The sequence below is a fragment of the Melanerpes formicivorus genome, unplaced genomic scaffold (genome assembly GCF_026170545.1).
Source record: "Melanerpes formicivorus ecotype bairdi unplaced genomic scaffold, bMelFor1.0.p_v2 SCAF_13, whole genome shotgun sequence".
Lineage (NCBI taxonomy): Eukaryota > Metazoa > Chordata > Aves > Piciformes > Picidae > Melanerpes > Melanerpes formicivorus.
The window spans coordinates 13146854-13291032 of record NW_027142365.1 but is presented as its reverse complement, the minus strand read 5'-3'; the positions used below and the strand labels follow the sequence as shown (position 1 = coordinate 13291032).

The 144179-nt window shown below is 41.4% G+C and overlaps 1 protein-coding gene and 1 long non-coding RNA gene across 7 annotated transcripts; one reads left to right on the top strand and one right to left on the bottom strand.

The window, feature by feature from the left end:
* Window positions 1–24971: 24971 nt before the first annotated feature.
* Window positions 24972–141701, top strand: NRP1 (neuropilin 1). Of its 6 annotated transcripts, none has more exons than XM_068146242.1 (18): window positions 24972–25121; window positions 25266–25754; window positions 28979–29153; window positions 73999–74180; window positions 78261–78488; window positions 86584–86739; window positions 87808–87974; window positions 105231–105386; window positions 108184–108328; window positions 110133–110464; window positions 115757–115901; window positions 118755–118859; window positions 122829–122888; window positions 129964–130101; window positions 133527–133801; window positions 134514–134607; window positions 136183–136230; window positions 137825–141701. In XM_068146242.1, the coding sequence occupies exons 2-18, from the start codon at window positions 25688–25690 to the stop codon at window positions 138112–138114; spliced, it is 2763 nt and encodes a 920-aa protein (XP_068002343.1). In that variant the 5' UTR covers window positions 24972–25121; window positions 25266–25687; the 3' UTR covers window positions 138115–141701. The 6 variants fall into 6 exon arrangements, with proteins under 6 accessions (XP_068002343.1, XP_068002345.1, XP_068002344.1 ...); XM_068146244.1 differs by having other exon boundaries at window positions 24973–25121; window positions 118755–118838; window positions 133530–133801; window positions 136183–136242; XM_068146243.1 differs by having other exon boundaries at window positions 24973–25121; window positions 118755–118838; window positions 136183–136242.
* LOC137444959 (uncharacterized) lies at window positions 42680–57767 on the bottom strand. The gene is made up of 3 exons (XR_010988309.1): window positions 57397–57767; window positions 48169–48287; window positions 42680–42750 (listed from the first exon to the last, which is right to left on the bottom strand). It is a non-coding gene; the product is annotated as an uncharacterized lncRNA (long non-coding RNA).
* Window positions 141702–144179: the final 2478 nt, after the last annotated feature.

Here is a 144179-nt window from a genome sequence, read left to right as displayed (position 1 = left end):
AGGAGAGGAGAGGAGAGGAGAGGAGAGGAGAGGAGAGGAGAGGAGAGGAGAGGAGAGGAGAGGAGAGGAGAGGAGAGGAGAGGAGAGGAGAGGAGAGGAGAGGAGAGGAGAGGAGAGGAGAGGAGAGGAGAGGAGAGGAGAGGAGAGGAGAGGAGAGGAGAGGAGAGACCTTCAAGATCATTGCATCCAACCCATTATCCAACACCATCTAATTGACTAAACCATGGCACCAAGTACCCCATCCAGTCTCCTCCTAAACACCTCCAATGATAGTGACTCCACCACCTCCCCAGGCAGCACATTCCAATGGGCAATCACTCTCTCTATGAAGAATTTCTTCCTAACATCCAGTCTGAACCTCCCCTGGGGCAGCTTGAGACTGTGTCCTCTTGTTCTGGTGCTGGTTGCCTGGGAGAAGAGACCAACCCCCACCTGGCTACAACCTCCCTTCAGGTAGTTGTAGACAGCAATAAGGTCTCCCCTGAGTCTCCTCTTTTCCAGACTAAGCAACCCCAGCTCCCTCAGCCTCTCCTCATAGGGCTTGTGCTCCAAACCCCTCACCAACTTTGTTGCCCTATCTCTGGCCACGTTCCAGCAAGTCAACATCTTTTGATAAATAAAATATCAGAAACAAAAAGCCCTGTGAGTGCTGTGCCTCCTGAGCTTTTACTTTCATTTTTTACTTCAGATGAGCAACTGATACAAACAGCAATTAAGGGCTTCCTTTGAGCAAAAAAACTTAAGTTCCATGTGCTCAAGTGCTTTGCCAAGCATGAACGATGTTACTTGTCTTCCTATTAGACAAAGAATTCAAAATTTGAAATTTATATTCATGCAAATCCCATCTGCATATAACAGTTCTGCAAATCAATAAATCTGCTGTGCTTTTTGGAGCTTGCTGCATCCTGGAAAGCAGAGAATATATTCTTCTGTCTTACTGGTTATTCCACTGGGCAACTGAATTTCTTGGAGAGTGCTGGGCAGACCGTGCATTCCTAATGATAAATATGCCAGCATGATGACAACTGGTTTTACCTTGAATGTTTCCCTGGATAGTCAATTTTTTTTCTAAGCTGCTAATAATAAAGCTCAGGCTCCCAGAGAGGCAAAAAATACTTTCCTAGGAGCTGTGTTAGTCCAGGCTCGATGAGGGCTCTAAGAACAACCCCAGTGAGAAGTCACACGAAAGCTAAAAGAGTTTACACAGCTGTGAGTGATAAAATATAGCAGCCATGGCAACCTAGTCTCCAGTATTCTGATAATGCATCAGAAATGAGGCTATTAGAATTATTAATTCACATTAGTGGCTATTAAAATTACTACCTGCAGATTCACAGCCTGAAAATCCTTTTCTATTTCTAAGAGAAGGTTCAATTGCAGAAGGAACCTTTTAGCTAAATAGGTGCACTGTATTGTATGCTAGACATTATGAGAAGTCCAACAGATAATAAAGCTCACGTTGAGCTTTATGTAGCTGCTTTGTATCGCAAGGGTAGCAGATGTAATACTTTATTCTTTTGATGATGGCAAAGAACCAATGCAGCTCCAATAGCAGTAACAATAACTGGACTCTTACTGGTTCCCTGGAAGCTAATACTAGAAATCCAGCTTACTGCAGGGTATTTCATTAAATAGCAAGTGACATACAAAATATTCTACTTTGGCAGGTAATAAACAAAGCCAACAGAAATCAGCAAAAAAACCCTGAGCCAGACCCCTAGAAAGGTTTTGTAGAGATGCTGGGGTGAGACTCAGGGAGTCCTGCAGAGATTTGGCTACATCCTTTCCATCCCCCATTAACTTAACTCAAAATGCAATTCCATGCTGTTTTAAGTAAAAGAAGAATAACTATTACACCAAGGCCACAGCAGGAAATAATCAGGGGGAACAGCAACATAGCAGAGAAAGAACATTTTATTTATGGAAATTAGTAGAAAAAGTAACACACAAGCTAGAAGCAGCCAAATAGGTACCAGTAAAAATAACAAACAAGCAAAGAACATGAGCTTGGATCACAACCAGTTTTTAGGAATTCTCATCACAGTCTATCTCTTTTAAGATCCCGTGTACCAAAAATGGATATGACATCCAGTGTTCTTTCCAAAAATCCTCATTCTCAGGAAAAGAAGAAGAAGAAAAAAAACCAAGGATGACTGCAAAACGAAATTCAGCACATCCTCACAGGCTAGCCACAGCAAATGAAGTGAGCATACACAACAGGGCTTGAGTAGCCCCTACACTGAATGCTATTCTGTGTTCTCTCCCCCTGGTTGTCACCTAACTCAAGAACAGCCTGAATTCTTTAGTGACTTTATATTTTCACACAGGTCCCTCTGTGCCTGCAGACCTTTCTTTCTACACATCCATTTTTTTATTTCCTGTGAGGCTTCATCAGTAATGCCAACATTTATCTGAAAGTAGATACTTAGCCACCTAAGCTTCCTTTGGAGCATGGAATCAGGCTCTCAACAAATACAGACATTCTTCTTTCAACACATGGGGCAATTTCTTTCCTGAGAAATAAAAAGGTGATAATAGTTAAAGTCATGAATTAGACCTGGAGTTGATTTTTTCCTGGGGATTTTCAGGCTGACAAATAGTGGATGTCTGGATGACTGTCTCCCTAGCACTCTAGAGGCTGTGCCTGAAAAAGTTTGTTTAGTTTAGCTGTGCCACCAAAAAAACCCACCAACTCTGGGTATGTTATATTAGGGTGAATGGAGACATTTGTTTTAGTCCAGTTTGGCCAGACAAATCTAAGAAATATTAGCTCATTGGACATGTCAAAACATGTTTGGGATGGTCCTCACAAGAGATGACCAAGTAGCAATATTTGTCAGTGAGCTTACTTGCAAAATTTCCAAGGACTATAATTCTGTGCTATCAGTAACCTGCCCTCTTCCCATTTTACCTCAGGCATTCAGAGAAGCGTTGGTGGATACGGTATTCTTCATACAGACACAGTATCCCTGCACAGCTAAAGAGTTTCATGCATGAACAAAAACTGTTTGTTGTTTCTTTTTCACTTCGTGCTGTTCATCAGTTCAAGTTCACGTCAGCAGGATGACTCATGTGCTTCTGTTCAGCATGTGCTTAATTCTCAGCTGAGTGGAGCAGAGCCCACCATGGCCTGCAGAGCCCAGCTTGCCAACAGGGAGCGGAGAGAAGAGCTCATGCCCCATGGATGGCTGCTACGTGAGCAGCTAGCTGAGCTGTCACAGAGGAATTCCAACACTGCTCCACATGATAGGGAGTGCTCTCCCAAGTACCCTCAGATACAGATACTTTCTTAGGTCACAAACATGCCAGGGAACCATTTTTACCTAATAAGCCACTGTCCTAGAAAACAATGAAAGGTCTGGCAGAACAGACATGGTTTTGACATCGTTGTGACAGACCCCTGAGCAGGTCTCACAAGACCAACCTGCCCACCAAGTCTGTATGGGCAAAGTCCTTGTTTTCCTGCCATTGCAGCTACCCAGTTTCTCTGTAGCCACTGTGGGGCATGGAGAGCCTCAGCATGATCCCATAGGAGCAGAGTCTACCACCAAATATGTTTTCTTTCCTCCTTTAAAAAAAAAAAAATAAATATTTTTCTAAATTATATCTGGGGGGAAAAAAATAAACTATTAAAATCTTCTACAAGGCAAAATCACATTTCTCTGTACAGTTTGTAAGAGACTAATAAGGAGTTATTTTTTTCCTGTGTCAGAAAGAAGCCTTTTAGGACATATTTAAAGTGGGAGACAAAAGAAACTGTAGGCATTGCCTGGGGAGACCATGAAAATCACAACAGGTGGTAGAAAATATACAGTCAAGAGTAGGCAAAAAAACACACATGGAGATCCCAGAAAGCAGGCTAAAAGAGCCAAAATACTGGGGATAATAAAGCATTACCCTTTTTTTTTTCTCACACACCATGTACACATTTTTAGAGATCATGAATGTGACGTGGTGAGCCCTCCAAAAATGCACTGAAGTCCATATGCTAGGAAGCAGCCCTGTACTGGAATCAGAGGAACAGTCAAAGTATCCAAAAGTGCAGACAGTTCAAAGAAAAGAGTCCAGGTTTACAGTAACAGTCAGGTGGACAAATGCTGGAGGACATACGATTAAATTCTTCAGTGAATGAGAGACCAGAACAGCAAATGCATGGATTGTCCCATCTGGGAGATGCTCCCCATGCCCCACACACCACAGCTACAGAGTGGCTCTGCAGAGGGAGCCAAGACTTCCACAACAAAAAAGCCTTTCCCCAGGAAACTATTTATGCTAACAGGGTCAGCTGACTAAACTGTTCACAACAATTTGCTTCTCCCCATTTTAACATTTTCTGGGCGATTTCCTAAAGATCATCCTCTTTTGAGTCACCAAAAGGCACAGCTTCCATACATTGCCCATTGAGTAGTTTTAGTCATTTTGATTTTAATTTAATGTCATATTAAAAATCTAAATGAAGAATGATTTCAATTTCTTAGAGGCTGGAAGGAACAGCAATGTGGGACTGTACCAGCTGCAGCTTTAGAGCTTTATTTGGAAGGCTACAAGGACACACTTTATTTCCTTATGGATCTCAAAGGCCTGCTCTAATTAGTACTTATTAGAAAACAAATTAGAAATGCATTTTATTTCTCCATATGGTGAAAGCAGGAGGTACAGTAAAGGGGTAGGATATCAGAAGAACTGAGATAGAGATTTGCATAATTTATTTGTCTAATTTGCCTTTTTCCTTTATGCCTGAGCATTGTCTATGAACAGGTAAGAACTTCCTTGAATGGATTCACTGTTCCAACTAATTTGTCACATAATTTTTGCAATGCATCATACCTGTGAACAATTCACTGCACGTATTTGATCACCACAGTGCAAAACTGCAGTGCCAGAAAAAAAGAGAACAGATATGCAGGTGACCTGATACTGGTTTTGATCTGATAGTGCAGATGCCACTATGTGCTTGATTTGATTTTTAAATTTTCTATCAACCATAGGTTTGTAGAAGTTAACTTAAAGCTGCTTGGTTACCAGTAAACCAGCTATGGAAGGGAAACCAGGCGCTACCAGGATTAAGCAGCATTCACAGGAGCTTAGACCTTATTCTCACTGGGTTTTGAATGTTTCTCCCATGAGGTGCTTTATGCATGTAGAAGGTGATCCTGGTAGGTGAGCAAACTTACCTGAAGTAATTTGATCTTTCAAAGTTCATGAATACTAAATTAAAAATAAAGTAAATAAATAAAAATAAGAGTGATCCCCAGTGTCTACTCTCAGAGACACCTTATGGCAACTCTTTCATAACCCATACACTATTTCTGTGTTTTCAAAAGACAGGAGCTTTAACAATTTTGAGGCTGTAATAAGGAACTAACTGTTCATTACATTTCGAGTACATCAGAAATGGGAGCATGGATCACTTTGCTGATCTCCTTCTGATACTGTTCAGCAAGAGGATGACTCCAGCTGCAACACCTGCAGGACACCACCATATCGATGGCCACGTCGTGACAGGATAGGATAGGATAGGATAGGATAGGATAGGATAGGATAGGATAGAATAGAATAGAATAGAATAGAATAGAATAGAATAGAATAGAATAGAATAGAATAGAATAGAATAGAATAGAATAGAATAGAACAAAACCAAAACAAAGCAAAACAGGTTGGAAAGAGACCTTCAAGATCATCACGTCCAACCTATCATCCAACACCACCTAATCTAACTAAACCATGGCACCAAACACCCCATCAAGTCTCCTCCTAAACACCTCCAATGATGGTGACTCCAACACTTCCCCAGGCAGCCCATTCCAATGGGCAATCACTCTCTCTGTGTAGAATTTCCTCCTAACATCCTGTCTGAACCTCCCCTGGTACAGCTTGAGACTGTGTCCTCTTGTTCTGGTGCTGGTTGCCTGGGAGAAGAGACTAGGCCCCACCTGTCTGCAACCTCCATTCAGGTAGTTGTAGGGAGCAATAAGATCCCCCCCTGAGCCTCCTCTTCTCCAGGCTAAGCAATACCAGCTCCCTCAGCTTCTCCTCATAGGGCTGATGATGGTGAAGGTCAGAACATCTAAAATTCACAGCTCTTACCTCTCTTTCCTGAGTAGAACATAATGCCCATGAAGCTAAAGACATGCTTCTCAGTCCAAATCTTGACTTCTAACCCTAGGAGTAGTTAAGGTATTGAAAGATGGTCTTTTACACATGCCTAAACTTGAGGTCTTTAATTTCTGAGTAGTCTACTACCTAACAGGCTTCTAATATGAACTGTTTCTAGTAATCTGCCAACTACATCTGTCCTGAATGTCAGTCACATGGTGTGAAATCAGTATTGTCAATGTGCTAGGTGTGCCTTCAGCATGCCCACCTACAAAAGGGGAGACCTTAGGGCAGATCTGTTCATCCCAAACAATTTCTTCTACAATTGAAAACAGAAAAGTGAATAGAATACACAGAAAAAATTGAATAGAAGTCATTATGTCTAGATGCATGCTGACCATGCACTTGTGTGAACAATTGATTCCAGATATTCCTTTTACAACCCCTACCCTGGCTGACTCTACACTGTCATTTTTAGACCCAGTATATGGAAGTCACATGCAGCCTGCCCCATTAGAAAGACATTTAAATGCTTTGATTGCAACCCTCTACGCTTCACACTATCAAACGCTCCAAGAAAAGGCATTCTATACACCTACTGGTAGAAAGGAATGTTAAAAAGGTTCCCTGTAAGCATGGCAATATGAGGGAATTTATTTTATCCTTGGATTAAATGTTTTTCTTCTCTATTCATAGATTCTGGTCAGACGTAATCTGTTCCATTCCAGTGAGATGAAAAGGACACTTCAGTTATCTTCCCTAAAATGTTAGGGAAGGGGGGGGTTGGCTAAAAAATGCTTCTGTATGACACATTACTTCATGGATGTTATAGAACTACATCCTTAATTTATCCCAACTGCAAGTATTCATGGATCATTCCTAGTTTCTCAAATTATGAAAGACTTCTTGACTTCTTGTTTTTCTCTGTTGGTTTCCTTCACTGACAGGACAGAGCTCACCATTCAGCCACCTCTTTTAACAGTGCTTTGTTAATCTATAGGTAGTTTATAAAGTCTTTTCTCTCTTTGAAAATGTCTCCTCCAAGACGTTCCGTGTTCAGAGCTGTATTTCAAAGTGCCACTTTAATCCTTTTTATCTTTCTGATAACTTAGAGTATTGGTCATTACTCGGTTATTCTGGTCACATTTCACTGTTCTTCAGTGAAATCTCAGTAGGGAAAGAATGCTTTAGGCAAAATGAACTCTGAACTTTTGTGTCATCAAAATCTTAACGTAGGTATATTGAATACAGCCTGCACAGCTTAACATAAAATCATAAGAAGCACATTCACCCTGCAAAGTTTGCACCAGCACACAAATGGAAGCTTCTGTGGAAAAGAAATTTCATTTCTTGGTGTTATTTCTTACAACCCTGAGCACTTAATAAATCTAATAATAAAAAATGTTTGAAAATATTTCTATAAAATCCAGGAATGGCAACGCAGAGAAGATCACAATAAGAACTTCCTGCTCCCTCCTATATAAACCACAATGCTTTCTGCTGTCCATAAACTATTAAATGATTTGGCTTTCTATAATTACGAAGCTAGGGCATTATCTTTGTGTGCCATATCTGAATACTTACAGGTCATGATGACACCATAAAAGTTAATGTGCATACTCTTTTTAAAATACCATTACTACTCCATGGAACTAGTGCTTATCATAAAATTGGGTTTAAATTAAAAAGAGATATCAGCATGAGTTACAATGTCCTCCTCCCTTTCATTCTTTCAGTGCTTCCAGAGATCATCAGAAACCTGCTTGTTTTCCAAACCAGTCATTTTGGACATAGGCACATCATTATTGCCTTAAATCCTCTACCTTTTTTTGTGGAGGATTTTGTCTTCTTTCGCTTCACCTTCTGCATTAGTTATCAGACCTGCTTCTCCCTTCTGGTACAGGCTGATTTCTCACAGCTTAATGCTCAAATTATCATCTTAAAATTCCTAAAATGCAGTTCCATGCAGTTCCACCGTGGCTTAGCCACTTTTGCCGCTTTTAAAATCGCTACTTATTGATGATAATCACGTTAGAATGCTGGGGTTTTCTTAACTAGTATAAGAGCTTAAGTTTTTAATCTGAGTCTTTTTTTTTCCCCCCTCACAAATTTCCAGAAAATTACTAGGATTAAAATGCCATAAAGATTTCCTTTCAACCTATGTGAGCCTGTAACCCAGATTGCTCAGAAGAGAATCTTTTATCCCATTCGAAGATGTATGTGCAGAGTGATGTAAAGCCTGGTCTGTAGTCCATGTGAGTCCACTGCACCAAGACATTTGCACATCTTGCATGCTGTGGTTCACAAAAAAAATGTAAGAACCAAGGGAATGTTGTTACAAGCAGCTATTTCTTCCCTCCACCTCATCTCACATCTCTATCATCGCCCATCTTGTATACACCTTTTGAATGTCACCCTAGGTGAAATATGTAAGGCTCTCAAACTGTGCGGGGCCCAAAGTGTGGTGAAAGCTGAGTCTTCGTCCAGGAGAATAAAGGTGACCCTACGTGGGAAGCAACGCCACACTACTTCATTGCAATTATTTGAGGGAAAGGAGCTGGACAAATGAATTCCTCACCCACAGTGTTCTCCAAGGCAAGCAGTGCCTCCAACTGTGGTTATACAGCTGGGACTGGAAAAGATAAAGGTGACCTCTTCTCTGGTAATACTTTGGTCAGTTTAAGAAGCAACAGCTTAGAAGTTTGAGGAGGGACTTCATTTTCCAATCTGGATTTCAGAATCAGGTTCTGAAATGCATTAGATTAGATATTTCTGATCCCTCCTAAGAACTAAAGATAACATCCTTGCAAAACTGTATAGCTATTGATCTTAAAAAATGCATGTCTCAGTACTTGCAGTTCTGTTCCTATCACATTGCTCCACAATCTTTTTTCTAAAGGTCTTCAGGAAGGAAAATGAGGATACATGAACCAGTCTGGAACCTTAATCTGTTCTTCATTCTGGGTTGTTTTTGTTTTTTTTTTCAGGTTAATTTGAGTCAGAAGAATAGCACAGAGACTGATCTAGTCTCACTGTTGGTTTCCCCTTAGCAATGGACAAAATCTCAGATGTCTGTTTTAATCTTGTACATCAGTCAGCAGGCTTTGATACCTGTGGTCCTTGGTTGTGATAAACAGCATAGCTTTTATGCTATCATTCACTTGAGTGATTTTGTTCTTTCCTCTCCAAATGTCAACTCTAGTTCCTACTGAACTCAACTGCAGAACTGCTTTAGACTTCAACTAAAACAGGTTTGGGCCCCAGGAGATGAAAGAAAGTGATTTTGATCAATTGTTCATCTGCCCAAAGAACACTTTCACAGAGGTTCTGCCAGGCTATATTTTAGCGCCCTTCTTATACATGATGCAGAGAGAGATAATAACACAATTTGGGCTGTTGTGCTATCAAGATGCAGATGACACGCAGCTCTATGCTTCATTTTCATCAACCCCAGATGGTGCAGCATCTTTGCTTTGCCTGTGCCTGGCAGAGATTAATACTTAGATAAGGGCAAGCCGACAGAAGCTTAATTCGGACAAGATGGAGGAGGTGCTATTGTGCAAGGGAAATCAGGGGTGATCTTGCTTCTTCTCCATACCCTCTTTGAGAGGATTTTGACCTGGAGTGAATTTGGATTCCTATTGCTATTTCAAATAGCAGGTGGTTTTGAGGGCCCAAGACAGCATTTCATATCTGCTTCAGTTACACATCTATCACATTTCTTCTTGGCTTTGGCCAGTGCCACCTCCAATCCATGCCTTTGTAAATTCTAGACTTAATTATTGTGATGTGCTCTATATGGGGCTACAGATGAGGACCAACTGGAAACAATAGTGCGTGTTGAAACCAGCTGCTTGCCTGGCTGGTAATGGAAGCCACTGAGCACATACTAGATAGCTTCTCTGGCAAAAATTCTGTCTCCCTCCCCATCAGAGGGATGGTTCCCTCCTTTTTGAATCTGGCTCCTACACTGAATTAGTGTTAAATGACCTGGGTCCTATCTTCTTGAGAAAACGTCTCCTGCCAAGTGAAGTCTCAAAGCAATTTCTGACTATATAATGTTAGAGTTCTAGAATTAAACAAATAGGAGGCAGTAGCAATGCTTTTAAAACAAACAGCTCTCAGCTTCAAAATTGGCTTCTCCGACTACTCCAACAGAGCCCAAATGTGTTAAGCTTGGCACAGTAAATGACCCTTCACTTTTCCCCAGCTTTGGATTATCACCACGCTTATCACAAAGGACTGGTTTGGGAATCTCATAGTAATTTCATCTCTATTCATGAGCTTTTTAACATCATCATTAATATTGCACTAGAGCTATGGGCTCCCATGAAATTACACCAGACTGACACCAAGAACTCGATTTAAACAGCTCTGAACTCTGGATTCTCATTTTAAAGATTCCATCCATGACTCATTATTTCCCAAAATATGTGGTTCAGATAAGCCCTCCCAGGCTTCAATATTTTTCTGACCTGCCTCTTGGGTCAGCAGAAGTAGTTTGGAAAGCTCGAGAGAATAGGCTTATATATTACATTTCAGCACTTCTTCTTCAAGTCCTAGCTAAAACCAGAACCTACAGAGAGGACGTCTAAGGATAACAAAAAACTCTTTTCAAATTCAAGAAGGACTTTATATTTAGTCCTCAGAAGGGAAAAGCCTGTCACTCCTTATTGCAGCTAAATCATCTATGGCAGGGAACAACTTAAGTAGAATAATGCAGTCAGAAGTTATACTACTTTGTAGTTGATCCAGAATACTACAAAATTATTTTTCTTTAGATACATATTGTTATCTATATCCATGTCAGATAATGCTGTTTTCCATCAGTAGTGTAACTGTCAAAATGGGGTAAGTTACTGAGGATTAAGCTACAATGTTTTGAGAGTAAGTGGCAGAATTTGGGGGTTATGATAATAGACACGAATCAGATTGTTTCCTCCATTGCTCCAGCTGATTAGTACAGATGTTGTTACTTGAATACAGTGTGCTTGGACCACAAAGATGATCCTAGGGCTAGGGCACCTCTGCACGAGAATAGGCTGAGGGAGGTGGGGTTGTTCAGCCTGGATGAGGAAAGACTCTGGGGGGAACCTTAGAACTGCCTTCCAGTACCTGAAGGGATCATACAGGAAGACTGAAGAGGGACTTTTCATAAGACCGTCTAGCAATGGGAGAAGGGGGAATGGTTTGAAGCTGAGGGAGAGTAGGTTTAGACTGGATCTTGGGAAGAAGTTCTTCAGTACAAGGGTGGTGAGACTTTGGAATAGGCTGCGCAGAGGTTGTGACTGCCTCCTTCCTGAGGATGTTCAAATCCAGGTTGGCTGAGGCCTTGAGCAGATGAGTCTGGTTAAAAGGTGTCCCTGCCCATGGCAGGGAGCTTGCAATAGGTGGTCTCTGAGGCCCCTTCCAACCTAAGCCATTCTATGATGATTCATTCTATGATGATGATGATCTCTGTCTCAACTATTCTGAGTAAATGGAATTCAGATGCAATTTATAATTCCTGGGAGGGAAAATATTTCATTATTTCCTATATAGATTACATATACCAATAATGATTTGAATTCCTAAAGCTGTGCAGGTGCTTGGATAGAAAAAGGAGATCTTTCAATTCCTTGTTCTCTACTTTGCTTAATTGGATTTTACTGAGCATTTTAAATCGGCTGAGACTTTTGATCAACGGCACATCCACCGTCACTTCCAAGAGCTTTCACAACACTACAGACCTGAATATCTACCTGACAGACATATTTTTGAATCTACTAACAGCTCCTTACTAAGATATTTTCATCAAAAATGTAAAACCTTATAAAAAATTCAAATGTTTTGGCTCAGTTGAGGCCCTCAGCTAGAATCATGTCATCCCCTGTCTATATGGCATGGTGGTGTCTTTACTGGGGGCTTTTAACACTATAGTGATAGTGATTTCAAAGGTTCTGGCTCTTTTTAAGAGAGAGACGTGCTAGTCTTGATTTTGATCTGTCACCACCTTGCCACAATATGATATTCCAGGTTTCTTGTTTTGAGTAAATGTATTTTTTTTTATCATTGCAGCTTGATAAAACAGAAGCCCATTTTGAACAATAAAGCATAAGTAATGTATTTCTATTTTTATATGTTTTCTTGGATATGATTGCAATTTATGAGAAAAACCACTATAATTATGAATGCAAATGATTTCACAGTTACTGCAACAGATTTTGTTTATATATGTTAAACTATGCTGAGAAAGAGCCGACTTTGATCTGGGAAACTCATTAATGTCTTTGCAAAACAGCAACCAGAACACGGTGTACAGCAGTGATAGTGACCATGGGCCACCAGGATGTGACTCAAACCGTGCCAGCTTTGAAATTCAAACACTTTCTTATGTCAGCAGACAGAGGTGGATCGTTGGGAAGCCAGCAAAACATTTTAAAGTGTTTAGAAATTGTTTTTCTAGCCTGATACTGGCTACAGTACAGTTTACTGGGACAAAAGAACAGTGTTTTCTACCAAGAAAAAGTAGAAGTTTGGTGAAGACTGATTCTGCACATCCATACCCTGTGAAATTGAGAAGGGCGAGCACACAAGCTTGAGCGTCTGGGCCTTGATGTCCTCTCTTCATTCTCCTTTGTAGTGGTTTGAACTATTCCCTTCACATCTCTTCATTCTGAAGCTCAAGTTCATCCTGGGGTTAGCTTCCACCAAGGAGCAGTGTGAATAAGGCATACCACGTTTAGCTATCTCCATCTGTTACCATCCTCCAACGTTAACCCGGAAGACCTTGTACTCTCGCATGCAACCCAAAATATTCACACAACACTCCGGGGCATGTGGATACTCTCCACATCACACTTATTAAAATCCTACTCTTGAGGCTCCTCATTAGCAGCCTGGCCTATGGACCCACTCCTGATGACAAGCGTTGTTAACACCATGTCAACAAATGTTTGAGGAGCACTGTGGAGCCAACCCGGGTCTCAGAGAGAGAGAGAGCAGTCCTCCTTTCAGCATGCAGAAAGAAAGCCTGGGAGGGGAGGGCCTGCCAGATACCCCAAAAGAAACGCCAGGATATTGCACCATCCACAGGCCATTCTGGTAGCACTACACAAGTTCAAAACCAACAGTTATCTTGAGAGTATTACAAAGACAATGTCTAAAAGACATTCCTTACCTTCACCTTGCCCAGTTCCTGACATCTATCCGCAGTCCAGTGTTTGATTCATTCACAGCTGGTCCCTGTAAGCTTAGAAGGACCTATCTAAGCCTTATTCAAGGTATAGGGAATATCTGTGGGTGATCCAGCATACAGGAGCAAGATGGACACCACTCTGCCAGGCTCAAGACCTGGAAGAGGAAGGGAGGAGATACAGCATAAGAAGGGTCATCACCCACCACCTTCAGTGTTTTCCCAGAACTCACCATCACATGGATGGACTTGTACTATGTGGTGGAAATGTATGCATGCCTCTCTTACAGCAAATGTGAGATCCACCCTTGGATGTGGTGGGGAGCAGACTGGCCCAGCAATATGGGATGGTGCCCCTCTGCCCCTCTCAAAGGCACCTTTCTCCCTCCAGTAGGACATCTGAAGCTGTAACAGACACTGGACCCACTCCCTGTTGTCAAAACACTTCCTAGATCTTCTGCTATCAAGAGCAGTTGGAAGCCTTGTGCACCCCGGCCTGGCAACCCAGGAAAACCTGGGCTATCACCTAGCAGCTGAATAACAGAAATTTAGATGGGAGAGGGTTGATGAATCCTTTGCACACTCAAAACCCTCTCAGAAATCCTGCCTAGAGTCTCTGCAAAGTCAAATCCACAGGTGTCAGCGCAGGGATGACTGCACATAGCACAGAGACTGCTCTCCACACTGGGAGCTGAGCAACAGATAGGATCAACCTTCGCTTTGATTGCTTCCTCTCCACACCAAACATATGTTCCCAAACAAAAAAAAAGTAGTCCTTCATTTTGGTTAACTCTTCCTTTGATAGTTTTCCATTTGCTGGACAGCACCAGGTTTTGCCAAGATATAGCACTTGTCTGTGCAGCTGCTACTAGTCTACACTAGCTGATGGAACAGGTCTGGCCTGACAGCAGCTAACACAGTCTTGTTTATGCTTGTCCAGACTTCCCATGTCACCCAGGCAAGGCCCACAAGCACTAGCTCAAACTGGCATGCTGGCAGTTATCAGCAGTGTTCAGGTCCAACATCACACCCTCATTAGTTTATCAGTCCAAATATGACCTGCTTAATTCACTGAAATATGGAACTATTTCAAGTTGATAGAAGCAGGGATTGGTAAGACTGTAAGTTACAGGGCAACACTCTTTCCTTGTTCCTTCCTCTAGGAAAAAAAACTTTTCTTTGGACTGAAAAATAGGTTGACAACTGAACAAAATTATCCTAATGTATTTTTTATACATTAAGTTGAATTTGATGGAGATAAAATTTGCCATAGGACAGAGGCAAGCAGCAGAGTCTCACAGAAAGCTGACTTCTTTCAATGAGTGTTTCTCAGGCAAATCTTCTGATTAGTTGCCAAGGAATTGTTTCTTTTAAATGTTTGTAATACCTCACTGTTCAATGAGAGCTGATTATGGCTGGCAGCATTCTCATTCTGGGGCAGCAGGTCAATAGGTTAATATCTCGGCTAAAGGACCTGAGTGTGCTTCGCATGGCAACGCCACAGCATGCTGCTAGAATGCAACAGCATACGGTAAGAATCAGCTTAGCTTCCCTAGTAACACTCCTCTTCAGCAAGGGAAGCGCTGCCCATGAGTGTCCCCAGCCTCCTGCAAATACCTGATGCTGTCCTTCTCACGGGTTTCAGCGCCTACATGCAGTCTTGACACCATCTCTAGAGATGCTAAACTTTCAAGATGCACTTTTGTTTTCAAAAGCAGTCAGGGTTCAGATTTTATCTGCAGAAGCGTGGGCCTTTGGAAGGATGAGCAGCATGTCATCTCTGGTCTTCTTTAGCCATAAAAACTATAACATTTAAAAATAAAAATGGCTTGCCAAACCTGCCTCATCACATAGTTGTTTCTTTGTTTCTTTGTTTGTTTCTTTGTTTGCTTGTTTGTTCGTTTTCACCCAAGTACCACATTTTCATAATTAAGAACCATTCACACACTTTGTTTTCAAATTTTAATTCACCTTAAACTCTCCAAAATAGAATGTCTGTACTTTACTGGAATAGAGACTTGGAGAGATTCTGGATGCATTCCTGTGTGGACTACCCTGCTTTTGGCAGAGGATGTTGAACTCAATGATCTCTGGAGATCCCTTCCAACCTCTAGCATTCTGTGATTCCATGAATACACTGTTCAATGCAAAATGTATTGCATTTATACTGATCGTACCAGGATCACACATGTATGCCACAAAATTATCTTGCAAAACAAGAATCAAGACAGTAAATATAAAAGAGGCATTTTTCCAAAAATCCAGGAAATTCCCCTCTCTCTCAAAAATGATATTTTAATTATATTCAGGGAGTTATAACTGCACATGTCAAAAAAGGGGTTTCATTAATTTTCTAACATTTCATCCCAATACTGTATCACAAAGGTCTGGCAGCTCTTGTCTAATTATGCATAACTGGGTGAAAGAACATTTAAATTTCTATTACCATGTGAACTTTCTGCATGAAGGATACAGAGCTTTGCAGCAGAATTCACAGTGTTTTACTATGGAGCTGAAAAAAACATCAGGTCCTATTTGGTGCCGTATGGCAGCTGAGGTTACTCGGTCTGTTACAAGATTGCTCTGTATATTGCTAGATTAATTTGAAGTCAGGTTCTTGGCCATTGGTGACAGCGTGGTATTTTCTGCCTAGCTGAAAGCATCTTCGTTCCAGTCAACAAAAACCAAGCAGCTTTGGGACTCACTGCTGGCAGATTATCAAAGTATTATAGTGGGCTTTGACCTTTTTCCAGTTTATAGGTGGTACCTGGGTTTTGTCTCTTTATTACTCATAAAGATCTTTGTGGTAGAATAATTTACCCCAAAGGAGGAGAAAATAATTGAAGGTGTTATGATATGCTACTGCATGATGAGCAAGCCTCTCAAGGAACTCTCCAAACCAACACAACATACAAATGTCAGGGAGTTTCCATTCAAACCCAAATCTCACTAGAATAAATCAACAGATCTGAATCTGAAATAAGCATAAAGATCTGCATAAGATTATAACTACAGGTATGGAGAAGGAGGCAATGTCATATTTATAAGTTCTGCAATGGTGACAAAGAAGCTTAAACACAGTAAATGCCGATGGAGCAGTTCAGAAGAAAAAAAACCCCAACAACAACAACAAAAAAGCAATGGCTCCAGATAGATTTAGAAAAACATTGAATTGATTATTTTTTTCACAGCAAACAAGATGTTCTCTGGCAAATGATATGAATCCTTTTGTCAAGGCTGTCCAGATGGCCTTTGTGAATAAAATACTGCACACAGCAGTGACATACTTGTTGGACAGATAACTTAGAGATTTGGAAACAGCCTGTTGGAGAGATTCTTCATTAAACTAATAATGTTTCTGGTTATTTGGTTACAAGAAGCCAAAGGCCTGGTGACAACTGCACAGAAAGGAAAGTTTTAGCTGCTATGACAACCTGGACAACTGTGTTTCTCCTCATGTTTGAATTATACGAAATCATGAACCCACAATGAAAACCAGATTCCAAAAGGGTCTCTGAGAAATGTAAATCCATGCTGGGGAGATGGCAAGAATTCTGACACAATGATTCTGTTTGATTAAATAAAACGGAGAAGATTGTGAGGTGCATTGAAAATTGCTGTGGTTATTGCTTAGAAGCTTCTTTACAATCTCTTCCCCCCTTCCCCCAAACCAGAAAAAATTACTAAATCAACTCTCCTCAAAATAGAGAGTACTTGAGTTGACTTTATTGGCAACCAAATGGTCCAAATACAGAAATAAATGCAGTAGTGAAGATAAGAGTGAGGAAAAAAGACAACCACAACAAATTTCCAAGAAAGGTGAGGCCTTTTAAACCATCATTCCCTATTCAATTAGACCTTGCTCAGACTCTCTTTCCCTTTATTTTTTACTTTTCTCCTTACACACCAGGGACTCTGCCAGTCCAATTTTATATCACCTCCACTGGGTTTCTCTGACATCCCTCTACTGCACCCAACAAATTAAGGCTTTTTAAAAACTGCCCATTCATATTCCATAGCCAAAATATTTTTCTGTTTTAACTGCATCTTCTTCATAAAATAACAAAACAAAAAAAAAACTTGCTGGGTGGGGGGTGTGCATTCAAAGCAATTTTACAAGACATAATATTCCAGAGCAATTTTTCTACAGGCACTACAATGAGGAGAAAACTCTGAAAGAAACCAATGTTCTGAAAATGAACCATTAGATCAGGCCATTTATACCTCTTGTTTTCCACTTTTAAGTCCCAGATGAAACAAAATTTACCTACGCAGATGCTAAGAGCTTCTTGCAGATCTCAGTCCATATTCTTAAGGTACAAGACCAACAACAGCAGGCATATAAACTAATTATATTTAATTTGCTTGAACAGTACTCCTACCATTATATGTAATCACCTGAAAAAAGATCTGTGTGTTAGGGGCTGCTTACAGCTCCCTCCAATGAAGCCAACCAACTGGAGGTAATCCATTGCCTAAGCTTTAATCCCTTTGAATACGATTCCCTGAATTTCTAGCTAATCCACTATAGACTACAAATGGCTTCTCCATTTCATGTATAACATCAAAGTATGCCAGTGTAAATGTTCTCTAGTTAATAAATAACCCAAACAAGCATTTAGCAGAAAAGCCATTTAGCATCAGCCGTAATAAGTGACAAAGAAAATTATGATTGAGAACATCTCCTGAAGGAGATGAGAGATGACTGAGAAAGGGAACCTGATCTGTAATGAATGCAGTACAACTGCTTGTTTACAGTGATTGCTGCATTGTAGCTGAAGGGGGTGCATGACAACCATGCAGTGCCACTGTGACAGCTTCCATTTCCCTAATAACACTGCGCCCTTCCTAGCATTATTCTATCAGATGTAACATGTAGAAAGCAGTGCAGGTAATTTGCAATAATATGATATAATCATATGGGTCTTTACAGATGAATAGATTACAGGACACTAATCTTCCAGCCAAAAATGAAGCAAAACAAGAAATACAAAGATGTGCCTAACATTATTTTCACCTACTACTTCATGATCATAGACCTCCAGTCTGGCATACGCCTCACTTTGAAAGGAAATGCTATTTTGGCTTTTTGTGGCAGTTATCTTAGTGTAAACACAGACACTGATATACACATTGTGCAACCAAATGGAAACAACTGAAGCTGATAAAAACAAGTTTATAATCTAAGAGTCCATTATCATCATACAGAGTCTGTTTTTCTCCTTTGAAGTCAGTGGGACTTTGTCATTGCCTTCAATGGAAACATATCAGGTTCTTACTCTGTATGGGGTGGATTTGCTACGAATTGCTTCCTTCATCACAGAAACAGCTACTTCAGGACCCCTTGAGTCAATCAGGCATTATTACCAAGGACACTGCCATAAATCATATACTGTGTATGTCACCTACTTCCTATTTCAGACAAAAAGCAGATTACACTGAGAATATACAAATATTACTGAAGAAAAGTAAAAGAGTGGGGCAACCTGGGAGAACATAGTGTCCATGCTTAGATTTTGGCAACTCCAGCAATGCCAGAAAGAGGAGTTAGGCCTTGGAGACACCTGGTGAGCTTGTTGTCAAATTGGAAATGGAAGTAAAATGATATGTGTGATGATTTGCCTTTGACACAGATGAAAACATTTGACTTTTGATAATCAGATAATCATCTAATAAAGCCTTGGGCTGTGCTAATTTGTTGGAGTGGAATGTGTTTAGACAGGATGATGAACATGTTTTGATAAGGCATTTGTGAGATGGCACAGTTGTAATTCCAAGGAGTTTGGTAAGATATTTGAAAAGTCACTCTCACCATAACAATGTAGTCAGTGTGGAGATGATGTAAATGCAAATTAAACTGATATCTAACCAATGCAGTAAAGGCTCTGAATGTATCTGGCAATACATGGCCATATGTAAATTTAAATAATGTATAAATCAGATGGCATGCTTTATAAAAATACATGGATTTGCAGTGGTTTGTTGGAAAAGGGTAACAAGTGACGTGAGAGGAGAAGGATCATTTTGATGCATGTGGCTCTGTGTGGAAAAGAGGTGTAACATGAGAGGACAGGGTGAAAAAGCATTGGGTGTGAGAGCCTGAGTAGGAGGATAAAAGATGCAGGAGATAAAAGGGTTGAGAGAGGAGAGAGGTAGACAAGGGAAAATGTATGTCTGATCTTAAAGATAAGGGTAAATAGCTTCAGTTCAGTACGGTAAGCAACTGGAAGCCAAGCAGTGATTCATATGGCCAAAGCAACAGGAGAGTAGACGACACTGAAGCCTCATTTTGGAGACATTATAGGGGAAGATAAATGAAAGAAGAAAACATCAGAGAGAAGGTTATTATATACTGGGTTTGCATGGAAAGGTTTCAGTAGTGGGAAGGCTACAGGAGTGGCCAGCCAGCTCCAAGATGGACCCAACCCTGGCCAAGGCCAAGCCCATCAGCGAAGGTGGTAGCATCTCTGTGGTAACATATTTAAGGAGACAGAAAAGTTGTTGCACAACAGCAACAGCAGCCAGAGAGAGCAATGAGAATATGTGAGAAAAACAACCCTGCAAATATCAAGGTCAGTGAAGGAGAAGGAGGTGTTCCAGGTGCTGGAGCAGAGATTCTTCTGTATTCTATGGGGAAGACCATGGTAAGGCAGACTGTCCCCCTGAAGCCCATGGAGGCTTTCAGTGGAGCAGGTATCCACCTGCAGCCCATGGAAGACCCCATACTGGAGCAGGGAGATGTACCTGAAGGATGCTGTGGTGCCATGGGAAGCCCATGCTGGAGCAAGCTCCTAGCAGGATCTGTGGACCAGTGGAGAGACAGAAGTCCATGATGGGGTAACTACATGGGAGTAGTCTGTTCCTGAAGGACTACACTCTGTGGAAAGGACTCACAATAGAGCATTTGGTGAAGAATTTCAGCCCATGGTACGATCCATGTTAGAGAAGTTTGTGGAGGACTGTTTCACATGGGAGGGACCCAACATGGAGAGGAGGAAAAGTGTGAGGGGGAAGGAGTGAAAAAGTGTGATGAATTGACCACAACAACCATTCCCCATCTCCCTGCACTGCTGGTGGGGAGCATGTAAAAAAACCTAATAGTAAAGTTAAGCCCAGGAAGAAGGGAGGAGAGGGGGCAAAGTGGTTTTCATATCTGGGTGTGTTTCTCATTATCCTACTCTGATTTGATTGGTAAGAAATTAATTTTTCCCCAAGTCAAGTCTGGTTTGCCTGTGACAGTAACTGATGAGTGATCCCCCTCTGTCCATATCTCAACCCACAGGCCTTTTGTTATATTTTCTCTCCCCTGTCTGTTTCAAAAAGGGGAGTGATATAGCAGCTTTGGTGGGCACTCAGCATCTAGTCACAGTCAATCCACCACAGTTATGAGCACCAGACTATATACGAAGATATTAGTAGGTACTGGTCATAAAGCAAACACATTTCTATTCCCCATTAAATATGGGTAGGAAGTCACCATTTTCAGGCATTTAATATTATGGATGAGCTTAATTTGTTGTTTTTTTCAAAACAGTACTAAATAAAGCTGTCTCCAGCCATGGATTAATCATTTGCCAAACTTTGGTTTTAATTAAATGCATTACCGGGCTTAAAGTATGAGTGCTTAAAGGAGTAACCATCAAAGTTGCTCAGTTCTGCTATTGTTAAAATGGGAAAAGTGTTCTGTTTCCTTTGGAATTTTAAGTTTTACATTACACGATTTAGCCCAAGGCAAATATTTTTTATGGCTGAATTATAAAGTTCTTGAGAAACAGGTTTAGAACAGAAGTGCAGAGAATCTTTAAAAAAAAAGGCATTATAAGCACAAATCAAAATACGAAGCAAAGATGGCCCTGAACCCAAACCCCAAAGCTAGCCACTCCATTAACTTCCACATACATTGGATTCACAGTCAGTCTTTGTAACACCACCTCAGCCTTGCCATAAAATCCCATTACTGACGTGAAAATGGAGAGCTGAACAAATGTGTAAGCAGTTGCAGGATCAGGACCTAAAATACCGTGACTAAAATGTGAGAAGTGGATTATAAAAAGAGACTTCTGAATGTTTCATTTGATACCAGTTTATATTCAAGATGATTAAAGATTAAATATTTTTCAGATAAATATATGTAAACCCAGAATAAAATGTCTTCACTCATCATTTCAGGGCAGTTCATGCGTAGAAGAAACCTGCATCTGTATCTGTAACAAGAGAAAAAAAAGATGGGTAGAAAAGCTATACTAATGCCATTGACATTGTGATAGGACTAGAGAGATGTTAGTGTGCTAGATTCTGCTGGATTTCCTAGACCTCCTTGAGAATTCAACAGCAAAAATAAGACCCAATGCAAAATCCAAAGTACCCATCGAGTGCTGAGGAAGGGACAAGCTATGTACAACAGAGGCCATTCCTGCTCAGCTGTCTTTGCAGCTTGGGGAATATCTCTGTGCAAGAAGAGGAAGCACTGATAGTTGAAACGTGAGCATGTTGAAATAAACCTTGCTATATGGATTAGTGGTTTTAAGGTAGGCTAAGGTGATAAAAGCAACCTTCATCATTAGCCTTACAATTTATCACGTTGTATCAGCCTCACTAATGTACATGTTCTGCCTGCATTTAAGTGTTTAGCTTTTCTTTCAGAGAACAGAATTTCTTTAAAATACATTAGCTACTAACACACTGTGCCTGCATCTGTGGAAAATCACTTGTTAATCCAAAAACAAATTGAATGAACATAGTGGCTGGTTGATTGGTTGGTTGGTTTGTGGACTGGTTGGTTGGTTGGTTTGGAGCATCTTTAAAGCACACAACTGGCAATGACTATTTCCTTTATGCAGATCTGTAGAAATTACCTGACAGACAAAGCAAGAGAGTCATCACTGTCATGTACTAAGTGTAAGTTTTTATATATGTGCTCCCTGGGTATTTATTTACTGTTTTTCACTTGCAGAATTAATTTTGGTCTCTGAGACCCAGTTTTTAAATGGAACATATGGGTATGTATTTCTGCAACTCACAGAACCACAGAATATCTGTGACTGGAAGAGACCTTCAAGATCATCTAGTCCAACCTTCAATCCAAGACTGCAAGGCCAGCACAAAAACATGTCCCTATGCACCACATCTCTATGCTGCTTAAACACCTTCAGGGATGGTGACTCCATCACTGCCCTGAGCAGACCATTCCAATGTTTGACAACCCTCTCTGTGAAGAAATATTTTTAACATCCAGCCCAAACCTCCCCTGATGCAGCTTGAAACAATTTCCTTCAGTCTTGTCACTTGTCTCCAGGGAGAAGAGGCTGGCACCCTCCTTGCTCCAACTTCCTTTCAGTTAGTTGTAGAGCATGATAAGGTCTCCCTTCAGTCTCCTTTTCTCCAGCAACCTACCACCAGCAGGTAGTTTTTGTTTTCAAAAACAGATATATTTTATTTTAAAACCTATACTGTCTCTCAGTCTCAGAGTATGAGGTTTCAGGACAGAAGCAATTTATCTCAAGGACTGTCCAGCTGCATGAGAGTTTTAATAATTAGAAAGCACTGTTAACTCTCCCCTTCCCCCCTTTTCTGGGAACTTCACTAAAGGGAAAAAAATACAGGGGGCTTAATGTGCTACCCATAAAATATACATCTCAATCAATCAAGGAAATGCAGAAGTACTGCATGTGATGATCCAGAGACTGCCTGAAGACAGAGAAATGAGACCGAACCAAATAACTCAGTCTGACTAGTTCCAGCCTGCCTGGTTTCCAGCCTGCCTGCAGACATGGGCATGAGCAGGAGCAAGGGCAAGGGCAGGGGCAGGGGCAGAGGCAGAAGCAAAGGAAGGAAAGAATGAAGTGTACAGAGAGTATAAAGGGATCAAACTGTACTTTAGTGCATGACATTATAGAATTGCAATCTCAGAAGAGATGGGGAATGTCTGGCAGAAGCTCAGAAAGTAGTGATGAGAGAGTGTGCAGTATGAAACCAGCAGACAGATTTCCTACGGACTTAATCTCCAGACTTCAGCTGACCTTAAAGTCAGGGCTTCAAAAGGGCAGTGAGGGAGAGTGAGAGTGGAAGGCTCAGACTTGGGGCTGGAGACAAAGGGATAGAGGAGGCTGAATCTGTGTATGATTTCTGAACACAGATGTAACACATTTGTAGTTAATCTGTGTGGCTGCAGACTTACAACCATGTTTGAAAACTATTTCAAACATAGTTATGTCTTTAGAGTGGACAGGGATTTACTGCTGCAGCTATGCTTGGAGGATGACCCTGCCCCCAGCAAAGCCCAGTTCTTTTCCCTCTGCATCCTTCAGAAAGACTCTTTGTGGAGTACGTCCTCTTAACAGGCCTTTTCCTGATGAAGCATTGAGAGAGTTTGCCTCAGCTGTACACTAGCATCAAATTGTTTTCAAACAAGAGTGGCTGACATCCACCGCTGGCCCCAGGTCAGTTTCCTAGCACAGACCCATCTTTGGGGACCATTTAACACTGTGTTTCAGCGTTCAGCCTTAGAGCTCTTCCTCTAACCCCCACCCCAATGACTGGACTGTCTCCACACAGAGGGAGCTGAAAACCACTCCACATAAAAGCATCAGGCGGGTTCAGCTAGGTAATCACTCCCCGGGTGCAGGGACAGCCTGTAAGGCAGGGCAATGGGACAAGGAATGGACAGACCCATAGCTGGTGAGCACCAGACCATGCAGCCAAAGCAGCAGGACTCATAGCCCACTATGTCCCTGCTTTGTGGCTGTCCAGTGGTGCGAGCAGGGGTCGGGTGTCAGAAGAAGACACTCACTCCCAAGTGGGGATTTCATGCTGCATAGCCTCCATGGGGAGAAGAGGTGGCCCTGAGGGACCCCAGCAGTTCCTCAGCCCCAAGAGGCTTTGTGAGAGACAGGCTGCGGGGGCAAAGTCGCAGGGAAAGTGAAGCGAGGTGGGAATGACAGCTAGAGTGGGTGAGAAGGGAGGTGGAAAAAGGGTCGGGAGAGAGAGAGTTCATGGAAGCCCTTAGGAAATACAGAAATGAAAAAGGGACAAGGGTCGTGGCTAGCCTGTCACCTGAGGGCACCCCCATGGAGGCTCCTTACAAGTCAACCCACACCAACGCGGCCAGCAGCCCCTGGGATCACAGGGGATGGACGTATCCCACTGAGGGACAGCAGGGACTCCGAGGGACACGCGTGGGGCCGTCTGCTTTGCTGCACACTCTCACGAAACAAAAACGAAGAGTTGGGCGGGGGAGCAGCAGAGCGGGAGGGAACTGGGCAGGGTGCCTCTGGGGCACGGGCCACCACAGAGGGAGCGAGCGGAGAGGTAAGCGGAGGTGCCTGTGTCTGCGTGTCTGTGTGTCTGCGTGCGGGGCAGGGGCGACGGGGTCTGCTGGACAGGAACGGACCGGGTCCGGCAGGGCAGGGCTACGCGGGGCCGCTCAGGGGAGCGGCGGGGCGCAGGTGAGTACCTCCCAGATCGGTTCTACCTGCCGTGGCGGAGGAGGCCGCCTCTCGTTCCCCTGCCTTCCCTCTGCGCACCCCACCCCCCCCAACTCTCCCCCCACCACCCCCCGCGAGCCAGCCCCCGCCCCAGTTGGGTGTCAGGGCTGGGGCTTGCCGTGTTTGTTTGTTGCTTCTTCCGCGCTGCCGATGTCTTGGGGGGCTGAAGAGGAGGAGGAGGAGGGCGGGGAGGGGGAGGGGACTGGGGCTTGGGAGACGGCGGCTCCTCGGCCTCTCTTATTGCCGCTGAGTTGCGCTCCTCTTCCTCAGGCTGCGAGCAGGAGCCGCCCGGGTGCTTCTCCCTTCCCGATCGGCCCATAGTGCCTGCCGCGGCAGCGCGCTCGCTCGGTCGCCTCCCGCCGGGGCAGGTGAGTGCGGGCCGCCCCGGGGCTGCCTGCTCCGCGGGAGCCGCGGCCGCGGGAGAACGGGGCAAGCGGAGAGACGCAGTTTGCCAAACTCCAGTGCCAGGCTGGTCCCCGCTCACGGCTGCTTTCCCTCCCTTCTCTCCGCAGAGCACCCCCGCCCCGTCTCCCGGAGCTCGCCCTGGCAGAGCGCTCCCGAGGTGCCAGCAGCCGCCCGGATTTTTGTTTGTCTTGTTTGTGTGTTTGTTGGGTTTTTGTTTTGCCTTTTTTTTTTTTTTTTTCCTCCCTTGTTTTCATTTGGGTTTCTAGTCTCGCTGGGAATGGCAGGGACAGCAGTGCCTGGAACAAGTGTGAGGAAAGGGAGAGGGAGCCGGAGCTGAATGACAGGATGCGGTCGACTTAAGGCGCAGAAAAGAAGCCAGCGTCCCTCTGCCCCCGGGACTGCCCTTGCAGACCCTGCTTTCTGTTTCTGACTCCGGCTGGAGGATTTAAGACCAAGGAAGAGTTGTACGTGGAGGGCATTTTTGTTTTGTTTTGTTTTTTCCTTCCTTTCCCTGCTGTCGGAAGAGAAAATGGATTGGGGACTTCTCCTACACTGTGCAGCCCTCACCTTCACCCTCGCCAGGGCGCTGCGAAGCGGTAAGTGTCACGGGGGGACGTCAGATGTCATTCCGGGCAAACAGCTGCGCGCCTGGGCTCCGGAGCTGCCGGAGTCGGCGGGGAGACGGGGCTGGCACCGGCCTGAACCCGGCTGAGGGGAACTTTCTGCCGGGGAAGGGAGTGGCACGGCCCTCGCCCGAGGATCGCCACCCCTGGCCTTGCCTTCCGACTTTATTTTCTGCTCTTTGGGGTGGTTGTATAGAGCAGGCTGCTCGTTCTCACTAGACCAGGACAGCCAATTATCTTAATAATGTTTCCTCCCATAGGCAATTAAATAAGTCTCGCCTTCGATATCTGAAAGATAATGAACACTTTTAAGGGAAGGCTTTCTCATCACCTCTTTCTTTTCCCAAAGCGTAACATTTCATATGATCGTTCTCTTCACTAGCTGTTTGTGTACCTGCGGGCAGAGCTCTCTAGCCTATCCCTTCCCCAAGTCTGCAGTTTACATCCAACTTGCTCAGTGCCAAGAGGGAAGCTGAGCTTTTCTGTGAAGAGAGAGATCCCATAACAAATGACTGATGTAGCTAGTGTAGTATCAGGCAGACCTTGAAAACACAACTAATTAAAAGCAGCGTGCTCCTCCTTCCTTGAACAATGCCAGGGCACCGCGACTATTTCATTGCATGATGCATTTTTAAAGACAGTCTAATTGTTGAACTACTTAACGTTTAGCTCTCACATATAAAACAGCTTCTGTGAGCTTTCCTTCCCTGACAAATCCTGAGCAATTATTATTAACTAATTATCAAATATTTACTTTTGCCTGACTGGGTTTTCAATCAAAGTAATTAAAAGAAGAGAGCACCTTCCACTTAAGCTGGTATATTGTTTTAATAAGGGACCACAAGTGGAGTGTGGTGGAAGAGAGAGAGTATTAAAATCGCATGTTTTATGATGGAAGTTAATCTCTTTCCCAATATGTTTTGAGGAGGCTACTTAATTTAATCAGGATGAGCTGCCTCCTCCAGCACTGTGATGCGGGAGTGAGGCACTAGAGGCGTGTGCCAAGCCTGGTTTGGAGCTGCTCTGAGAGGTATGCTTTGCTCACCCCTGCCCAGACCAGATGAGGGATGCAGCCAGCCACCTCCCTGACTCCCACGTAAACCAGGACTGCCCCTAGTCTGGCACACTCTGAGGGGTGGGAGGGGGCCACCAAGTGCTCTTCTCGATCATTTCTTTCCACTAAAAGAAGCTGAGAAGGATGGGTTGCTGGGCAGAAGCCCCCACCATGAGCAGTTAATGTGGTGGCCCTGCTGGAGTAACCAAGGCCATTAACCTCTGTAACCTACCAGACCTACTAATGCCACCCTCACCTACATGTAGTACTAGTGTCCATTAAATTAATTCATTAACCTTATTTAGAACTAATGGTCCAAAGTCATTAGAAACTGCTCTTCTTAATCACGTGTGAGAGAGATTGCACAGAGCCAGGGAGTCTAGCAGACCGCATTATCTTATTACACTGTCACTTTCCCAGAAGTCGCAGATTAAGGAGCGCTGGTGGTAGTGAGTCCACCTCAGCGTCCTCTAAAGTGACTCTGTCAAGTGACTAGAAGCAGCACTGCTTTATTTCAGGCATTTAACAGATGCCAGACTCTGCCATGTTGTTTGCAGGGCTGGAGTGGGCTTAATGAGACAGGATCACTTTCTGAGTGTGCTTACAGAGAGGAAAAGGCAAGATTCCCTGAGAGCCCCAGACAGCGGATTAGCAAGATCACCAGTGACAGCTTTTGAGCTTTGAGCTGCAATGTCTTTTGTTCTGGCCAGAGGAAAACATCCAATTTTGCAAAAGGCAGAGCAGAAATAAATAATATGATAGCCTTTCCCACTAACACGCTTACCAAGATCTGGATTTTAATCATACAGCTGAGTACATATCATCCCCTTCCCTGCTAATTTATGGCAAATAATTTCTGTAAGGACTGTAGCTTTATGCATTTTTGATGTGCACTTCCTCTTTCCCTTCCATTTGACCTGTTTTTCCTACAATAAAATCTTGTTACACTTATAAATTCATTCTCAGAGCAAGGAGTGCCATTTTACTTTCACAGGGAATGTATTAGATACAGAACTGCAGCCTGTATATAGCATTATTGGGATGTAATGATATATAGTCTTGTTTTTTTAGTGTAGACATTCTTCCTGTCTGCAGTTTACTGTCATATTTTATGGCTCAAAATTAAACAATCAGTGTGTGGATAAAGTTTTTCCCCCCTGAAGGCCTATGGAAAGAAATCCATAGTAGTAAAAAAAAAGTGATAACACAAACCTGCCCTGGACAGTGAAGTGACTGTGTAGGTTGGACTGGATTTTTTTTCCTATAAACCTTAAAAAGCAATCCTGACAATGCTGGCCAAAGGACTGAGAAGCAACAGCATACCACATTTCACAGTCACACTTGGTGATGCTGGAAACTTTTTGCAACTATTTTAGTATTAGAAATAAATCTTTGTTGTTGAGAGGAGGCAGGGATGGAGAGAAGAGGAAAGGATGTTGTTCTGCTCCATTACTTTGATGCAGTCTCCAAGCATGAACAAACTTCCTTGAAGGAATAAATAGTGAATGATTTCTGCCTCACTAAAACCACTTTGTTCTCTGCTATCCTGGGTTTGAAGATCACAGATAGTTTCAACCTGCCTAGATTTATGGACTGATAAAACAAAGGGAGGGTTTGCTGTGAATCAGCTTGGATCCACCAACACAATCCCAGTGGTCAGTGACACAGACCAGGCTGATCCCATAGCTGGGCAGGGGGTCAAATGGCATTCTTCCAGTTCTCCTCCCAGCTTTCCTTAAAACTTCATACTTAAGAAGATTATACTTTTTGGAGACAACTGTGTCTTAGAGACCCTTCTGTGCCAACATTAACGCTGTTGTGAGGATTCAAGGTTTTAACAGTGTAAGGGGTGCTGTTTGCTCAGGGTGGGGGGCTTTTAAAAAGGATACTATTTAGAAGTGGGTTATCCTCTGGTACCTGCTCTCTGACTAGCTGCTGGATTTGGGGATGGGCACGGAGGTGCAGGCCTTTTCCCTTCGGTAAAATACAGCAGAGATGCCTTTGCCTTAAAGGCATAAGGATGGTTGTTTGAAGAAGGCTACAACCCCCCCAGCGTTCCCACGACTTCGCGTGGTTGGCAGTTGCAGGCTGAAACCGGCTGCTTGCTGGGAAGATGGAAGTGAACTGTTTGCTTTCCCTGCAGACAAATGTGGCGACACGATCAAGATTTCAAGCCCCGGGTACCTCACCTCTCCCGGCTACCCCCAGTCCTACCACCCCAGTCAAAAATGCGAGTGGCTGATCCAGGCCCCGGAGCCCTACCAGACGATCATGATCAACTTCAACCCGCACTTCGATCTGGAGGACCGCGACTGCAAGTGAGTGCTGCCGCGCTGCGCTGCGGAGCGCCACGGCGCCACCTGCCGGCCCGGTTCCGCCCCGCGGGGCCAAGCGCGGCGGGAGATCCGCGGGATCTGGGGCGATCCGCGGGGCTCCGGGGGAACCCGCTGGCTTCCAGGGGCTCCGCGGAGCTCAGGAAGGATCTGAGGGATTCCAGGGGAATCCTCCAGCTGCCGGGGGATCCACATGGATCCTCGGAACCCCGGGAGTATCCGCGGCGTCCGGGTTGACCCACCTCGCCGCCCCACGGTGTCTGCCGAGGGGCTGCGAACGATGTTTGCTATGGTAAAACGCAGGAGGTGCTCAGTGGAGCATCCTTGCTGTCGCGGGAGAGAGAGGGTGGAGCGGGGAGGGAGTTTAAAAGATCTTTGCAACTTTTTGAACTTTGCAAAGTATATCCGAATCCTTTTTGCCTGATGGAAGATGCAAGTGGGTGACAGTCATGATGCATGTCATGGGGGTGCTCTGTGGGTGAGGTACCCTTGTGTGATTGTTGGCCTGATTTGTTATTTGACTAAATTTCTTAGAGTTTTAAAAAAATGTTCCCTTTCAATTGTATTGTTTTAAAATCCACACAGACACATACAGCCCGTGGCAGAAGCAGGCAATTTATAAACTGCAAAATCCTCTTAACGTGAAGTTAGTCTGGCATTTACTCTCACCCATTAAGGGGCAGGGGGCCGCAGGACTGATAGCCATATTTCCCCCTTTCTCCCTTTGATGCTGACTTACAGCCAGTAGCCATTCTTTCCCCTCTTCCTGCCCTACAGCAGTGCTCTGAGCAGAGGAAGAGATTAGCTGAGGTTAGCTTGGCTCCCCTATGCTTGCATTCCCTTTGACCATTTATTTCCAAGAGTCAGAAGGGGAGTCGGAGGCTCCCAGAAGCTGTTCTCCACTTTTCCCTAAATTTGTAGACCACTTAGCTTGTACAAGGCAGCACAAGGCAACACATGGTCAGATCATTCTGCTCTCCAACGTACCCTCTAAATTCAGCCCATTTGTTTCATGAAGAAAATATTTTAGTGATTCATTATTTAAAAATTTCTTGAGTATTGTGTTTTTTTCATCTCCTTCTGACAACTGTGAGAGACAGCTCTAGTTCATTATAAGGTTACCAGTCAAGGCTTTCTCTGCATGTCAGAAAGATTAAACTCAATAGTTGGTGTTTGGCATGACATAGGAATAGTCAGGATTTTACAGGATCTGGTCCAGTTAAATGATGCTCAGCATTGTCAGGAGTGGTTATAACAGACTATGAGGTTAGTGTGTTGGACCTAGAGAAAGAGAGCAGCTGTACTCAAGTGCTTCATTTTTTTGCCATGCATGGTTTTGTTCCTACTATTTAATAAATTGATTGTTTAGATCACAATTATTGATTTCCCTTTAAAAATGAAGTTCTTTAATCATAGAATCATAGAACTGTTAGGGTTGGAAGGGACCTCATGGATCATCTAGTTCCACCTCCCCTGACATGAGCAGAGACACCTCACACTAGGTCAAGTTGCCCAGAGCCGCATCCAGCCTGGCCTTAAAAACCTCCAGGGATGGGGCTTCTAACAGCTCCCTGAGCAACTTTTTCCAGTGCCTCACCACCCTCATGGGGAAGAACTTCTTCCTAACACCCAATCTGAATCTACCCATTTCCGTTGGTTGTTTGGGATTTTTTTGCATCCTCCCTAGTCCTATCATTAACTGACACCCTTGAAGTCCCTCATCTGCCCTATTTCTCCCCTTTTTTCCCTCCAATCCCATAGCACCTGGGCTCTGTTGGAGTCTCCTCCCACCCCAGGTGTGGCCACTTGGCCCTCCCTGCCCACTCCCCTTTTTATCCCTCCCAGGAAAGGCAGAAGCCCCAAACTGAGCCCACCTGGGCTGAGGGATCCTCCTCTCATCACTGGTGAGTCCTCATGGTGCACACTGGGTGATGGTGGTGGTGACAACAAAGGCCGGGGGGCCTGGTGGCCCCCCGGTTAGGTAGGAAGGTGTTGATGGTCCCTCCAGTATCATAGAATTGCTAATTGTTAATCGTTAGTTGTTAATGATGCACTGTGGTGCTTAGTTGCTTTTTGTTGTTGGGGTTTGTGTTTTGTTGGCTTTTTTTATAATCTCTTATACATTAGTATATAGTGATAATGTAGAAAAACTCTGTGCTCATGAAACTAAACTGACTCTTTGTTAAAATGAGGCTTTTACTGTGGTGTTGGAACTGCAGCTCCTGTTCATGCCATATGTTCACACACTGACTTCCCATTCTTTAATTTGTTGTACTCAGGCAATGATTTAGGTCCCTGTGTCGTCTTGATATAGGTTTTGTTTTCATTTGGTGGGACGGTGCTAATGCTTTAAAATGTTTGTCTGCCTTTGTCTTGTAGAGATTAGGAAATTAAATCAAGAATATTTCAGTGTCAAGTCCTTTTTGTCCCTTTCTATAATGCGTGTTTTTCCAACACTGTAAAACCAACATGGTCTCTGACAGCGGTAAAGTGGTGTAGAGAATACAATTATTTGAGGAACAAGTAATCTTTGTGGCATAGTGTCATGCTAAGCAGTGCTAGACTGAGCTGAACTGGGTCCAGAGAAGGAATTGACTCCCTCTGTCACTCCCTTCTTAATATGCATTGTCCACTCTCCCCACTGCATTATTTCTTCCCCTGAAAGGAGGCCTAGTGCAGTAATGAGATGGTAGTGGGCACAAGGAAGTCTCTAAACAGGGTTGTTTGCATTGTCTTTGCAGTGGTGATGACTTTACTGTTATTTGGTCTACGGTGAAATGCTAATCTTCTAGCCTGTGCTAAATTATTCAGCTGCTACTTCACTTATAGTTAAAATTGCTCTTTTTAACTTGAGAGGGATTGGATTTGTGCCAAAAAAATTTTAGGGCCAAAATAATAGAAAATTATTTCAGCAGTGGGACTTTGTCAACAGTCTCCCTCTGGTCTGAAATCTCAGTGACTACATACAAAAGTCACATTCCTTGTGACAAATGTTGGATACAACAGGAGATTAATGCAATAAAACACATCACAAGATATTTATTTATTTATTTATTTATTTTGCAGATAAGTACATTTTGATTTCATAATATACTTAATTTATTAGCAACTCAGGCTGCAATCTAGAAATGTGCAATTTACGTTGCACTCTAGTTTATTGAAAGGTTTAGCACTGGAAATTAATAAGCACTTAAATATAAAAATGCAGATAGAAAATGAGAGATAGGGGAATTGTGTCTGGGAACAAAAAATGCCCCATACAATTAGAGCAGGCTAGAGGAGAAGATTAGCTTGCTGGCCTAGCTCCCAAAAATCCTCCTTATAATGCTGTTCATTGCATCTCAGACCTTAGTTAGCATTGGAAACAACTTTAATAACAAGGACCTCCTGAGCCCAGGGAGGGAAACAATGTGCCTTTGGAAAGGGTACCTTCTTGTTCTATAGTGCCAACAAGAAAATCAAGAGTTCTTATCTAACTTTAAAAAAATATTACTCTAAATAGAGGGCTAGATGTATTGAAATGTAAAACTGGTGAAAGGTTGAGTCTCTGAGGAGAATCAAAAGCAGCAAATTTCAGCATTAGCTGTACTGAAGCTGTTCCCAGTTAGTCTCTTTGTGTGTTGGAGTTTGGAATTCATTTTAAAAGTATGCCCTTGATTTACCTTGATTTATTATGCTATGCTTTAATGAATAAGTATTTCTCAAATGACTCCTAATAAAATCACATATGTATGATTTTCTGAGGATCAGAACCATTTGAGTTGTTTTAAATTTCAAGCAAACGTGGTGAAAATTCCTGTTTCTCTGGAGCCATTCCAAAGGACTCAACTTTCACAGTTTTGAAGAATAAAGATAGGCAAATAATTAAAATATGTTCACACAAGCTAGATTCATCTAATAAAAAAGAAAAAAAGCTTCTAGCCAGAACTACTGAACCAGCATAATGGAAATACAGGATCTCAACGGGAAGTATACAATCATGTCAACCACAGATTGTTATCAAGGACATACATAATGAAAAAACACACAGTCTCTTTTTGACTTTTAACTTTAATGAGTGTTATGCCTCTTCTTCAGGAGGCCAAGAAACAGAAATTATGGTTATACTTCAAGAGAAAAGCTGTTTCTATTTGCTGTTTTGCCTTTTCTCAAGCAAGCCCCAGTAATAGCCATGCATTTTTGGAGTCAGCAGCACGATTAAAATGAGTAGAAGAGACAAAACATATGGCTACATATTAGTTAAAATGCCCCCGTGTTTGTTGCATGTGGTAAATGCTTTTCAGCACTTAGTGCAAGCTGTACAAGTCTCGTGTTGCTGAAGTGCCCTACTGTGTAAATGTAGCCATCTTGAATCTAGTAAAACTTTATACCTAGATAATAAACAAGAATGTCACTGATACAGTATTTTGAATTTATGGAACTTTTCCGGTTTCCCAGCAATGCACACTATCAGCATGATAATTTATAATGGCTTGTGACAAATGTTGCTGAGCAAAGAGGTGTGTGGTTACATTCAGATCAGATGTCATTACCTAGGGAGCAATAAAAATTTCACAGACACTAGGTTAAAAACATTAAGAAAATGAATGTGAAGCTTCAGAAGAAAAGGGCTTAAGAAAGGTGGAGGGTTGGGTAGAAAAAGCCCAATAGTGGTTTCCTTACTGACAAATTATTGACTTTGTTGCCAGACCTGAGTGTATTGTCTTACAAAGTTTTCATAGGTATGTAACGTGGCACAATTGTTTTATTTGCCATCATTTGTAGACACAGAGAGTAAATATTGCCCTTCTTTGACAATTATAGAGTGTATAGACAGTGCTGTCATATCTCCTGGAATGGGAAAGTGGCCCATTTTGGAAACAGTCAAATTGTATGGGGAGAGATGTCATAGATAATTATTCTTTATATTGCATTTACTATGGATTAGTTACACTGATGAGATTGGAATTGTACAGAAACTGCAGTCAGTCATAGAACACAGAGTAAGAAATACCTATGATTGTTTATACAGATGAAAACACCTCCTCCAGATCCTTGAGCAATGAAGAAGGCATTGCTGTCTAGACCTACAGAGTGCAAGTGTAGCCCCACAGAACTCCCAGAGACCTTAATGACATTAGAAATTCATCTGTTCATGTTATTTCTAAATAATGTCAATGGATTTATGCTATAAATCTGTAGGTATAACAAACTGCAGCTGATAAAATAAACAGGAGCAAAGCAAGCCATGGCTCAGCCTCTCCTTGGTTTTTGCAAAGTTTAAGCTTTCATTTACTTTTGTCTAAATCCTGGTTCCTATTCTCCCATGCAGCAAGATCTCCTTTGTACAGACTTTGCGCTTCATGTTTCTTTCATGCAGAGGCAGTTTGAGCCCTTTGGGTTCAGCTGATGGGAGTAAAAGGAGCCTCAGATCGCTCTGAGCTACTGTGGTAATTTAGTGGTCACATCCCTAGCTGCCCACCCAGAAAGCTGCCTGTAAAGAACTTCTGTGGGCTGCCCATCAGGCTGTGCCTATCAGAAGGGTACTGTCAGTGGCTGCACATGTGAGAGCTGCTTTCTTACTGTCCAGAGGTGCAACTAGAGCCTGGCTCTAGGCTTACCAGCCCTGTACTGCTCCCACAAACTGCACCAAAGACATCTAAGGTGCAGTGGAGGGTCTGAGTCCAACACAGCCCTGTTATGGTTGGAAGCAATGGAAATTTCACCCTCCCCTTCCACAGAGCTATCTCTGTGTTACTCTTTAAGGTTGTTAGGAAGGCCCTGTAGGACTAGTTTATGATTGTATCAGTTGCATTTATGTCAAATGTCAGTCAGAGCTGCTTCTTTCCCTCTCCCTTCACTGCTCTGGTGTGAGGAGACTGCAGCCAAGAGTGTGAGGTAGGCAGGAGGACTAGCAGATCATTCAGAGCTGTGACGGGCAGGGGCTAGATGTGTCCAGAGAAGTCTGAAGAAGCCAGATCCTCTGAGCTTTGGAAATAAATATGGTTTTAACGGCCTGGCCCTGCTGCCCTGGGCATCAGCATTGGGCCTTTAGTAGTTTGCCTCAGGACAAAGTGCCCAAGACAAGCAGGAATATCCCCTCGTGATGTGTGGAGGGCAGCTGGACCAAGTCCATGCTCCCTGGTTTGCTCTGTTTGGAATTAAATGAATCCCACAACCCACACACCTTAAACTGCTCTACTGTGTGCTTTGCCACAGGAGGCTGGCAGAGACCTGAATGTCTCTCAGTCAAGGCCAGGTCCCACACAACTGTGAGTGGGACATGGTGCCCAGCACTGACCTGCTGGAAAAGCTGTACCTGGGCCAAAGCTGTGCCATCTCACCCTCTTGTCTGTCACAAATCTGTCCCTGGGGTTACTGCGAGATTATTTAAGACTACTAAAGGGTGAAGGGAACCATTTTTCATTCAATCTCCAAAACAAGAAATTGGTGTTTTTAGGATAGTTAAGGATAAGCAATTGCTGTGGATTTGGGGGACATATGACATCTCATGTTTCTGGGTGCATTTTGAGGACATTTCTGTACTAAATTACAGAAAGCACACAAAAAGCTTTCTCAGGGAGTGTGCTGCTAGGCTGCAACAGCCCGGTTGGTAGCCAGTTTGATAGCATCTGAAAAGATACGGCAAAAATGTGCCAAGGAAAGGAGTCATCCCAGAAAAAACACTTGCAGAAAACACTTGTGGCAATAGACACAGAGCATGTTACCATGAAGACACATGCATACAACTCACATACCAAAATAGTACTTTTTCTTAACTTAAAGGTTCTGGATCATGAAAGTACATAAAAGTTTGTGCTCTTTGCTACAGAATTCAGCATGTACTTGCACACAAGTATCAGATACAAGTACCTAAAGATAATGCTGTTGTTTTATTGTGCTTTAGAGACTAATTTTGAAAATTATATCGATTTTCTGATTACCCTGTGTAATAAACTCACTCTTTTGTTGTTTATCCAAACACTGAGCTCTTGTGAAAGTCTCAGTTGTTGAATTGTTTAACAGTTCTTTCCATTATAGTAGTGGTTTGAATTTTCTCAGGAAAAAGTATTAGGCAAACCATGATCAAACTCCCTGGTCATAGCTAGAGAGTTTGTGCAGGTTTGTGCTCAGGACTGAGGTGTCTGGACTAAGGATTATACATCTGGGTGCAATCCCTGGCAGGGCAGCACCTTAACTGAGGTCTCTGTAGCATAGCACATTAAAATTACAGTTGCAGTCATATGAGGTGTTTCTATTAATCCAGGTAATTAAGTGAACTGTGGGGAGAATTCTGTCTTGATGTGCTACAACTAGATACTCTTCAGATAGGAAAAAAAATCTGAGAGTCAAATATGGATTCCCACGAGCCTTCATCCTTGCTGTGGACAGAGATAGACAGATTCAGACCAGAGGGCTAAATTGAAACACAGAGTCAGCATTAGCCCCATGTTTTCAGTCAACCCCACCCTTCTCTCAAATCCTTTCTTCTGTGTTGATGTCATTAAAACCAAAAAAACTTATGTATTGCTGAGAATTAGTTTCTTAATTCTAGCTTATTGCAAGCTACAACACTGGATCATAATTTGATAATAATGATATAGGGATTTTTATACAGCTGATGTAAAAGCAAATTCAATTATTTCTTCTGTAGTATTTTAAAAATGAAATTATGTCTGCAAACAGGACAGACATGCACTCATATGTATATGTCTAGACTGAAATATGGCACACAACTACTTGGATGTAGACACATTTGTGACATGTACTTCAAGACTGCATATATACACACATCTCTGCAGATAGTATAGATTTTGTAGTTTATGTAGAAGTTCCTAAAGTAAATCTACTAATTAAAGTGCTAATACCCATCTTAAGGATGATAATTAGGTATAAAGAGAAAGAGACAGGATTAGTGTTCAGATCATGTTCCAAATGCCTCTTAATTGGGTGTTTGTAATCAATCCTGATTGCAAGAGGCAGTGGTTTGGCAGAATAAAAAATGAAAAAGCCTTAGCCCTACTATTTTCCTGTTACTTGGCTTGGCTGTAGTTTTGAGGTCAGGATCCAGTGTCAAACAAGGTAATTTTGTCAGCCTTAGCTATCCTCATAAAACATACAAAAATCTATTCTAATTGTATTTGTTCAAACTAAAAACTTTCTCAAGCTAGGGAGTTATTTTTATCCAGCACCAGAAAAAGTGTTTTCAAGCAAACCACAGAAAAGACTTTGTTCTTCTGGCCTCCATCCACCACTGACTTCTGAAATCAGGTCTGAGTTCACTGTGGGGCTTTCATTGCATTGACCTTGGCACTTTTCTCACCAAGCCACAGTTTTCCATTACAAAACCACACAGCTTGGTATAATGATTATTTCTTTATCCCAAGTAACCAAACAATTTTTTAAACAAGGTGACAGATTTCCCTCTTGCACTGTGGGAAGCAAGCACCTGGCCACTTCCAAATAGAGTTTTAATGAACTTCCTGAAGGAGATTTGAGAGAAGTTTAATAAGTCACCTGCCAACTGTCGGGGAGCATAGGTCACCTGCTTTTCTGTAGGAATTCACAAAAATGTGAGAATAACTCCATTCCCAAGTCCTAAGCTTCCATGGAGGAAATTGATTTTCATGGGCAGTATCAAAGGGTTTGTTTTTAAAAGTGTTAACCTCACAAAAATCAAATTTCTGACTGTTTCTCGTCCATAAGGCACTGTGACACGCTGTGGTCCGCCAAGCTGGCTGTGAACTGTGCCATTTCAACAGAAATGGATTGTGCGTATTTTGGCTCCTCTTGATTGTTAACAGCATTACAAGAAGTGTTTTACGTAATGCTATAAAATGGAGAATTTAGATGGCTCAAAAGGTCCATTGAGAGGATATCTCCGTATGTGGAAAAGACACCCATTTGATGTGATGATTCCTTCCAGAAGAAACTATGCACATCCCAGAAGCACAATAACCAGCTGTTGTACATGAGAAATGGGGTGGTTGTTGCCTTCTGTGCTGATGTGGAGCAGCAATGTCTTCATGCCCCATGCCTCCCAAAAATACAGATGGACTGAGCTTCACACTGCAGAGTCTAGTTTAATTCCTTCCTTACATTCCCAGCAGTTTGGGCTCCATTGCATATTTGCATCATGCCCGCATCTGCAGACCTAGCCCATCAGAGCTGTGGAGTGGGAGGGGGTTTGGAGCACTCTAGTTGTAAGATAGAGAAAAATGGAGAGGTCTGTGCACACATGTGATTATTCTGCCTCAAGCTTTCAGAAACACTCCCTCACAGCTAAAGTTTTGCTCACCTCATTCACATGAACAGTCCCTCTGAAGTAAATTAAAACAATCTCACTTGGGCAGGGCTAATAGCCAGGACATACATATGACACCACACATATTAACCAATTACTTCTTATCACACTGGATTTCAGGTGCTTGTGGAGTAATTTACAATACAGTAGAAAACTCAGCTTCAGTCTTTTTTTGTCCCCTCAATTCATAAATCACCATAAAGAAGTTATCATTTCTTCTCCAGAATCTCATCTTATGACAGTGAAGGTTTGGGTAGGAATCAAAGTTCCCTTTGTTGTAGGATCTTGTGCCAAGCAGTCCTTATGCCAGACAACTTCCACTGACTTTTTTTTTCTGATGTATTCATCTGTAACAAGGGAAGCAGATCAGCAATTTAGAAAAGCTTTAGCCTGATCACCATGCAGAAACATAAACTACACTGCCTATTTCCATAGTGATCGCTCCACTTTGCCAGATGCGAAATGGGAAGCTTACATCCCTCATGCTAAAAATCCTTCTTAGAGGAAATCCTAGGCTGTCGCTCCATCTGAGTAGCTTTAGTTAAGTCTGGAAAAATATGCAAAGGTAGCTCTTAAATAAAAGCTTTTTGCCTTTTTTTTTCCCCCCTGTTTCACAGCCATCTCCATAATCTGTTTAGGAGACTGAGGCATAAGACATATTAACATGGCAGGCATATGTTCTCCTTGCTGAGTGTTTTTTGACATTCCCACAAACCCCCTGAGACTTGGTGTCACAATTCTATAAACTTTATCTATTTGTATATTCATATCTGGGCTTAAATCCAAAACTCTTTACACACATTTACAGCAGACAATTTTGGTTCATCTCCTTGTATTTCAGATGGCAAGCAGTTAAGGCAGGTACATGTTTTAACCGCTCTCTATAGTCTAACGCCCTAATGCATTTTGAAAGTGTTTTGTTATGTTTCAATAGCACATAGCTACAACATGTAGGTATATAAAATAGATACAGGACCACATTGAGCTGTGAAGCAAGTGAAGACAGCTCCACTGATGCCAGCAGTGTTGCACCTGCTAATAGCTGAAACACAAAATACCATAAGCATACTGTATTATGTTCCTTACTGGTTTCCATTTCCATTTATCCTCCACAGCTATACTAGATGATGGCCTTCGAAGAGTATAATAGTCTTCTTTATCTCATTTCTCTGACATCATTTTCAAGTTCCTTATTACTCTTGAACAGTGTAGCTAATAGTGCCCAAATTGCTTCTCATTCTTCCCATCATAGCATGTCATTATTCAAGAAACCAGCACTCTTCACCCTTTCCCACATAAATAGCTCTCCTCTCCTCCAAGCTAAGGTTAAAACTTACTTCCAGGAGCCAGTCTCATATTTCCTAAGCAATTAGGTTCCTTCTACTGTCTATTATGTTTTTACTTTGCACATTTTTACATGTTTTTAATTAACTGTACCCGCATACTCCTTGAGACTTGAGTCTTTGTCTAAAGCCTAGTCTTCATACGCTGATTTTTGTACTGATTTAACAGTTTTAATTAAGGTTTTTTTGGTGCATAGTTAAAAGAATTCAGCATGCACTGGGGGATACATGTATTCTGGTATAAAGATGTCTTATGCCAGTGCTTCTGCAGAAATAATCCTTGCCAGTGTCAGCAGTTTGTAGCAAGGGCTGTAGTACTTGGTCTGTAATGGTTTCTAAACTGGTATAGATGAAGTGGCTGTAAAACCAAATATAGACCTAGTTCTGTGTTACATAACTAGTCACAAATACTAGCAGAGGGGTTTGGGTGCTGTATTAATTAGATTGCCTTCCTGATTTCAAGTTGTAAGTTGTAATACAGACATATCTTTGTGTACGTGCATATTGGTGGCTTACTAAGATCCATTATCTCCCACCTTTTACGCTTGAAACAACATCTTAGGCAGTGTCTAAGCCAAGCAGTTCCTCTGCCTACTGCAACTTATGCTTTCCAGGAAGGTGTTTGTTTTTTGGTTTGTGTTTTTTTTCAACTTGCCTCACTAGGCAGCCAGATAAAATACTGTTATGTGACCTTCAAGCACCTTGCTTACTCCATGGAAATTGTCCATGTGCACACTCTCACCCCATGATACTCCATATGACGTGCAAGGTAGCTTATCCCTTTTCTTAGATCCTCCTCCTCCCACCTCTGACATTACACCTATGAGTGTATTTTCACTTTGTAACCATAGCTCAGCTGATGGTCTAAAATAAAACTGAGTGCTCTGAAAAGAAACATCTGATCACGAGGTAACTTTTGTACGTCCCCACATACTTGGCACAGAAAGGAAAAATATATCCTTCCTTGCCCCATCCCAGCTTCAGCTCTTTCTCATCTGAAAGATATCAGGTAGTTTTGATGTAAAAATATAAAGGAAACAATCTGTTGTTCATGGACCTCACTCTTAATTTGTTGAAAGATCATTCTACTGAAGCAGTGGAGCATCAGTGATTTATACATAGTTGAGTAAGGAGCTGACTCTGCATTTCTGCAGTTCCTTAGAAAATCTCAGAATAAAGGCAAGTATTGTAGCTGGAGTGGCATTGACTAAGTGAAGTCAGAGTTTTGCTATTCAGCAAGGTCAGACTTTAATACTTGTGCAGAACGGGCAGGAGCTTCTTAAATTAGGTAAAACAAGACTAAAGTCCTATAGTGTACAAACCTTTCTTTCCACTGACAGGATTGGGTGCTAGGGCTCTGTAGCTGTTTACAGTTCTCACTGTCTAGTATTTGGGCTAGTCAATTATCATCTTTGTGCCTCAGTTTCCTTAGGAAGGATAATATTTCCCTGGTTTGAAAATATCTGAGGGAGCACTTAGTGTTTGTGAAGTCCTTAGAGACCACTGGGTGGAAATGTAACACATTATAATAGTTATTTGTCCTTGTTTTGTATTGTTTCATCTTCTAGCTGTTAATTATTTTTTCAACAATACACTGCTCTGTAAAAAGTGCATGTGGCAGTCTTTGTCTTCTGACTTCAGAGGGAAGTGTTATCCAAACAAAAGTAAGGAATAGAACTCATGCTCACAAGAGACACATTATCCATGATGAGAAGAATCTATAACAGACACAGCACTAACTCAAAACTGAGCACCAAACAGCATCCAAATGCAAGCAATTTCAGATGTGTGCATATTGCCAGTACAAATCCAGGCCATTCTGCAAACACAGCATCCCCCAAGGAGTAGTGAACCTAGCAGCAGCAACACTAATGGCTGTCTTCTCATGTGCAGTGAGGGAAAGCAGCACTTTAGAGCCGCCTTGGGCAGCTATTAAGTTATTCATTCTTAACTTACTTCTATAAAGCTGTTGTTGGGTGGAAGCAGATGACATAAAGATTTTGGACCTGCTGTGTCTGTTATGGGGGAAGCATTCCCCATCCTTGCATGTAGGTTGAACTTCTGGTTTCCTTCAAGTTGATGGCAAAATATCTCTCCAATCTCACTTGCACTCAAAAAAAAACCCCAAATGGTGCCAGTGTGTCCTGTGGAATTTTTTACACAGTGCATGTAAGGGAGGAAAGAGGCTCCTGAGTTTTCAAATGCATTTGTACTACTAGAACAATGATGAAAGAATAAAACAAAAACCCAACAACCTAGTTTTCTGTTCATAGAGTACACATCATGCATGAAGTACCCTACTAGGTCATCTACTTTCCTTAACCTCCTTTCAGAACATTTCAGGCTTGTTTGTGGTTTGCCTATTCCTCCTGATGCCTCATACTTTCCTGTCTCCTCTCTGTAAGTGATGTGAAGGCTCATGCTCTCCTAAACAAAACAGTTCAGTTCTCTTTCTCGATGTTGTGCACTCCCAACATCATAAGCTGAGCCCCTCCCCCCCCCCCCCCAAAATGGTTAAACTTTATAGAAACCATTGTATCTCAAAAATTACTGTTGATTTCTTTTTCATATTTATCTGGTGTATATATATATATATATGGACATTTCCTCTGTGATGACAGTAGCCAGAAAATTCCTCCAGCTTAATTGAGAACTTTGGCAACACCATGACATCAGCAACTGATACCTTAAAGCCTCAGAGCAAATTTCATGACACTCATGATAAAAATCAGGAGAGCTTGCAGTGTTGGATTCTTGCTCAAGTTCCAACTTTCTGATGCTGTTTCTATTTTCAGTCATAGCCCTGAAACTCCCACTCAAGTGATAAACTTGTAGAAGAAAAAAAACAATCAAAAGGAAATAAGAAATGTTAATTTATTGATTGATTTCACTGCTTGGCCCTTTGCTTCTTCACCCATCACCATATGATCAAAAGTTTCAGAAAGCAGAATTCATCCTAGAAACAACAAAATCCGAACCTGAGTTTGCTATACTTCTCTCCATGTATACAGAAGCTGCATTAGAAGTCCTGTTGTTAAGGAGGCTACATGTTGCATGGCTTCAAAGCCAGCTTGCAGGAATGAAAAGAAAATAGATTGAAAGCCATGAAACACAACTTTTGTCTCAGGAAGAGCCTGATCTGCAAATTACTGTCATGTTTGGGACAAAGATCACATGGGCTGCTGCGGGATCCTTACACTGACCGATTGCTATCCTATCCTCTGGCAGGCATGTTGAAGGTAAACAAGGTGGACTGGCTGAAAAAACTTTCTCATGCCATGTACTTTTGTGCATGCTGATGTTTTCAGGGGATTACACAAAAATAGTTAACATTGACACTGGACTTGAAGATCTCCAGAGGTCCCTTGCAACCCCTAACATCCTATGATCCTCCACCCAAGTATATAATTTTTATCATATAATTGTCAGGGTTGGAAAGGACCTCAAGGATCATCTAGTTCTACCTCCCCTGCCATGAGCAGAGACACCTCACACTAGATCAGGCTGCTCAGAGCCACATCCAGCCTGGCCTTAAAAACCTCCAGGGATGTGGCTTCTACCACCTCCTGGGGCAACCTCTTCCAGCATCTTACCTGCCTTGTGGTGAAGAATTTCTTCCTGATGTCCAGTCTGAATCTACCCACTTCTAGTTTTGGTCCATTCCCTCCAGTCCTATCACTACCTGACATCCTAAACAGTCCCTCCCCAGCTTTCTTGTAGGCCCCTTTCAGATACTAGAAGGTCACAATAAGGTCTCCTCAGAACCTTCTACAGACTGAATAGCCCCAACTCTCTCAGTCAGGCTCCATAGGAAAGGTGCTTCAGCCCTCTGGTTTACCCTCATGGACCTTCTCTGGACCTGTTCTAGTACATCCAGATCTTTCTTGTAATAGGGGCTCCAGAACTGGATGCACTACTCAAGGTGGGGTCTCACCAGAGTGGAGCATGGGGGAAGAATCGCCTCCCTTGACCTGCTGTATGTTTCTAATGAGGTCAGTGAAGTTGTGACTGACTGCTTTGTGTTTCCTGTATGGTTTGGATCCTTCCCTGCTGTAGTTACACTAACTGCAGTGGGTCTATTCTGCTGTGCACAAGCTGAGAAGTGGCTGTGTAGCTCTAAACTCAGGGGCTGTTCTGAGGACAAAATTAATTTTCAAAAGGTTTTTATAAACTCAAGGAAATCTTAATGTCCTTATTCTGTAACTACTTTAAAATAATAATCCCAAACTGACCTGGGAGCTATTACTCAGTGAGCACTGGCCCCTTGGAAGGTTTCAACTTGTCAGGTTTAGCCATTTTTTGAATGCACAGAGGAAGTCATTAAGGCACATCAGGCTGCTGATTGCTATTAAACTCTGCAGAGAGTTCTGTGTAAAAATCAATGCCATAACAGGGCTACAACAATCTAAGAGGCAGGAAAAGCATTTCTTTACCCTCTGGTAGCTCAGAAATGGATTCATATATTTTGTGAAAACTCAGGAAAAAAAGAAGAAAAAAAAAAAGTCACCTATGAGCTAGAGGCCAAATGTAAACCTCTCTGACAAAATAATACAGCTCAGAAAGCTCCAAGCATGTGAAAATGGGATTATAATGGAACTGTCACTGCTGTACCCTCAACTGTATGTTTCTGTGCTGGAGAAATCTCACACATCTGCACATACATGCATGCACGTGCTTAGTTGTTGTATCCCAGAGAGCACCTTTTTACTGTATTGCCACTAAGGAACCTGGAGGGGGAAATGTGGGTTCTTTGTAAAGTGTGACCTTATATAGCTGTTGCCAGGAAAATGCTGCAAGAATTTTTTGGATGAGCAGCATCAGCAAAGGTGTAACTTAGATTGCAGGTGGGTTTTGCTTGTACGGGAGCTGCACTGAAAAATGCAACACAGTTTGCTCCTAGTTGAAGATTTTTGTGGGGAAAAGTATTTCTCGTGCAAACAAACCAAACTACTTTACAGCATAGTATCATAGTATCATTCAGGGTTAGAAGGGACCACAAGGATCATCTAGTTCCAACCCCCCTGCCATGGGCAGGGACACCTCACACTAGATCAGGCTGCCCAGAGCCTCGTCCAGCCTGGTCTTAAACACCTCCAGGGACAGGGCCTCAACCACCTCCCTGGACAACCCATTCCAGGGTTTCACCACTCTCATGGTGAAGAACCTCCTCCTCACATCTAGCCTGAATCTCCCTACCTCCAGCTTCATTCCATTCCCCCTAGTCCTATCACTACCTGAGATCCTGAGAAGTCCTTCCCCAGCCTTCCTGTAGGCCCCCTTCAGATACTGGAAGGCCACAATGAGGTCACCTTGGAGCCTTCTCTTCTGCAGACTGAACAGCCCCAACTCCTTCAGTCTGTCCTCATAGGAGAGGTGCTCCAGCCCTCTGATCATCCTCGTGGCCCTTCTCTGGACACATTCCAGCACCTCCACATCCCTCTTGTAATAGGGGCTCCAGAACTGGACACAGTACTCCAGGTAGGGTCTCACCAGGGCTGAGTAGAGGGGGAGGATCACCTCCCTCAACCTGCTAGCCACACTTCTCCTGATGCAGCCCAGGATCTGATTGGCTTTGCGGGCTGCAAGTGCACATCATATTAGGAAGTTTCATTTCAAAGATGTAGTATGTCATCTAAGCAAAGTCCATTGTCTGGCTTTGAGGCCAGCTGCTGTGGGATGACTTCAAACCATCCAGTTCTCATACCCTAGAAAACAAAGTGGCTGCATTCAAATTTTGGTTTTGCATGGATTTTTTCCCATTATAAAATATTGAAACCTCAATTTTCTTTGGATTATTTTTTCTTTAGTTCTTAGACAAAAATAAAATTTTACTGAGCTGCAACAAATTAGATTCATTCTGTCATAGGACCATTTAGCTTGGAAGGCAATCTCCTTGTCCAGTTTACTAATCAGAGGAATTGCTTTTTGTATAACATAAAAGTGAAAATGAATCCTTGTAAAACCTAATGTTTCTGGAATAACAAGTTAGGATGTTTCAGAACCTTTATGTCATGGTCTACCTCAACCTTCCTGTTCAAATAAGTAATAGTTCTCACCAGGTCTCCTTGTTCACTTTAAAATTTGAGATTACAGGCTTTTATTGAAAAGAAAGTTCCCTCTGGTTTTCCATTTTAAAATACATGGAAATATCACATAGGATTGATGCACCTTAAGAGAAGGGATGAGGGATAGGGTCACAAGCAGGTTGCCTCTGGACCGTGGTCTGTTCTCATGGCTGATCCCAGAAAAGGGATTAGAAAGAATATGAAGGTAAGCTGTCTCAGCATCAGGGCTCAGGACAGGCAGGACTTAGGGCAAAACAGCCAGCTTTGGTCCAGGTGGCCCAAAGCTCACCAAGATGCAGGTGTCTGACAGTTTCCACCCTGTCCTGGGGAGCCAATACTTTGCATTCCCCTGAGCCCATGGCAAGAATATGCAGTTGTGGTTGCAGCCAGTGCGTTAAACTCTTCCAGAGTGTCCAGCCCCAAGACTGACATCTGGAGAAAAGGATCAAAAATATGCCTTCTGTTAAGGACTATATCAAGCACATGCAGCCAAAAAGCTCTCAATCAGTAAGCTGATAAAGCCTGGTTTAATGAGGGGGCAGATTGTGGACTGCTTCCCCAGCACAGCACCAAGGAATGAGGCTGCTACACTCATTACAGCAGGGGAAAATCCACTTTTCTTGCATGGCTAATTTGGAAGTTATGAATCAGCCTGTTGTGTTTGTTTCAGTGAAGTACAGACAAGAGCTGTGTAAAACGAGGCTGCTGCTTGTCTGTCAGGCAGCTGTAGTTTTTTAGCCTGCAGCCTCTTTTAATGTGCATTCTTGGCAAATTCTGCAGCAGTCACAACTGTGCACTCAGACATTAGCACAGATCTCATACCCTACTCACTGAGCTGGGGACTTCACCCGTGTTTGACGCAGCCAGTAAGCAACCTGACCCAGTAACCAGGAAATGGAATTAGTGTCTAAGTTAAAAGTCACTGTATAAATATGCTCTTGAATCATCTGGTTTTGAACAGAGATTAGGGTGGGCATCTTTTTTTGCAGTGTAGCTAGTATTATCAGGTGTTAGACCTTTTGATGTCTGCTGGGTTTTTAGGCTTTTTTTTAAGTAGGTATTAAAGGCTATTCCAGCCTAACTCCAGAGGGTTTAAAGGTATGACAGTTATCTGCAGAAAAAAGTCCATCTCTCTCAAATAATTAGCAATTATCTGTCAAAAAAAGGGGGCTTCTGAATTGACTACAGCAAGAAAAACACTTTTCATCTTTTATTTTTTCTCTATTTTGGTCTCACTCTTTCCCACCTCTCTCTGCCTCCCCCCACAACCTTTCCTCTAGCATTTCTAAGCAGTCTTTGCCAAACGAACCACTGATGAAAGTAACTTTCAGTGGCTGAGCAGTTCCCTCTGCCATCTCCTCTCTGTCCACCCCTAGATTGCAACAGACATCTGCCTTTGTACACACCATGTCAGAGTCCAGCAGAGTGATTTTATGTTCATTGTTTCTCCAAAACAAATAAAAGCACCGCAGACGATGCGAGCTGGCTGTAGACATCCCACTGCTAATAAGGGAGCTATGTTGGTAATTGCTAATAATGATGCAGTGTTTCAGCATGGGAACATGGTTCTAGCTGTAATGTGGGTCTGGCCTGAGTAAAGTAACACAGATGGTAACATTATTGCATATTTCTTTGGAGTGGAAGTTGAAATTCTACTGTGGGAAGAAAAAAACCCAAACATTCCTGTATTTTCTTCTAGTTATTTACTTAATATTAGCAGCAGTGACATGCTGCATCTGTGGACTGTGTCAGTGCCACCTAAGGAGCTTAAAGAGGAGTCTGAGAAGTGGGAAGAAGCAATTGTTTCCACTCAGCAAAGGAAGCATTTAGGTGCTGTTTGACAGAGCTGCATTTGTCTCCCTTGTCAGGGATGACCCATTTTGATCACACAACAGCAGCCAGATTGCAGTGAATCAGACTTTAAACATCTCTATAGCTGCTATCTGAAAGATTGGTTCTGGAGTCCTCTTTCATGAACTAGATCTCCCCCATCTGTACCTGAGTTCTCCAGGAGTGCTTTGTTGCCTTTTTGCAGGCTGCAAACAGCGGGAACACGTGGTTTGTGGGCCAGCTCCTGGATTTCAGCTTCCTTTGAAGCATGTAAAGTACGTGCTCCACTGGGAGTGCCCAGCATCCTCCATGCTTACGTGCACAACCACTTTGGAGCCCTGGTGAGCCAATACCAGGCAAGCACCCACTGCTACTTTGGCCTGAGTGCAACATGTTTCCTTTGAGAGGTGTTTGCAAAGCTGTGGCAGCATGTCAAAGATAAGAGAGGCAGGAATTGGTTGTATTTGCCAAGTGCTTACCTTTGTTGGCTGTGTCTGCAAGGGCAGCTACCCTCACTTTTGAACTCTCCCAACTCGCCGCATGTCCTTCCACAAAAATCACTAACTCACCCAGACTGTCAGGGCCAAAGTTGTCCTTCCTGCAAGATTAGGTCACAGCTTTAGATCAAAGTCCTACTGTGCCATTTTACACCACGTGGATGCAACACTCAGCCAAGTTTTGAGTCTCAAGCACAGGTGTCTGATGACTGTATGATGCACACATGAAAGTTAGAGCCAGAAGCCAAGCTTACAAGCTAAATTTCATCTTTTTTCCCCTAACATTCCCCCTTTCTCACCCAACCTTAGAACTGCATTCACCATTTTAAATTTCAGAGGACAGCTGCTAATGTCTAAAACTTCCCTGCCTGTTTTTCCTTTGCAATTTTGTCTCATGATCTGACAGTTCAAAACTGAGCTTAATAATGCCTTTGTAGGCAGCTGAGAAAGAATGGTCCACCAAAGAGGCTTCTCCCTGGGGGAAGGAGGGAAGTTTAGAAAAAAACACTGCACAGTATTAATTGTCATGTGGAGGGAACATGGAGCAGAAAGCAGTGGTGGCATGTGCATAGGAAATAAACACACTGTATTTGCTGCAGAGCTGCAATCTACGCATCTGGAAGTGCAAGGCATGAGCAGAAGTGATAAGCAAGTGTCATTTAGAAATTAGTATGAGGAAAAATAGTGAGAAGGTGGAGAAAGAGCAGGTAATTTAATCTAATTCATCCTTCCCAAAGCTGAATGTCTCCTTCAAACTGGATACCTGGGCCTCTTCTGTGACTTATGGGGAGGGAGATACCCCCAGCAAAAATATATCCCACTTCAGGAATGATCACCAGGATAAATCATTCTTCCAATGTGCCTTTATCTCTTTCCCCAGACTACCTAGGGATAACTAGCTCAGAGTATCTGCCTGGGTTTTAGAAAACCGCTCTAAGGCAAAATAAATTCCACCCAAAGTCTTCAGAAAAGGCTGCCCAAAGTAGACAGGAAAGCAGGCAGGCTGAGATAGCTGCAGAAGCTCCTTTCTGTCACGGTGGACAGAGCAAATTGCCAGGGTTGGTACAGTATTGCCCATGTCAGTGAGGTAAAAATAATCTTTTAACTGCTTGGAAATTGTTTGCCATGTCACGAGTTTAATGCGAAACAAGCAGTGCAATTGGTTCATGAGTGAAAATGAAACCAGAAAATGTTCTGTTCATATAATATAAACAGTTTCTTCAAAAACTGTAACTCTTGTCCTAAAATGTAGAATGTGTTGATGTACTTACAGTGTAAAATTGCTTTTGCTTGAGCAGTGTTACCTACAGCTTCTGTGGCTTGGCTCAAAGCCTTTTTGAATCTCAGTGGGGCGGGCTGACAGACCTGTGCTGGGTCTGTGGCATTTAAAGCCACCCATGGAGAGCACACCCACCACAGGAGCGCACTGATCAGCAGTTAGACTTCTGTAGCAAAGAAGATGCTTGATAGGCCATAAGGATAAGAGCAACATCCCTGGAGTGTAAGAGAATGAAAATTCCTGCATCTAAAGGCACATGACATAGACTGCCTAATTCAGCAAATGCAGTTTGTTCACTTGAGCTTCCTCTTTCTTCTCTCAGCACACTCAGCCCTGTTTAGCGTTGGCTTAAATCCAGTTATTTTAATGTATCCAACAGGTGCTTGCAATTAGGCACATGCTTAGTAATGTGACTGAACTAAAGCCCAAATACCTCTGCACATGAACAAGGTTGTTTCTATGGAGTATTGCATGCTAGGATTTATAATCAATGCAGACCAAACCACGTGGATGATGAGGCACTATGAGATGCTTCTGTTTAGAAGACTGTTCACATGCATCAAGTTAGGTCTGAGCTCAGAACTTTTGCTTAATCAGGGTAAAAGCAATGTCTGTGTCTTAGATCACGTTATGAAGCCCAAATCCTGAAGTTCCTGTTGCTGCAAAACTCCCACAGACTTGAAACATGAAAATCGGATGCAGTTTGTAGACTCCTGGCAGATTGTCAGGGCAGTGTCCCTAAGTTTCTGATGTTTTGTTGAACTGTTGTGAGTAGTCCTGCTGTTTAAAATTTAGGAAAAACAGAAGACACTGCATTGTCCCTTATGATTTGATTTGTTGTCTCTACCTTGTGTAACTAAAAAGGGGTGAAGTGAGGCAGCAATAGGTTAAGCAGTAATGATGGCAGCATTTTCTTTTGCTGAGACTTTAGCCAAGCTAAGGACACAACGCTAATCTAGAGCTGTTTCTCTTTTTCCTTAAATAATATTTTTATTGAGCAACAAGCGGATGTCAGAATGGCCTTTTGATCAGCTAAAAACAACAGTGTCTCTAAGGGAATCTTTCCTGTTTATTGTATGCTTCTGCATTTGAAAAATGCTAGCCTACAGCAGAGCTAGACTTAACATACAAGAAGCAGGGCAAAACAGGATGAGGTCAAAATGGGAACTGTATATCACAGGAACTTGGAAAGGCAGGAAGTAACAAAAGAAGTAGAAATTCTTGATTAAAAGTGTAATTGTACCATCTTGTGCAAGAGGATAATGACTTTCAAATGTCAGCCTTTGTGCCTGTTCATAATGATAAAGCTATTAAACCATATGTACTCTTCTTAATTCCATTTCTCATGGCAAGTCATTTAGGATCCACAACTATTCTGTCCAATAAAAGCTAAAGTATTTCTTCAACAGTATATTCAAACAGTAGATTAAAAGGCCTGCTGACTAGAGCAGTGCCATCTAGGACTACTACACAGGGGTTTAAAATGTCTCAGATTCTGTTATAAGCCCCTACTTTCAGGGATTTAAATATCAGCCATAAAAATTCACTCTCAGGATAAAAGTCATTCAAGGAGTGAATATTTAAACCTATTTTGTTAAAATAAAGAGACATCATTTTTTGTAGTTTAGAAGTTTTATGTGTCTTAAAACATTTTTTTGCAGATGTGAAACTGAGAACTAATTCTATTTCAGAAATTAAGTCTCAAAGCAGTCAGTAGCTTTCTTATTTCAGGAACTTAGCTGTAGCAGAGATAGTCACAAGTTACCAAGTTTTAAAACCACTGCTGCAGAGCTGAGCTTGGTGCATCTCCACATTGTTAGTGGAAAAAAACTCATTTGCTTCAGTGGTGATAAGATCAAGTGCTAACTTCCTCAATGGGAAGTTAGATTCTGGAAGAAAAAAACAAGAGCTCAGTTTGACAATCACAACCCTAGGTAAAATGTTCCTCTATAATGTCAGTGAAGCTGCCTCTGAAGACAGGAAGGCAAATGTTGTGCTGGTGTTACCCTGGGTGCCTCAGCCTTCCCCAACATTTTGGTCAGAGCGTCAGTGCTTCTGAACCCAGGCCATGGGATGGTGTTGCTTCCAGACTGAAGCTGGTAATAACGTGTTTTATAATTACAGGCACATGCCAACAGAAGAGCTACAGAATAAATTGTCATTACCAGATGGTTCAATGTTTGGGGTGGGGGGGAAGATGTTAGCAGAGAATTCTGCAGCAGCTTCTCCAAGTCCTACCCAGCAAGTTATATTTATGGATTGTTTACAAGATTTTCACATATGGCATTCTAAAGAGGTTGGTAACTTTTATATTCTGCCATCCAGTTTATTTTACAGAAATACCACTCCTAAGGTCAGCTACATTCTGTCTGCTTCAACAACTCCAGGTCTAGGGGGAAAAACGCTCTCAGCAAGGAGTAGTTAAACAAATGTGCTTTTAAACATGGTAGAGATGGGTTTGTTTCTTATTCTCATATATTGTAGGCCCTGTGTCACTTGGCTTTAGGCATCATTTAAATGAGAGCACTGTTAAGCACCTCTTTCACATTCAAATGATATATTTGTGTTCCTTTGTGTGGAAATGTCTGTGTATTTTCAACACTGCCTAGTTCATGTGAAAGCAGAGAGGAACAAACCAAGGAGACAAAGATTATGTCAAAGTGGGTGAATAATACTGAAGTGATCATGATGCATCTATTCTTCTTTTCAAAATCTTCAGTCGAATCCTGCCTTGCTTCTTCCAGATTCCAAGCAGCACGAGAAAGCTCATTTCAAACTCTACTCTTCCTCTGCTACATCTGATTGAGTCCAAATCTACTACTGACTTCCCTCCTTACTTGACAGCAAAACAGAATACCTTCTCTTTTACTTACCACAGCTTATCCATATACCTGAATAGATCTCATGCTAAATGATTAATTACAGGTGAAATTCAAGTAATGTAAATGCCACTACTCTCATCTGGTCGGTTCATTTTGTGAGTGCAAAATGTGCTTGCACACAGGGAAGCCACAGATCAGCTCTTTGATTTATCCTAAATGTCACTGTAGCTGGGAGGTATTAGTAGCTGGAAATTATATTTGCTGTAGAAGATCAGTGATAAAATTTCAACAACTGATTGAATAGTTGAATCTCTTCAACTATATTCACAAAAGCAATATGATTACAGAGCAACTATTATTTATACAATGTCTGATTTGTGATATATGTGTATAATCAACTGCAAATCATGTACTTTTCAAACATCTGCTATAGTTTATTGTGAGTTTATTAGAGGATATCTAATATCCAGGGGGAAAAAATGTGTAAGAAATCTATCACCTCTTCCTGGCAGGAGGGTGTTGCAATTCCAGGAGAGTCTGTCTGTGGTCTTTGCAGTATCAGCTCTCTGGATTTGAGGCTTTCTGATGAACCATCATGAAAACATCTTCATGATATCTTGATGTCTGTCATAATAAGCCTGTTCTCTGACCAAGAGAACAAAGGAGCCATGCACTATGCAAAAAAAATATGGGCCCAGCTATGAAACAGGCATGGGATCAAAGTAATGACAAACAATGGAAACTAGGTTTTCAAGTCAACATCATAAAACTGTTACTTTCATCAGCTGGTAATATCACAGGCAGTATCTTTTAGGAATGCTACCCAGGAGTATAGTTTCCTTCTGCTCTTCAGACTCTGATGTACAGATTCTGGCTGCAGGAATTGTGTTTGCTTGTAGGATGCAATTCCTGGGCTTTTGCAGTTTTGTCAGACCACCATAATTTATGAACTGCACTGGAGGAAGAACACTTGAAGCCTCATCTTAGCTGCCAGGTATAAAAGCAGCTATTAAATATGCCTACTGCTACATGTTTATAGGTGTACTAAGGAGGCCTTGACTTGGGCTAGGCCTTAGTGGGTTAAATTGCACCTGCTGTGCCAGTTTTCAGCTTTGGTGGAGATGAAGCACCAGGACAGGACACCCAGCAGGTCCTACAAGTAAGGCCAGAAAAGCTCTGTGACAAGGACCTGAATGTGTTCAAATTGCAGATTTCAACTTGCTCTTCAAGAGCTGAGATTCTTCAATCAGTAACACTTTTTCCTCTCTTCAAATTGTTTGGCTTTACCAGCAGAATCTTCTATGCTTTCTGATACCAAATATGCAGTGTTTCACAAATGGCAGAGAGCAGAGTGTGGTTGCAGAGCAAGAATTTTGGGTTCCTCACTGGTTGAGGCATCTGCTTCGGACCCATGCACAGGATGGGTGCTGCATGGCTTGCTTGGAGCTCCTGGTCTCAGACACATGGTAGAATGTCATGAATCTGTTTTTCAGTATGCTTTTCATCCTGGAAAAAGTTCTCTTATCTCTGTGAGAATATAACTTACGCAGAGACACAGGATCAGGACTGTCTTTTACTCTGTTACACCTAATTGACCCTGGGAAATCATTTCCACAACACAGAGCTAGGCCAAGAACATAGGTAGCTTTGCGAAAGAAAATGAAGGATTTGCAATAAAGATGTGGAATATCCACAATTATATTGCATATGATACAAAATAATTAAGGGATATAAGCCATAATGGTTCATGGCACAACCTGACTTCTAGCAGATGGGGATAAGATGCAGTTTACCCATGGGAAAGTGATTTTGTAATTGTAGAGGTGGGTGTATTCCTCTTACTTCTGTATTTATTTTAGCTGTGTGTTTATATTTGTATAAACATTAAGGGAAAACATCAGTCTATAACCCCTGGGTATTTTTACAATTTCTTTAAAATACAGAAGTAATTGCTGCATGCTTCTTCAAGACTAAAAGGGAAGAAAAAAATTAAACCCCTCATTTTCCCCCACCCACACATTTCTTGTCACTTCATATATCCCAGCTCTCAGATTGCCCCTCCCTCTGCAAAAGCCTGGGAAAAGATTCACAAGCACATGTGAAAAATGATAGTTTCACATGGCTGTAGTAGGTTCACATCCTTATTATGTAAATGAGTGGTTTTGGTTTGGGCGTCTCTTTTGTGGGTTTTGTGCAGATGGTTAAATGCTTAAACACAGTGGGCCAAATTGTTCCTACTGGAATTTCACTGGCTTTGCCTAAACTACACCAGGAACTGAAACAGGCCATGGAACTAGAATCTCCTTTTGCATATAATGAAATAGCCAAATGGGGAATGGGATTGCTGCACAGTAGCCGAAAGGAAGAAGCAGTTATGAACAGATTTCCCTTGGCCTGCTCAGTAATTAATGGAGTACCTGGTGAAGCACAGATCTGAGAAACCTCGCTCTGCTTCTGTGATCTGCACTTCCTCCAGACAGGTAAGTGCAGAGCCCTGTGTGCAGGAGGCTGATTAATTAGCCCAAGCCAGTTGTAAAATCTTTAGGAAACAAGTGGTGTCTGTTTTCTTTTGCACAGGATGCCAAGAGATGTTTAAAGTGTGAGAGTCAAAGGTCAGTTTGGCATCCCGTACTCTGAGAAGGAGCTCTCGCTTGTATCCCTGTTTCATGTTAGGAATACTGTCTGGGAGCCGTGGAGCTATTGTACTTGATAAGAGAAGGAGTGGGATTAATCTGCAGCAAGGAAAATTTAGGTTAAATATTATGAAAAATGTTGTAACTACGAGATCACTTAAGCAAAGTAGCAGGCTGTCAAGGGAGGCAGTCAAGGCTGGAAGTGACACTTTTCTATCAGAGCTGCTTTGGAGAATAATTAACAAGCATTTCTCTTTGAACAGGGGGAGGGGCACCAGGCTCTGCTCGAGGTCTCTGCCAAACCAAATGAGCCCACGAATCTTACAGACACGCTGTGACTTAATGCCTGTGTACAGATAAAATGCAGCTCTCTGAAAGGACTTTTCCAGCCTCTTCTCAGCTTGTGTTACATATTCTAAATGTAAATTGAATGCAAATACTCTGAGCCATTCACCACAAAGCAGTTTCCAATCTCCTACACTAAATCTAACCCACTGGAAATTTAAGGGGCCATAGTAATGGTTCATATAATTCTTTCAAAACTAATTGGGTTACAAGAGTGAAAGTGTGCTCCAGTCTCTGATTTCTTGTGCCCGTTTCATATTTAATGTCACCATTTTTTTTAATCATGGTTTATTACAGAAATATTTCTCTGTGTTTTTAACCAATTTCACTCTCAAAGTCAATGTGTTAACATTGTATTCAGTGAGAAAATGCATAGAATGTGTGGCTTAGGTTCTAAACATGCTGCTAAGGTGGTTTTTTTTTATCTTCAGATTGTTCTGCTTATCCTCTTGCACTGAACCAGTGATAATAAGATATCTTTCTGTCTGTCTTCGCTCTGGAAAGATAAAATTTGTCATTTCCTAGCATCATATCCAAGTGCAGCACGCTGCAAAACAAGCACATTACCTCTACACTATTTTGGGGGTGCAGTGTGAGTGAAATTAATTTTCTAAATCAGATTATAGGAGGTAAAAATCACAGCCCCTAATTTGCGCCAACAAAATTGGCAAATCGCCTCAACAAAGAGCCAAAGAATTATTGCCTTCATAATAGCAGAAAATTTGAACTTGGCACTTTTATAGATTGGCCCATGTCTGAAAGGCTTTAGTCAAGGTTGTTCTCCACCATCTCCAGTGCAGTGGTGCTTCGTAAAAACAAGCAGTCATTTTGCCCGCTAACAGGAGTTTTATCAAACAAAGGAGGGGGCATAAGCCACACAAAATTCAACCCATAGCTTTCCAGCTACTGCACCCTACAGAGCCACAACCCAGGGAACCAGAAAAAAAGAGATCAAAAGGCTTTAAAAATGTCAGGCAACAGGATCTTATTTAAATTATTAGGTGAGATGCCCCCTTGTTTTTAACAATAGCAAAGCATGCCACATAGCCCATTTTCCTCTTTCCTTTTATGCTGGTTTTGACAGGCTGGTGCAAATTCCAGGTAGAAATTGTGTTTCTGCTTTCCAGCATCACTTTGGACAACATTTGAAAACGTGTTTTTGTAAACAATGTAATATTCAGAGATACCTGAATCCTACAGAAGCTGGAGGATTTGTAACAGGCTCTTAACCAGTATTGACTGAAATAAAACTAATTTGACAAAAACAAGCAGAAACCTGCCTTAGGTGGGTCTGATAAGCATGTAGGGAGTATAAAAAGGCTCATTTGTAACTCTGTTAAGTGATTCAGCTTTAAGAATCACACATTTCTGATACATATACACAGGCTAAAAGCTTTTTGCCTTTTTTCTTCTTTTTTTTATTCCATTTCCAACAGCTGAAATTGTTAAAACCATGTAAGAGGAGATTTATTTTTTCTTCCTTGTTATTTATGTTGGCTTTATTGCAAAAAAGCTAGATATCAGCCCAAACTGATGTCATGTAGCAGAACAGTAAACCTTTTTCCCAAGCTCTACGTGCAGCCTCTATGCTGCTAAATCTTGTCCGTGAGTAGTCTCACTCTCCTCAGCAAAAGCAAGGCTGTGGAGTCTAATTCTTAAAATATGTCATGTCTGTATTAAATTTTGATGCTGCCACTTCTAGCTCAGCTTTTGTAAGGTGAAGCATGTGTCCAGAATACGAGGCTGGCTAAATACTGAACTTCTCTAGTTCACGGAGTGATTCGTGTTTCTAAATCACATGAGTGAGTGGGTAGCACTGATTTAGCAAAGCACCAATCAGCCAAGGCTTCTGTGCTTTAAATGAAAGAAACCAAGCAGAAAGTCATCAATATACACATGATTAATGATCACTCTTAAAAGCGGTTTTCACCATGCCTCCTAATCATGGATTTGCTTGTCTGTGTGCAGGAAGGATGGCCTGAAATGAGGGAAAAGATCTCAGCACCGTTCTGCTTCCTTACTTATGTTAATGCCCGTGGGACTCTTACAGAACAACACAGCTATTGCAGATTAAAGAAAACAGGATGGCCTATTTTTAGGATTCAATTCATATGAAAATGTCTTCACTTACCTTAAAGCAACTCCTTGATTTTCTCCTAACAACATGTGTTGGCTTAAGGTAGATGGGCAGGAGACTTTAAAACTGAAGTGAGCATCTTTGAGTATTAAAAGCATCAGGAGACAAAACATGTTGAGGAGCAAGCTTAAGTTCTAGGTGTAAAGGGCACCGGTCGTACTGGATGAAAGGCATTTCATATTCAGAATGACTTGTCAGGATGAAGTGTTTGCTAATGTGCTGGCTTCCTCTCATGTTACCTCCAGGTATCTAAGACAGTTCTTTCATGGGAAACAGGGAGAGTCATTTATAACGTGACAGTCTCATGCTAAGGATGGCAGGGAATATCGTTAACCTCACAAGTCTTGATGTGAATGAAGAGGCTTGAGATCTGTATGGGAGACAAGTCTGAAAATTAACAGCCTCATTAATCAAATCACAATGTTTTGACAACTTCATGGTGTGTATGTAATCTATCCTGTACACAATTTAGCTAAGGCTTTTATGCAACAAGACGTTTTTTGCAATAGCTTCATGTGAAAAGACTCCACCCCACAACACAATTACTGGTTTCTATGCTGATAATCAAAGGGTGAAAAAACAGAACCAGGTGAGATTTAAACACAACATGGTGCCAGGATTATGAAGGAGGAAGCACATCTCCTTCCTCCTATTCTGTTTTGCTGAATGAAGTATAATCATCACTTATTTAGAGAGTCTAGGGGGGAAAGTGGTCAGTCTCTCACACCTGAGCACAGGTACAGGAAATACTCCTCTTCAAAGATGACATCCTTTGAACCTACTTGCCCAGTGTCTTTAGTCAAGAGTGAAACCAGCATGGATAACCGACTGAGGCACCCTGCTGCAACACACCAGCTTGTGTCCTTCAGATAACCAGTTCTCCAGAGCTCAGCACAGTGTAATTCTGGGTCACTCAGATGTTAGACAATAGTTTTCTGCCTAAAATCAGGCTTTCCCACAAATTCTTTGTTCCCATTTTAAGGAGCTTAAGGGCACGTAGTTGCCTCTTTCCACACCTAGGGATTTATGTGGAAAGCTTATTAATACTCTTTAGCATTAATCCTGTAAATCACTGCACATCTAGACAGTACTACATCCATGAGTATTTCTGAGTTACAAAGAAATGTTATTTCTTGTTATAATGTACCTTGTTTTCAGTCTTAGTCCTTCTTGTCCATTGTCCATCTGCAAAGGTAAAAATTTTAAACCAAAGCTAAAAAGAGTTAGGAGCAGGAATGCAGACATGTCATCTAAATGTATTTACAAAAGAGATGCTAAATCACAAAATTAATGATGGTGACTACTACTGTAGCCATCTCAGTTCATCCAGTACCTTCAAACTCTTCCAGGCTGGGAAACTGAGGCATAGGGACATTATCTGAAAGCATAGGGTCTGTTCCTTCTTTAGAGTCTGGTATCTGCCCACTTTCCCCTCATCATCTCCCATCTCCCTAAACAACCTGTCTGAGCCTCAAAGTACTGAGGCCTGTCCAGTCTCACATTTGTTTGGATTTGAAGCATGAAATTTCAACTTTCTCTCTAATCTCACAACTTTATTGACCTATTAGCTGCTGCATGAACAGCACAGAGCTTTAATCACACAAAAAGTTTACAGGTGACCCCTGAGCAGCCCTGTTCCCTTCCAATGCTTCTGACAGATTCCTTCCAGTTCCCAGACAGTGGCTCTCATGAAAGCAGAATGACTTCTGAGTCTCAAACTATTACACATCTGCATCCAAGCTGCAGTTGAAGATGTGACTACAGCATCCATAAAAGTACCAAGTCCTTACCTAGTCAGGGGCAAGGCTGTGATGGCATAGATTTTATTGTCCCCAGTGGGAGCATTCAGCACTGTGCAGTCTATGACATTTTCAGTACCTCAGCCAGTTGAATAAAAATAGTTCCGACATGTCTCTGCATTGTAATCACATCTCCAAATGCAAGAATAGCAATTTTTGGTAGAGTTTATCACCGCTCTGAGCAGCACCATTAATGAGCAATCCCCTGATTTTTCCCAGAGCACATTATGCTGCATAGAAATGCTACTCAGGTCCTTTCCAGCTGGTAGAACCTTTTGTTGCAGGCATGACAGGCTCTTCCATGATCCTAGTCCCTATGGGGGGAAAAAAGAGGCAATCCTTCATGAGTTCCTCTCTTACCCTTCCAATAGTTCTGGGTTTTGTTAACTCCTATGTTACATTTCCACAAGGGGATGGGATAAATGTTGGAAATGTTTCTCAGAGTTAGCTGGTTGATGGGCTTCCTGCATTAGACATAGAACACAGAATCACAGAATTGTTTTGGTAGGAAGACACCTTTAGGATCATCAAGTCTAACCATTAACCCAGCATTGTCAGGTCACCACTAAACCATATCCCTGTGCACCACATCCACACATCTTTTAAATACCTCCAAGGCTGGTGACTCTCTTGTGCAAATTGAGGCTGTTTCTTCTCATCCTGTCTCCAATGTGGCAATCATGCAAGGGCGAAAGATACTTCATGGTATCTGTTTGAGGCAAAATGTTAAGGTAATTGAGAAAAAAAATGAAATATTGATGTTATATGCCAAATATGTGAAAAATCAATTCACTGGAGCTGATTCAGAAATCTGTGCATCTTGGCCATGTGTTGGCACTGAGAGTCAGGCTGGCTATTGCCTCTCCAGCAGCCTGTTAGTCTCTTAACATCCCTTTGTTCAGAGACAGAAAAAGGAGGAATGGCTTTACAATGCCCATGAGACCAAATTCAGGTTAAAGCTAATGAGGAATGTGTAAGTTTAATTTGTTGAAGGGGTTTTCTGCATGTTTCAGGAAAGAGGGGAGATTATTACTGCTTCACTCCTGTAATAAAAACCAGGATCCTGTATCTTGGAAATGTTTACAATCTAACAAAATGAGGTTATGTTACATCATAAAATTTTAAAGGGGGCTATGCACTGACACCTAGGCTCAGTGGCACGGAGCACGTGAGCTTTCAGACAGGAAAGGTTGCTATGTAGAAACTATGAAAATAATGTTTTGATCTGAGAAAAACAAATTCCTTTGTCAAAAAGTTTATCAGCTACAGATCCCCCTCCCCCCTTTGCCAGGTACTGTTTTATTCAGTGTAGAAGATGAACATCATCTGTTAGTATCGTCTGCTTTAGGGCTGGGTATGATGTTGGTTATCTCAGCACATGAGAGACCAAAACTGCAGGTTTCCCTTTCATTAGCAAGCTACAAGGTGACAGTGTCTGGTTGTGCTGGTGGAGGGAAGAAAGCTCCAGAAGGTCATCTTGTGACCTGCAGTGGACCCCAGGAGCTGCGCCACCTCAGACACAGCAAAAGGAGGGTTTGCAACAGGAGGGTGCATGCTGTGCTGCCAAAACAAGTCCTCGATTCCTTCTGTGCAAGCCAGACATTTCTGTGAGCCAGCTCAGGGGGCTTGAAGTGAGGAAAGGGATGGGGCATTATCTCATTTCCTTCCCAGACTTCCTACTACTGTTTTGGGCAATTTATACCTTTAAGAATGCATAAGGCAAACAAACCCTGTTCTCCCTGGTGAGTGAAAGCCTGTCTTTTGCATTATTAAACCGCAGAGGAAAGCCTGGCGTTATCTCACTCAGATTCTCGGCACGTACCGGAGAATCTGGCCCAAATATATTTCACGGCTTGTCTGTCTGGGTTAGTGTGTTGCTTGCTGTGAGGGAAGGAGAGGAAAGAATCAATGCTTAATGCCACAGAGCCTTATACAGATTGTTCTTGTATGCTTATCACTACTGAGTAGACAAAGAAAAGTAAAAGCATTAATAGATACCTGACTAGAAATGTAAACGAAACGAAAGCCATCAAATGAGAGGTTTATTAATTTAATTGCAGAGTAGGTGTTTTCATCAGCCATGTAATGGTTTATTACCTTTCAAGGCTTATTTAGTGTAATTGATTAAGGAAGACTTAGAGCACCACTTCTTTGTGGATAACAAAAGGGAAGAAGTTGCAATACCATGTATGTTTGCAATTCATTGAGTTACTACAGGTCTCCCTGATATTTCAGGTAATATGTTACTATAGGTCTAAGTCACACTGTCCATTGGCCTGAGAAGAAAGCAAGAGCAGAAGTCTGACCCATGAAATGCAGAGTACAAATCAACATCATTGCCCCAGTAACAGCCCTTTGCTGAAGGCTGTGTTTTTCTGGATCATAGCTGTCAAAGCAGCCAAGGCAGGAATAGGAGAGTGGTTCTAGGAGAGCAATCCTGCTGATCACAAAAGCAGCAATGTGTGCTGTGTGAGTGTGTTAGTCCTGACTTAAACTTTGCACTGCCCTGATTCCAAAGACAGGGGTCATCTCACAGCTGTGTGGCTCCAAGCAAGGTTTAGCCTTCACTGAGTATAGGTTCAAATTCTCAGCAGCTGAATAAGAGTACATCTAAAGAATCTGCACTGATGGGGGGGGGGGGGGGGGGGGGGGGGGGGAAGAACAAAAGTGGAAAGTAGACAAATTTGGTCCCATCTAATGAACACTTCCTTGACATTTGTGCAGCTCCCACTGGGGATTCAAGCTGGTGCACATGTATGCAGTATGGTCCCAATTACTGAAGCCCACAAACCGTGTATGTATTTATGGTGTGTGCGTGTTCATTACCCTGCTTGCTTTCACAACTAAGTTTTCAGTACCAAAAGAAAACTATGCTACTTTTTTTTCTTCCTTTTTCCAGCAGCCACTTGTGAATCCTGGCAGGGTTTCAACTTAGTTTTCCATTTTAAAATAGCCTGTGTCTATGCACCTCTGATGCAACTCTGCTAAACTCTGTAAATTCTTACCAAGGATAATGCTGATCTGTGCACGTTTTCCTTCCTGTAAGTCATTAGCACATGCCTCTCTTTCTAAGAAAGACATTTTTATGAGAGGTGGATCACTGGGGTGGTTTTTTTTCTATGCCTGCTTTGCCCCATGCTCCAGCTATAACAATACCGTTTCACCAGGCACTAGGTCATATGGCTGACCTCAGCTAACAAGCTGTTCCTGTTTTTAGGCTACTGTGAATGTTTATTGGCCACTGTTTTCCTCCATTCTAAACATAGTTGTTTCTCAAGACCCATGTAGATCATAAGGTCACAAACCTCATAAAAACTGTGACATGCTTGTGATATAGGATACAAATGAACTAATTTCAGGCTTAGCAGCTTTAAACTTCTATGGTATATTTTATCATAATGTAAATACAGCCATTGAAGTTATATGTACTTTTTAGTTCATGGATACACACAATAAAATGATAATAAAATTGCTCAATGAGCACCTCTCCTAGGAGGACAAGCTGAGAAAGCTGGAGTTGTTCAGCCTGGAGAAGAGAAGGCTCCAGGAAGACCTAATAGCAGCCTTCCAGTACCTGAACAGGGCTACAAGAAGGCTGTAGAGGGACTGTTTGCAAAGGCCTGTAGTGATAGGATGAGGGGCAATGGTTTGAAATTAGAGAAAAAATGATTTAGTTTGCATGTTAGGAACAAGTTCTGCACCATCAGGGTGCTGTAACACTGGAACAGATTGCCCAGGAAGATCGCTGAGGCCCCAGTCCTGAAAATACTCGAAGTCAGGCTCACCAAGGCTCTGAGCAGTGTGCTCTAATGGTGGATGTCCCTTCTGACTGCAGGGGTGTTGGACTAGATGAGCTTTGGAGGTCCTTCCAACCCAAACCATTCTATGATTCTATATTGATGTTTCAAATTGCTGCAGTTTAACTGTGAGATCTATCACCAAACCAATGCACTAAAATTCTGTGAGAAAGACTTCATGTATCATAGTATCAGTCAGGGTTGGAAGGGACCACAAGGATCATCTAGTTCCAAGCCCCCTGTCATGGGCAGGGACACCGCACACTAGATCAGGCTGGCCAAACACCTCCAGAGATGGGGCCTCAACCACCTCCCTGGACAACCTATTCCAGGGCTTCACCACTCTCACAGTGAAGAACTTCCTCCTCACATCCAGTTAAGAGAAATCACAATCTGCTTGCAATCAATGTATTCATGTACTGTATAAGAAAATGATACTGAGGATGCTATTGAAATTCCTAATGTAGATTTCAGGAGCATAAACTCAGAGATGTCTTTGCTAATGTGCTGGATTGACACCATGACATGTGTAAAACCCAGTTACACCTATAAGGAAATGCTAAGTTATTAAGAGAAGTTTTATTTGTAATGTCTGTACTAAAATTGGACAAAAACCTAACAGGAAAGGATTGGTAGCAATTACTACAGTTACATTTGCATAGAGCTTTCCACTCTGCTTCCTTGTTCTTATTTGCTTCAGTTGCTTTGAGATGCACGTCTTCCAGGCTGAAAGTTTCCCAGGCTTGAGAATGAGCTTTGAAAAAAAGACAGATAAAATGATTCAGGACCTTTTTTTTATATACAAAGAATATACAAATCTAGACAGGAACACGCACACATACGTGCATACACATGTTGCTATTGCCAAACAGAAGTAGTGTGGGACTTTTTCAGGCAGTTCTTCAACTACACTTACCAAGATAAGAAGGACAAAATTTGAAAGCCCAGGCCATGAGTAAATGTTCCTTACACTGCTCTTGTGAAATATCATTTAGATTTCACAAAGCCTGTGCTGCTTTAAAGTTGCCAGCTATGTGTATTACTCATGCTGCTTAAGGGTTGTTTGTTAAAATGGCAATGTACACAACCAAATGATTTTGTGCTGAGATAATGGCCCACCAGGAAACATGCAGACATTGTAAGTGGGTTGATCTCTGAACTACAAATGCTCCTTGCTCAGCTTTGTGTGCCTCCAAGAGAGCACTTCTAGATGCTATGGCCAGGCACTTGCTTTGTGTTTCCAAGTCTGTATTATATGAAAGAAGGAAGGAGAGATGGTTTTCATCTTGAAATATTACAAAGACTGCCAAAGATCTTCTCAGCATTATGAGGATATTTGGCTAATGCCATGCATTTCACATACTTTTAGACTGTTTTCAATACAGGGATGTGTGTGTGTGTGTGTGTGTAAATACACCTTGAATATTTTTATCTCCTTTATGCAATTCAAACTCTATTTTTTTCCCTGGGTGATAGCTTAAGAGACTCTGCTCCCCTGCCCCCACTAAAAAGGACAGGACAAACTCTAATATATGTACACAATTAAACATTGGCAAGTCAAAAGTTTCAACAGCACAGCTGTGTTTTTTTCCAGTTAACTCTACTTGCTTGTACATATGCCTAGGCATGTGGCTCTATGCAGGTTTCAGATACAGTCTCAGCAAAAAATCAATCCACTCATTTACATGTGTCACACTTGCAGGCAAGGAAGGCCCATAGCAGTCATTTACATCAATATAGACTAGGTATGTGAAGACACTAATCCCACAGTGAGTTTTTCACTTGGCCAACAGCCTGTCCAAAGGAAATGTGATGCAGAAATCAGAACAAAAAGAACAATATTGAGAAATATTGAGTTCCAAATGCCTGATTCTGCATCCTTAATACTTTTAATGTAGCTCCTAACTGAAAAGAAGTGAAAATGCCATTATTTTACTGCATTTACAGAGCTTCAGGACATGGTTGCCATGGAAGAAAATTGCCATAACTTGTGTTCTAAAGTTGATACGTATATCTGCAATCTCCTTTCTCCTTTAGCCTCTTTTAGTTTCATTAATTATGAGAGTTGCTCAGAGAGGTTGTAGACAGCTCACAAGGGCGAAATATTTGAGTTTCAAAAGTGTGAAACTTATTTTACGTTCTGAACTTTCACAGTTTCTGTGAAAAGCTAAAATCTACTTAATGCTTTTAATAGTCAGGTTCCTTAGGTTATGATTAATACACCACATAGATCCCAACAGGCTAATTACAAATTAATCAACAGCTCAAGACTCCCAAATGGAGTAGGATAAGGTTGCCATCAATTCAAAGCATTCCTTTTCTACTTTCATGGAAGGGGGGCGGGGGAAATCATAGATGATTCTGATCTTTGTTTGATCCAACTCTTTCTCCGTTCTTTAGGCAGTTGAGGAAGCAAACCTGAAGCTTCTATACTTTACCAATAAAGAAAGTTTTTTTTAGTGAATTCAGCAGTTTGTGCTAACAGCACTAATCCAACCACAAATCATTAAACTAGCTAGGCACTTGAAACAGTGTTTCATGGATCTAGAGGCATACAAGACAGTTTGACTTCTTGCAGCAGTGTGAGTGTGTATATATGCATGAGTCTCTGTATGCAAGTGAGTAATTTATTCTGCTTCTCCTACAGGAACTACACAAATGTATTTGTGAGACTGTGTGAGACTTTGCAATCCCCTCTTCCTGTCATTCTGTGGCTCAAGAAAACTTCTGAGTTTTGAGCTTCTGTTAAAAAGCTTTGTTTGATACTCACATAAGTTGTTGGGAATCTTTCCATTATTTCAAGAGGAGCTAGACCAGGCTCTTGTGTTTAAAGTACCATATCCAGCTATCTAGGCTTTGTTCCTTGTTGTCTGCAAAAATTCTGGGAGGCTGTTGGCGCTCCATCTTTCTCTTCTGTCTCCACATATGTAAAATGAGAATGACAACTCTTCCTCAGAGGAATGTTGCAAAGCTTCACTCATAAACAGATTGGCATACTTGGGTGAAGTTCCTCAACTAATGAGAAGTTTTCTGATTGATGAGTGTCTCTTGGGAGGTCATGAAAACAGAACCAAAACTGTTTAGTTCAGCTTATGGAAATATTGGGGGATGGGCTGCTTGTGCCATGTTTTCTCTCTGTTATCACCTGGAGTATCTTCCTAAGTCTAAACATGTCCAATTAGTGGCTAAATATCAAACTAAGCCAAGGTATGACCCTCACACTTGAATTGCCCATATGAAAGAACATAAAGCTTGAGGTATAGTGAGTAATAAGAAAATCATGTCTAATTTATTTTCCAGTTTCTTATGCCTTTAGCTGGCTCAATGTAGATAAAGTAACTATGAAACAAACAGTAAAAATTAGATTGCATTTTATTTTGTGATGAACACTGGAAAATTGGCAAGAGGTAAGATTTTGCAGTGAAACAGGGAGGTGAACAAGTTGTAAATGACTCTAATATCTTCCAGATGGCATATTTTACTTGGGAACTGAGTTTAGAGTAATTAGAGGCATGTGAATTTCCTATAAATACTAAACTTCACCAGTTTGACACTAGAAAGCTCCTTCGCCTCAGAAGTCTTTTAACCACTGTTTCTTTTCCCCCCACGTAAAGTGGAAGTCATAGGTTTATGAATTTGTCTTATTTGACAGACAGAAACCTTTTTCCATGAAAAGATAGCAATTTTCTATGCCAAAAAGTTATGAACTCAAGTTTCTCACTGAAGAGGTTCTCAATTGAATGTTTCTTCCCAGAAGAGGTTTTCCTTTTTATATACTGGGATCATTATATTATAATTTATTACAATGTGTGGCAAGCAATGAAATCAGTGGAGCTTGCTCCAGCTCCAAGATCAAATCTTTTCTTTGGTAAAATGTTTTTTGCAGATAGATATGCTGAAGACTTTAGCAGATGAATTTTGCTTTTAATTCCCTTAGGACACAGCAATACTAAAACAGCAAAACCTCCTCCCCAGCCTCTGATTTTTCTTTATTGTTACATTAATTCCTGGAGTGAATCCTGGTGTTCTCATTTTGACTGAGGAATTTTCCAGGTTTCATTTGGTGTAAATAGAATAGAGCTAAATAAATATAAAGTGAAATATTCTGTCACCACTCTCACCCTCTTTAGCTATTTATCAGTGTAAAGTGCCCTAGGTCCATTGATATGGAAGGGCTAATCTCATTTACAGCAGCTAAAGATCTGCCTACTGTCCTCAGTGGAGCTGTATAGATGAAAGTCCAGATATAACCTTGCTTGTTTAGTTCAGATCTCCAGTTCTGCCAGTCCCAGGTATTCAAAAGACATGAGCCAAACAAGAAGCATTTGATAAGATGAAGGATAATCACATTTTAAGAGTAGTGATTATTTTTATTACTTCTGGGTTTTGAACTTTTATTGGTTAAGGTATGTTGTATTTCAGATTCCTCTGTTCAGCAGAGAACTAAAAGCTTAATTTTAAAATGAAAGGGCAAATCCCAATGCATTAGATGATTCCAGAAACCAATGTAATAACAAAACTGTTGCTAATATTAGTGGCAATCAAACTGTTACAGTGGGTAACTGTAGATTTTCTTCCATGTCTTTGTTACATCTTTTCTCTTTTTCACTACAGCATTGCCTTCAACTAAAATACAGCCTCGATAGTTCATTCTTAATGGAGACTCACTGTCAGTTAATGGCATTAGTAAATCACTGAACAGTGGCCAAATCCCAATGGCCAAATTCCCAGAAACCTCTTAGGTTGACAGGACCTTTGTGCAAGTCACTTCAGTGAGTTTTGGCCCTGGGCAAAGACCATAAAAACACCAGCTCACAAAAAGAAAGGAGTAGCGGAAACAAAGCCCCCCTAAACTGGCAGAGGTTTCAGTAAATTACAAATCATTCATCGATTGCAAATTGCACACTCAAATCCTCACAGAATTTGTGTAGAAAGAAAGAAAGGGGGGGAAGAAAAAGAACACTCTGCTCCTCCTGTGATAGACATATCCACATCAATAGTTGATTTGGTGGGATAGACAATGACTTCTCCATTGAGAAGACCGCAGCGTGTCAGAGGGCCACATGCTACATTCACCTCCATCAAGAAGTGTTTTGAGGCCCGTGCACAAGGAGTTACATCCCCTTGCTGTGGATACCTGTGCTGACAGTCCCAGATGCTAGGGAAGGCTTACATGTCTCCATAGCAGGGGGCTGCCCCTCCAATCCCATTAGATGAGCCACATTGCCATGGTGGGGGACAAGAGAACTCAGGAGCACTGAGACTGCACAGAGGCTCGGATGGAGAGAACTCAACAGACGCTGGGATTACAGGCAGCAAAACAGCCCATTTGGGTCTGTGCTTAATTTTTTATTTTTAACAGTATGTACTTCTTTTTCTTGTTGCTAATAAAACAGGATTAAGTTTGGTGTCCCTCGAGTGCCTGCAGTTCTCAAGCTTTTAGCTCAGGGATACAGATTGCCTTGTGCCACAAGCACTGCAGTAAATCCCACACCTATAACCCTCTGTCACTGCTGGGGCACAAATCCGTAGTGCAGAACAACTTGAAACTCTTTATTTAGATTGCCTCTTGCAATGCCTTCTGTTCAGCTAAAATCAAGCCTTGTGAGAAATAAGAAAAAAGAAAGAAAGAAGACAAGAAAAAATTCTTAATAAAGTAAAGGCAAACAAATAATCATGCCGAGAAGCAAATTCTCAGAACCAAAGGTAGTCTGACCAGGGTGGAAAATTCATGTCAGGAAGAGCTTTAGCAGTTTGGTGAAAGTGGAATCACAGAATCACAAATTGTTAGGGATTGGAAGGAACCTCAAAAGATCATCCAGTCCAACACCCCTGCCAGAGCAGGATCACCTAGGGCAGGTCACATAGGAACACATCCATGTGGTTTTTGAATGTCTCCAGAGAAGGAGACTCTACAGCCTCTCTAGGCAGTCTGTTTCAGTGCTCTGTCACCCTCACAGTGAAAAAGTTTTCCTTATATTCCCATGGCACCTCCCCTGCTCCAGCTTGCACCCATTGCCCTTTGTCCTATCATTGGACATCACTGAGTAGAACCTGGTTCCATCCTCCCAACACTGCCCTTCACGTCTTTATAAACATGAATGAGGTCACCCTTCAGGTTCCTCTTCTAAAGAGCCCCAGCTCCCTCAGCCTTTCCTCGTAAGAGAGATCTTTCACTCCTTTCAATATCTTTGGGGCTCTGCATTGGACTTTCAAGCAGTTCCCTGTGGCTCTTCTTGAACTGAGAGGCCCAGAACTGGACACAACATTCCAGACAGGGCCTCAACAGAGCAGAGTAGAAGGTGAGGAGAAACTCTCTGACCTACCAACCACACCTCAGGATGCCATTGCCCTTCCTGGCTGCAAGGGCACATTGCTCACGAGAGTGATAAAAGAAACACAGTAAAAACCTTTTTATTCCGACAGGTGAATAACTCAAACCCTCCTCCCCACCTAGAGATGCATATTATAGTAAGGGGCAGGAAAGTGTGGCGTATTTAGATGTAAATGATAGTCATATATGCTTCACTGATTGCTTCAAAGGGTTAAAGGGCAGATATTTAGATTTCATCTGAGTTCTGCAGATGTCTTGGGAAGGAAAAATATTTTTTAGCCAAAAGGTGTAAGATCAAACTGCCCCAATAATAGGGAAATGTGTAGAAGTGGAGTGCAGCTTGGCAGAGTGGCTGGCTTCAGCAGCAGGCAGGGCTTCCTAGCACTTCCACTTTGGTTCATGCACTACAAGGTGCTGTAGTGCATTTCAGGGGTCACCAGCATGTTCAGAGCCAAAACCAGACATAATCATTGTTATCACCTACTAGAAACTGGAAATAGACAATTCTCCAACAACTGTGTTCTGCAGCTGTTTATGTTTTTCATTGCCCACTGCTCATTTTATAGGTATAGCTTGGCCTTTTCCTCAAGCTCATAACTTACACTTTACCAAAAATGGGCAAGTTTTAGTATCATAGTATCATAGCATCAGTCAGGGTTGGAAGGGACCACAAGGATCATCTAATTCCAACCCCCCTGCCATGGGCAGGAACACCCCACACTAGATCAGGCTGGCCTGATCTTGCAGTTTTTTTCAAGAATGTGTGGAAGAATTCTAGATTTCCTCATCTTTCCAGAGGTAATCTATCCCAGACATTGTTTTACCAAGCCATAAAATTAGAACCATCTAGCAGTGGCACGTTCAGATAGTAGCTAGGAGAAGCTGGGTAAGCACACTCCCAGCTGAGAGCCACACATAGTCCTTGCACACCACAGAGGGTGCAAGCAGAAAGCACGCAAAAATGGCATACCCAGAAAGACCCAGACAAGCAAAAAGAGAATGCTTTTTGCATCATGGCAGAGTGGCTCAATGAATATATCTGCTGATGATCTCCTCTTCTGGGTGGGCATGTCCTATTTTTTCACATGAACTCACCTCTAGTCTTTCACCTGAGACTACTCACCATGGTTAACCCCATGTTTATATTTACATCTCTGTGCCATAAACCCTAAAGGACTATAACATTACAAGAAATATTTGCCACACCATTGACAGCAGTAACTGAGTGAAGAATTGCCAAGTGGGAAATCCAAATTTGCAAACTCAGTATTCTGGGCTGCATGCCAAGACTGTCTGGGCACTGCAGAGGTGACACATTCAGTCTCCTCACAAGGATGCCAATGTGCCAACTGCATCCCTGGCACAGCATCTTCCTCTGACAAACTTATGGAGAAGAACTGCTACCAAGTCCAGAGGGAGATGCAAGCTGCTTTCTGAGTATCCTTGGCAGCAACTCCATTTTCAAGTTGTGACTGTACTTTCTCCTATTTACAAGAACAGTTGTTTTTGATGCAGTATGGTATCTGGCAGGATTTTGAAAAGTGCAAAAATGACAGCAGCATGTTGATTTCCAATTATAAGCCAGTAAAATCCAGAGTAACTTCATTTCCCTAAGGAAAAAGGAGGGGGGGAAGTATAAATATATATAATTTACTGCTGCCCTGATACAAGATACTGCCACCAGTGTGGGAGAATCCAAATCCATTTGTTAGCTGCCAAGTGAAAGAGATGATCCTTAGAATATGAAAGTTGTAGGGCTGATCTTTAAAGCTTCCTCTTTTCAAATTGTACTTCATACCTATTTTCTCACAGCTAAACTTCTTTTCTGACTGTCAGTAATTTTTCAAAGCAAATGAGAGAGGAAAAAAAAAAAAGAAAAGGAAAAGAAAAGAGAAAGAAAATCCTCCAATCTTCCATAGGGCTGCGTGACCTATAACTTGCAAAATCCATTAGAAGACAGCCTTTTAGTAACCAAATCATGTCATTTACAACTGCACAGCAGCCACAAAGAGCATTATAAATTACAAGTCTGTCACTACAAGGGACAATAGAAAGGTGTGGGCAGGCTGTCACTGTAAAGGAGGAAAACCAGGAGGGTGATAGAATTTAATTTAAATATTTTTTTGCCAATTTTACCTCATCTGGTAGCCACATTAGAACTTGGGGGTTAATTTTTATTTTGGTCTTTATGTGCAAGAGAGTAAGACTACAGAAGATTATCTTTAAGGTGTGGCAGAATGAAAATATTGAATTAAAACCTTTTGGCTTTGGGTTTGGTTTTTTTTTTTTCCCTTCTTCACCCATGAAGTAAAAAAAAAAAAAAGGCAGACAGGCATGTAAAAGTTTTCTTAACATTTTTAGTTGAAATTTGCCATATCATTTAATAATTCAGAGATAGGGCTCTTCTTGACAGTCATTTGAAATTTTTATCTGCCTTTGAGGCTTGAGCGATGAATGGTGCTGGGAAAAGGGAAAGAGTGTCATTACAGGGAGAAGAGCAGAGACTGTCACTCAGATGGTGTGATTTTAGGAGGTTATTCTGTCTCTCTAATGAGAAGTTAATTATTTGGAGAAAGGTTGTCTTGTGAAAAAATTTTCAATATTTTTTTACCTCATCTCTAAAACTAACAGCTCAGATCCCTGAGTACACCAAACAGATTTTGCAGGGATTCTAGAGATACAATTTTTAATGATATTTCTAAAGAAAACACAAAAACTAAGAAAAGGATTTCTGGGGTCTTTTTACAATTCTTCTCCCAACTTTTAAAATCTAAATTACCTATACCATAAGGAAATTACAGAAAGAATTTGAATTGCAATAAAGTGTAAGCAAAATTGTCTCTGAAACTAACATTTCCACTCCGTGTTTGCACCAGTCTGAAATGGGACAGTGAAGCTAACTAGCTGAGCAATTGCTACTAGAAAAATCAAATGCATAAGAGGAAATGCAGTTAACACAATATTTCACATATGTTAATGCTTGCAGTTCCATCAGTGTCAGCTTTATTTTCTACTTGATATACACCAAAGCTGGCACACAATTTTAACTGATGAAGTAATGTCGTTTTTAATTTAAGGAGCCCTAAGCCATCCACTTTAACTAGTGATATCATCTTGGCAGTTATCTCGTGGGACTTCATGTAAACATAAGTAATGTGCCCTGGACAGTTTGGAGCAGAGTTGTTAAAAATGATATTGGTCATCATGAAGACATTTTTTTTCCTTTTGATCTCTTTAAAAACCCCAGACACGTTTTATTGTCCTGTCATTTTTAGCTCTTCCTTCTATATTAATATGCTTGGAACATTTCAGTGAACCTAACAAGTAGAATAAAGGTCTAAACAAATTAAAGGCAACATTTTGATGTCAGTTGTAGTAGGATAATGAAAAGTAAATGAGATTGTCTGGCAAACAGCAACTTGTTAAATAAAACGGCAGCACGGCTGAAACACAAAGGCACAGGGACAGAGGAAAAGCTTTTGCTGCAGACTGGAAGAGACCCAGAGCACAACCCAGGCTCCAAGTGCCACCACCTTTTAGGAGAAGATTAAATTGGTTCTTTAAGTTGTGCCTGCTCCTCCTTCCTGCCTAGACTTGAGTGAAATCATCGGCTAATAAAACTTTAAACCAGACCTGTCTCCACACCTGCAGCTTCTGCCTCCCAGTGACTTGTAATCTCATTTGTATTCCCTCAGCTGGCTCAGTGCACCAAGCTGCTGAGCTCTCCTCAGCCCTCTGAAACCAAATCCCTCAGACCAGGCCCTACATATTGGCATCTCTGGTGACAGGGCTGAGGAAACCTAACGTCACTGTTGCTCCCAGGCAATCTTTTATTACCAGTCATTACAGTGTCATTACATGCCTTCCCTTATGTAGTCCTTAGGAATGAAGCAAGTAATGAGGGGAGAACTTAGCCCAGGCTGTTCAGGGATCACACTCTGTACAAAGTATGAATATCATCATGTGCGCTTCTTCATCCAAATACCTAAGGAAGGGTGGTTTGTAATGAAGCAAATTTTGTCTGAGGAAAAATAAAAGAAGTGCTGTGACTGATGTGTGGGGTTTATGATTTCCTCCAAACTATTTGTCCAGCTAGGAAGGAAAATAGCAGGTTATTTTTTTTTCCTACCACTGATCTGCAAGATGGTGCCATTTCGAACAACATCCAGTGCTCAGGGATTTATTTATTATTCTGTGGACATATGTTTGGAGGACAGCATATGGAAATCAAAGTATTGTTCATAAAGGGCTCCAACCAGAAAAGCCATTTTTGAATTCATAACAGAACTTCACAGTTTGAAAAGAATGCTATGCATTATGTATTGATAACAACACTATACAGACAAAGGAACACAATTTAATAATACAGAATTGTGCTCATGAGATTTCCCCCTTTTTTTTTTGTTAATTGGTTACTTTAGCTGACATTGTCTGCAAGCATAATGGACGCCATTCTTCCTAATAGTTCCGTGTTGCCAGATGATGTCTACAGACATAATGTAGTCCATTTTAATTATTTCATTTTACTTACATCTTTCAGCATAATGCATTTTCCAAGCAAGCTAGCATTTTTCTTGATTATCTGTGTTGTGTTATGGTTTCTAAATTAATTAGGCCTCCTCCTTTCCTGGAAGTTAAAAGTTTCTTCCTTCCATTTATCTACCAGGTATGATTACGTTGAAGTGATTGATGGAGATAACGCTGATGGACGCTTATTGGGAAAGTTCTGTGGGAAAATTGCTCCCCCTGCTTTAGTGTCTTCAGGACCACATCTTTTTATCAAATTTGTTTCTGACTACGAGACACACGGAGCAGGATTTTCTATCCGCTACGAAGTTTTCAAGAGAGGTGAGAAACAAGGCTTTGCTGTACAGCTCGTCACCTGTGATTCTTGCTTGCATCAAAAAAAAGTTCACCATCGTTCTCTTTGGAATGGGGAGAATGCATGAAAATGCTTGAAAGAGAATTTTATTACCCTTGTCATTCCAAGGTGGTGCATGTATTCAGTGAATATAAATCATGAATCCAATGGGTCAGCTGCATCTGAAGATTGCCTCCTTTGGGTGTAACATGATAGTCTTCATCAGCTGTGTGCTTCAACCATATTAAAACCATTAGCTTTCTTCCTTTTTTTTTTTTTCCCTGATAATAATTAGTGTATGATTTACAATGTTACTGCCTTAACAGCACTGTAAGCTTCTGAGTCCCTGACTTATTTTGGTTAGCGTTTTGCTTTGCATTCCCAAGGGATTGTTGTAAGCCTGGAAAGGACCAGAGTACACATGGACAACAGATGATGCTGCTGTTGTACTCACAAATCATGTTTGGGAGGTAAAGGAGAGGAGAAGCTCATAGTGTTCACAGCCATGACCCACTGGGTGCTTGTGCCAGGAGTTCAGTGCTGATGAGCACAGATAGCTGTATAGGCTACAAAGAAAGCCCAAAGAAACTCTCTTAGATTTACCAGACCTATAGGCAGTCCCTCTTTGGTAACTCTCTGGGTTAATAGCCAGAAGGGCAGTGTGGTAGTGTATTTTTTTCTGGCATACAATCTCTCTGTTGCTGGGTGGAGAGAAATAATTCTTACAGTCCATGCCCAGAGAATACAGGGCCAAAATTCATAATTACATAGAAAGACAATGAGCTTAACTTTATAGAAAACAACCCCAAAAAGACCCATTGATTTCAACATCCATGTTTAGGGTCATATTCACAAAAGCAGCTCAAAACTCAATTTCCAGTGCACATGACTCCCAGACAGTGCCCCATTTTCAGAACCAGCTCAAGTCCCTTTTACGCACCTAAACCAGAGGCAGATTTTCAGCTGCGTTCAGCACCCGCGCTTGGTGGCAGCTGTACTGTTAATGAGGAGAAGCACAGTAGTGAAGTCTCTTTTCTATTGTATGCTATTGCTGCTCTGCACAGTGCTAATTGGGGCCACAGACCTCTTGTTCGCCATCTTCCCTGCCTGTAAATCCACTCTTGGCTCCCAGAAATTCTTGTGGTGACCTTCAGGGTCACATTTTTTGAAAGAATTCAGCATCCAGATGACACCAAGATTTCCTGAAAAAATATCCCTATTTATTTTGGTGTCTTTAGGAGGCTAACCTCTTGAAACTGTGCCCTAAAGTTGCTCAGTGCTTACATACACATAAACAACAAGGCTGAAACACAAGAAGAAGTGAAAGAATGACATTTATTTTAGCAACTGACCATTCTCAAGTTAAAAAAAAAGCTTTTATTTATTTCCTAGTAGTGTAGTGGCAACTCAGAGCTCTGACAGGAACATTGTGCTTATCTCCTTGTGTGGTCACTTACATCTCTCAATGATGTACATTAACCATGTTAAGATGGCATTATGAATGTGATTTCACACATACAGAAGTCAAGAAACTCAAAATGATGGCTCCCAGAGCAGCTTTAACTCTAGTTCATTCCACAGAAACTGTATATTAAGACAGGAAAATTATCACCAGGTATAGTGTCAGAAAATGCTGTGTGTACACAAAGGACGCAAGTTACAGTTGCTGGGGGAACACAGTCCCTTCTAACTTTGGAGTTGATGCATATATGCTATTCCAAATTTACATATTAAAATCTGTACCAAATAAAGCTGATCCCCCTGTGAGGTGAGTGAACTCAGCTTCTTGCACCAGACTAATATTTTTCCCTTTAGCATATTCACAACACAGTGTGTCATTTTCTAGGTATGAGAAGTATCAAAATCATCCCAAACCCAAGGTCCTGTGATGCTCAGCTGAAGGCTGAGCTGCATTCCAGAACAGAGTATATTTTTGTCCAAGCATCCTTAGTTTCTCCACCTCAGAAGTATCCATTCTGTTGAGTCCCTGCTAGAACCTTTCCTGCCAGTTTTCCATGAAAACTGCCCCATGGAGTTCCTTGTAATCTCAGTGTTGATTTAATTCCTGGAGCTGCTTCACAGTGTCAGTAAAGGGTCAAAATCTGTGGAGGGCATTTTAGTGAGGCAGCTCTTCTGCAAACAGTTTTTGTTTCTCACACCAGATTGACTTGAGTGTGTTTAAAATCAAGCAAGCTGGTACTGAGATACCATGTGTGAGAGTAAGGAGCCTGATGAGCAGGCACTCACGGAGCCAGGATCTGCCTGTATTTAATAAAGCAATAGTGATTCTGGCTTACATTTTATACTGCATCTTTTATCAGATTCCAGGAAGAGTACAGAGCACTTTATGCTATGAATGGCATAGCGAAGCTATTTTATCCTGAAACAGCAGCTACTGGTGGGAGTGTGGAGCAACAACCAGAATACAACCCTCCCATACATGACAAGGAGACGAGGGAATGACAGGGAGAGAAGAGAAATATCCAAGTCATGTGTAAGGGGGTGATTTAATTACAGGCAAAATATAATTTCCCAAATTGGAATGGGTCAGGTTACATGAGCATTAATATCCACATCTTGCAAAATATGCCATGAAGTGTTCAGAATATTGATGTGATAGCTCAAGCATTTCCTGTCAGTGTCTGCTGAAGGGCAAAACCACCTGACTGACTAAATTCATTCAGACCTCTCTCTTGCATGCTGAATTTAGCTGGGAGGTGGCCAAATCTGTGGGGGGTAATATGTTTGGCACATTCACAAGGAAAACATTTTCTATGGTGAAATAAGAGTATTCATATACACAACAAGCCAGACTGTTTTCCCTCAATGATCTGTGTTAAACATTGAAAATCTTCTAAGGCTCCTGACTAGAGTCTCTAAGGGTGCTGGGCATCCTCATCCAAACTGAGACCTCACACATTCTCATCCTCCAGCACAGACCTGCCTGTTGCAACCAAACTGTGTTGCCTTGTGTCCTTCCTACACTCCATGTCCAAAGACCTTCATCTGAGTCATCCTACTCAAACTCCCCAGGTCAGCTGCTATCCACCAATGCCCTGAGGCCTGTAAATCACTTTCCATTGAATTTGCAGTGTTAAAAGTCAGTGAGGTACCTATGCTGACCTTGTGGGGGAGGATGTGCCTGTGGCTGACTTTTGAGCACACCTGCAGGTGTGGGATCCACAGAGAAGATTCCTGAGAGACCTAAATAAAGCAGAAATGCAATCTGTCAACAAAAGAGGGACTCACAGATTTAGTCCCCCATGCTCACAAATGCAAATCCAGGCCTTGCATTTTACTGCCATTTTCCTGCTTCAGCAGTCTTTGGAGCATCCCATTGTGCCATGGTGGGGACATTGGGGAAAGCTGGTGTGTCAACATTGACATTAGATGACTTCTAGCAGCACTGCCTGTAATCACACAGTTTATCATGCCTGTACTAAGAGCAACATTTTACTGGTGCACCTGTGTCAACACCACTCAGAATGAGTCACTCACCCTTGGTACATGTACGAATTACCTTTCACATTTAGTTTGTCAAGGAGACATAGGTCACATCTGGCAGAGTTACCGAGTCAGCGCTCCGGGAATCTGAAACCACTACTCCCTCTACTGAATTCACTCACCCTCTTTTGTAAAAAAAAAAAAATAAAGTTCTATTTTGCCAATAAAAGCCTGTCAGCTGTAAGATTTAAAGATTTGAGCTTGAAGGGGCTATAATTATTTCTCTAGGGCTCTGTTGAGATTTCTGCAGCTTACACTTTCATTGTTCCCACATGACATTGCGTTTGTCGTAGTTTTTTCTCGAGCTCGTACAAGTTTTCATATTGTTCCATGCAAATTGGAAGTTGGAGATCAGGCAGCATATGCGAATTGTGCTTTAAAACCTGACTACCAATAACAAGAACAAGGTGGCTGAATGATTAATGCAGTGATTAAAATGAGGTGTTTCATTGGAAAGCCACCTTTGCTGCTGGAGAGACAACACAACCTAATTTGTTTTCCAGCTAGCTACTTTGCTTAGTAGCGCAGCATTAATCCAGGTGATTTTCCTATTTCTCTTGCAGGACCTGAATGTTCCAGAAACTTTACTGCAACAAGTGGAGTGATAAAGTCCCCTGGATTCCCTGAAAAATATCCCAATAACATTGAATGCACTTATATTATCTTCGCACCAAATATGTCGGAGATTATACTGGAATTTGAAAGCTTTGAGCTAGAACCTGATTCAAATACTCCAGGGGGAGCGTTCTGTCGCTATGACCGATTGGAGATCTGGGATGGATTCCCTGACGGTAAGAGAAAAACAGGCTGTGACATGCAAAACCATTACTCTATAGAAGGCATATTCTCAGTTTTTTAACTGTCATAGTAGAGAGGTCCTTGCTTGATTTATGTGAAATGAGTTGAATTAAAGAGAAATGTGGGAAATGCTCTGAAAATTCATTCAGTAGAACATACCAAAGTGTGAATGAATTTTATTCAATCTGTTTAATTCTGAATGTTTTACTTGGGAGAAATCTCTCTTTTCAGAGGGAAGAGAGGTTGAACTTCCTATGCTAAAATAAATTGAATACTGCCTCTTATAATGGATCCCCAAACTTTCACAACTAACACATGAGTGTTGTCCAGAAATTTCCCGCAACTTCCACAAACCTTCCAGCTCATGGAGAATCTGTGTTACAAATCAGCTGTCAAAGCAGAGAATTTCTTTGCCAGAGAAAACATCCATGTAGTTGAAATTGTAGTGATTAAATTATTAGCCAGATCTGCAAATAGTCATTGAGTTATTCATTCAGGTGGCTTCAGTGACTGGGAATTGCAGGGTTCCTCCCTTACAGTGCTCTCTCTTCCAGCAGGATAAGTAAATTCAAAGGATTTATCTTAATTTGTTAATTTGTAATCTCTGACTAACTGGGTACATGTGTTGGGGTGGGTGGACTGGGTACCCTTCTGGAACTTCGCTGCCATCTCAGTAATTTTCCACTTAGTTGTTGAACACACTTGACCTTGTGCAAATTCACTAAGTGCATAGCTAGATATTAGCTAAGTCCATAGAGCCAGCGAGCCCTCATTTCACCCCCTGCCCAGTCCCATGTGCCGGCTTTACAGTACAACTGATGAATAAAATAGCTGCATGATTTTTCTGGGTTTTTTATATGTGGCATTGGATCCAGTAGATCCAAGCCCACTCTAGGTAGAGTAAACACATACCAGTACTCCAAGCATGCCAGTTCAATAGCTCAACCCTGTAGCTCTAGCCTAAAAGGGACAGTTCAAGTTGAATGACAGCCTTCAGGGTACTCAAAAAGTCTGTGTGAATTCTGCAGTCAGCTCTCTGGTGGTTTGTGGTGCCTTTTTCACTGTTTCTGTGCATGGCATAAGATGAGAAAGAGAAGCATCTTGAAGCTGTCCTTTTCCTTCGTAATTTTATAACTTGTAGCAAAAATCCAACAACTGAAGATTTATGTTGTTTGTGCTGGGCACTAATTGCAGCTATTTTTGTTATCCACTGATGTGATAGCCCATATTAATAGATATTTCCTTTGCTTTTATGAACAGCAGTGGCAATTTCTCCAAACTGCTAATCCTACATTAATATTTCATTTAAATGGAAACATACAACTTAGGGAACATATTTTAATAACACATTTCAACTGGCTTGTTTTCCTAGATGAATCCCAAATATAACTTTAATTAAAGCTTTTATTGATGCTGCAGTTAATAGGTATGTGCTCTTTAATATATTTTTTCTTCCTTTTTTGTTTTATGCTTAATGGGTTTATCATGGCTCTTTTCAGTGCACTGAAATAAATACTGAAGAAAGAGCCATAACAGTAGCTGAAAGACTATTTAGTATTTAATGCCTCAGTTAGGAGAACAATATTGTAACACTACAATAATGATGTCTGGAACATTTAATAATAGGTTTAGTTGTATATAGGCCAAATCTGTCCAAGCTGAATTCCTGTAGAACTTGCATTTAAACTGACATGTGAAAAGATGATCCAATCAATCAAATTATGTGTAATATTACCAAAAAGAAATGCATTCTTGTCAGTGTCAGAGGGTTTCAAAGCCGTAATTTCCTGGTTCAAGAAAGTGGCTGAGCCATACTGAAGAGCAATTAACAACAGGCATTAGCAGCCTTCCAATTCCCTCACCAACTGTCTAAACCTAAAATGATCCTGACATCCAGTAAGGGTGTTTACATGTTTGTAAATATTCAACTGAATTTGTAGACTAGAAAGAAATGTTTCCTTAGATACAAACTGTTGGAGGCTGTGATGGTTGTAGGGAAAGGTTTGCTGCATCAATGCACTGTAGGATTATCCTCAGCCAGCAATCAGTCATCTTTTACTTAACACTACAAAGGCAGGCAGGATGTCATTGCTTCTCTATGAATGCATCACAAGATGAATCCCTGTGAGGGAGAAGAAATATTTTAACTGAACTGCAAAGCTGACACAGGAAACCACTGATATGACCTGGCCATAAACTGAAGACATAAATTAAATGTTTGTAGATATTGAAAACAGAGTATCCAGATAATCTTGACAAGGAAAAAAAAATATTGAGAAAGGAAGGAAAAATAAGTCTAGTCTACTTCCACGTAGAAGGTTTCACCTCAACATGAGGAGAAACTTCTTTACAGTGAAGGTGACAGAACACTGGAACAGGCTGTCCAGGGAAGTTGTGGAGTCTCCTTCTCCGGAGACTTTCAAAACCCAGCTGGCCGCATTCCCTTGTGAACTACCCCAAGTGATCCTGCTTTGGCAGGGGGGTTGGACCTGATGATCTCTTGAGGTCCCTTCCAACCTCTAATATACTGTGATACTGTGGTATTAAATTTCTGAAAAATATTTGACAGTATGGTTCCTTTTGTTGAAGGGCTGCTCACCCAGGGTGAGTCTTTCACCTTCCAGCCATTTGTACAATTCCCTTTCATCTGTTAAAAGATATTTTGAAGCTACATCTCTGACGTGAACCAAAATAGAGCCAAGGCATCGTTGTGGGTACTTCTTAACTGCAGGCATATTCCCTTTCACAATTTTAGCCTGTTTGCACTTTGCTAACCATTTCTAAGCGCTGTTTGGAGAACAGTGAAAGCCAGGAGTCATCCCCAACAGGCACATCGAGCATGATCATCCTGCTTCAGAAGGAAGAATTCTATGAGAGCAAGTTGTGTTACACTGTTAGTCTGGTCCCAGAAACAGTCCCTGGCCACTGGTTGCAGGTCCAGAGGGTCTGCTCTATGTAGTGACACAGGTCTGCAGGACCGTGGCCTGCTCTTTGTAGTGATACAGACATAGCCATGAAACAAGAGAAGCTATTTTGCTTTCTTGTACTTCATTGCTGTTCACGTGCCCAGTTCTGTTAGAGCTTAAAGTTGCTATTGCACTACACTGACAAAAACATGGAGTAGAAGGGGGTTTAAATGTTTAGGAAAAGTGTATATCCTTCAGTTCAAATCCCTTGCTCAATAGCAACACAGTTGTGGTTTGCCAGGATGGTGGCAGTGTTTTAATAGGACACAGAGAGCAGCTTCATGGTAAAGAGTTGTGGCCACAGGCACAGAATTATACGGACAGCCCCCTGAGTATGCTGCTTTCACCCAGCCCTGGAAACCAGGCATCAATGTTTGACACAGGAACTGTCTGTTCCTCTGTTCTCAGGAGAGAACAACACTGCACTCTGATCTGTCGGAGACATATACTTAAGTTAGAGCAGGTGAAACCAAACATAAGCAGAAAATGTTTTCAGTGTAGCATTTTATCAGCTACAATCGCTTGCTGTTTTCTACAGTTGTGATTTTTTTCCCCTTTCTCCCCTACAAAAGAAAAAAAAAGTACTCTTAAATATTTTTTTACAATGATATTTAAAAGAGCATGTCAGAATCAGTACTCTGCCATTTACATTTTGCTCTTACATAATTGCTGCTTTTTTTCTAATAGAAAACACTTTTCTGTCAGACAGTTTGCCAGCAACTGTAGCAGCCATTCATAAAGATGTTTGTCCTGAAATGCTCTGTCACAATCATGGAGTCCTCAGCCTTGTCCTTTCAGTGGATTGAATTGGGCAAGTACTGAGTACTTGTGTCTTGATTCTGCAAAATATGTGCTTATCTTCGAAGTCTGTGAGCAGTTAGACTGACTTCAAAAGGAATTCAGTGAGGACACTTATGGATCTGAAGTTAAACAGTGGTATAAGTGTTTTGGTGGTTCGAGAGTGGAATGGTAGGCATTCATGAATGCCTTAAACCTGGCATTTTGTTTCTGCATACCTGCATGCCAAGGGCACCCTTTGGTATCTTCTTTGAAACAAAGTAATAAGTGAAACACACCCTGTTGGAGAATATTCATGTTGCAAATACTGTCCAGAAAGGGGACAGTGGTTTGATGGAGGTAGCAGGTGGAGTTAGGGTAGGAGAGTAAGTAGATCACAGAGAAGAAATATGTGATTTTGCATGAATAAAATAGACACCAAAAATATCTTTGCCCAAGGCACAAATATACCTTAGCCAGCCTTGGCTGATAAGAGTCCACTGCTGACACTGAAGAAAAATAGCCCACTCAAAACCAGGACTAGCTTAAGCCATGAATTGCACATATTCATCATGCAGCTCTCTTTGAAGCTCGGTAGACCAGGGGCTCAAAAGTAATTTAGAGAAGTTTACATATGGTTTCAGAACCACAGGCTAAGCACTGCTGCTTCAGTCAATACCACAAGAGCTTCCACTGAATTATAGAGCAAAACAGAACACTTTCCTTCAGCCATTAACATCAGTACAAATGAAGGCTGCTATTAATCTAAGTGTTTCTCTTCTGTTGTGGTTGCTTTCTACACTCTTGTGACAAGCTATTAAGATTTATAAGAGTACACACGAGGACTGTCCACAGCACATCAAAATACTTTTAAAATCCAGCTTTAAAAATTCAGTAAAATGGCTAGTTAACATTTCTTCTAATAATTTAGAAGTCCAATATAACATTTTTTCCTTGCATGAGTTTTGCTAGGGGTATTTTAACTGAATCCCAAAGACTACAATTTCAACTGGACAGGCGAATGTGTATTTCAGTAAGTCTCAATATTTCCTAGTACAGATACTCTTTGTCCAGAAGGGTAAACAGTAGAAAAGAAAATCAGGGTTGTTAAGAATGAGATTTCTGTATCATCTTAAACCACCAGCCATATTCTACATGTTCCACACTTAGATCTCTAAACCTTCAAACATCTGTACTAAGAATCCTCAAGGATTTGTTCAAGTTCTAGAATTAGACTCTGCATTTTGGGGAAAGCTTGTTAAATTTAAAAGCTTGTTAAAGCTTGTTGGATTTATTTGCCCCTCCATCTTGTAACCTGAAAGGTACTCAGCTTTCCACTATATCATACTATGTGCATTGGAAGATGAGCTTAGGTCCTAGAAATAGCTACAACATGGACAGTGAAATGAAGTATCTAGCTCACTGAAATGCCTTTGTCCTGTGGGTAGTGTAGAACTGTCCTTGAGTGAGGACATTTCCAAGTGACTCATTTGGAGCAGATCTTCCAGGGGGATGCTGACAAAATAAGGCGAGGGTCTACAGGTACAGGCTGCAGAGAACTTTCTGTGCCTAATGACTTTTTAACACTTGCCACACTAAAATTCCTATTTGCAACTGTGTATGATCTATTGTGAAAACCCATCTTGGTTTGCAATGAAGGGTTAGGAAGATGGTTTTTAAAAAGCTGCAGCTGGAGAAGAGAAGGCTCTGGGAAGACCTAAAACCAGCCTTCCAGTACCTGAATGGAGCCTACAAGGCTGCAGAAGGACTGTTTACAAAGGCCTGGAGTGATAGGACAAGGGGCAATGGTTTGAAATTAAAGAAAGGGTAGGTTTAGATTGAACATTAGGAACAAGTTCTGCACCATCAGAGTGCTGGAACACTGGAACAGGTTGGCCAGGTTGAGGCCCTGGAGATATTCAGAGTCAGGCTCACCAAAGCTCTGAACAACCTGATCTAGTGGTGGACGTGGTACTTGGTGCCATGGTCTAGTAGTCATGAGGTCTGTGGTGACAGGTTCGACTTGATGATCTTTGAGGTCTTTTCCAACCTTGTTGATTCTATGATTCTATGTCCCTGCTCACTAAAGGCAGGTGATGTCTAGATGAGTTTTGGAGGTTCCTTCAACCCAAACCATTCTACAATTCTATGATAGTCTACCTAAGCAGACAGCAGTACCATCCCATGAATGATTGCTTAGATGGTCTCCCACACACAGCATTTATTTGATGTGGTGACACCTGAAGAATCTGATAATTTGTTGTTGTTCATAAGTTTTCAATACTTGAATGGAAAAGGAGGAGAGTTTTGTGTTAGCTATTTGTGTAAGGAAAACAAAAAAGAATCTCTATTTCATCTCAGATCAATACCATATTATCTCAGTAGACTGAGGTTTACATGTTGTGGAAAATAGTCCAATACCTCTTTGTGTCATATTCTGGAGGATTTGGGGTGTTGTATCTATATAGCTAGGAAAGGGAATAGTACTGTGATAGCAGGGCCGAGCTGCAGAAGACTGGAATGAGGAGTCCCTCAATACATCTTAAAAATTATAAACCAGTGAGTCATGAAGAATCTTAAAGCCAGTCTGCTTTAAACAAAGTTGTCTTCTGTTTGTCCTTTCAAAGAGGCTTCCTCACAGGAAATGGGAGGAGGAAGGCTCAGAATGCCATAACGTGGTGGCCTTATCCTCCTTATTTTCTTGCAGTTCAGCGGAGCATCAGCAGCTATAATGTCTAAAGCCACCACAGGAAAGGGCAAGATCAGAGCTGTTTGCATGTAGAAAAAGGAAAAAAAAACTGCAGAACTTGTAGTGGAGACTTGAGTTTGTATGTTTAAGAAGCCACTAAAGTCTAAAACAACATCCTCACTCCAAATAACAAAACTGTAAAGCTTCAATGATACATAGGCAGAGGAAGAATTAAACTCATATCCTCTATAGGATGTTTCATTCCACCAATACTGCATTGAATAGTCTGGATGGAAGAGGGCTGAACTGGCAGGTATTTGAAATGTCATGGGATTGCCAAGGCAACTGAAGACTAGCTATGGCCAGAATACAGATAGAAAAACATATTGGCAGCAAGAGCTACAACATCTGAGCTCCCTCTTTCTGGCAACTCCAGGACCTTACAGAAATGTGCAGCTTACATAATAAAGTTATTTCAAGCTGGAACTGTTTTGCTGGTTGGGAGATGCCAATAAATTACTACAAAATTATGTTAGCTGAAGATTTTCTTTGAGCTGTGAATAATTACGATATACAAACATTTTATGTTTTAAACTGCAAGTGAAATGGACTTCCTAAAGAAATTAGGAGGTGTGAATTTAAGCCTGGAAAGCCAGTGGTGTATGCATTAGAATGGTGTCTCGCAATTATTTTCATGATTGACTCCATGGATGGGTTTTAGCATTATCTTCTCATGTTGGTGGTAAGCACAGATGTACCACTGTTCAACAGCCTGGGGACCTATCTGTAGGGAATGTTCAAGCGCTAGAAGGCCACATATGTTGGTTGTGAATTGAGTAGCTTAATTAAGGGAGAAGATTATCTCACTGCACAGGAAATCCAGGAAAAAAAAAAGGAAAAAAGAGAGAGAGGAAGAAAGAAAGAACATCATGAAGTGGTTTATAGATTATTAACAATGAGCGTGATCATGTATGTGTGTATGTGTGTGTGTTCTGTGACACAGAGATGCACCGAAGAAATCTTTGCTCATTTGAAAGGATTAAGATTTTTTTCCTCTTGAATTCTTTCACAGTATTCTTTAATATTGAACATATGGGCAAAAGGTCTGAGAGGGTGTGCTGAAAGCCTAAATAGGAGGGGATAAAGAGTCATTGGTCACAGCCTCAATATGAGTGCAAGAATGTTTTTCTGAATTCGCTGTAGCATTAACATATTCTCGGCAATATTGAACAAAAAACCTAGCAGATGTTGTTTGAACTTATGTTCTAGTATACTGGATGGGCAAATCAAACCATTCAGATGTCCTTGTCATAAATATATGCTTCAACACCACTTGGGAAAACACTCTGGGTGTTTTGTCCGTGTGATTTTGTGCATTGTTGCCCTCTCTGCGCACTTCCAAGGACACTTTTTTGAAACCTTTTTACATCTTCAATAAATTTATGGAGCGCCGTCTGGAGCATTTTAGAAGGAGGATTACCAGAGCAGGAGAAACAATTTATTGTTCACTACTAAGTTATTGATGAGAGTGTGATTTTGAATTGCTGCAGACATTTCATTGTTACCTGCTGAAGGACTGCGTTTGGGGGCTATTGTAGTGGCATCCATTGTTGCAGTAGAACTGGCAATTTACTACTGTATTGTGTCTCTTTGCAGTTGGTCCACATATCGGGCGTTATTGTGGGCAGAACAACCCAGGACGTGTCCGGTCTTCAACGGGGATTCTTTCAATTGTGTTTTACACTGACAGTGCAATAGCAAAAGAGGGATTCTCAGCCAACTACAGCGTGTCACAAAGCACTGTATCAGAAGGTCAGTATTTATCTACCCTGCAGAGCTTCTTGGAAAATAGTCTTTGTTATGTCTTTTTGCACCCCAGGTGTTGTAAACTTTAAAGAAACCTTAAACAAATAAGATGGTAGGGAATGATTGCTTCTGATTTGCCTTTTTTCTTGCCTTTTTTCTTCCTTTTTTTTTTTTTTTCAAGAGCAACTGCCCTTTGAAAAGCAGTGCAAGAGGCAGAATTTTTCCTTAGCAGTTTTATTCTGCAGCATTGCCAGGAAGTCGGGATAATTATTGTGAAAAACTGTGCAGACCAGGGAAACACAGGAATGCAGAGCGACTGAACACTTGCATTAAAACAACAAAATGAGAACAATGAATGCACTATCCAAAGCTTCTTTTATTACATGGAACAAGCTTTGATGATCAATTTCTTGAATAAAAAGGACCCACTTAATATACATTCTCTTGTTAAACCTTTTCATAAGCTATCCAAGCTTTGTTCTAAGTCTCATGTTTTAGTTTTTTTCCCCATTGCCTCATTTTCCTGCTTACCCTTTGGACAGAGAATGAAACAAAGTAAGGCGGACGTAGGAAAATAATAGTCTGTGTTGCACCATATCCTTACAGATTTCTTTGCTCTACTTGATGATAAAACACACACCTTAAATCAAACTCTCTCTCCTTTCTGCAGCTTACTGGGTTTTAAGCAGTCATCTAGTTTGCCTTTCCTTGTTCTAAGCATAATTATGAGGTGAATATTTGTTGGTTTACATCATGAATCCACAGAAGTGCCCATGCTACCCTAGAGAAGAAAATTCTGTTGTCCTGTATTGAAATGGATACAACACTGGGCTAAAAATATTTGTATGGCATTATTATTGCAGGAATTGTCATGGCAACTCAAATGGCAGTATTAAGAATGACACCATAAGCCCAGTACTGGCTCCCTTAAAGTTGCTAAAGAATTCAAAGTCACATAAAAAAAAAATATATATTCTTTAGATATTCATATTCAAAGCAGGAAAATGTTCTCATTATTCAAAGCTTAAATCAAAAAGCTGACCATAATGACAATGGTAATTTATTTTTCTTCAGATTTCCAGTGCATGGAACCACTAGGTATGGAATCAGGAGAAATTCACTCTGATCAAATCACTGTCTCCTCCCAGTACAGTGCTATCTGGTCTTCAGAAAGGTCCCGGTTAAATTACCCTGAGAATGGATGGACCCCAGGGGAAGATTCTGTCAGAGAATGGATACAGGTAAAAAGATAAGAATTTAAAGATATTATTAATAATACTCTGTGGAGTTTATTGAATGTGGAGAATGTAACAGAAAGGAAGAAGGAAAAAGAAAAAACCAACAAAACCCCAATCCTTCTAGATAATCTAAGAATCAGTGCAAGTGAATAGCTCACGTCTCCTGTTAGAGACACAAAAAAGGCTGGCTCCCAGAGGTATAAAAAAAAGAAAAGGTCAAGAAGATTAATTCCTCTGCTTCCCACGTCTATTGTTTTTTCAGTCTTCTGGGCACAAATAACAGAGATTTTGGTTTAGTGGAAAAGTCAATATTAGTTTAACATGCACTCAAAGTGGAATGTCCCAGTAAACTGAGCATGTGCTGTGTCTCTAGCTGATTACAGTTAAGCATTAATACAGCATGCTGGTTTTGTGTGCTCAGATTTCACCTCAGAAGACCTATGTTCCTTCTAGAATATGTTACACATGAAATGAGTTCAGTGGTCTCTGGCCTGTGGCTATTCTTCCACATCCTTAAACACAACATTTCTTAGCAAGATGGGTTGCCTTGGCTTTGCTCTGAGAATACAGCAGAAATGGTGTTAACGTTTGTCGCTGCAAAGAGACTCCTTGAGTGCAGGCCGTCAGCTTGGGCTTGTTGTCTCCTGTTTGTTATTGGGTCCCCAGCTGAATGGCATGTGATTCCTGAAGGGGTTAAAATTATTCATATGAATTACTGCATACATATAATCCATGCTATCAGGCAAGTATTAATATCATGAGGTAAAAAGCCCCACTGATTTGTCTTAGTTTTAGGTTGACCTACACCTCTTAGTTGTATCCTAGATTCTATTTCCATTGGCAAAAGCTAAAAGAAAACCTTGAGTGTATTAGGTCAACATCACTAATATTGAAAAGTTGTTCATGTATTTGAAATATTCCTCCTGCTTCTGTTGTTTTCTGTAGGAAATGACTAAGTGACATATAAAAACAATGCCTTATTAGCCATCCATACCAATGTTCGCATTGGTGTTTCCTGTGAGGTTTGCTGTCTGCAAGAAAGTTTAAAAACATGTTGAGTAGTAGTTAATAAAGGGAAGAAAGAGCGGGAAACCTTTCATTTCTGATCCTTGGCACACAATGGGACTCTCAGGTATCCTGCTTAGGGGCCCTACATATCCTGGAGCTCTTGCCAACTTGGTAATCATGTATGAAGGACCTAATCAGACTTCAGAGTTGCAAACAAAATCTGTTGATCCTTCTTCCTTACTAAAGAAGAAATGTTAAAATCTCCTCCGCCTTATCTAAGATCTAGGCTTGTTATTAATCATTGCCACTTGCAATCTATGGAATGCACATGGAAAAAGGGTGGAATGAATCAGAACCAAGTTCCATCTGTTTTCTTTGGTCAGAGGGCCACCACTTTTTCTTTATTTCCTTCTTTTCTGCTGCCACTTACTCTTTTATGACTGGGTAAGCAAAACAAGAGAGCAAGTCAAATTTCATTCATGTGTTCTGTGTGCTTATTAATGTTATTAAGTTATGAACACACAGATATATACACTTATATATAAATCCTTTTACTTAGAACTAGATCTTTCTGAGAAAAAGTTTCAAAGAACTTTACTTTTAACCATTAACTTTTTAATAGCAAACACACAACAGAATCTAAGCTACTCTAGGGTTTATGTTTAAAACAGCAGAGTGTATCTCAGGCCTCCTGACCATGAATTTTTCTGCCTTCTTTGCCTTCTGCCATAAACCAAGGTGCTCAGGGGCTGAAACAACCGCTGAGCATAATTTTTAGCAGCTTTACACTGCCTCCAGCTACTACACCAGCCAAGAAGCTGATGCTTATTTGTATGCTGTACTGCTCACACCACAGCTCTCACCTATTTCACCCAGCTCCTGCTTTGGAAAAGGCAGCATGAACCATTTCCCTGAGCAGTCTAGCCCTAGTGTACCTCCTCCACTGCCCAGAGAGGGACTGGAAACCTCAAGGAAAACTTCATAATTGAGCAACTAGGCTGTAGCAGCCTTTGTTAGAGACATGGGCCTTGTTTGCAGGGCAAAACATAAGAAGTCTTGCTGAAGATTAATTGTATTGAATAGAATTGGGTCCTTGTGAACATGAACCGCCATCTCCTACAAAGTCTTGATGCCATTGGCAGTAAGCACATGTTGAGAGTTGTATCTGGATAAAATATTGAAATCCCATGCTCCCTCTGCATAGATATCCCCAGGAACAGATGTTCATCTCTGTAAGAGCTTGCAGACAAACAACCAAGGACATGTAACTGATAAAATGCTCTGAACAGTTAGGGAAAAGTCATGGTATTTTACAAAAAGAATAAGGCTCTTGTATATGGACTTGAGATCACTTTGTTTTGTTTTATTCTGTATTCTATTGTAAACTATTGTATTGAAGTACCTGCTTTTGTGCAGTGCAGCATAAATGGAATTTTGTGGCACAGTGCAGGAACTCTAGAAAATAACAGCGAAAAAAAACCACCAGTCTGAAGGATGCTGCAGTGTTGGAGCTGGAACTCTTGAAGTGAAAATTTCTGCCAATATGCCCTTGTCTGGGAGACAAAGATTTTGTATATGTCAGTATTCATTAATCTCTTCAGAATTGTCAGTTTCCATACCTGCACACACACTGCAGCTGCTTAAGTAGTTAGTCTGCCTTCCAACTCCTAATATACACAGCATATATATGTGATATGGGCAAAGCAGCTTGAAAATTCACCTCCAAATTCTGACTTCCTTATTGAATCCTTTTCTAATAGAGGGGAAATACTATAGTTCTCCTTTCCCTTCTTTTTACCCCTGTCTTCAAGGTTACTGTTTTAGCAAAGACAAAAGAAACTCAAAACCTTGGTTAAGTACCAGCAAAGGAGATTGGTATCTACAGAGGACATCTAGAGGGCATGAGATATGATTGTCCCCTTTAAGGTGTTGACTGTATTTTGGACCATTTCACTAAAAAGAATAAGGAAAATAGTGTTGGCTTGTTGTTAGTAATGGATTTGCACGCTTTCCATCTGTGGAACACATTCTTTGGTGGAAAAACTGGATCACTCCTTTGTGACTGACAAGGTACTAACTCCTCTGTTCATCTAAATGCTGCCTGCACACCCAGCTCTGCTAAGCAAAGCTGCCTGTCTGTTCCTTTCCTTACTTATCTGGAAATAAATGTCAAAGCTTAACTTCAAAATACCCATAGCGCAGGCACACCACAGGTCTGCACAGTACTTCCTCCATTTTATTTTTACTTTCAAATACACTTTTGAACATTGCTCAACCAAGTTGAGATTTGGGGCAATTCCATAATCAGAAACAGGGTCGCTTCAGATTGAATTTCGTCTTTAAAAACACATTAATAAAGCCTGTGGATTATCTAACAAGAATGGGATAAAGATAAGCACGAGGTAAGGACTGCCAAAGATAAGCATGAAGTTAGTTTATTGTCACATAGGGTGTTATTAGCTGCTCAACTTTAAGCTCAGCTTACTTGTTTATTACACTTAAGTTTCACAGACTCAGCTGCCCTCCAGTGTGATCTAAAATGAAAAGTAAACCCGGCCCTTTAATTTAATGAAGGACAGGGAACTGCCATTGCAGCCTAAGTCATTGTCCCTCATTAACGTATCCTTTCACAGGAAAAATGGTGTAGTGTTTCCATTTCTGTAATCTGAACAACAAACATGTTAATAGGTATCAATTACCAGCCAGTATCAGCACTTAGAACCAGTAAGAAGGCCAGTGTGAGGGTTTCACATCTGGTTTTGGTGAAACTGTTCCTGTCTGTGGTATTTAAAATTTAAAGAACTCCTGTTATTGTGCAATTGGGAATCCTAGGGGAGCACAACGTTAATGAAATCCATAACGTGCAGGGATTTTATGATTGCGTTTTCAAGGCATTCCTTCAAAAGGGATGACTGATTTCTGCCATGGCAGCAGTAATTGTGTTTTTACAGAGTAGATTTAATGTTTGCATTAAGAACAGCAGTTACCTTTACACTCATCTGAAAAAGTAACGTCAAACCTTTACACTCAGGGAACTCTTTGTGTCTTCTTTCTGAAGCTTTTGAGCAAGAGCCACAGGCCACTGTGCCTGACAAACCCTTGTGCCTCCGGGCCACCTCAATGGGTTATGGCCAGCAGCCATCCAGGGCAGCACAGGAGATGGGGGGTAGCACCCAGCCCAATAGCTAAAGACACTTGAGACCCACGTGTGTGAGGTTTTGAAGGGAGACTGATTGCCTATTACCAGGGTCACTGGGAACCTGTGCTACCATCAATCCTCATAATGGTGTGGGTTTGCAAACCCGCAAGGAACAACACCTTCTGGGGACTTTTACTGCAGAATCTGTGTGTTTCCTATCAAAGTGTTTCTTCTAATGTATAAAACACAAATCTTTACACTCCTGCCAAGCTGGATGACAGTTTCTGGGTGGTACAATTTTTCTCTCATCTGACTGGGACCTCCAGCTTGCCTGGAAAGCAAGGCGTCTTTGTTAATAACACAAGATCTAGAGCTCATATTATGGCTGGGGTTGGACAGAAGCATAAATCCAGCTTGAAGAATCCTAGTATCAGATCAAAACTTTGCAGCCATAAACCAAAAAAGCACTGCTCTGGTATAAACACACTCTGCCAGTTCAAATTTGTTCAAAAAAGGTTAACAGGGGGTTAACATAAATAGACACTGTACTTTGGGTTGGGTATTATCTGTCATCCCGCAGCTGACATAAGGCCATACACTAAGATGAGCTCCCTATTGTGTGTTCTGGCTAAAATGACAGAAATGGTTGATCCAAATTTGTACTGCTGAGCTTCTCAACAGGGCATAGATCTGGTACCATTTGAGAATGGCCTGAGTCAGAGGTTGGTGCTGTGAAAAAATCTGGTCACTTCCTCTGGCACCTATGACTCTTGCAGAGTATTTCTCTAGACCTCTAGACAGGGCTAGCTCCAGGAATATCAGCCAATATGATTGGTGCAAAATTCCTCTCTGCATCTTGCAGCATTTAGGGATCTGGAGAAAGGCCAGAGGAGGTAAGAACAGGCCTCCTCAAAAAGCAACCTGGGAGACCTCCCTCACCTCCCCTGATTGAAATATCAGTTGTTTATTTAACACTAACTCTCCCATTCAACAAAAATATACTACCACTGATTTAAAACACTTCTATGTATACAGTACTTCACCAAAATGAGAGGGACCTCTGAGGTGGAATTTTCCTTCCACATTTGTCTTCATTCCTTTCCATTTGCTGTAACCTACGTTCTTCATTCTTTGCTCCATTGTAAGCAAAATCCAGAAGCATGCATCACTGATGTAAGCTGCTGTATAGATTAGTACAGATTTATTCCTGTAGCACTTCTGAAAATAATTGCAGTTCATCATTTGGTGTCTCAACCTTTCATCTGTGTCATTGCTTATTTCCTTATCAGATACCCTCTTTAAAATATAGTCAGTGTTTACACATGCTGCTGCACAGCACATTTGCTTCACTAACAGGTTTATTCTTACATCAGGCAGCTGTGTAGGTTGACTTTACCAAGCAAGCTTATCTAAATATTTCACATGAAAGCTCAAGGAAGTTCAAGTCAACAATGCCTGTTATTTTTATTCTTATTATTTCTGTTTCTTTTGGGGTTTGATATTGCAGCAAAGTGCATCGTATTACTGCATAGAATAACATGAAACCTGGGAAACCTCAGCCTCCAAGTTCTCCTAGCCTTTGAAGGACTGCCTGAGAGCTGAAGTTCAGAGGCTTTGTGGCAGGGCTTGCCCATCATTAGGGAGCACACTGACATGAAAGCACAAAAACTGTCAGTCCTTTGTCTTCTCTACCACTTCAGAATACAGGTCATGTATTTGGTTCATGTCATTTTGCAGCTCATAACTGCACTCCAGAAATTTACAAAAAAAGCAGAGTTAGCTTTGTGTGGAAATATGATACAGTTATCTTACAGTCTTAGCATGCTTTGCACATGGGCAAGGAATGACAAAAGAATATTCCTTTCTGGAAATCACAGCCAGTACAGACTGTGACACAGCATAGAACTGGGGTTAATTGACCCAGCTGGATACATTCATACCTTTATTTACTGTGACATGGGAATAAATGGTAGAGTTTCACAAAGGCAAGTACTGAAATTAGACGAGAGAGAGAGAAATAAAAAGGCCCTACAATGTATGAAGGTTTTTTTGATTATTCAAAGTGCTTCAAGAGCTATTTTAGTACCAGAAAGTTCCCAGCCACACATTTATCACTCTGGGAAAGCTGAAGGGATGCTCAGAGAACTGAGCCTTATTGCTCCAGAAGTGCAGGTGCAAGATGCAGTTTAGAAGAAAATCCTCTCTACCTCCCTCTGACTTGTTTCAGCATCAGCCCTAATACAGAGGGGAGTCCTGTGTGGCTTTGAGCAATCCTGTGTGCAACATATGGAGGAGCAGCAGAAGCAGAGCCCCTCCGAGTCTCCACTACCAGCCTAATCATTATAATAGTTTCAGTTCTTTCAGGGGATCCATTATGCAGAGATCTGAGTAGTTTGTATATAACTCTGTAATTACTTATGCATCCACTTCCCAGTCCAGCCCTGCATCCCCTCAACGGCTGCAAGACAGATGGCCCTTTAGAGCTGAGATAGCGAATTAAAAACGTGTCCAGCAAAAGCCCAGATTCAGCATCTACTAAAATAATTTTGTGCATTTATCTCATTTTCATTAGCTGGTTCCAAAGGGGAAAGAAATTTTTTAAATTTAACTATGTTTTTAAACTAAATACCACTGGGCTGTTGTTTGTTTTGTTGCATTTTTTGATCATCTTTCTCTTCCACTTTCTTTCACAGAGCTAGAAGCCACATTCAAAACCCTCTGCAAAATTATTCTTCTCTCTTCCTCTTTTTTTTCCCTATTTCATTCACCAGGTTCATGCATTTGGCTTGACTCAAAACATTTGTTATTGTTTGGTGGTTTTTCAAGCTGCCATCAAGCCAAAAAATCCATTGTTTGTACCATTCTGCTTGGTAGGGGAGCTCTCTCCCAGATGGCTTGCAGACCCCTTAGGGGCTGAGGCAGCCTTGCCCACCCCGCTACTGGGCACTGCAACACATCTACTCCACCACAGCCAGGGCTTTCTGCAGATGTGAAGAAAGATATCTCAAAAAGAGATTTTTCTGAGTCCAGTAGAAATAAATTAATCTACAAGACTAGGCAGATGTCAAACTGTGGGTGAGGCAGAGCTCAAGGCTAGAAGTTAAATGACTGAGGGTGGTGGCTAAAAACACAGCCTTGGCTGGGAACACACAGCTGAGGCATGTTATAATAAGCAGAGTTGTTGCTGAGCTAAAGGTCTCTGTTCTCAGGGGGCCACCCCTCGGCTGGAGATGATAGGTGTACTGCTGAGTGCTTTGCAGAGATGATTCTGTGCTTTAATTCACTCTTTCCACACCTGCACAGTAGTATGAAGCTGAAGAGTTCATGAGTCCTGTGGGTCTTTCGCCATCCCAGCATCCGTGCTCCAGATTTTCTGTTGCAGAGCCATTATTTGCCTCCCCTGTCCTTGTGCCATCCTGCTTTTCTGTCCCACTTTAATTCTGTTCTGCCCATTAGGTGACATTTTCACAGCAGTAGCAAAACAGGTAAAGCAGAAAGATAAATGAGTTTTTGTGGGTTTTTTTTTTAACAAGTGGTAAATACTTGCCCTTCAGAAAGCAATTTGTCTTCTCCCCACCCAAACAAAAACTAAATAAATAAAAAGGAACTTCAAAGGTATATTTCAACAAAGAAATAACAAAAAACTATGTTTCAACAAGGAAATACTTCCAGTTTTTGCTTTACCTTGAACATTTTAAATTATTTTTTTTCCAAAACTCCTTTAAAAGGCATCAGAGTAAACTCCATAGGTGCCTGATAAAACCTCCTAGCACAGAGAGCACAGCTGACCGAACGTTCAGCTGGGGTTGGGTTCCGCTGTGTTCAGGAACAGCTGGCTGCTCATCAGAGAGGCACTGTTTACACACAGCTTCCACCAACCAGCTGTACCTGTGTAGTCTGGTCTCCCTCTTTGTGGCAGCCTTCTGTGTTGAACGCTTTGGGCCAAACTGATACGCAGTGTGATCCTCTGAAGCTGCTCAACAGATCAGTTTATCCCATCGCATGTAAAACCAGAGCGCATTTTAACTGGTCGCGTTTAGCTTACGGATTATTGCACTGCAGGCTGAGGTGGCTTTCAGCCAGGAGCAGGCTCTTCTCTTGCAAAGCCCATTACATTCAAGCTATGGGCTGAAGGGTTGACATAGTACAGAACAATTTTTAAATGTTCTTATCAGGCCATAAAAATTAACTGTTCATTGGAGTGCTCCCCCCCTTTCATGGTATGCTTAACTAAGAAAATACATCCTGTGTTTATTTGAAAAAGCCACAGCAGTTACAAATCTATAGCTTTGCTCTTTGCATAGCTGGAAATGGAGGAACTTTTAGAGAGGCAGAGTGGATGTACACAAACCAGGCACCATCAGCTGACCAAAGAAACCCTGGAAATGAAATCCCCGTGGCTGGAGTTTGAGTAGGCTTTGTTAAAAGAAGGGCAGGGCTGGGGGCAGAGCTGGTTCTGAAGCAAACCAGTTTCCCTGGTTTGCTTTAGAATCAGAGGTGAAATTGTCTTGGTAGTCACTGTCCCACACCATCCCTTCTGCTGTCCTCCTTCCTGCCCCAGCACGGGACAAGAGCACCAATCTCAGCAGTGGATCTTCCAAATCACAACCTCAGCCCATCACTGGAGGTGTTTTAGGAACAGCCTGGATTGGGGCATTTGGTGCCATGGTTTAGTTGATCAGATAGTGTTGGATGATAGGTTGGACTTAATGATCTCGAAGGTCTTTTCCAACCTGATTAATTCTATTCTACTCTATTTCACCTATGTGTGCATTTCCACAGAGCTATGAGGGACACACCAAGGAAAAAAAGGCAAAATAATCTTTACATGTATAGTCTTTGTCTCTTGCTTTTCACCGTACATTTGCAGTTACTCTCACCACAACATCTACCTGCAGCTACCCAACATTTTTCTAGAAGGTAGCAGAAACTCATATGTTTCTTTTAAAAAGTAGTGACTTGCTTGGTGACCCAGTAGTAAATTAAAATCATCATGCACAATGTGTATGAAATAGAAAATCGAATTTTGGTGCAACAAAACTGACAGTTCCATTTAACAGAGAATAAATGGATGCAGGCTCCTGTGGATGACTGACTGATTTAAAGAGACTCTGCCGATTTGCCGAGATGAGAAAGCTGATCACAAGTAAATACATCTATTTCTGTGTGACACAGGTTATACACCTATTCCAGTTGCCAGTGAAATTAGGCTTAAAAGGCATTAAATCTTAGACACTGGCACTTTTTCCTCATTGTATTGTTGGGGTTTTTTTTATAGAAAACCCAAAGCCTGAACTTTCAGAAAGATCTAAGTGTAGCAAATTCCAGCGAAACTCACTGTGATCACAGTGATTGGGCAGTCAGATCTATCAATACCATCAAGGTGTGCTTTCTGAGAGAGCAGAGGTTTAATTCTGCACAGTGTAGCATCCCCTGGCCTGCCAGCTTCCTACCAATTAGCAAAGGTATGCTGGGGAACAGGAAGAAGCAGAAATTATTTCTGTGTGTTTACACATGTGTATTGCTGTGCTTACATTCAAAATACCAAAATGCATTATAAATTAAGCCCTCCTGCCTGGGTTCTCATTTTAAAAGGACAGCAGCTGGCAAAAATAAAATAAAACATAAAAAAAAAAATGGCTACAGAAGACCTTTATAAACAAAATTCAGCATTTTCCACCCAAAGCCTTGTTATTCACATGTGAAGCAATCTGCTAGGGAAGCTTTGGATTACTTGTTTCCCATTTGCGCATTAGCTGCTCAGTACACTTAGGGAAAAAGAAGTCCTACAATTATGTCCCTCTCTCAGAAAAGAGTGGTTCTGCAAGTATTGCTATAGAGTTTCCCTTTTCTATAGTTCTTAACACAAACTGGGGAAGGTTACATTCAAACTGCACTAAATAGTTGTCTTCATTCCAGATCAGAGGATTAAGCTCAGGTTTAAAATTAAATGTAAATTACAAATAAGTATTCAGAAAACGTTAATTAAAAGTATTACGTTCCTGACTCATTTATTGCTCAGCAAGGGTTCCTAAGTATCTTAGCTGGAGAAAGGGGCCATTCACATTCCTCCTTTTTTGACCAAGTCATTGTACGTGTCTTAGGTTATCCATTTGCAAGTTAATGTAGTGTCAAAGCAAAGGTTTTCATTTTAAAGAAGTAATATTTCACAGCCAGATATGCTCCTGCGAGATGTAAACCAATCTTTTTCTAAAGCAGGGGGAGTTAATCAGCCTTTCTCTCCGCTGCCACAGAGAAGGCTCGAATGGCACAAGATGCTGATTACTTAGAGCCCAGAGTCTATAGAAGCCTCTACACGATTACATTTTCTTCCCTTTGTTATCAGAGTTTATTGTATCTTGGTGTTCAGATTTTAAGTAGTTTTCAAGTTAAAAAATGAACGAAGGAGGTGGTATTTTCTGAGTCTTCTGAATAACCATCCTGTTACATCACAGTACCCCGTGAATGCCTAAGGTGGAGCTTGCAAATGAAGCGCGGAAGGATTGTTCCCTATCACTGCGTGTGCGCTGGATGCATTTCGTACAGCACAGCCAGCCCTTTTCAGGGGAGCATTGCTTTGCCTTTGCTTTTGAACCAAACCCCTTCAAAGACTCACCCTAAAAATATCACAGAGAGATAACGTGCACCAGTGGCAGCGCTTCTGCCGGCCCACTCGCGGCATTTCTCTTTCACATTTGATCTTTATAGTTTCCATACTGGAGCGATTTGGTTTGCAGCATTCTGGAAGTGTCTCAAGTTGAAATGCTAGTGTATTAACCTGCTGTACTGAGTCTCTTTTGTTTCTCTTTACCAGAGTGTTGCTTGCCAATTTTTACAACTACAGCAGATTTTACTATTCAAACAGAACCAGATGGAACACCAGTTCAAAGAACATGTCAGAATTAAATATTTCTTTTTTAATTAGTTGCTTCTGATTTATGCAAAAAAAAATTAACATAAGAGTGGGAGAATGTGCCATGAATCCAGATGCAACACAGCCCACACAAGCATTATCTTTTCTCTGTCAGAAACACAGAGGCCTTTTCTTTAGTTTTTTTTTCTTGTCTTTTCTTTTCTCCTCTTCATTTCTGGATTTCATTGTTCTTGCACTTTCTGCATCTTTTCCTTCTTGAACCAGCCCCATGATGATGGTTGAAGTTGTTTTGTGTGCTTCAGTCCTACTTTTTCAAACATTATCTTCAATTTTCTCTCATAGAAACTAGCTCATCTGCCTTTAAAAAAAAAAATTACTGCACTCAACACTGCAATCCCAGCATCAGTAGCTCAGTACAGTAGCATCCTTTCAGTATATTCTTTGTTTTCATTTGGGGGACTCTTTATGCTTTTGTTTTTTCTGCTCAAAAAATAATGATTTGGGCAGAAGGTGAAGACTGTAAGGAATATTTCAACTGCTAAAGAAAGCACATTTCCTTTCTGCTTCCAAGCTTCCCTGTTTCTTTGGTATGAATGTTTACTCATGTCCACTGTCATGATTCCCCTTTTTTGCCAAGTCACATAAGCATCAGTTTGCTAAAGCACACTGACTGAGGACAGTTGTTAGGCACAGACTAGGAGCTGAGCCTATGATGAGCTGCTTTCTCTTCTGGGGCTTTCAGGATGTTGCTGTCAAGGTCAATAAGAAAGACTTCAGTGACTCAGGAGAGACCTTACTAACAGCAATATTTTCCCTTCACTTTCTTTATGGAGCTGCCACTAATATCACTGAGAATTTCACACCAAAATCTGTGATGGTTTAGAGCCTTAACTATTTTCCCTCAAACCCAAGATGAATATTTACACCCTGCCATTAATGCAGGAGTTGTGCTCTTGTAACAACTACTCGTTTCAAGGACAAAGACTTTTGGAAGCAATTTTCCAACCAAATTAATCAGACTATTTTCAGAACTTCCACTAGAGCCTGTGCCATTTTTACTTAACATTATAATCTTCTTTACCTAAAGCTCAATAAATAAAGGAATAAAGCAATTAGCTGTGTATACATTCTGGGGGAGCATAATTGGCCAAATCAAGAGCAATAACTAATAAAATAAAAAAAAAATTCAACTCTTGCTTAATTAAATGTTTGACAGAACAGTGAAACGTCACAACTGCTAATCTGCCTCAGAGCACTCTATGCTATCTAGGGAAATGACACAGTTCTCTAAAAATATTTACTTTGGTATGTTGTGTCAAGTGATGGATTATACAGCTTTTCAAGCCACAAGAGATGCCCACAACAAAAAGCTTCCTGTTGTTAATCAAACTCCAGCACTTTGTCCTTTATTTTCTCAGGCTGTTGCACAGACCTACCGTAGGAGTGATAGAAGCTGGTAAAGCTGCTCCCTTGCTACAGCTCCCTCAGTGGCTGTATTTTATTTAGCAAGGCAGCTTTTCATTCTGAAAATAAGTTCTTCCATAGTATGACATGGTTACGGATGACGACAGGAAGTTGCAGTATTTGTTTCAAGTTGTGTGCTGTTCTCTACCAGCAGTCTACCAAGATTTGCTACATGATGCTTTGCGCAGAGCTGAGTGTTACTCCTTTTCCTTCTCCCTAATTGGTCTCTAATAATATGCATATGCCACCCCTTGCATATCTGTGTCTTGAAAATGTGTCACCCACCCACATTATTTTTGAGACAGTAAGACAGTAATGAAATTATTTTTCCTGGATGCTAAATGATCCTGCAGAACAGAGAGAGAGGAAATCATTCATATGCAGAAACAGCTAGTGTCTTGCAATATGCTTTCACAGAAAAGAAATTGATTTTAGAAGTAGGAACAACTGGGCCTTTTTTAACATGAACATTTCTCTCCTGGGGGGGAAAACAAAAAAAAAGAAAGAAAGAAAACAAAACAACACACCAACAACAACAACCACGCTCAAGATCTTCCTTATTTCTTGTAAGTTAGGGGCCCATTCCAACAGGCAAGTCTGCTTCTAGTTTTGTACTTAGGAATAAAGTCACTTTGCAGCACAGGCAATTATCAAAAGCTGTGATTTTGGATAAGGCCTTAAGGCATCATTTTCCACAAAGAGCTAGACTTTTACATCTGAATGTAAGTGAGCAACATACTGCAGTGAGTCAAAGCTGGAACCCTGGCCATGGAAATGAAATGTCAAGATTTCAGGTTTGGAGACAGCTGTCTGTCTCGGATCACAGCCATACAGCGTGCAATAACGCACAAAATCGCTTGCATCCTCTCAAATAAATACCAGATGCTTGTTTATCATCTGAGGAAAGTTAAATGTCAAATAATTGCAGGGAAATGCATTTGATGTTCATCTTCAAAAGTACTGTATTTCATTACCACCTCTCTCCACAGTTCATTTTAACGTGAAACACAAGTCCTTGAAACGAAAAGGGCAAGATGACCCAAACCAAAAGATAGCTGTTAAAGATGTGTGTGCTGTCTTAGCTGAAGGAGACTGGATCTGAGACCTCTGTGGAGAGCACATATTAAGTTGAATGGAAATTGCACAGACAGTTGGACTCCATAAGAGTAAACCTCCAAAAAGCATAAGAATTCCAATCTGTTTGGTGACACAGCTGTAGTAGAGCTACTGCCCTCTGCAATGATTCCTCTGGATACCATGGTACAGAAGAGCTGGGACTTAGAACAGATAAGTTTTGGTACCTTCAGGTTGCAGCTCTTAATAGCAGTTTATATGATTGAACTTCAACTCTGAGCAGTCCCTGTGACATTTAGAATGTGGATGTTGTGCACTATTTTGCATTTTACAGAAAGGAAAGTTTCGAGAGATACTGGGGAAAAAAACCCCAAAATACGTCACAAAGTGATTAATGAAGGCAAGGTTAACAGCCCCTTCAGATGTGTCATGCAGTTTCCAAGGTAGTCTTCTACATAAATTATTTTTGTCACCTTACTTAGAGAAGAAGAATTGTACATTTAGAGCTTAATTTACAAACATATTTAGGCACCACAGAGGGGTGCTCAGTGTTGAAGTTCTGTTTTTATGCGCCTGGGGAGGAGCAATTCTTCTCCAGAGGACACTGCAGAGAGCTGTCAAAGAAAATGCCTTAAGCTCTCTCCTGGATCTCTGCACTGACACAGTTAGTACTAAAAACTCCAACTCTTCTGCTCTCTGCTGCTTAGCTCCACTTTTCTTGTTTGCACTGCTCACTTCTCACAGAACAGTGATAGAGAAAGGTTATTCCTCTCTCCACTATCATCTTGTGAGCAAACACACCCTGAAATGCAGCAGGTCTGAGGTTACATTTTGCTCTTGTAAGGGCTTTAAATCTGTGGCAGGCAGCTGAACACTCAAGCCATCAGCCTCCAGGTCCTTCAGGGGAGGAATGCTGTTGATGTAGTTCCAGTTTTCAAGAGGCACATAAAGATTTGCTGGTCTGGAGAGAACACATCTATGTGAAGAGATGTTCTCCCTCACAACAAAAGATACCTGCTTCCTCCTCTACTGTATTATACTGTCACTGTAGCCAGGAGAGCTAATGAGCTTGCCTCTTACCAACCTATAAGCAGTAAGTTAGAGGTCTTACCAGAGCCTCTATCTCTTCCAGTGCTTGTGGCAGTCTCCTGCCTGCCTTTTGAATTCTACCAGATTTTAGACATGAAGGTACATGTCTCTGTCTTCTGTACATTTAGGAGTTACTTGTGGGCAGTGGGATGGATGCTGTAGGATATTTGGTATCCCAGGTGTTACGGGGGTCTATTGAACACCAACACTGGGGACAAAGCAAAACTTGGGGGCCTGAAGTTCTCTGATGGGACAAGCCTGAGTAGCCTGAATGGTCACTGGCTGCTAGCAGTAACTTAGAGGCATCAAGTAATCAGACCTTCCTCTAAATCCCCAATGTTAAATTTTAACTTGGCTTCAAATCCCTGGAACTCTCATAATAGGCCATTGCTTGACTGTATTCACAATGAAGTACTTACTGTATATTAAAAAGCCCCTACTAGAATCATTTCAAATCAGTTGGAATGGTACAGGCTTGGGACCCTAATCATTTCAAAACTGAAGAGCTGTTTCAAATTGTAAGAGAAGCAGATCATTTAAATAACTTAGCTCTGCACTCCCTCAGACTTCCAGATTTTCAAGTGCACTTCAGCCTGGAAGTGAATGTGGTATTGGACATAACTCAGTGCAGCACACTTTACAATCAGCAGAGTACAGTTTGGAGAGCATTTGAAGTTAAGCTGAGATTGCTCAGTGCAATGATGCCCAGATTCCCCCATTAACTTTCAGATTGCAACAATCTAACATCTGAGACTCTCCAGTTACTTTAAATCACTTGATTGTTTTTGGAAGGTGGTGCTGGGATTTTCATTTTTTTCCCCCTAAGACTGAAGTATTTTTTTTTTTTATTCTCACGACAAAACAGAATGTCACAGTATTTCACCTCCATAAAGACAAGGGCTAAAATGTTACATGCAGACTTTACCAGCCTTAAAAAACTGGGGCAGGGGCTTTGCCCTGAAAGCTGGTTCTATCTATCATACACAAGGCTGCTATTCTTGTGCTAGAAGGCTTCAAAATGCCTTGGGTATGACATGGGCATTGAGAGAGCAGCCAGTCTGTCCTCAATAGCACTTCCTTCAGCCTTTTGAGAGAGAATGCAAAGCATGTTGACTTAACTGCTCTAGTGCCTTTGGATATATGACATACATCCAGGAAAAAGGATGCCTGTGGGACACAAGGAACATATATTCTGCAGCCTACGTACTTTGGAAATAATGAAAAAGCCCAAGATGTTAATGGGGCATTCACTTGAGAAGAGTTAATTCAACCTATTTTTATCCTGAAAAAAAGAAAAGGCTGGATGGCTGAAGTTTGGGGGTGGGGGGGGAAATTACTCTGATTGATATTTTGTGAATAGTACCGTTTTATATCAAAATTAAATTATTTACATTAGGAAACAAAGAGAAGGTTCTAGCTGCAGAGACAGAGCATGATGAAATTGATTTTAATTGGTTTGTTGTTAAAGCTAAAGAAAGGCTGCAAGGAAATGGCAGGTGTTTGAAAGCTGTGCTCACCAATCTGGCCGTGAGAAAGTTTTGTGCCTAGTTTCGGCCGTTTGGCAGCTGGACCTGTGCAATGGGATAAAAAAAACTGCTTTTGCCAGCAGAAGTGACTGACTCATCATCATTCTCCCAACCAAGCTGACACATGTGCTGTGACTCCACATGATGAATGTGATGAGCAAAGAGACCTGGATGACAAATAAATAACTAGAGGAGGGAAAACTTAACCTAAAGCCCTTATCCATTTGGTTGCAGTGTACCTTCATGAAGCAAAAAGAGAGAATGCATGAAGGAGAAGGCCTCTAGCATGCATTCATGTTCACAGCTTAGCATTCAGTTCTCCAGCCTGTTCAAAATGCCATTATTTTCCAGTAATCATTACATTTGACACTTGGAGTAGAATTATTGCTCTCATGCTAATGCTTCTTTCTGTTTCCTTCAAACACATCCTACAGTACAAGAAACTCATTTGGGTTCTTTCCCAACAAAATCACACAGTGATTCGTAATTATCTTGTGACTAACTTAAACACCACGAGATTCTTTTCTCCTCTTCTGTTTGCAAGTGATGAGCTCTTGGGTTCTAACAGAATTCTTGTTATCATTCCCTGAGTGCATGAATTTGGTTTCATCCCAACTGTAATATTGCAGTCCTCAGGGCTATTTAGTTCTCACTGCATGATGCTCCTCTGTATTGACAATGCCTTGCAGCTTTGTGTCCTCAGTGAATTTCACTAATACCTATGCAAGGTAGCTAATGAGAGTGTTAAGTAAGATTGTTCACCAGACTGGTGCTTGTTGAACTTCTCCAGTAACTTCTTTGGTGTCATGGGGTTCTCATGGGGTCTCTTGTACCTCCGCCACAGAGGAAAAAAAATTCTCTGACGTGTGCATAGCTCTCCTGGCTAATCAAACAAATGTTCCCCTCTCCTGTTTGCAAAAGAGGAGGCTGTGGCTTTGTTATTATCAACAATGTGTTGCCATTTCCTTCATATGAAATCCTTATATCTTTGTAAAAGATGGGGGGTGTGGAGGGAGTGTCACTTCTGCAGTGTTGTTATGCTCCAAACCGGTTGTCCTCATGTCCCAATTGACGTGTTACCACAGGTAGATCTGGGCCTTCTCCGCTTTGTTTCTGGAATTGGGACCCAAGGAGCCATCTCAAAAGAAACGAAGAAAGAATATTATCTGAAATCATATCGTGTAGATGTCAGCTCCAATGGAGAGGACTGGATTACACTGAAGGAAGGAAACAAGCCTGTTGTAAGTATTTCTTCTTTTACCTGTCTTCAGCCAAGAAATAGGCTGTTGGACTGTTCAGTTACTGTAAGTTGTTACAGAAAGAGGTATCCCAAATCCAAGTTATAGCTCTTGTCTCAATAGCAACAGAAAATTGTGTATCCAGAGCCTAGCACAGATGAAAAGGGTGCAAGGTGCTGCCTTGTCCGTTGCACCCACCGTAATCACAGTGGCTTCAGTCTTTTCCCTGGAGTGTGCTACTGTTTGCAGTTTGACAGAGATTTTCTGCATGACCTTGAGGAAAACATTATGGGGAACCTTTTTAAAAAAGACATAGGTCCCTTATCTGCAGTGGGGCTCTGGATATGCAGTGTGCCACTGCCTCAGGTCCCCATGCCATGCTGTCTTGCAGGAGTGCTAGCAAGTCATTAGTAGTTTGTTAGACTTCAAGGTATCTCAGTGCTGGGGAGTCATACAGACAGATAATTAGGCACATCTTTTCATCCTTACAGATTTTTGTCACCTTTCCACTTATCAGCAGCTTTGCTCTCTGTGACCTCCCAATGAAACTAGACACTTGTGGGGGGAAAAAAGAAAATCTTCATTATACCATGAGCATAAAGCTTGTTACTGAGAAGTCAGTTCTGCTCAGCTCTCACAGGAATAGTCCCATTGAGGCTGTGCCTTCTTTCCCATCTCACTTAAGATGTGCTGGGGAGCAACGTCCTCAGAGGCTGCCAGGGGCTGATGCAACTGAAGAGGTTTTGTGGTACCTCCCTTCAAAATAGCTTTTTTGTGACCCTTCTGTGAAGACCCAGAAGAGCTGTGTAATATTAAACACTATCAATTGCAACCATATCTAGCTCTAAATATTTGGTTACTGGTTTGTCCCTGATTCATCTGTAAGGGCTATGCCAAGTCCACTACATTTATCTAATCAAAATGGTAGCAGTGTTTAACACACATCTTTCTTCTTTGAAGCACTTTGTAAAACAATAAATAATGAACCCTGAAAAAGCTTCTCTTTGACAGGTATTATCCTGGGTTTACAGAGAAGGAACTTTAGAAGGTCAAATGCGACAATGTAGGCACTGTATAATGATATATAAAGGTACAATAACTGACTTGCCCAAAGTCACAAGAGGAGCAAACACTGTGGCTCGTATGAGACACAGCATTTCCTGGCTGTGGTTCCTCTAAACTGAACAAATGCCTCTTTCAAAATCAGGCCATGCCTGATTTTCATTACCAACTTCAATTTGTAAACTTTCCAAGAGTGTGTTTTACATGACTTTCTCTGGTACGTGCTTGTCCTTCATTAGTGAGAGCTCTAATTTGTTCAAAGAGTTTATGAAAAAATCAGGTTTCTAAGGGGGCAATATTTTGCTGTTGATCAGAACAAAATCAAAAGCTATTTTCCCATTGATCAGAACAAAATGAAAAACTATGCACCAGTCCCCTCTGATGTCTTTATTCAAATTAAAAGCTACTGAAGGAACAACAAAAGAAGGCAGCCCCAGATCTCCTCAAGGCAGCCTCACACAAGTGTTGAACTAACCACACATAAGGAGCTGTGCACTTTTGAGGAAACATTTGTTTTCTCAGTCAGATGCAAACCTTGAGAAAGCCACAGCAGGTCATCCCAGAGACAAAAAGTCACCCGGAAGGGAAGCAGCTCCATTTAAAATCCCTTTGTACACACAAAACTCCTGTATTAAATTACTTGAGATATAAGCGAGCCTGTTGAGTTGACAGCTGTGCAGTCCAAATTATTGCAGCTACTGCAAGTAACAAACAGGAAAGTAGACAGAGTGTGTAAGAAATGAGAGAATCTCCCATAAAAGGAGAGGGGTTTGTAGCCATGGAAAACAACAGGAAATTGGTCCTTTCTACGTGAGAATAAAAAGCAGAAGCAGGAAGCTGAATCACCTTCTTTGGACTAGAACATTGCAAGTTGTCAGCTCTGCTAGGAAGGAGCCCGTCTGCAGGATCCTCAACATGAAAGGATAGCACAATCCTGTCCCTTCTTGTGGAAGTTTCATTGTTCATCTAATTTGCCTGTTAGCCTCAAGGGACACAGAGAAAATCTTAGAGCCTGTTTTATAGATCTTAAACTGACTTCCACCTCAGTATGCAAGGAGAAAGAAAGTCTCATAAAAAGATTGAAAACCGGAAGGTTGACAAAGCAAGGTTGACACGACACACTCTGCAAAGCTCTTAAGCCCAAGGACAGCAAAATACTACATGTTTTTATCCTAACTGCATATAGAATTGTTATGGGGTCTAACTGAAATCCAAACCTCTGATTTGGACCTGAGGTTCTGTAGTTTTTGCATCATTCTATAAGTGGGCAACAAATAAGACTGTCCTAAAGGGGCATTGAGAGATCTTTCCAGGACATGGCTGTCCTTGAGTGACAAACACCAGTGTATGTCATTCTTGCATATGGATCTAAGCATCAGGGACATCTCAGTATAGTCAGGGAGTGGATAGACAGGTAAGCTCCTGCTCTCAAAATGATCCTGAGCTCTCCTGGTCTGCTCTGCAGTGTTACAGTAGGTTATGGGGCTCTGCAGATGTCAAGGTACTGTTTTAGTAGCATTGAAGCCTTATATCATCTTTTTTCCTTACAAAGCAAAGCTCATCTACGTGCAAAAAATGTGTCAGGAGTTCAATGAAATAGTTGCCCATGCAGATCTCTTGTCTCATTCCAGAATAACCCTGGTTAGACTTTGTATTGTATCTAGCTGTAAAGCACAGAATTACAAACACAGCTGAAGAGAAAGCCTAACACATGTATACTTTGTCTTTCCACATAAAGGTGTTTCAAGGGAATAGCAATCCCACAGAGGTTGTTTACAGACCTTTTGCCAAACCAGTTCTAACACGGTTTGTGCGAATCAGACCTGTGACTTGGGAAAACGGAGTGTCACTGAGATTTGAAGTTTATGGCTGCAAGATAACAGGTAAGGCTTGGGAATGATTTTAAAAGCAAGGGAATTTATTGTGCCGATGCTGTGAGGTTTGTTTTTAAGAGCAAAATGAATCTCAACTATTTCCACTGTGGTCTGAATGTAGAAAGTCTGTGATTGTGTGAAATATGGAAAAGGGAAGGGGAAGGGGAAGAAGAAGGAAAAGAAGAGATGGAGTAAAGAAGGGGAAGGAGAAGGAGAAGGAGAAGGAGAAAGAGAAGGAGAAGGAGAAGGAGAAGGAGAAGGAGAAGGAGAAGGAGAAGGAGAAGGAGAAGGAGAAGGAGAAGGAGAAGGAGAAGGAGAAGGAGAAGGAGAAGGAGAAGGAGAAGGAGAAGGAGAAGGAGAAGGAGAAGGAGAAGGAGAAGGAGAAGGAGAGACAAGAACCTACTCACCTAATGTTATCTGAATGTTGTTCTGGCATTACCTTTTAGGTGTTCAGCTTTACAAAGTGGGAAAAAAAAAATCAGATTTAATTACTTTTCTTGCAGTTATTTTACAGTACCATGCAAAATACCTAAGATACACAAACATTTTGCAAATTCCCATCTTGTTTTTCCTTCCTAACCCTGAAATCCCTCTCTCTCATGCCTGCTGTTTGTAGGTAGCTCTCAGCAGGTTTTCCCAGGAACAAACATACATAACTATATTTTTAAAGTGTTGCAAGGTACAAACACTTAGATCTAAAGCTTGTTCAAGCAACTAGATGTATACAGTCAGGTTCCTGCTAGTGATCAGTATAGGAACATATATCACACTGATAGCTACTAAAATAACTGTCCAAATTGCTTTCTGAAGTACCAGCAAAAGGCATTCATTATCATCAAAGTATTAACACGGGGGGGGGGTTGGGGGGGTGGAATCCACAAACCAGCCACAAGCAGAGAATTTCAGGTTTAGGATTTCAAAATGAAGGCATTTCTATCTGTTAAGTAAAAAATACAAGAAATTATAGGTTAAAGAAAATGTTTATGATCTAAGGCTGATTTTTCTGAAAGCTATCTAGCACTAAATGGAGTTCATTGGCAATAATTGTTAATATTTCTAGGTCTGGGGTTTGTTTGTTTTTTTTTTTTCTTAAGGCATTTCTTTAACCTTGAAAATGCTTCTTAGGACTGGTTTCCATAGAGCAGGAAGATGAGATTGCTGATTGCTGTGTTATAGAATTCCAGGTCATTCTATGAAATCTTTTCAGGTTAGGTGAAGGTAACATCAGCAGAACAGCTGATGAATTCCAGACTGGAAATTTTTGTTCCTTGCTAAAAGCTTTTCCTACTTCTAATTCATATTTATCTGGGACCATAAAAGAAGCAAAGCCTGACAGACCAAAAGAATACAGCAGAAAAATCTCAAGTGCAGCAATAAATTACATTTTACAGAATGCATTAAATAAGCCCATTCTGAATATCACCAAAAATTAAGTAACATGAAACCAGCTTTTGGCTGATTTTGGAGTCTTTCTCTAGGGAAATAGTCACAAATTCAGATGTGACCCTGCCTTAGCCAGAAGAATAGAAAACAAGAATAGCGTAGTATTTTCTGATCCTTTTGGTTCCCATCAAGCCAGAAATACTTGTGGTATTTTGGTACTTCCTGCCAAAACTAGGATGTGCAAGTCTGAACAAATGAAAATGATATACAAATCTAAAGACAGTAATTTGGATGTGAGAAAGAGCTAAGTAATTGCTTATGGTGATTGAATTGACTGAGATGTCCTGTTTCTGTTTCAGTGCTTGTTCAGAAGAACTAATTCATTTATTTTCTTGGGGTTTGTTTGTTTGGGTTTTTTTTTTCTCTGTAGATTACCCTTGCTCTGGGATGCTGGGTATGGTGTCTGGGCTCATTCCTGACTCTCAGATTACTGCATCCACTCAAGTTGATAGAAACTGGATCCCAGAAAATGCTCGCCTCATAACAAGCCGCTCAGGCTGGGCACTGCCACCAACTACCCATCCATATACAAATGAATGGCTTCAAATAGACCTTGGTGAAGAAAAACAAGTGAGGGGCATAATTGTCCAAGGAGGCAAGCACCGAGAAAACAAAGTGTTCATGAAAAAATTCAAAATTGGCTACAGCAACAATGGGTCAGATTGGAAAATGATCATGGATTCCAGCAAGAAAAAGATAAAGGTAAGGAGGAAAGCTCTGCACTAAGAAAAGCTTAATTTCACCAAAAATGTTTGCATTAAATTTCTACAAGCCTAGAAAAGGCACACAGCTGGGATGAAGCCACGAAGGAGGACTCCTCAGGCAACAGCCCTGAAGGGATGCTGTGGGAACGATCCATGCCTGAGGGCAGGAGCTGGTCTTAGGACGTTTGCCTCTCTGTGTGGCAAAGATTTCGTTTATTCAACAGCTAGCTCAGACTTGATTTCTGACAAGGGTGGCTGCAATGCAAAATCCTGTGCAATGGTAATACACAACACTGCCAAAAAGTAGTATTTCCTCTACAGTTTTTCCACTGAAAGTGAAAGAACTTTTATTTTGCTTCCTTTGGCATGAGAATGCTTGTTATTCAACTCAATGTGGTACCTGCTGGATTTCTGAACTGCCTGTAGACTGCTTCAAGGGCTTCACAGGCTCTCTGTAGTGGTCTGATCCAAGTATCTCTAAAAGTGATAGGAGTTTTTGATGTGTTATCCCATCCCAAGTGAAAAGTAAATTGTACTGTCACAAGTACAGCATCTTGAAAGGTGCTTGGGAGTAAAGGGCAGCTGGTTCATAAGTTCAAGCAGAAACTGCAAGATATGTAGACAGGAGGCCCACATGGATTGCTGGGTTAGATGCCAGAGAAAAGAAAAGTAGTGTAGCCCAGAAGAATTTCTAGAAATGTACTTATTTTTCTTTGTATAATTTTCAGGGCATAAGTTGTGCTAAGTGTGTGGTTTATTTAGCCCAAAATCCATTTGTTAAGTCTTCCATCCCCTTTGGCCGTCAATGCTCACAAAATGCATTTTTACCTCAAAAGGCACAACCCTTTTTCAGTCCTCCCACCCTGTTCCTTGAGGAAGCCAGTGGGCATGTAGCCTTGTTCACAAACTGGTACTGGGATGATCAGGGTATTATAAACAAAAATGTGTCCTCAGAAGGCAAATCAATGTGGTGCTTGTCAGATGGGAATCTGGAGAGCTGCTCCATATCTCGTCTCTGTTAGTCTGAAAATTAGATGTAAAAGCTGTGTCACTACATAGACTCATCCATTGGACAAACCTGTGTTTCCTTCAAGGAAAAGCAGAGTGGGCCCATGGATGCAGCTTTTCCAGGCACATTTAGTAAACATTGGACTTCATTCTCTCCTGTTTTAATCTCACTGAATATGTCTGCATTTTCTCACTTCTCATCACTTTTCATCATTTGTTTTGGGGATTAAAACTAAATGAATTCAGCCTTTGCAGTCATCCCTTTTCTCTTGTTACTATGAGTTTTGACTTCATCATAAAGTGTGAAGAGAGTGTAAATCAACAATGGGATCTAACCACTTTCCTTCTAAGATAGATGTTGTTTTGACATGTACTTCTACACTGTGGCTCAACCAGGGAAAAAATAATGCCATATGTTTTCAAAGCAGCGCGCCTTCTGCTGCATGGCTTTCTGTTTTCTAATACAAGCACTTGCCATCATTGTCAGAAGTTAGCTGTTTGACAAGCAAACTACTGTGCTAACTGATGCTCTGAGCCCATCCTCAACTTTCATCCCTACCAGAAACTGGCTTTCAAGATTAATGGAATGGAGAAGGCTGGAATTCAGTTCTCTTGTGGCATAATTATAATCCTTCCCCAAAAAAATCAGGGCATTTAATAAACTTTCTTCTGAAGCCCAAGTTTTCTTTAAAAGGAGTCAGATAAATCCCATGATTTGGGAGTCTGAGGGATTTAAAATATTAATACACTGGAAAGTAGTATTTTTGAATGCAAGTAGAGCTGGATGGGACAGCATGCTATAATGAGTCACAGCAGGAACGTGGATTAGAAACAGCCCTGTTGCATGAAATGAAACACATCGTTTCACTTGCTTAGAGTCTTGACTTTCAATAAACAAACAACTGCATTTGAGGAAAAGAAAGAGCAGTGACAAAGTAAACATAACAACAGAACATGTCCAACGGATAAAACTCACCTTGTTTCTCAACATGATCTTATCATCCATGCCTGGAGCTGCTCTCATTGGGACTACCATAACTCCTTCCTCTTTGTTTGATCCAATTTCCACCTTTTTTTTTTCTTCTTCTTTTTTTAATATGCAGCATATTTTCTCCTTTAGCCTAGATCAGTCAAAGGATTGAACACCACACTGATTGACCATGCAGAACCTCATTTTCATTTCAAGATCCAATTTGTATGTCTTGTCCATAGTCTTACTCAAGCTTACTCAATAACATCACCTTTCTCTTTCTTATTACTTCCCTCCTTCCACTCTTCTGGGGGTTTTTATACTTTCTCTCAGTATTTCTGGTATAAGAAACTTCCAAGTATCCTGCCATTTGGACAACCTTTTCACATCTTGCCCCCTGCCTGGAAGTGTTCAAGACCAGGCTGGATGAGTTCTTGAGCACCCTGGTCTAATGGAACATAGTATCATAGTATCATAGTATCAGTCAGGGTTGGAAGGGACCACAAGGATCATCTAGTTCCAACCCCCTGACCAAGGCAGGAGGGTTGGAACTGGATGCTCTATATGGTCCCCTTCAACCCAAACCATTCTATGAAAGTATGAATTTTGCTGCAATGTTTGTTTCAATCTTAAAAGATATTAGTAAGATTTTTTTTCTCCCTCTCATCAGTTTAGCTTCTCTTTTGTTTGGCTATTATTTATTATACTTTTATCTTTGTGAAACAGCAAAACAATTTGTGACATAGCCTGCATGAAAGACACTCATAAAGTGAAGTTTTACTGCATATTCCTCTCTCCTCCCCCACAAAGAATATCAGTATGTGTTTTAAATGATCAGTCAAAATTGAATCACAGGCAGCTCTGCACTACAAAGGACAATAATTCAATATAATTCGAGATGCCTATTGAATTCTAATGCCTATGTGTCAGTACTCCAGCCCTGATGTCTTTTATAAAATGGTTTTCATTATTATGTGTTGCTATTAAGACTACTATTAAAAAGGAAGCAAGGATTCCTCAGATACATGTGTCTGTCTACTTTTCATACATAAAATGGAATTCATTCTTTCTCACATGGTAGGTAGCTTTTCTAACCATTGGCACTATATTGCCTATTCAATTATAATAATATGTAATTCCATGTTAATTAGATGTGACAGGCCATCTACATGTTGAATTTTTGACAACTGTCTTCTAAGCACTGGCAGAACACCAGGTCAGCCAGTGCCCCCGGGAGACACCTTGGAGGTACAGTCTCCTCCAGGAGGCAGGAACAGAAACATTAATGTTCATAGAATGGCCTAGGTTGGAAGGGACCTTAGAGGTCATCTACTCCAACCTCCCCACCATGGGCAGGAACACCTCTCAACTAGACTCAGCTGTTCAAGGCCTCATCCAACCTGGCCTTGAGCACCTCCAGGGAGGAGGCATCTACAACCTCCCAGGGCAGCCTTTTCCAGAGTCTCACCATCCTCCTAAGATCCAGTCTAAATCTCCCCTCCCTCAGCTTCAAATCATTCCTGCTTGACCTATTGCCAGACACCCTTATGAAAAGTCCCTCTCCAGCCTTTCCGTAGAATCCCTTCAGGTATTGGAAGGCAGCTCCAAGGTCACCCCTGGAGTCTTCTCTTCTCCCATTATCACTGGCTCTTCTGACTTGCACTCTAATCAATGGGCAGAAGGGGCTGTGCGCCATTGGCTCATATACTGTGGTGTACTGTAATAAGACAAGGAACAGGTTCAAACTTGAACATAGAAGATTTCACCTCAACATGAGGAGAAACTTCTTTACAGTGAGGGTGATGGAACACTGGAACAGGCTGCCCAGGGAGGTTGTGGAGTCTCTGTCTCTGGAGACTTTCAAAACCCACCTGGATGCATTCCTGTGTGGACTGCCCTAAGTGATCGTGCTTTGGCAGGGAGATTGGACCCAATGATCTCTTGAGGTCCCTTCCAACCTCTAATATACTCTGATACTGTGATACAGAGGTGTACAGTGAAAACAAGGCTTTTAGGACTGCACTGAAAATACAGCAGCAATCAGATTTACCTGTGCTGGCTTTGTGCCTTGAGAAATACAGGCAGCTTCTCCCATAGCATCTGTTTTGTCTGCCATAGATCAATAGGAGGAGTTCATTGCAGGCTAGCCTTAGTTCTCATCCAAATGAGGGGCATCTGGTCATTTCCTCCTGAAGAAGGCTTCAGGCTCTGCAGCTATGGGTTGGAAGTATCTTCTAATAGTAATTCTAATCCAAAAATTTAAGTCTAGTTCAAAGAAGATAGTTTTTTATGTTTTACTATTTAACTAATTCATAGAAAAGGTGAAAATACTTTACATCACTGTCATATACTTTTTCATGTCTTGTACTTTAGAGTCTTCAATACACAATATTCCAAAGTCATTTTCTACCATCAAATAAGGTAAAACTAACTCATTTTGCCTATCTTGAGTTATAAACTCTTCATGGCAAGGACTGTTCCTTTGTACAGTTAATTCATTCTAAAGACTGATCATCTCCACAGGGGCACCTGAGGTGTTGCTGTAAGTACAAATTACACCTTGTCCTATATGTAAAAGATCACTGACAAGAAAAGCCTGAAGGTGTCAAACAAATGCCATTGAGAGCTGCATTATGGCTGAAGAACACAGAATGCAACCCGGAGAAGAGAGCTTTGTCTGAAATGTAGATTTCCTGACCTACCTTGCCTGTTGGATTATATTGCAGTTTTGTCAGGAAGCAGCTTTCTTCTTTATTTCTCCCTTTTTATTCTTATTCAATAGTAGGCTCAGTGGAAGAACTCTTGCAGCTACTGTTCCTGGAGTTTAATTTATGCCTTTTGAAATAACTACAACTTGTGAAACTCTGTCACTGGGGGAAATCAGATTCAAATTTTCTCTTGAATAGTTGGATTATTATTGTAACCACTTATAAGGTGACAGGATCTTCACCTAAGCCATTTTTTTTTTTCCCTGAGAAGTGTTGAAAATGTCACCCAGTTAAAGCCCAGATCAGAGAGTCATTTAAAAACATGTCTCATTAAACACTCAGCTCTTGTTATGACCCTGATGGATTGGTTGCCACTGAGTTTATGAAAAATGAAATGCATTGCTTTTCCAAGAAGCTTCAGCTATGCATTTTCCACTCTCATTTAGGACAGGAATAGATCACATTTATTTAACGGTTAGCATCTGGCCTATTGCTCACCTAATTCAAAGACCAGAGAATGAAGGAAAAAAAAAGGCAGTTGCTCAAAAAAGCTTTATCTTTTCATTTATTTTTTTTAACACCTAGTGTTTATCATGCTTTGCAGACTTTTGAAGGCAACACCAACTACGACACACCCGAGCTGCGGACTTTTGAACCTGTCTCGACCAGATTCATCCGCGTCTACCCTGAGAGAGCCACACACGGAGGGCTGGGGCTGAGAATGGAGCTGCTGGGCTGTGAACTCGAAGGTAATTGCTCTGCTAGAGATGAATGCACTTTATTATTTTCATAAATACATTCTCCACTTGGACTACTGCTGAACACTGCTGTGTCTGAACAGGCAGCACATCAGACTCTCGCTTCCACAACTGCCATTATTGCTGTTTCTTGGCCTAATCAATTCCTTCTTTGCTGACATTTGAATATGCCCAAGGCTCAAATATTATTCTTTCTCCCATTCCTTTGTTGATTTGCAGTGATACTCTCCACATGGCTTTCTGTTCCCTTAAGCAGCCTTATGATTATACTTTTGAGAATCATAGAGCTGTTAGGAAACAATAAAGACAGGAACTTAAACTTTCTTACCATAATACAACCCTGGAAGAGATGTTTCCTGAAAATGCAGAAGGAGCTTTGCACTAAATATAGCAGTTTTGTCCCTTGCTCCTTCAAAGGATGCGGAAATCACATCAGAGACTATGGTGGGCAATGATTACTGGGCTGGACAGTGCCTGTGCTATTCCTTTTGGTGGGTAAAGGGGACCTCTTTGTTCCTTTCATTTTGCAAGAACATGTAGAAGATAAAAGACCAGGAAAAGCAATGTTTAGACATCATCCTTGGATAGTGACATGAAGACAAGCTTTGATTCTTCTTATATAAACAATAATTATTTAACTTCAGAGATAACTATAGATTACACTATGTGAATTTCACAGTTTTGTCTGGTGGCTGACAGTACAGTATAGTAGCATGGCTTATAAACCACACAGTTAAACACCACACAGGATAACAAACCATCTTATCCAGGGTTTCAGATGTTCCTTGTATAGAAGTAGCTGAACAAACTTCCAAGCTGAATGGAGCCGACCTCTGTGCCTCCATTTCTTTCTCACAGTTTCTTCCCCAAGGCGGAAGAGTGGGAGGCATTTGCTGTGAGAACTGATGAGTTGGGTGTTGTGTTTTCTTAGTGAAGGCCAGATTGAATAAGTATGCTTCTCACTTGGCCCGGAAAGTGGAGAGGATGGAAATACTTCTTAGTTCCTGCAGGAAGTCCTTATTTCCTGTGGGAATGCTTAGACCCTGCAGACTATTGTGCTGTGTGCACTGAAAAAAAAAACCAAAACCCAGCACCTGCATTATGTAAACTCAGCCACAGGGCTCTTGTGGCCACCTAGGTATCAAGAAGTCCATGGACCATGTATCAAGAACAAATTGCTCAGTGAGATGGAGGAGCCAAAGGGAGGGCAAACAGGACAAAATGTCTTTGCTATTAGACAAAATACACCAGGAAGTACATTTTTTTTTCCCTGGGACACATCTTGAGTTTGCCTTTCAGGTGTGGTGTCCTTTTGAAGGGTACTCACCTGTAGGTCACCCATGGAGAAGTGAGGTCAATTGCCATTTTCCCATGGAAGAAGCATAATAAGAAAACTTTGTTGTGTAACTGTATGTTAAGGGGAGAGTTCAGTGAAGAGAAGTAATTTAAGATTTACTGAGCTGGAAAGGAGTTGGGATGAGAAAAGAAGCATGGAGACAGGCACGGGCAGGAGTAGAAATCAGCTTTCCAGCAATAATGAGCAAAGGGAATTTTTGTGTGCTTGAAGCATCCCAGGGGGGCTTACATGAAATGGTGGCAGAGATGCAGGCAAGCTTGGGGCTATACAGTGGCAAGAAGATCACAATAAGAAACTTAACTCGATGTAGAAAGCCAGAGAGAGGTCCCAGAGGGGGACAGATGCTGTGCATAATTCATAATGGATACAGAAAACTGTTTCTTTAACCAAGGCTCAGCTGTACCTGTAAAGCACATGTCAGAGTCCTAAAGAACCATGTTTCATCCCAGATTATATCTACTTCAGAAATTAGTAACCCTCCTGCCATTTTCAGGCCAAGAAGTCAGTGCCTAAGATCTTCTGTGGCCAGCAGGCTCTGGGAGCAGTAGAAAGGCAAAGAAAGATCCAAAAAAAGAGGTGTGTTACTGCATAGCTAATAATGACAGTAGAGCATTGTTAATGAAAATAACAGTGGGTGAGAACAGACATAAGCCTGGATCACATTCCCAGAGTGCTTATCTTAAGCCAGGGAACTGTACCTGCAGCATAAAACATAAACCTAAACAAAACACCACATAACTGTATTCTGATATTCCAGATGTGGTATGTTTTGCAGATACTGGGTTAAAGATATATTTTCTGGCACCTTGCACAAATCTCAAGCTTTTAACTGTAATAACAAAGGGCAGACTTTTACTGGTTGGGCAGCAGCTACCGGAAAGAAATCACCAAGGAGCAGCCGGCAGGTGGCCGGGAGGGGTGACTGACATCACTGATGTCTTATTTATAACTTCAACAAAAACAAAAGAAACTCCTTCCAGACCTGCTCGTTGCTCACAAAGTGATTCTACATGACGCTGCCTTCCTGTCACTGTTACTAGGACCCTGGTTAGACACTTCCCATCTTATGTGTGCACTGCAGAGGCTATGGTGAGTGCTGCAGAATTACCACCCTAAGCATGCACTACTCCTGCTCCTCTGTACAGGCCTACTCATAGGCAGTTTAGCCTGCAATAAATAAAGGGTTTAGTACCTCATGTCCCACCTAAGAGTCTCATCCTGCCTTTTGAGGCTTTCACTCTTCATTGGTAGGAACAGCACTCAGCAGACAGTTAAAAGAAAATCTGAACTGGAGTTCAGATGCAGCAGAGTGAGGCAGGAGTGATACAGCCTGTTGCCAAGAAATACTAACTAACCTGCAAAGTAGAGCTGCTTCAATCCTCAGCTAGAGCACATGACAACAGCACATGGTGCTCATCAAAGTGTTGCTGCCAATTGCATGCTGATTCTCCAGCACATTTTAACTGAACCACTGGGTTTTGTTTCAGCTCCTACCGTTGTCCCTACCATTTCGGAAGGCAAACCTGTGGATGAGTGTGATGATGACCAGGCAAACTGTCACAGTGGCACAGGTGATGACTACCAACTGACAGGTGCAGAAACCATCCTCATTCCATTGCAGCTTCATTGTAGCTCATATCCATCACCAGTTACCAGCTAAATGTTTGCAGTGATTTAATCACTCAACATAAATGGACATTGGTATGCAGTTCGTATCGCCAGTGCTGTCAAAACATGAGCATCTGCCTTTTACACATGACAATACTTTTGATTGTTTTCTCAGCTATGTAATTTTGGAAGCAAATAATAGTGACTAGCTGGAAGAGAGGGCAGGGGTTTTTTTATTTTTACAATTTTTTTTAGCAGGAATTGTGTCTAATCAAATGGCTTAGCCAGACTTGTCTCTTACTGCAAAAAAAATAGCTGGACAAACCTTTTGAGGCTTGTGGTCTGAGATTGAAGAACTCGAAATATTGTTGAGGTCCAAGATATATATATGCTTCCATACCTAAAATTTAGTATAGGGCTCAAATCTCAGTCCCAAACCTGTCCTAGATGGAAACAAAGTGGGTTTGTTTCATCACAGCAGGCTCACACATATACCAGCAGAAGTTTTTCTGTGAGCATCTCTATCCCTGTCTGGATGTGTTCCTGTGTGACCTGTGCTGGATTCTCTGGGCCTGATCTGGCAGGGGGGTTGGACTTGATGACCTTCAGAGGTCCCTTCCAACCCCTAACATCCTCTGATCCTCTGATCCTATGAACACTCCATTACAACCACAGAGAGGCTGGTGTTCTCCAAGCTGCCATTACTAGCAGGAAAATAGGAGGGAGAAACATAACAGAGTTTGCCTCTAGAACAGAGCAAATTTGCTAGTTTTCATATTCTCCTGCTTTTGCAAGAAAAACCCCACTGACCTTCTGAGATAACTGACACTACACCACTACATTTTTGGTCTCTTCTTGGAGGTTGCTTGCGGCACCAAGCTCTGGGTCTGTTTGATGAGAGCTTCCTGTGGGAGTTCTATACACCTACAGTAACTGAGCTTAATTTTGGACACAGTGACATAAGTTATTCCATCACGACTCCATGATGTGCTTATCTAAAAAATATTTATTGCTTCTCATATTCATGATATGCAATAGCATTAAAATCTGGCAACAGCTGTCTGAGAGGACATTGGGAAACCTTAAGTAAGAGACTGACTTTTTGGAGCAGCCAAGTAGAACATCCAACAGCAGATACAAATAAAAGTGCAGCTTCAGCATCAAATCCTTTCTGAGCTTTGCCAGTGTCCCCTGTAAATGCATGTGGCAAATCATAAATTGAAAAACAATCCTTGAGTGGAAAAGACACTGCACGGTCACTGTCACTGCTTTTCAAATCAGTGTCCCGGGTGAATCTTATTCTTTTTGAAAGCAGCCATGCAGGGAGCCTGATAAAATAGTCCATAATCTGTTCAGGTAGCTCAAAAAGCTTTTAGTGTTACTAACCATTGTAATTTATTTATTTTTCTGAAAGGAAAGAGCAGGTCAGGAAACTCTGGGACTTCCTGCAAAAGCCTAGATTGAAGGCTGGCTTGCAAAGCCCAGCAGATAGAGCCATATTTCACATAGATGGAGGCTCTGTGAGGGAAAGAAGACAGATCTGTGCAAACACCTTCCCTGTTCACTCATAGTCTGCACTTCAGGGAGCTCAATACTGCATCCCACGTGTCCCTTAGGGAAAGCTTATTGAGCAGAAGAAACTCCTTCTGGCAATTTTTGCAGGTTGTGCTTTAGGGAGCAGTTTATAAACTTTAAGACAAGGGAAAAGTCACCAGACTTCCTGAGCAGCAGCTCTTCTGGGGGGCTGAACCTATTTCAGTAGTAAAACTGAAAAGTACTACATTGCCCTTCTACAAAAGTGTAGACACTTTACTATAATTTATGACTGTACCACCTAGAAACTCTGAGCAGAACATGCCCAGCTGTTCTGGGCACTGTAGAAGTACTGCATCATATGTATGGTGTTACTTAAAACACCAAACTGCACAGAAGTGAATTTACCAATAATTGAATTGTAAACATTCTTTGGGGTTTGGTTTTGTGGTGGTTTTTTCCCCAACAAAATGCATAGAAGGAAATTATGTAAATCTTGTGGCCCATTAAGTATAGCAGAGCAGTGCAGAGGGGGTTTCATCAGTCCCTTCTGCTCTTTTCCCAGATGCATGTGGTGCTCGTGGGTACAACTGTGAGAGCCTCTTCCCCAAGAGCTCTTGCACATATGTGAGCATCACAATGGAGCCTCCCTCCCAATTAGCTCTAATTGTGCTGTAGGCCAGATTCCCTCCTGCACTGCTCAGACCCCATACAGAGCTACTCTATTTGTGTGGCTTATAGCATTTCCCATCAGATCATTCTCACAAACATAAAGCTGATATAGCTTGGGCATTCATTCCCATTGGAAGTCATCATAGCCATCCCTTCTATAATGCTTTAAGCATTTGCTTGCTAAAGAATAGAGAAGCCATTGACTGGTAATCAGCACCCTACTGCGCAGTTATAATTGTGCTAATTTCCTTTCTGTTTCCTTTATCAATATGAGGCTTGCTCTAAAAAGTCAAGTATTTCAAAAAATACCAATTAGTGAGCTTAGGAGAGGGCCATGACCCCACTCACCTCTTTTTTCATCTGCTTGAAGAAGACAAAGGGGAAGTCTTTAATTTCTCCTGCTCTTTGAGACAGAAATTAAGCCTGCCTTAGACTAAAGTTGGGCTACCCAGAGAGGCCAGGACAGGCTGGAGAAGTGGGCCTAGGTGAACCTCATGAGGTTCAACAAAGCCAAGGGCAAGCTCCTGCATCTGTGTTAGCACAGCTTCTGGTATTTATTCAGGCCAGGGAATGAAGACCTTGCTGAGAAGGACTTAGCGGTACCAGCGGATGAGAAGCTGGACGTGAGCTGGCACTGTGCACTCAGTGCAAGTAATGCCAATCATATCCTGGGCTGCATTTAAAGAAGCATGGCCAGCAGTTAGAGGGAGGTGATTCTCTCCATTTGGGACCCCAACTGAAGTACTGGGTACAGCCCTGGAGTAGTCAGCACAAGAAAGACAGACCAGTTAAAGTGGGTCCAGAAGAGGTAAACAAAAATGATCAGAGAGACAGAAAACCTCTCCTATGAGGAAAGGCTGAAAGAGTTGAGGTTGTTCAGCATAGAGAAGAGAGGGTTCTGAAGAGACCTTATTGAGAACTTCCAGTACTTAAAGAGAGCCTTTAAGAAAAATGGGGCAATCTTTTTAGCAGGGCCTGTTGTGACAGGATGAGGGATGATGGTTTTAAAATAAAAGAGAGGAGACTGAGACTAGATGTAAAGAAGAAACTTTTTACACTGTGAGTAACCTGCTGGCACACATTTCCCAGAGAGGTAGTAGAAGCCCCATCCCTGGAAATGTTCAGGGTCAGTCTTCATGGGGCTTTAAGCAATCTGATCTAGTTGATGATACTCCTGCCCTTGGTGGGGAGGGTGGACTAGATGACTTTTAAAGGTCCCTTCCAACCCTAAGCATTCTATCATAGGATTCTATGAATTCTCATGCACCGCTCTTATGAGCTGGTCTCACTATACAGCTATAGAACAGCACACAGGGAGGACACAGCATGACAGGGGCTGGAGGACCTCACACCCCTGCCATGAGAAGCAACATATCATGGGTGAATGCACAAACTGGGGACTATTAGGAGGTGCTACAAAGATCAGCTGGTGTCTTCCTGTGTGATTTGGAGCACATCAGTGTCTAGAAAACAAAGAGGTCCACAGGGACATGACAAGGATTGATCAGTTGGTGCTTCAAGGACTCCAAAGATATACAGCTCTATTTAATGATGAGTTCTTGCTTTCTTTTTTGATAAAGTAAACCAGATCTTTAATGACATATTTTCATGCCTCATCTCACATACTCAGTTACTTACATGTCTAATAAAGGTGCTACTATTTCAGATTTATATATAGGAGATTCCTAATGACTGCTGTGTCCTTTGTTGCATCCCATGTATCATGATATGCATAATTTCTTTTCCAGGTGGTACTACAGTGCTGAATACGGAAAAGCCAACAGTAATAGACAATACACTACAACCAGGTAAAAAAAAAAGTCCTTTTTTTTTTTTTCCTTATTAAAACATAACAAATTCCATACCCAAATTTCATGCCAGAGACAAAATAATGAATTGCAGCACTTCCTGACTTCCCCTTCCCTAAAAGTCTCTGAAGTAAAGAAGCATCTGGTCTCTCAGCTCTGCACAGTAAATATTTTATTCCTTTCATCCACATGTAGACACAGCAGAGAACAAGATTTCCTTCTGCATCAGCAAATGCCAAATGCTGACAAAATTAAACTAACTTAATCACACAGTGCACTCTGTTTGAATGTGGCATGTCAGTGACACAAAATGTGTTTGCAAACTCTAGGAAAACAAAAACAGAGCCACACACAGGCCCACTCTCTATTTATATCCGTGGCTTTACAAAACTCAGACAAGTAAAGTTTGCCAGTTTTCTCCAGCAGGGAGCTGGCAGTTTTACAGTATTGTTTTCGAGCAAGTTTCCTCAAAATGGGGTTACATAAACTGCTACCATGGACTTGAAAAAGAAAGAGCAAGTTGCCACTGGCAGCAGGTCCTTTCGACGTAATCAGTACAGTAACTAGCAGCTTTTAAAACCTGTAGTTTGCTGCTTCCACAGTTTTCCTACAATTTTTTAATATCCTGTGCAATTTATTGGGAGTCAGGGAGAGGCTAGATTTGGGGGGGGGGGGGGGGGGAAGGGAACCTTCCCAAAACTATAAGCAGCATTTGAAAATCCTTTGCGTTAATAATTGCGGAGTGGCAAGGGGTCAGTTTTCGGTTCCTCCCATTTCCTCCATTAAAGCACAGTCAGGCACAGTCTTGCAAGTGATTTATTAACAGGGTGGATAAGTGTTTATCATTGTTTCCTCAACCATGTGACACAATCCACTCTTGCTTCAAGTCAAAGAAAGAGACTAATAATGCAGAAGTTTCCTAAAGGACACTGATGGTGCTGACCTGATTAAGAGATAGAGCTGACTTAGGCACTGCTCCTACTCTTGGCCTCTCCGCTCTGATGTTGCAGAGGCGAATGCTTTTACTCCCCTCAAAGTTTGTCTCCAGGGTCAGCCAGTCGGCTTAGTCAGCACACACTATTTCTAGCTGTGCCCTGCTTTATGAGCAGAAGATTGTGGAGTACCAGTGCAGTAAGAAACACAAAGGGCTGGCCCAGCTTCATGGGACACCTCTCCTCAGGGCTCTTCTACAGTCAACATGGCTGAAGGGCTGGAAGGCTGCTGGTGATCCCAGTATGGAAAGGGGTGGGGGATGCAAAGGAAGAAAGGATGATGTGCAGTGGTTTTAAGAGTAAAACATTTTCATTTTTATGTCTGAAATAGTCTTTTAGCTTTATAGTTTGCTGAAATGAAGGATTTTTGTTGCAGGCTTTTTTAACTATCTTCTGGCATTTAAACAAATTGCAAATTCCTCAAGTGCCTCTGTAAAATGCAGTTTTCTTCCATCCTCCCCACAGAAAACTGCAATGGGAGGTTGTGTTTAAGCCCCTTGACTTGGGTGGGACTTTCCAGAAACAGATTGACTGTTCTGCCAGAGATTAAGATATCCTCATTTTCTCTCCTTACTTCCCTTCTGCACCACCTTTGCCTACTCCGTGATGAGCCAAGTTTTTTTCCTCTATTAAAGGAGTCTCAGAGGTTCCCTTCACAGTATGCCAATGTTACTTCCCTGCATTGTGCTGGTAGGAACTGTTTCCTTCCGGGGAATAAGGGGCAAGTTCACATCCCAAATTCCAGGCTCCCACATGGCAGCACATTACAAAGACCCTAGATAGAGATCAGTCAGATGCTAATAAATCTGAGTAAGATTTCCAGAATCTCCAGTTTAAGATATAAAAGTTTCCAGCTGCTTCATAATCCCTCACTGAAAACCAGCCAGAAAACACCCCAAAAGGGGCAGACAGAAATTCCACTCAACCTGGGGAAACTCCTCCTGGCATGAAGGTGGTGTAAGCATTTCCTTCTGCTGAAGGGGCACAGCTGGACCTGGCTGGCATGATGAAGCACATCAGAGCAAGGGGCTATGCAACTGGGAGAGAGTCTGCTATGGCAGCCACAAATAGCATAGTTTAAAATGGCCTTGAAGTTAAGAGCTGCTCAAATGCATCCCAGCCCTCAGCTGGCTGAGGATGAGTGCACTCCAGCTCTTTCAGCTATTCTCAAGCTGAACAAGGTATAAATTTAATACATCAAGTACTGAGCCTTTAGCTTCAGCCTTAATTCCCTCTAAGGGCTCATTTACCTTAAGATGCTAATACAGCTTGAGGTAAATGATGAACTCCAAGCCAAAGGGCTATTCCAGATCAGTTGCAGGCTGCAGGCTTCAGCAGATAACCAAACATGAGCTACATTGTGCCAGTGCTGGCCACAGCAGCTTGTGCCACTGTGATTTGGCACAGAGATTTACCAGCCCTGTCAGCAGCAGCATCTGCCACAGCACAGGTACTTCTGCTGTAGGAGCTATCACCACGTATTGCTATTCTTCTGCCTGCATTCGTGCCTATGAACAACCCTAATCTTGTTTTCCCAGACTGACATGCTTGAGTGTGTCAAAGTCTGAGATGATCCTGTTCCAACCAGCTTTCATACACTAAGGAAATAGTTAAGAGCAAATAGCTGGAAAGCCTCTGTGTATAAACAAGCTCTCCATCAAGAAGACTTTTATCGTTCATTTCAAGGGGGTTGAATTGTAAGAGAATAAAAAAGGATCATGGCTTCAAACTGCTAAAAAACATTTAAAGCTTTGGATGTTTTTTTAAAAGAGGCTCTACTTTTTCCCCTCAAACTCAAAAAGATGCCTTTAACAAAACTCCCTGTTCAGGCAAATACCTTTCAGGCCTTGGTCCTCACATCTATTTCAGTTCCAGAGGACTATTTGAAATGGCTGGCTTTTAGCTATTTACATACAGAGCAAGCTGTTCATTTACATTCCCTGCTCTCAGTCCTTTGTAAAGCAGACTGTTCAAGAAGCAGCTTGTTTTTCACACGTGTAATAGCTATGTCAGAAGAATATCACTAAGAAATCCTGAGGTTAAATCTATGCTAAGAAATCATTTTAAGGTGAATAAGTCTCATTCTCATTTACAGTGGGACAACTTTGCCTCAATACAGGGATGTTAAAGCAGTTATCATTTTACTATCATTTAAGGTAATTCTGCGCTGCCAGCATAAGTGTTATAAAAAGGTGAAATTCAAATATGAATCAGACCAAATAAACTACTTTGAAGTGGTCCAAATTATGTTTGCAATTTCCCACTTCAATGTTGATTTACCCTTTGGCAAGAGAATCGTATAGAGAATTTTCCTAGCATGTTTCATGCCATCATGCTCCTTCTTGCCTCTTGTTGGATATGTCAAAGTCTGTGAGCCACGAAAGATTAATGAACTTGCAAGAAACTCACTCAACTAGATTTTCAAATTACTTTCTTGTTCATGTGCAGTAATGGTTCCAGCTGTGAGCAAGATGTGCTCAAGAAGTGCAGCTGTTGGTTATTCCTTGAGATGATAAATCTGGTTTAGTTCAGTATCACGTACCCTACATTTTGAAAAAGGCATATGGGATTTCGTCACAGCTCCCTCTCAGATTCTCTTCTAAGCTGCTGTCTTTTGGTTACATAATAGCTGGCTTTCTTCATCCTCTCAATACACACAAACGTGGAGATCAGTCACCTAATGGCAGGAGAATTATCCCGGCAGGAGAATGGGACAGTGCTGTAGAGGGACCCCACCAAATGCTACTCATCCCTACTTTCCTTCCTTCTACCAGAGCTGCCAAGATGTATTTTGAAGGACAATGAAAAGCACAGATTGACTGTAGTTTACTGTGAGCTACTGTATCAGCCCCCTGGGACACTTAATTGAAGTGTTGAACTATTCTGACTTTTGCTGGGGCACATCCATTGTCCATACAACTAATGAACCTATCCTGATGCTACAAGTGTCTATTATTAATTGGCTAGCAGGTCTATTTTTCCTTTTTATGGGTCCCTGGGAGAAGGATTAGAAGAGATGTAAGAACAGACAATAAGTGATGGCATATTTAAGGAGCCCATAAAATAAGAACACTCTGAAATGTCTTGCCTTTGCCCTTCAATTCCATTGCTGTCATTGTCTAAGGAATATGTTAACACAATCGCTTTTAAGAAAACAATGGGAAAGTAGCACCAAATAGCTAACTTGGAGCAGGTTACTGGTTAAATTCTCCTCGGTTTCAGAGGAATTCCATTAACTTCTGCATAGAAAAGAAGTTCATTTTTATGCTACACCATGCTGCATGTAAGCCTAAAGCCAAAGAGCACAGACATGGCCAAAGCATATCAAACTTGGGCTCTTTGCCAATTTCCTGGACTATAATTTCAAATTAAAGTGTCAGAAATTCTTTATTAGATGATGCTGTGAAATTTAGTGCTGTTTTGAAACTCTCCTAATCCAAATGTTCAGAGCTGGCTTCACACCATGAAGCAAAAGGCTTGTCAGGCCTTGCACTTTACAATTAATAATTAAATTGTGGATATTTTCCTTGTCTATTTCACTGTCCAGTTGTCTTTGAACTGTGTTCAGCCTTACCAGCATTCATGGAAAGCAAGTATCACCCACATCATGGATATCTTGCACTTCTCAGGCTATGAAATGGAGAAAACAAATATTATAATCTTCCTTCCCTGGATTTTCCAGCCATTTACATTCTTCTCTTGTGTCTTCTGCTATTTATTTTTACTCAGAGTTGGACAGTGCCAATCCTTTCAGTCTCTTTGTGCTGTGAGCTCATTTATGTTGTGTGGTACCTTCAGATCGATGTGATCTATCTACCACTGCTCTCTTTTCTTGTGGTTTGAATACCATCCAGGCTATCACTGGCTTTGCATGATATAACCCTTCAGGATTAATAAGATTAATTTTGGTTTACGTTTTCTAAGACCTTTTCTAAAGTTCTATTTCATGGCTCTGATGTCAAAGCCAAGCAAAGCCACGCAATATAGCTCTCCCTAGGCCTCCTTGACAATGAAAGAAAAATTTTCCAAGAACTTGAAACTCTTTAGTTCATATAAATGTCGTTCTGTTTCTTTAAAATCTCCCCTTGGTTTTCACATTTCCTCTTTTGGGCAAGATATCTTTGATCATAATCCCATTGTCTAGAAAAGAAAACCCACCATATACTGAAGAAAGGAACATAATGGATTGCCTTTCTGCACTCTTGTGCTCACAGGCTGAGTTCTGCTTCTTCAGTGTTTTGAGCCCAAAGAGGAATTATTCACCATGATCTTTCCTAGAAGGGGATAAGGTCCTCCAGGAAACATGTTCTCTCCATATTGAATTCTTGTGTCAGACATTATCTGTTTAATTCATTTCTTCCCAGCTAGGATGCCATATTCGTGACAATGTGGAGCAGACCCCTCTGGAGGCCAGTGGGAGGGAGGGGGGAGGCAGGCAGGATGGGGTAGATGAAAGAAAGGAGCAAAGAATGGGGGCTCAGTGTGGAGTGATGCTGCAGCACAGCCGAGGTACTGACAGGCAGAGAAGAGGGGCAGGAGCTGCTGCACACTCAGGCCTCTCTGCTGACAGACAGAAATTTTCTAGGGGCCAGAGAGGAGAGGGCACAGTGGATGCAGTGCAGGAATGCAGTAAGTTGAGTTAAAATTCTATCTGGGAGCAAAGACCCGCTGAACAAGGACACAGCAGGCAGAGAAAGAATGACAGATAGACTATTTTTATATCCATTCTGTCTCAACCTACTCACTTGAGGTTTGCCCTGTGTTAATGAAATTATTATTCTAGTTTACTCTGCATTAAAATCTGGGTTGTGAGCTAAAAAGTCTTTCCAGTGTTGCCCAGGCAGCTCACTATGTTGAGAAGGTCTTTTGCCTCTTCAGATTGGGAGGGCTCTACCTCAAAGGTCTGGCCAGCCACAGGTCCCAACACACTTCCCATATTCCTCTGTATTTTCCCACAATAAACAAAACACATTCTAGAGGTTACATTATCTTTTCTGGCTTTTTTTTTTAATAATGGGCAAGAAACACAATTCTTCCCTCAGAGCCGATATTGATGGGAGCACAGAGTCCTTTGTTCTTAGTTCATACTTGCACAAAGCATCTCATTAAAGTAAACCTAAGTTATTCGTTTAATAAGGTGTGAGTCATGCCTGAGAAAAGCCTTCAGGATTTGGTCACACTGCTGTGGGAAGGGTATTGCTCTACAGGGAGTTGCCATTGCTCAAGGTGAGGTAAAAGTTCATCTCAACGGGGTAGGAACCAAAAGCCCAAAAGGTTTCAAACTGCTTCTGAAAATAAGAAATGCAAGGGATTTAGGTGATATCTTTGTATAATCTTTCCATTCAAATTCCAAGTTCTATTGAAGAAAATAAGCTACTATGTATTAAACCTTTGGGCAGACTTAAAGAGAAGCTGAAAACAAGATATGATCTCATCCTGACCATAATACCAGACTTCCCTTGTTTTACATGGAGCTTGTTTTGAAGCTCATTTTGAGTTCATTTGGCAATCAGCCACATTTGTCCCCGTTCCATCTCAGTTTGTCCATTTCAATGCTGCCATCTTGTGGGCCTCCTTAGCTGTCTGGAAGGTGCTGGAATAAGTTCCTCACTGAAGCCACGTACTCATACATTTCACCAGCAATCCTTTCCTGCCAAGGACATTCCATTAGTGTTCCTGTCCTTTCTTATTTCTGTCCAGATCTGATTGTGAGTTGTTGCAAAACATTGCGCCGTTATGGTGCAAATAGATATTGACAACCAGAAAATAGATCAGATCCGCAAGCCAGAGCTTTCTTTTTGAGTCATGTATGTTGCAGCACAGATATCAGCTAATGTAGGCAAATTAGAAGATTTCATCCAACCATAAAAAAATGCCAAAATATGTGTCATAAAGAGGCAAGAAGTAACCACAGCGTTTACTAGAAATAGTCATTCTTCATCTGCTTCCCGGCAGGGCTGCTCTGGTTATGGCTTCTCAGAATTTCATGTAGGAATGGTTCTGTTAATGGTCAAATGGTTTTGAAGTATAAAATCTGATTTATATGATTAACAACCACATTTCATCCCTCGTTTTTCCTGCAGAGCTGCCGCTATACAACTTCAACTGTGCCTTTGGCTGGGGATCTCAAAAGACACTGTGCCACTGGGAGCATGACAACCAGGTGGATTTAAAGTGGGCAATCCTGACCAGCAAAACAGGGCCAATTCAAGACCATACAGGTAATCATGAGTTCATGATTTAGCCATTTTGCTCTGTTTAATACCAAAATCCCCTGCAAAACCATAGGAGAGCAAATAGTATCTAAAATGTGTGAATTCAGAAAGATGCTCTGTGCAACCTAATCCAGCACATGTACTCACAACTGACCATAATTTATTGCCAGGAATTAAAGATATTCCCCTTCCCCTGATTTGGGATAGGACAAAAAAAATCTGAATGATCAAATGTTCTGCAGATATCCCTTACCAACAGATATGGTCACAAACAAACCTCACATTATTCCTGTGTGCAGTTGCAGAGACTGCCCAGCAAGGTATTATAAGTGAAACTTCCTAGGTGGACATACTTCCATGCCTTCCTCCTCTCCAGCCACCCCTTTCCAGAAATATCACCCTGGGAAATTGATTGGTTGGTTTTGTAGTGTCTAACTCATGGCTCTGCATAATTAGGCAATAAATATGCTGCTGGCTAGTGGAGAAGGGAGGGCACTTCGTGACCCACACAGCCTCTCCCTTCAGTGTTCTCTCTTGCGTACGTGCAGATTAATCAAATGTGTTGAGATGAATCCCCCTTCCCACTTCTGCAACCCCTTTGCCTAATGAGAATGACAAGGAAATTAGACAAAATTGGACTTTTTAAATTCTGAGACACTTTCAATTGAATCTTAAGACATGTACAGTAGTTTCAGGGGAAAGGGAAAAAAAAAAACTTATAATACTTTGACTATAAATGGCATTGTACAAATAAATGGCATCAAATTAACTAAAGGCAGTTAGCTGAAGTGAAGGCTGTAATGGTGGAAAAATTGATGTAGAGTAAAGTGAAATGGCTCAGTAGGATCTGACATTGAAAGGAGGTTAAAAGCTATGTTAGCCAGAGACTGACAAAATCTAAAAGGCATGCATAAGTAAAGCTCTAATTAAGACAATGAAGACAGAGTTCCTGACCCAGCACTGCAATAATATTCTGGAAATGAGAGCTATCTGCACTTTGCCACCAAGGATTATAAAGAGACTGAACCTGTCTTCAATCAAGAGATGAAGAAATTATATTCTTCAAATGAGATTTTGTTGTTTCTGCTGGGCCCTGCTAGTGCAGAAAATGTATTTATTGTCTTAGCTGTAGCTTTAGTAAGTCTTACAGGCAGCCCCTTTTTCTCCTTACTGCAGTAGCTTCCAACCTTTTCCACCATTTTTCTTCAGCTTTAAAGGCACTTTCAACAGCCAGGTTTTGCCATTTCCCTGCCAGCAAGTACAGAATGAGAGGGGTGGTTCTGAACACAGATCACAGTTTGAATGGCACTGATGTCCCAAAGAAGCACCTCAGTGTCACCACAACACAGACCAACTCCCAGGCACCTCTTGTTCTCAGCTGCACATCTAAGAAAGTTGAAGAAACTCCACAGAAGTGGTCTTCAACAGCATTTTCTTTAAGACAGCAGGATATGCTGTATTTCACTTCAAGTTGTGCATGTTATGATTATATCTGCCCAGGGTTAGTCTTCTAACTGAGACAGCTGTCCTAATGCTGTGATTATTTTCCTTTTTATCTCGCTTTGGATTTCCCCAGCACCATTCTTTGCACGTGTTGTGCTGCCCTCTGCACAGGAGCGAAGTTGGAAAGAGCATATAGACACAAGTACTCCAGCTGGAAAAGCTGGACAAGATGGGACTGCAGAAATTGTCATTTTAGCATCCTCTTCCCCTATAAAATTAATTCAAAGAGCAGATGCTTGCATATGCATGTGGACCAGGATTCCTTTAACTGCCCACAGAAAATTCCAAACCAAATATTTATATATAAAAGAAATATTTCTATTTCTCATTCATCAGGCCCACTCCTCCCAGCCATTGGGTTTAAGGTACTCCTCTTTGTTCCTGGCTCATCTTTTAACTAACCTGTGATACTTAGGCTTCCCAGAGTAGCGACACTCATCTTCTCTTCCTCATTGGTGCAGGACCATACCATTACAATCCGGCAAGCCTCATTTATACATTATTTCAAAAGAAATTCAAGAACATAATGTATGGGCAAAGACCAATGTTGATGAAACAGCATCCTTCCAGGAGGTCTTCTTTTGCCTTTTGTCTTGTGCTTAAAGAGAGATGTGTAGACTTGCATTTGAGCAATAATATTTCTTATTATTACTTTTCTCCTTCTTACTTTCAAGATAACTTTATGCCGTAGCCAGCAAATGTTGTCTCCATCCTTTTGTGTGAATGCATTACACATGCAATCTATTCTTACATGCACCAGGATGAACTTCCAAATTTTCCATCAAAATCCTCTGCTAAGATGCTGTTCAAAAACTGCCTGGTGTCAATCACAAGAACTTTCCTGTAGTCACTCTCTTACTTAGCAATTTTCTGTTACCACACCAATCACACTCCCATATGCTTCTCACCCAGAGTGATTAGGCAAGCAATTTTTCTAAGTTAAGGGTACTAAGTGCTCAGATTTCAAGATGTAGAGATCCATTATGGTCTTCAGAAAACACTAGCCACAATCTCACTTTTTCAGGAAATATACACATCCCAGGATATTGTTCCAGTAACTCTGACACTGTTTCTGACAATGTGCAGACTCTGTTTAGGAGCGCTGCTTAGAGCTCAATTCCTGATCTCTGGCCATGGCTGTTCAAAGTTATTTTATCTTCCAGTGTTCTTCTCATTCTTCTCTTATGGAGCACAGATTACTTTAAACAAAGCTTTTAAATAGTTCTTTGCACAATTAATATAGAGCAGGGATTTGTGTCTAACCTGCTGAACTAAGGCTGTCAGGAGATGCACACCAACAAATGGAGCATATGCTGCCACACCAAACATGCTTTTGCCTCCTTCTTTGAGCAGAAACAAATGTGTACTGAACATGTTATGGTTCACTCTCACCACAAAGCCAAAGGAGACTCTTGCAAGGGACACTGCCAGATGAAGTCATAGAATCATAGCAAAATTGGATTGGAAGGTACCTTTAAGGTCATGTGGTCCAACCACCCTGGAATGAGCATTGTAAAAAAGTTTTCTCATATCTTAGTCTTTAGGTCATCACTCTTTGTCCTGTCACAACAGGCCCTGCTAAAAAGACTGTCCCCATTTTTCTTATAAGCCTCCTTTAAGTATCAAAACAACATAATAAAGTCTTCCCAGAGCCTTCTCTTCTCCATGCTGAATAATCCCAACTCTCTCAGCCTGACTTCATAGGAGAGGTGTTCCATCCCTCTGATCATTTTTGTGGCTCTCACCTTAGAGCACAGCAGCTTTCCTAGAGCTCCCAAACCAGTGCTTTCTGACTCTTGATTGTGAGCCCTGATACATCAGCACAGAAAGAAAGCAAAATGATCAGGGCTGGTCAGGGTTTCTTAGGAAAATAAAGGAAAAGAATATGAAAACTGGTGTCAATTCCTAACACAGTCCTTCTGTCACAGTAGGAGATGGCAATTTCATCTACTCGCAAGCTGACGAAAGCCAGAAAGGCAAAGTTGCTCGGCTGCTGAGCCCCGTGATTTACTCACAGAACTCTGCCCACTGCATGACCTTCTGGTACCACATGTCTGGAGCACACGTGGGCACCCTGAAGATCAAACTGCGCTACCAAAAGCCAGATGAATACGACCAGGTGCTGTGGACTCTGAGCGGGCACCAGGCAAACTGCTGGAAGGAAGGACGTGTTCTGCTTCACAAGTCTGTGAAACACTACCAGGTGAGCTGGGCTGTTCCTTGCTAAGCTAGCAGACCCCAGACCAGTAAGACCTTGCTGATTGTGTAGCAGAAAATGTCACTGACAGATTGATGTACACAGTATGATAGTTACAGCTGAGGTGCTGTTGCTGTGGCAGTAATAGTAGAGCTATATTTCATGGTATCTCGGATGACAGCCATGTAAACAAGCTGTTAGAGAAGGCCACTTAGTTAGCAATCATTTTGCATCTGTCACAAGACCACATCCTGGCCAGAGTTTTGCTGCTGATGTAGAAGTCTTTAATGAGATCAGGGCATTATTGTTGAATGCTAGGACTTGGAAGGGACGTCTAGAGATCATTGAATCCAACTCCCCTGCAAAGCAGGTCGGCTTAAGGCAGGTCACACAAGAACATGTCCAGGTGAGATTTGAGGATCTCTAAGATCTTCAAGAAGGTGACCTGAGAATGTGACTCCACAACCTCTGTGGACAGCCTGCTCCAGTGCTCCCTCACCTTCACAGCAAACTGTTTTTCTTTGAGTTTGAGCTGATATCAATTCACATTTGCATATGCAAGTTCATAAAGACACACAGTGCAGACTGGCAGGCCACAATCAAACCAGACATAGATGCGGCATCAGGACAAGTGAAGATGTGTGTTAGCAACTAATATCCTGAATGCTGTAATTGTTTATCAAGAGAAGAAAATGTGAACATTATCTTCTTTTGCCAGGTGGTTATTGAGGGAGAAATTGGAAAAGGAACTGGAGGAATTGCTGTGGATGATATTAAAATTGACAATCATGTAGCACAAGAGGATTGCCGAAGTAAGTATGAACAGCAAGAGCAAGCAGAAATCTCATCCAAAGCATGATTTATTTGATTTTCATACCTGGTTTTGTCTTGACTATATAGAAAGTTTTGCACTGCAAACATCCTGATCTGAGCCATAGCTTTAATCATAAGTGCCATTGGTGTCACCTCAGCACTGCAGCAGCTGCAGTCTTTCGGGTTAGAACTGACATCCTGCTCACATGGGTCACAGCATTTTCACATTCTCTCATCTCTCCCTATATCTTAGATTGCTACCCTCTTCAAATTTCTCTGCTTTTCCCAATGCTTTTCCCTGTTTTAACTAAAGCTCAAAATCCCATTCTATTACTTCCCTCTCTTTAGATCGTTTACTGCCAAGCCTACTTGAATTCTATTTTAAAGTGCCAAATCCAACCCTTACTGGACATGCAGAGAGGTTAAAATGCCCCCTGCTCTGTCTTCTGCTGTCCTGCATTTCTCAGTTTGCTGTGACTCATTTGCTCTGGTCACCAGCTCCCAGATACATGGGACATGACATCATGTTAGAAGATGGCCATTCCCACGTCTGAGCTAGTCTATTCCTGAGATGCTATTTGAGTCCTTTTACTTCTGGCCAGTCTTGGGTTATTCCAGTCACTGCTGGTCATATGCGGATTGCACACTGCATGTAACTTGGCAGCAGAAACCCCAGATAAACACAAGCAACTGAAACCTGTCCTTCATGATGGAGATGAAGCCATGACTTTTATGTAGGAGAAGAAATAGATCCCCTCAACATTAAAAATATGAACTTATGCCATATGAATTGGAAACATAACTGAGAGCAATAACAGAGGGTGCTCCTCATCTTTTGTAGATGATAGCCTTTTGAGGTAACATGACAGTCTCCAACTACATGGCAATTTCACTGCAGGCTCAGAAACCTGTACAATCTCTTCTATCACACAGTCTACCTCCTGGGGTTCATGACATGCCACCAGAGTGACAGTTACCAGGAAAGAGAGGCAGGACACACTGGCTGGTTCTCCTGCAGTGTCCTCAGTGCTAAGAAGGGTGCTAGGACCACAGTAGTGGTACTTCCCTGACTCCAAAATCAGAAAGGAAAGTAACTTCCTTCCTACCTCTGCTTGCTTTGGTTGTTCAAACCAAATGCTGAGCTAAGAGTTTGGCCTATGGGAGTTAAAGCCAAAAGCTCAGTCTGAAACCCAAACAGAAGTGTGCTCACTGCAGTCAGTGAAACTGTTCTTGTGATTAACTATGTCTACACTGATGAAGTGTTATGGAATTGGGCTCCAGAATTGTAAATACAATGAATGAGATGCTAATTCATCACACTGATTTCTCTTTCCCAGGCATGGAAAACCCCTGCTGATAACTAGAACTGTGCCAAGACTGGGCGGAGAGGAGTTTTTAAATCTTTCTCTTTTTTTCTCCATTAATTTTCAGAGCCCATCATAATGAACAGTTCTGTCAAGCTGACATAATGATGCTCTGACACAGGAAAATCTGCTATAGCATCATTGCCAGCATGATAGTCAATCAGTGTTTGTAACCCTAATAATCAATGTCAATTCTCTTTGCTTCATTAGAATCAACTGATGTGGAGAACGAAATAGATGAAGAAGAAGACCCAGAAGGTAATCAAACAGGTAAAAAATGTGTTGCTGCTAAAAGGGGATGAATTTTAAAGTGCATTTGATGTGAATTTCTGCATTCTATTTATTTATTTATAGATTAGTTCTCTAGCTGCACATTTTATTAAGTTTTTTTAATTTATCTAGATCAGATGATAAGAAGGCTTTGATACCTGAAGGATTTGATCATTTTATTCTTCTGTGTTGTGTAATCTTCTGGGCTTTGCATTATTCATACCTGTCTCTCATCTCTCAAAATCTGTATACATTCTTTGTTATATTATATACATATATAAGCATGCACACTATAACTCCTTAATATTTTGTTACCTAGAAGTCATGTCCACAGCTGAAGAAACAGCTATCATTATATCTTACACTTTATGACTCATGCAGGGTCTAGGTAATTAGGCTCAAAACTCTTCAGGATAATTGTTTCTCAGACCTGGCTGAAAATGTCATTTCATGACCAGTCTATCAAAGCATTATCATTTTCAGTGATGATAGCTATAAATGGATCATTAAATGGATCATAATTGTCATATTGTCCCAATAATAAAATCCACTTGCATTTTTCAGACAGTAAGTTTAATATTCTTTGCTGTTACAGTCAACAGGATTACTAGCACTGATTTCAGTGAAAGCAGCATTTGTCCAAAAGGACTTTTTGGCTTTTCCTGCAACACTTAGCAGAGTTTGCAAGCTGATTGGATGTCTTTCATAGAGTGAATGGGTTGAGGGAAAACATGATGATACCCAGTGAATATTTTAACATATGAGGCCAGAGTGCCTTTCTGAGTCAGTTCTGTCACTATTTCCATTTCAAGGTCCAGTTCTTATGTCAGTGAAGTGGAGATGGATGTAAAACAGCTGTCTAAGGCTTTAAGCATTCATAGGGAGCTGCACAAGATTTAATTAACAGTTTTGATCTAAATGCTGCAAGATGGCAAAATAGAATCAAATGGTCTGCTTATTTATTTCAAAGGCTCCCATTTAATCCAAGGCAGGATCCGACCTCTACTAATATGCAGCCAGATTCAAGGATTGAATCAACAACTACTAGGGCCACAGTCTAGTTTTCACTTACTTATGACTACCTCCTAGAAGCTAGGACTACCTCCTAGAAGTGTTCACATGTAGCAATTTCTGTCAGAAACTTTATTTCCTTTCTCCAAATTTAGAATCATAGAATTTTCAGGGTTGGAAGGGACCTCAAGGATCATCCAGTTCCAACCCCCCCTTCCAAAGGCAGGGACACGTTCCACTAGATCAGGTTGCCCAGAGCCACATCCAGCCTGGCCTTAAAAACCTCCAGGGATGAGGCTTCCACCACCTCCCTGGGCAACCTGTTCCAGCGTCTCACCACCCTCATGGTGAAGAACTTCTTCCTAACATCTAATCTAAACCTACCCTCCTCTAGCTTGGATCCATTTCCCCTGCTCCTATCACTAGCTGACACCCTAAAAAGTCCCTCACCAGCTTTCTTGCAGGCCCCCTTAAGATACTGGAAGGCCACAGTAAGGCCTTTCCAGCTCATCAAGCAAATCTCTAACTTGAATCAGCTTTGAAAATGTTGCAATTCTTTACTCCATTTCAGGGTTTACTCCTCCATACCGTACAGGAGAAGACTACGATGATAACATCTCCAGGAAACCAGGCAGCGTCCTGAAGACCTTAGATCCCATCCTTATCACCATCATAGCCATGAGTGCACTCGGGGTGCTTTTAGGAGCCATCTGTGGAGTTGTCCTGTACTGTGCCTGTTGGCACAATGGGATGTCAGAGAGGAACTTGTCTGCACTGGAGAATTACAATTTTGAACTGGTCGATGGCGTAAAACTGAAAAAAGACAAACTGAACACACAGAATTCATACTCGGAAGCATGAAGGTAAAAGCAACTGGAGAAGTTTCAGAGCATCGGGATGAAAGGACATAGCTCGGTTGTGCTGGGGAACTCTTGATCTTCTTTTACTGTACAGGCTGAAAAGTGCATTGATGACACTGAGCCAAGCTTTTCTCAGGAGCTTCAATGAGTGTGTAACCGATAAACATGGACAACAATCTGTGTTAACGATCTGAATCATGTACAGTCTGCTTTTTCCGTTGGTTTTATTTGAAATAATCAAATGCTGGTGTTGAGACCAAGGATGATTGATTTAGAGCTCATTTTCTCTTCCTTTCTCTCCTTCTCTTTCATTTTTCCCTTAAGGGACGGTTTTGGTTTTACTGTGCAAAATCCAAGATGCTGTCACAAAATGTATTCAGTGGGGTCCTTTGGATGGACATGCTGTCTGTAGCTCAGTGCCCAGAACATATTGGAGTAACAGCAATTAGTGGACTCCTGCCCCTGTATTTGTGTATAATTGCTCGTGTTGTGCATAGGCAAAGAAGGGTTAGGCTGTTTTTGGAAGTACTGCTGCATCAGTACCGATATCGTGTCAGCTCTGTTTACGAAGCAATACAGTCTGATTTTATTGATGTTTTCAGTGTTGTACTAAATTTTGTGCTTGTGAACTCCATAAAAGAGTTATGTGCCATCATCAGACACAACTGGTAACCAAGTGTACTGCCTAAAAACTCAACAAAACAAACAAACAAGTCCTTGGCACTGGCTAGTGTATGTCCTCTCAAGTGCCTTTTTGTTCGTACTGCTTCTCATTGTGTAAACATTAACTCCAGCTCTGCTTCTCTGCAGTGATGGCCTTGGCTTTGGTCTTACTCTGGTGGCTCACTGGCTAAAAGAAAGGTATATTTCAGTGCAAGGAAGTAGCCTCAATAAGGCAAGGGCTGATCAGATTGGACAACCTGGCTCGATTGTTCTGCTTTCTGTATTTCAACTCCATGTCTCTTGACCCTTTTGTATAAAGCTGCAATATGCCCTTTTATTGTTCTTTCATATAGAATGTATTTTCAAATGTAAAATCTCTCTCCCTTTCTCTTCTCTTTCTCTCTAAGTAGATTGCATAAGCATTTGCCATTGTCAAGGAAAGAAAACTGCAGCTTTAACTTGCTGGTAATGGCAAAGAGTTTTATTAGAGTTTGTGTTTTAAAAAAAGGGAAAATTCTTAACTTTACCCTCCAAAGTCGAACTTTGGGTTTCTTCTTAACAGCATAAAGTGACAGTATCTTTTTTCCTGAAGTCATGAAACATGTCTTTTATCCTGAACAGCTTGCCTGTTAATTACACCAGGGAAAATTATTCCCTTACTGAAAAGATTGCCTTGAAAATGAGAAAGTTTCCTCCTCCTGCCCCTACCTGAACCCAGAGTTCTGTTCTCTCAGTAAACGTGTATTTTCATGCTAATCAATGCTAATTGGGCTTACACAGGAGTACTGAGGGCAGAATAAAATCCCACAGTGTATGTAGGGTATGTTCTCATCATCATGTTCTATCCAGTTGGCATTTCTGTTTGACCAGAAGTGCAGAAAGTGACAGATTTGTGAGCTAAGGAATGTAAGCTGTTGGGAAAAACATTTGACAATTATGTGGCAATTTTTTAATCTTTTAGGACAAATGTTATTGGACAAATTCTGTTCAGCAGCCTATGCAGCTAGGCCAACAGGGTAAAATGGAACAAGGTTTTTGTTTCCTACTGGGGGTCCAACAAGAGGAGGTGAGGGACCAGAGGGATCACTCCCCTCCTGCAGCTGTGAGAGAGGCCTCTGGGTGTTCTGCGGTGGCCCACACACAGACAGCCATAACTGTGGAAGAAAGCAGCTTTAACCTTGCCCTGGGTATCTACCAACCAGCAGATAAAATCAGTGCAAACATGGGGAAAGAAACAAACTGCAGAGTGCTGACCTTGTGTTCTTCCTCGCTGAATTCTCTGAGTAGAGCCAGAGAAGTGATTGCGACTTTCTGAGTTAGTCTTTTCCAGAATTGCTTTTGTAGTAGAGCAATTAAGTATCCTGTCCATGAATAGGACTAAAGAAGGGCTAATTCAGCCTTGAGTTACATAGGGCAACAAAATCATTTATCAATCAAATGCTTTAAAGTATCTGATTGCACCAATATGAACCATGAAACAGAAAATTCAGTAGAAAATCCATGAATAACCTAGAAACTGAAGAAAAGGTAGAGAGGCTGGAGGTAAAAATGAGAGTTTCGTAGTTGAAAATGCTTTAAAGAGGAACCCAATAGGGAAAAAAACAGTGGACAGTTGCTACTTCAAAGGAGTCCTTAATGCAAAGACGATGATGAAAACGCAAACATCCACATCAGGTCATCAAACCGCAGATGCCTAAATTGGAAGAGTTAGGGGGTCCTCCAGAAGGTGAGACAGTGCACCTGAGACCTGAAAGTTTTGCCTGAAAGTTAGTCCACAAAATGTCCCAGGTGGCAAACTCGCTTTGGCAGAGATAGAATTTTCCTTTGTATCTAACACTGTAATTTGACCGTGACGGTATCGCAGCAGCTAGTTAATTAACCCAAAGAAATAAAGGATTGTTTAAAACTCTTTTCAGCACAACACCACCGTGGCATTCAGGTGCTAGGAGTCTGCTCTTAGCTGAAAAACTTCTAGTCCACTAAGCTGACTGAGAGTTACATGCATACACAGCCTTGAAGGGAAAAATCCCACTGGGGAGCCCGAGCCCAAAACCTTTAGAACTATTCCTATGGATTTCAATAGATTCTGGACCAGCTTCTTGGTCTTGATCTTTCTGAACAGTAAAGCTGGTGGGTGCTGGGGTTTTTTTTTCTTCCTTTATCATAATGAGGATAGTGAACCTTAAAAAAAATAAAATAAATATATATTTCCTTTGTGCTCTTCAGACCTTACTATGATAATGAGTATCTAGCACTGAAGATTTGATTTCTCTGAAGGTAATAGAATGGAAGTTGCCCTTCAATAAAGGAAAAATGATACTGCAACTTTACATTGAAAAGTATCTTGCACTGATAAATATATTTAAAAGAAAAACAAATTATATGTTTATAAAGTTATTAATTTGTAAAGGCAGTGTTACAAAATGTTCAGTTTATATTGTTTTAGATTGTTTCATAATTTTTAAAGTGTAAAATAACATATTTTTTTCTTTATTGAAAAAAAAAAGAAAGAAAGAAAGAAAGAAAACAAAAACCAAGCAACTATTAAAAAAAAAAAAAAAAGGGGGGTTTCTGGTAGTAAAATGATTTCATTTTACTGGTATATTATTGCTTCATGTTTTGTACCATCCTAAAGAGAAAAGGAAAAAAAAAAAAAAAAGCAAAAACAAACTTGTGCAAATTTTTTTTACAGAAATTTTTTATTTTCTATGACAATATGACACTTGTAAAATTGTTGTTTCAAAATGAACAGTGAAGCCTTAACTTGAAAATGACATTTGTATTCTCAGACACTGAGTAGCATTAAAAGAAAGAAGCAAAGACAAGAAAAGAAGAAAAATCACCTAGAACTGAACTGTAACTGAAATTTCCAAACTATGACTACTACATTCCAAAGAAACAGTTGAATTAAACATTTTCATAAAATATCCCACACCTGATGTATTTTGTTATGCTAAAGTGGATTGGGTTTATTAAGTGGTTTGGTTTCTTTAGCAGCCTGCGGCAAGCGCAGCGTTTTCATGAGGGTGACGTTTGCTGGCAGGCAGCTCCAGCAAGCAGACGCCTTAATGGGACTGTTAATCACAGAATCACCAAGGTTGGAAGAGACCTCAGAGATCATCAAGTCCAACCTGTCACCACAGACCTAATGACTAGACCATGGCACCAAGTGCCACGTCCAATCCCCTCTTGAACACCTCCAGGGATGGTGACTCCACCACCTCTAATGGTTTGGGATAAAAAGATTTACCCTTTGCCTGCCCAATTCTCTCTCCCTGCTGGGAGGTGCTCTCACCACAAGCCTAACTTTTAGCCACACAGCAGGGATTTAAGAGGGCAAATCTGCCACTGACGCTCCTAGGTTGAGTTCATCTCACTGCCATGGGAATCCCGAGCCACACACACTATGTGGTCACAGTATCACAGTATCACAGTATCACTTAGGTTGGAAAGGACCTCGAGGATCATCGAGTCCAACCTATCAACACAGACGCCATGGCCAGACCATGGCACCAAGTGCCACGTCCAATCTCCTCTTGAAAGCCTCCAGGGTCATGCACATCCCTTGTGGCTTGCTCTTAAGGGGTGAGATTTACTGTGGAGTCATCTCCATTTCTGACATATTGCTCCACTAGGTAACTGCTCCAGTGGTAAGGTTTATGCAGATCATCTCCCTGCAATTTTCCACTGAAGTCATCAGGACCTGCCCAGCTGTGGCCAAACCTCCCAATGCAGAGCACAGGTTGCTGGCAAGAGTGAATGCCGCAAGGGCAGCTCACTGCACCTAATTCAGCATTCAGCTGGATGCTGAACTCATCTGTGGAATATATGACCATAGGTGGGAAGAACTTTGAGAAGTCTGCATCCAGATCAGAAGCTTTAGATTCCACATTTCCTGGTTTATGCAATAACCTATTCATTTCTAATACTGAGCATTCTGCACAGTAACGGTTGTCAAATCCTGTTTACATTGCACACATGAACAACATTCATAGAGTATGTCATTAGATTGAGTACTCATGGGCAAATATTTTACTTCAGCTACCTTACTACTGCTGGGGAAAAATATTGTACTTATTATCCCATATTTTCTGATTGTTTACCCTGGAAGAGAAAACAGCAAATCTTGTCTCCTCAAGTGAGCAGAGTTGTGGGGACCTGCTCAAAATACAACATGAAACTACAACAGGGCACATGAGCAAACCTTTGTTTTGTGGTCAGAGTAGGGGTTGCTCTTAGAAGGCAGTTGTGAAGGTTGTTGTCCATTTAATAACTAAATCTAAAAGTCTTAGATATGTACTTCATTGCACTCTGCTTCTGTGATAACCAACCATGAGGCTCTTTAAGGAAAAATAAAGGGCAATGGAATTAATTAGTGGGGGAAAAAATAAGAAATCTCTGAAGTGAATCCATTGAGGATGAAGTTCAGAAAAGAGAGAGGAGTATTTTAAGTTAAGAAAATTCCCTTTCTTCCATTTAGAGAAAATTAATTAGCCTATAAGTTCACAACTACTTACCACTAAGCCCTCAGCTTTCCACTCTGAATCAGCTGCATAAAGGAAAGGCAAAATGAGCACAAGGGATCCGAATTGCATTGAGGAACACAACTTGCAAACTTGACAGAAAAAGAAGAGCAGATGGAAATGACAGATGTGTCAGCCATGGGCAAGCAGTGCCAGGAGGGCATGACTGTGAGGCATAAATATTAGGGTCACAGTCTGTACAGAGGTCTTTGGCAGGTGGTGACAAGCAAGCCCCATTATTATTTCACCATTCAAACATGCCAGGTCCAAGCTAGCAGCCACATAGCCACAGTGTTGAGCCCAGTCCCAGTTCCTTGGCTTGTGACAGGACACAAAATACAACTGCTAACAAAAGGCAGATGTGTAGGAGAGTCAGGGGCAGCACAGCTGACGTGCTTGGGTGAGGTCCACTGGCATCAAGGAAATGACAGCGGGGCCTACCTGTACCAATCTGCCTGCTGCACCAAGGTTGCTCACCCCACTGGAGATTAAAGGAGTCCTCATAAACCACCTTTTACAAGGCACATGAAGTCTTAACAGGTGCATACTAATATAGCTCTACATTTGACCCTCATAAGGCTTTTCTCATGTACAGTTAGTCCATGTCTAAGTCAGTTCTCCTAATCCACTTTCCCAAAGTCAGATGTCGAAGTTGGTTTTGATTTTCGCATCGTAGCATCTGGATGTTAGATCCCAGAAGCAATTCCCTGCCCATTCCTTAATTGTCCTGCCCTTTGCAATGCATTATGCCTAATAGCATAGTGGTTCAAGCAACATTAATTTATTAGAGTTTTAATTTCTTCTTTTATGCCACTTTATGCCTCCAGTCACCCATAACCACAATTTTATCTGCAAGTATTTGTTAAATTACAACAGAGTG

Bases quoted from the DNA above. Each gene is read 5' to 3' on its own strand.
- NRP1 (XM_068146239.1), top strand. From the start codon at position 25,688: ATGGATTGGGGACTTCTCCTACACTGTGCAGCCCTCACCTTCACCCTC. The intron at 105,387-108,183 runs GTAAGTATTTCT...TTCCACATAAAG, and splicing joins AGGAAGGAAACAAGCCTGTT to GTGTTTCAAGGGAATAGCAA. The intron at 130,102-133,526 runs GTAATCATGAGT...CTTCTGTCACAG, and splicing joins GCCAATTCAAGACCATACAG to TAGGAGATGGCAATTTCATC.